Source organism: Diospyros lotus, chromosome 13, assembly GCF_014633365.1.
Source record: "Diospyros lotus cultivar Yz01 chromosome 13, ASM1463336v1, whole genome shotgun sequence".
NCBI lineage: Eukaryota > Viridiplantae > Streptophyta > Magnoliopsida > Ericales > Ebenaceae > Diospyros > Diospyros lotus.
The window spans coordinates 10,837,708-10,981,886 of NC_068350.1; the positions used below are offsets into that span (position 1 = coordinate 10,837,708).

Here is a 144,179-nt window from a genome sequence, read left to right on the forward strand (position 1 = left end):
ACTTGATTTCCTTCTCTTCTTCTTCTTCCTTTCCTCTCATCTTTTCTTTCTTTCATTCTCTCTACAAATGGCCAAAAAGGAAACAAGTCTTTCACACTTGCCATTTTATACTACCCTTTCCCATTTTCAAGAATGGATCTCCACCATTCATTAAAAGCACAATCCATGTGCTTAAGGAGAATTAAATCTCCACCATTCATTTTAAATAAACTAGCCTTCTCTCTTGAAGAAAACACAAGAAAGCACAATCCATGTGCTTCTTTCTTGATTAATCTCATCCATTGGATCATTTGGCTTTTTCAAGACTTAATCTCCACCATTTAAAGAAAGCACACTTTTAAGGAGTTGGCAATCCATGCCAACCACAAGCTTTCATCCAACACCATTGGATCACAATCCCATTAAAAGATTAATCCCAACCATTGGATTTATTAATTTCTCAACATTTACTAAATGGAGACAATTTTCACACATCAAGAATGAATGACATAAATCATTTATTTCTCCTTTAAATAAATCTCATATTTTTCAAAGCATTAATGGGAGACCATTTTCCCATTTTCCTTTAGATTTATTTAATTCACCATAATTTCAAGTATTAATGGTGACTAATTTCACATTTTCTTTTTGGATTTTCCTTAATCCATATAATCATGCATCTCTTTAAATGCTTGAAAGACTAAACTAATTTCCTTTTGCATTTAATTTAATCTCTCCATTTATACTTGAACAAGACTTTGCCAAGTGTCACACTAAGACACAAACTTGGCTTCCAAGCTTCCATCTCCACCATCCATGTGACATCACCACAATTATCCACCAATTTAGGGAAAAATATAATTATTTTCATAAATAATAGAATATCCACATTTTTCCCAATATTTCATAATTAAATTCCTCTATGGAATTTATTCCAAAATTACCAAAATATCTTTTGTGAATTATTAATCCCATATATTTCCACATAAATACAAAATTGGGATTTAATTCACTTACACACCTAATTCCATATAGGAATTATTTTCAATTTATCAAAATACCCTTTATTGGACTTCTCTATCCAAATTACCAAAATACCCTTCTCATGGGCATTCTCAATCTTAAGGATCCATCACCTTCTTAAGGGCATTTTTGAAAGTTTTCTTACTTCCTTTGTTATTCTCTTAACATCGATTACATCGGGTGTTACATTACCCCAAATTTGGGGTCAAGGAATAATGTAACCCCAAATTTGGGATAATACTATTCATAACCCCAAATTTGGGGTAGGATTTGGGGGTGGGTTGGAGAGGGTTTTACCCCAAAGTTGGGGTTGGGTTGGAGATGGTCTAATAGATCGAAATAAGATGAGGAGATTTATGTATTCTGACCTAGGTTACACGGAAACGGAAACGAGAGACGTTTCCAATAGGAAATAGAAATGCAGAAATGACATTTTTCTAAAAAGATAGGAAACGAAAATGTAGAGTAAACTATAAATTTAAAAAATATAGAATTTTTTTATAAATATAATTAAATATATAGAACAGGATTGTCCCAAGTCAACACTGTAATTCTATAAATTGTATATTTGATTCATCCAATATATAGAAGCACAAAAATCACAACAACCACACAGAAGCACATACAAGCCAACAATGTAATTGTACATACAACTATACAAGCCAACATTGTAATTGCACATACAAGCCACAAAGAGTGAAGCAGCCAGGGAGATTACTTACAAGAGGGAAGCAACCAGGGAATGCCAAGTAGATGGCGGCGAGGGCGACGACGATGGTGACAAAGCGAGGCGTTGGAAGCTGACGAAAAGGAGCACCGAAACGAACCAGACGACGAGTGCAATGAAGCTGACGACGAGTGCGACGAACCAGATGGCGGCGAGAGTGACGAAGCAACCAAACCGAAAGCAAATGGGGGTGAGGGTGATTGAACTCGAAATGGAAGAAGAAGAAGAAGAAGAAGAGAGGAAAAAATTAGGGGTTTAGGACTTTTCAAGCGGCTGAAACGTGTTTCAATCTGGAAACGCATTTCCAACAAAACTTGTTAATTGCTGAGATGGCCCATAAGTTTCTAAAAATTACACAAACGACTCAAAAACATTTCAGGCCATTTTTTCTCGTTTCCGAAATGGGAAACGGTTCTGAAATGCCGAAACAGCGCCTTCGAGCCGTTTTTGTGCTTCATAGATTCAGACTAGGTATTCTCTCTTTTTCTTCAATAACTTTATGGTAGTTTATTAATAGGACAAATTACCATATGTTTTTATTTATATAAAAAATTATATTTTAGATGGGAAAGGGAGACATAGTCTTAAGATTTCTTTAATGCATTTTCCTATTATGTTGCCTAATAACTTGTAAACTCTCTACATCTTTTCATTATTTGGCATAAATAGATGTTGACATTGATTTAGGTAAAAAAAAAACTTATTAGATTATATTATGGGTATTTCCCACACCACTTCTTATGGGCTGAACTTGACCTAGCAGACTGGTCCAATCTCTTGAAGTCCAATAAACCCAAGGCCGAGCTCGTTAGAATAAGGTCACACGTCGCTGAGACCTAAGCTCAAGTCGCGAAACCAAACAAGCTCTCAGCAATGCTTCCAGCTCGTTGGCCTAATCGTTCAGCTCGCATAACAACAAGACTGCAGAACAACCGGAGGTAAGGACCTACCTACTTTATCTAAGGCAAATCAGATCCCTAGTAATGCGGAATCTATTCTCGATTTTATGGAATTGATAATGACATCTTATCTTCATAATATTATTCTATTATTTTGGATTTTTTGTAAATTATAGACACCCCACTCTATAAATAGGGGTCAAAAAATACCATTAAAGAGAGGACGAGAAGAATGATATACTGTTATTCTGCCAGAATAACTAGAGAACAATCGTGGAGTAGGTATCATTCTGACTGAACTACGTAAAAATTTTCTTGTGTACTGATTGTCATTCGTTCCATTTGTTTATCCTCTTTGGTATTGTGCTCATTTTTCTCATTGCGGACCTATGAATCACAGTCGACCAACTCTAAAGGTCGGCATATTACTTTAAGTGAGTTTTACTGTCTAATAAACTCATTTTTCATAAATTTCACTTAGTGATAATCCATTTACAAAAGAAATTCTAACACTATTTTGGTGGCGAATGTACATCAAGGAGAAATGATAGATAGGAATGAATTTTCAAGAAAGTTTTGCAGGAAATTAAAGAAAGGACCATGCAATTGGTACATCAAAGACTACATCTTAAACTATACATATGCACGTAAATGATAAAAATACCTTTCGCGTCTCACTACCTTTAATGAGGGGTATTTTTATCGTTTTATATACATTATGTAGTTTAAAATATAGCCTAAGAGATATTAATATCATTTTCCTAAAAAAACGTGACCATTGAAGATTTTATGAGACTATCTTACTTAGTTTTGGGAAATTAAATTTCAACTGTAATTAAAAAAAAATTGACTTTGTCAAAGCGGGGGCGGAACCACATGGGCTAGAGATTTTTTTTTATAAATTTTATATTATTAAAAAAATTTAATATTAAACCCCCAAAAAAAAAATTATGAGCCTGACTTTTAGGCCTCATTTTTCAGAAAGGCCCGGCCCAAGGGAAGCCAAGCCCATTGCCCATCCCATTAGGGCTCCCACTCCCAGCTTCCTCTTCCTTCTTTTTCGCCTCCGCTGACTGTAAATCTTGGCTCTGTCTCAAAGCACGAGCGCATATATATATATATATATATATTTAATAATATATGCTTGGCTCCCAGTTGCAAAAGAATATTGGTTCACGCGACTCACAAGAGACAATCATGCATGCATATGAAGAACAATTCAAAGTCATATCAACGTAGACTACTTTTATCTTAATAACATTATAAGAGGAAAAAGAAATTAACTATCTCTGACACATCGGTGATGGAGCAACTAAATATCTTTCGAGTGACAAATATGAGCTACCCAACATGGAATCATGAGTTACATTCCTGATCAGATGGGGCCGCATATAAGCATAACATAATCGTGAACGTACAACAGACATAAAACAAAGAAGAGGTTCAAAGAAAGAGGTAAAATTTAAAAAGTGAATCATATTCACTCAACAATAATATTAATTAGAGACAGGATAATACCAAGAAAGGCAACACATAGCCATTCCAAATTGCAAATTAAGCACTGATTTTTGGGGACAACCATTTTATTTCAGTCAAGAAAAGCACTAAACAAACCAATTCAATTCAATTCAGGGCATTTATGCACACAATATGGCCATGGGGGAAGGAAAAAAGACTAGAGACCTTGAAGACACTTTGATAATAAATACCAGTACCTAACCCCCAAAAACAGATCAACAGCCAACAACCTTCAAGACACCAACCCAGCAACCAAGAAATTTATGCTCATAAAACCCAGATCAATGGCTGAATTGTCCAAGTCCCATGTTCGAACAAGAGCTTGAACAAAGGGGGGAGGGGTCGTGATAATGGTCCAAATCGGTGTCTGAATTCATGCCCAGTGGGCACGAAAACAAGACAAAATAAATGAGCAAATCAAAAGAGAATTTCTTGTCTCCGCCGTGTGGGTCGTGTCATAAAATAGGCCTAAACACACGTGGGTCGGGTCCACATGCAGTGTTAAGTCGAAGCCACGTGTGGACCCGACTTTCCTAAACTGTGGATGCACGACATCAACTTGGTCAATAGAGTAATGCAAATTGCTATTAAATAGATTGCTATTTAATGTTCGTTATGGAAATTTAATTAATCACTTTAATTTAATTGTTAATTTAATACGGCGTCAAAATTTCGCCCCCAATTTCAAATAAGATAATATCCATATTCGAAAGGTTAAAATCTATTAAATATTTCTAAAATTTAAAATTTAGGACACTTAATTTTTTTTTTTGTGATTTTGTTTTAATTAAGAACTCGTTTGATATCATTTTTAATATAAAAATAAAGTTACATGTTAAAAAAATAAACAATGCTTCTATTAATCTTAAATAATTACATATAATTCTATTATTAATTAAAAATAAAAATACCAAACTTGTTCTTATGTACAAAACTTTTTTTATTAATTTTTAGGATAAATTTTATGGACAATCTCTAAGATTTGGCTAAATTACATTGACCACTCTTGAAATGTCTTTTGACTTTATGTGCCCCGTGATACTAAAGTTCTTGTTGTTAAGTAATGATTATTTAACTTTTTAAAATGCCCTTTATATCATCATACACTGTAATTATAAAAATGTATATATATTAAGGATTACTAACAGCCCATCATGAACTGACCACCACTATGTCAGAAGAATGGTGATGTGTTTTTCCACGCATAGATAGAGATAGAGAAGGAGAGAAATTAGAGGAGATAAGGTTTCTTCCCATTTGCATTTAGGGTTTGATAGTTTGAAAGAGGCGAATCATCGATTATTTGTCTTTGAACCTAAATCTTTAGGTTTGACTTTTGACCCCTAATCTAGTTTTTGATTGGGATCAAAACCTAGATCCAAGTTAATCAAGATGACCTCACAAAATCCAAAAATAACGAGACCCAAGATCAAAGATATTCAATTGAAAACCCAAGTGGCTAAGTTTGAAGGTTTGAATATGGAAAGAAAAAGAATTAAAAAAAAAGGACAAAGACAAAGAGGAGAAAAGATAGAAATATGATAAAAGAGAAAATGAGAGAAAGAGACAATGGATATTTTAGTCAAAACATACGATTAAATAAGGATTTGGCTGTTGTGTAGACCACTTGCAATGCATGTTGGCTATTAAAGAAAAAAGAGAGAAGAGTAGAGATAAAAAATAATTTAAAAATAAGGGCATATTGGTCAATTTTTGGGTTTATACTCCATTGCGGGTATCCCACGGAGCATAGCGGAGGAGGTTATATAGGACCCTAGGGGTTATCTTGAGTGGCAACTTGGCGACTCCTATGTGATGTTCTACCCTTGTGCTTAGTTTTGATGATGAAAAACATATGTTATTAAATCCCTAAGTCATGAATCAAGGTGGTGGTTTTTAACAAAATCAATTTCAAGTGCATTGTTAAAATGAAAACCAAAAAGATTTATGATTTTCTATTTTAGTTAGAGATTTGCAAAGTCAAGTTTTTAGTCTTAAAAGAATCTCCTAAAATGATTTTCAAATTAGCTTTGAAGTCGTTGGTCAACATAGAGCTAAAATTGTTCTAAGGCAAAAGACCAACTAGAACATGTTTTTGAAAGTGTGTTCATTTTAGAAAACTATCTCTTAGTATTTTGATATCTAATATCTCTTAATAATGAAATGGTTTTGATGAATGTCTATATAAAAATCAATTTCTATCATGTGGATTATATGATTGAGAAAATGAATTTTTAGTATATAAGTTTTGAAGTAAGATATGAAAACTTATAGAAGAAATATTGAGTATGGTTGAAAGTGTTTTGAAAAACTTGCTTGTTGAGTGTGATTTGTTTCAAATATATACTTTTGATAATCTCAACTTGTTTTAAAGATAATCAAAATGAGTTTTTAAAGAATCGAATAAGGTTGTTTTGAAAATTCAAGTTTTTCTAAAGAATAGTCGACTATGAGGATCATTCTGTCGACTATGCTTCAAAATAGTCGACTATTTTTTATGTTCTGTCAACTATTTTAGCATCTGTCGACTATCGAGTAAAAATAGTCGACTATGCCTTCTGATCTGTCGACTATTTTTTTTCATAAGTTTCAAAAATTTCTTCATATCTCAGCATCTGTCGACTATTAGAATGTGTCTGTCGACTATTGAAATTTTGTGTTATAAAATAGTCGACTATTCGTTTTCTCTGTCGACTATTTCTTGCTTTAGTTGTAAAAATAGTCAACTATATATTTCTTCTGTCGACTATTTCTTTTTGCAGAAAGTTCCAACGACTATTTTTTCAAATCCCAACGGCTCCAAACGGCTATATTTCTCTTCAACTTCGTGGGACACTTATATATACATGTCATAGATGATCAAGAGAAGGCTAATGGATGGGAATGAATTGAATTGAGCTTACATTTTACACTCGTTTCTATTTACATTCACTGTGCTTCAATTTTCTCTCTTTAAGGCTGTGATCTTAATTTGTTTACATTCATTTAAGCCTTGTATCATTTTTGAGAGACATTGTAACTAAGAGATTCATCTCTTAGATTCTCTCCAACTATATATTTCTTGTTTTCCTAGCTTGTATAGCTAGAGGGCCCATTTGAGTGGGAGGTTTTGTAATTCCTAGTCTCGGACTAGAGGACCTACTTGGTTTAAGTAGGGGGTTTTAGTGGATGGTTTGAAAAATCTTTAGTGAGGAGCTAAGGTAGTGGATTAGGCTTGGGTTAAGCCGAACCACTATAAATCTTGGTGTTCTTGTGTGCTTGTGTTCTTTAAATCATCTTTATCTTTCCAAGCATTCCTTAATTCCTCACTTGATTCACATTTGTCATTTTATATGTTTCACGTTTTTTAATCATTAAAACTTCAACCTGTATCAAAAAGTTTTCAAATTTCTATCAAGTTTTTAATTATACCAATTCACCCCCCCTCTTGGTGTGTGCCATAGCATCTCCCGTTCTAACACTATGGACGCCTCCATCATGTTATCCCGAGTCACCAGGTCAATTCTTGTAATATACTGAGAAAGTCTTGCGTCATTTTTAAAATATAATTATCGTTGGTGCACTTCATTCTTTCATTAAATCTTAAAAATAATGATGATAGTATTTGGGATCAATCACCCTACTCTACTCCGATATAAACACTTGTGAGAATAAATTAGATTTGTTCTCTTGATATAATTTTCAACGCTTAAATTATTAATGACACTTAAAAAATATAATAATAAACTTGTAATGAAATAATACATGTAGGAATCTTTGTTACATAGATTGAAAAAGGCAAAAAATTTGGAATTATTCTCAATATTTGTTAGCATTCTCAAGATTTTCTCTAATATTCCCAAAATTGAATGTTATTAGATATTTAGAATTATTTCTAAAATTTGTTGGGATTTCCAATTTTGATTGTTAACAAATAACGGGATCTTTAGTTTAAATTCAAACAATGTATCAGATCTAACTTGACCCCTCTTAGATTACAACTAAGGAACTAGATTTGAGTTAATCTCTTAAACTTAGATCTATGCTAAATAAGAACCGCTTGTTCAGTCATACCCTATGTGCGACACAGTTGAAGAGTCTTTGAGACATCTTTTCTTTCAATGCCATGTTAGTTCAAACATTTGGAGCTCGATCAGGGCTTGGCTAGGCCTTTCTCGCACAATGTCAATATTGTTAAGGGCGTTAAAAGGATGTTTTTGGCAGCCACGGTCTACCACATTTGGGTTGCTAGAAATCGAAGCGTTTTTGATAATCTAAAGCCTTATAATGAGAGTATTTCATATAGGATTAAAATATTTGTATACAAAGCTATATTTTCTTTGTATTTTCATGTTTAGATTCAATATAAGACTCTTCTTCAGAGGCTTTAGTTTTGTTGTCTCTGTTATCTCGAATATGCCCGATGTATACTATACATTTTGATCTTTATATATATTTTTACATTTGATAAAAAAAAAAAAAACAAGGCTCGCATGTCACTTTCTTATTATTTGATAATAGAAACCCTTCTACATCTTACTTAATAAGGTCATTCTACATTATAAAAACGTGCGCATCTTCTTCGGTGAGCTTGAAATCATTTTGTGCTTGAAGGTAACTATATACACTAGGAAGGTGCCAAACCAATTATATATTGATATGCATTCGTATTAAAAGTGAACTTATAAATATATATTTAATAAAATTTCTATTGCGAGCTTATCAACCTGAGATTAAATTAGAATATAATGATTTGATTCTTGAAAGCCGGCTTGGTCAAATGGAGAAATTCACTTGTGTTGAAGCAAGCTACTAGTGTTGAGCTGAGTTTAATTAGGGTCAAACGCAATGCACCATGCATTCGGCAGATTTTAAACCACAAAATCACAGCTCAGCCTGGGGGCGTTTTTAACCTCATATTATCATATATTATCATAAACTCACCGCAAGTCTCTTTCACGAAAGAGGTAAACTCAACCACCTTTTTAAATGTGTCACCCAATTTTAGGTAGAAAGATAGAAAATGATAACGATGACATGGATGTGTTTAATGTTAGTCAAACCCAGTGTCAGTTGCAGGGGATCATTCGCGCCTGTTGGGGGGGCGGCGTTAATTTCTTCTTCAAGATAAGGACTCCGGAATATTATAAGTGTCCGGTTGAATTTGCGCACCAATAGAGTCTATAATAAGATGTTCATACGGGATATTTTTGTTTCAAAACTAACAGAAAGAGATATCATTCCATGATGATCTTGTAGAAATTCGAAGGCGTGTATGAGTAATCTTTGTTTGAGCGTAGATGGTTCTGATATGAGGAATACTGTAGATAGTGGAGATCTGGTGGAAATTCAGGGATATTGTGTCCTTTGATACTGCTTTTCTTTGTTCTTCGTACAACCAAAGCCAATCGATTCAACTTCAACGATGAGAAACCCATTTCGCCTTCCATCTTCGTGTTCTCCTTCCACTGCTTTCTTCTTTCTATTTGCTTCCTTGTTTACATTACGAACATCTTCAAAGACCCAGCATTATTTGGAAAGAGGATCTTCTCTGTTTGTCGAGGATGCTTCAACTGTTATCTCTTCAGCGGACAATTCGTTCGCATGTGGCTTCCATGAAGTGGGGAGAAACGCTTACGCTTTCGGAATTTGGTTCGCAAATTCCAGAACCAGAACCATTGTTTGGATGGCTAATCGGGACAAGCCCGTCAACGGCCATGGATCTAGGGCTTCTTTGCGGGGAGATGGAGCCATGGTATTAACCGATATCGATGGCTCGATAGTTTGGGAGACCAACACTAGTTCTACTAATGTTCAGAGAGCTGTGCTTCTCAACTCGGGGAATCTTGTTCTCATGGACTCGAATGGTAAAATTCTCTGGCAAAGCTTTGATTTTCCCACTGATACCCTTCTGCCTTCGCAGAGATTTACTAAGAGCAAGAAGTTGATATCTTCATCACAGAGAGGAGATTATGCTTCTGGGTACTTTAGTTTTTATTTTGATAATGATAATGTGTTGAGGTTGATCTATGATGGGCCTGAAATATCAAGCTTGTATTGGCCTAATCCTGATTGGACTGTCTTCCAAAATGGAAGAACAAACTATAACAGTAGCAGAATTGCTGTTCTAGATGATACGGGTAGGTTCTTATCGAGTGACCAGTTGCAATTCAGTGCTTCTGATATGGGTTTTGGGATCAAAAGGAGGCTGACAATGGATTATGATGGGAATTTGAGGCTCTATAGCTTGAATAACTTGACGGGGCTGTGGGTGGTGACGTGGGAGGCTCTTGCGCAGCCGTGCATCGTTCATGGTTTGTGTGGCAGATATGGTGTTTGTGTTTATGACAAAGTGCCAAAGTGTTCATGCCCTGCTGGTTACGAAAGAACGGATCCAAGGGATTGGAATCAGGGTTGCAAGCCTAGTTTCAAACATTCTTGTTCTAGGGAGGTGAAATTTGTGGAGCTTGTGCATACAGATTTCTACGGGTTTGATCTTAATTATAGCACATCGATTTCATTTGAAGCGTGTAGGGAGCTTTGCTTGGGGGATTGTCGTTGTGAAGCATTTAGCTATAGGCTAACAGGAGCCCGACTGTGTTTCACGAAGAGTGCTCTTTTCAATGGCTATCACTCTCCTGCTTTCCCAGGCAGCATTTACTTAAGGCTGCCTGCAACTGTGGAAAAGACATCAGCGCACACAATTTTCAATGCCACCGATCTCATATGCAATTCCAGGGATGCTGAAATTGTTCAGAATTATACTTCCATGTATCTTTTATCTGGAAAGAGGGTGAAATGGGTTTATTTATACTCATTCGCTGCAGCCATTGGGGCAATTGAAATCTTCATCCTTCTAGTGGGCTGGCTTCTGTTCGGGAGACAAGGTTTGCCTGATACAATTGAAGATGGATATCGAGCGATAATCAGTCAATTCAGAAGATTTAGTTACTCTGAACTCAAGAGTGCTACCGGAAACTTCAGGGAAGAGCTGGGAAAAGGCGGCTCTGGCGCCGTTTATAGGGGTGTTTTGAGCGATGAAAGAGTGGTGGCAGTGAAGAGATTGGGAGATGCATTTCAAGGGGAAGAAGAGTTCTGGGCGGAAGTGAGCATAATAGGGAAAATCAATCATATGAACCTAGTCAGAATGTGGGGATTTTGCTCCCAAGGGAGACACAGACTCCTGGTCTACGAGTACATAGAAAATCGTTCGCTGGATAGGCACTTATTCTCCAAACAATTTCTTGGATGGAAGGAGAGGTTTAAAGTTGCAGTAGGGACTGCCAAGGCCTTGGCCTACCTTCACCATGAATGCCTAGAATGGGTTATCCACTGTGATGTGAAGCCAGAAAATATACTTCTGGACGGGGACTATGAACCAAAGGTTGCAGATTTCGGGCTTGCAAAGCTGGCTCAGAGAGGTGGCGCTGGTTCTGAGTTTACTCGAATTAGAGGAACAAAAGGGTATATGGCTCCGGAGTGGGCTCTGAACCTGCCCATCACTGCAAAAGTCGACGTCTACAGCTATGGAGTTGTGATCCTGGAGATGGTAAGGGGAATTCGGCTTTCCAATTGGGTGTGGGACAATGCCGAGGAACAGGAAGCAGAGCTTACAAGGTTTGTGAGGATGGTGAAGAGAAAAATTCAAAGTGGAGAGGAATGGCTGGAGGATGCGGTGGATCCCAGATTGGAAGGGCAGTTCAACAAGAAGCAGGCAGCAATGGTGGTTTCGACTGGTCTTTTGTGCATCGAGGAAGACAGAAACAAGCGACCAGCAATGGCTTCAGTCGTTCAACTTCTAATGGAGTCTGAAAACGAACAATAATTTGTACACTAAACCTGTAATTTCCACAGCAAATTTTGTTAAGAATCCATGTCATCTACTACAATTGCTTGGAAATTCTATCTTTTCGAAAGTGTATGGGTTTGATCAGAGAATGGTTTTACCTTGAGATTCCTTTGGTGCATTTGTGTTATGCAAAGCAGTGTATAGTTATGAATTTGCGATGGAGCAGGCACTCTCAGTTAAAAGGCCCGGTTGTTGATCTTTTCTTTTTGTCTTTGCTTCACTTTTCTCCTCTGGGCTTCAGGTTTTTGGAAGAATTTTTATCCTTATAGACCTTTGGCGATGTTTCTTGACTTTCCTTGAAAAGTGCTCTTCTAAGGATGGATGGGGGCAGGGGATGTGTTCTGGCTTGCTAATGATCTGTTCCTAAGTTCAGTGATTTGAACTTGGGGTGCTGCGCTCTGTGGTTTCCTTGGATACGGGGTTGGGCTCGATCTGATGGGCGTGTTTGTTTGGTCTTTGGGGGTGGTTTCGATGATGTTGGGGACATATTGAATCTTGAGTTGGGTGCATGAGTGGCAGTGGCTGTGTTGGTAAGAGGTCTGGGCACTCCCTTCTTTTGAACTGAAGATTTGTTAGGAGTTACTGATATGGAATTCTGGATCTAGTTTTTTGGCAAGACGTATGTTGGACCGAGCAGAAGACTCAACACACAAACTTTACAGAATCCGAAAGGGCTTCAATAGATCAAAACCATTCAATCACTTACGAGACAAAATGAACCGCAAGCAAACCAGATAAGAAAAGATACAGAAATTAAAAGAGGGACGTAACGAATTTACTGTGGTTCATTCAAATGGGTTATGTCCACATTGAGTTCAAGAAAAAAGAGCTCATTGCACTAAATCGAGTAGGGTTACAAAATTCAATCATACAAACTGTACATCATTGGTTTGTTTAAACAAAATAGCCTCACAATCATCAAATATTGATTAGAAGCAAACCTAGAATCAACAATTACAACACAAACAGAGATACAAGAACAAAGACGAAGCTCACCCAAGATGAGAAACTTTCCCAATTGATCTCCCTCCTTTCTCCTTTTCTTTTTTGCAACTTTTCCCGTCTAATTTATCATCCCAAGACACTGTTACATTTATACGAGAGTTGACGGCTGAGATGGGATTTGATAAAGGCAGCATCAATGGCCATCAATTAATCTTAGAGCACGATTAACAGAAAGGCAATAAGGACAAGCAAAGAGGCATTGGGTAGAGCAAGGACAATCAAGAGGCGTCAGACAGCAGAGAAGAGGCCCTTGATGGTTGCAATGTGGCCCTCCATCAGCCGTTCGTGTGGACTGTTGCGGTTGCCGACATTGCCCTCCAATCAAGATGGCAGCGTTTTGATGCTTCACCCACAACAATCTCCACCTTGAAGGATCAAGAGGAGAATGAACCCAATACTCATAAGATAGTGCAGCACGCTTCAATTTCTTACCATCATCGCTCTTGTCAGTTGAAGGATCAACTGACTTCAATGTGCAGCAAACTCAAGCAATGCTTGAACTTGACTGCAGTCAAAGTCTTGGTTCCCATATCAGCTGGATTATTCTCGGTAGAAACCCTTTTAATCATCACAGTTCCATTTGTTACCAGTTCTCGGACAAAGTGATATTTTACTTCAATGTGCCTACTCCTCTCATGATATACCGGATTTTTACAGAGGTGGATAGCACTTTGACTATTCGACAACACCACCACTTTGATTTGAAGCAAATTGATTTCCCTCAGGAGGCCTTGAAGCCAAATGGCTTCTTTAAAGGCATCAGTGATTGCCACGTATTATGCCTCAGTGGAAGACAATGCAATTAGGGGCTGTAATTGTGACTTCCAACTGATGCAGTTACCTCCCAATGTAAAGAAGTAAGCGGTAGTGGATTTCCTAGAGTCTTTATCACCTGCAAAATCTGAATCTACATATCCCACAAGATCAAGATTATCATATCTTCTTTTATAACACAAGCCACAGTTAACTGAACCATTAATATATCTAAACAAGTATTTCAAGGCATCCCAATGAGATTTTTCAGGGTTTGACATGTATCTGCTTAGTAAGGAAATTGAGTGAGCAATGTTAGGCCTGGTACTTATCATAGGATACATAATAGTTCCTATGGCATTTGCATAAGGAACATTTTCTATCTTAAAAATTTTAGAGTTTGAGGTGGGACATTGGGCTTTAGATAGCAAGAAATGACTAGCTAAAGGGACCGATACAGATTTACTATTACTCATACCAAAGTTTTTCATAGCCTTTAACAAGTAATCACGTTGCTGTATTTTTAAACTGAAATTGCTTCTATTTCTTTTTATTTTCATTCCTAGGATTTTCTTAGGATGCCCTAAGTCCTTCATGTCAAATTTCATATTTAACATAGATTTTAATTCACTGATTTTGGACTTGGATTTGCTAATTAACATAATATCATCTACATACAACAGCAAATAAATAGGAATATCAGAAAGGGTAAAATAGAAGCAATTATCATACTGACTCCTAACAAAGCCAATTTAAAAAACAAAATGGTCAAATTTCTTATACCATTGTCTAAGTGACTGTTTTAGGCCATACAATGATTTCTTTAATAAACCAACATGCTGAGGTTTAATTGAGTCAGTATACCCAACTGATTGTACCATATATATTTGTTCTTCCAAGTCACCATGTAGAAAAGCAGTCTTAACATCTAATTATTCAAGTTCTAAATCAAAATGAATAGTAACAGCTAGCATTAAACGGATAGTTTTAAACTTGACAACTGGAGAAAATATTTCATTATAATCTATTCCCTTTCTTTGTGTAAAACCCTTTGCAACTAACCTTGCCTTGTATTTAATTGGTTTAGAGGGTGACATACCCTCTTTTAATTTGTACAACCACTTACATTGGATTAATTTTTTATCCTTTGGTTTGGGAATAACTTCCCAAGTTCTATTTGCAGCAAGAGATGCCATTTCTTCATTCATGGCTTGCTGCCATTTAACACTGTCTTGGGAGTTGACAGCCTCCTCAAAAGTAAAAGGCTCACTATCCCTCAATTCATACCCAGCAACAAAGGCACAGTAAACTAAATCTAAATATGCATATCTAGAGGGTGGTCTTACTGCCCTTCTGCTTCTATCCCTGGCTAATTGATAGTCACTAAGGTCCTATTGGGGAACACTGGTTTGTTCCTCTTTAATCTTAGGGTTTCTGTTTGTTCCTCTTGATCAGAATTTTGATCAGAGGTATGGTCAGTGGAGGAAGAAACATTTCCTAAATCTGGTTCAACTGAGGCTGGAGCACCAGATATGTTATTTCCCACAACTGGTTGCTCCACCTGAATTTAAGTATCCTCTAGAATAGTATGATCATCTAGTTTTCTCTTGTCATTAGATTCTTCTGTGTTAGTTATTTTACAAGGGAATTTAGATTCATTGAATATGACATCTCTACTAATGATTATCCTAACGCCACCTGAATGCCTATCCCACAGTCTATAGCCCTTAGTACCTTCTTGGTAGCCTACAAACACATATTTTTTGGATCTAAGTTTTAACTTTCCTTCAGATTGATGAGCATATGCCTCACAACCAAAAACTCTTAAGTATTCAAAGTTTACTTTCTTACCAGTCCACATTTCTTCAGGACATTTAAAATTTAGGACTGTTGAAGGGTGTTTATTGATTAAATAAGATGCAATTGAAAGAGCCTCACTCCAAAAGGATTTAGGCATACTTGAGGTAAAAAGAAAGCACCTAACATTTTCAAGTAAGGTCCTATTCATTCTTTCAGCCATCCTATTTTGTTGGGGTGTATTTCTAACAGTCTTATGCTTAAGTATGCCTTGTGAATTACAATATGCATCAAATTCTCTATTACAAAATTCCAATCCATTGTCTCTTCTTAACACCTTAATTTTCTTATCATTTTGGTTTTCTACTAAAATCTTTCATGTTTTAAATTTTTCTAATGTCTGATCCTTGGTTTTTAGCAGAAATACCCAAACTTTTCTAGTGTAATCATCTACAATGGAAAGGAAATACTTGTTACCACCATGGGAAGGAACCTGGGAAGGTCCCCACAAATCAGCATGCAAGTATTCTAGGCATACCTTCGCCAGATGAGTCCCTTGATGGAAACTCAACCTGTGTTGCTTGCCCAGAATACATGGCTCACAGAAATCTAAGGATCCGACAGACACTGGTCCAAGGTAGCCTTGGTTTTTTAGTGCTTGCAGACCTTTCAGGCTCATGTGACCAAGTCTCAAGTGCCATATATCTGTCTCATCAGATTTTATAATGCAAGCAGAATGCATATTAACAGAAGGATGATAGCAACCATTTAAAATATACAAACCATGTTTCTTAGTGCCAGACATGATGAGATTATCACTTTTAAGAACCTGCATGTAACGATTCTCTGCTTTATATAAAAAACCTAACTCATCAAGAGTGCCTAGAGATATTAAGTTTCTCTTTAAGCCTGGTACATACCTCAAATCAGTTAGAATTCTCACCTTGTTATCTTGTAGTTTTAAAGATATATCACCAATTCCTTGTACACAACATGATTGATTATTTCCCATATGAACTGTACCAGTTTTCTTTTGATTAAAGTTTTGAAACCATTTTCTATTAGGGCATATATGAAAGGAACAACCGGAATCCATTACCCATTCATTTTCAATAGATGAGCTAGAGACAATAAGAACTTCAACTAGACAGTTTGAACTCCCTACATTTACATTTGTGTTACCCCCCTGTTTCTGTTTCCTAATAAAATCATAACTTTGATGTGTCCCTCTTTTCCACGGTGGTAGCAGTTCCATTTTGTTTGTTTCTATTTTCCCTTCTTATCCTTTTTCTTTTCTTTAAACCCTGTTCCACTAGATTGATCACTATTTCCTATGTGATTCTTTTTATCACTTTTAGCTTTCACAAACATATTAATTGTTACCAGATTTCTTTGTTGTATTTAGTTCAAGTTCTCTTGCTTTAATACCCGAGATTATAAGATCTAAGCTAGGAACTATACCTGTATAACGTAATGCATGTTTAACAACATCATATTCATCAGATAGAGAATTCAATAAAATCATTACCTCACTGGTGTCTCTCAGTGCTTGGTCAGTACTTCTTAACAATAGAGCTAATCTAGTAAATTCATCTACATTTTCATCCATTGATTTAGAGGTATCCATTTTGAAGTTAAACAACATGCCTTTTAAATATACAAAATTAGGAGCAGTCATAACAGAAAATAAATAATCAAGTTTGTTCCACAGATCAATAGGGTTAGACATACCATCTACCTTTCTTATAAAGCTGTCACCGAGATGAAGAAATATGAGGTTGTAAGCCTCCTCTCTGATTTCCTCAGTTCGAGCAATCTGGTCTGCAGAGCATTTTCGATCATTTGGTTCCAGTGCTATTAGCACTTTGTGATGAGAGAGAAGGACTCTCATCTTCTTTTTCCAACTACCGAAGTCTCCTTTTCCGTCAAATATTCTGATTTTGAATCGGGTGGACGACATCTTCGCTTTGCACGAAGGTAACCTAGACCTCTAGATTAAGACTCTCTTAGCACATACCCACTGAACGAGAATCGAAGAAATCCTAGAGCCTCGGTTTGCTTTATAAAGCAAATAACAAAGAACACCCTAAACGCAGAAATCAAATGACCCGGATTCTGACTCAAACCCTAGAGCACGATTTATGAAACCGAGCTCTGATACCACTGTTGGACCGAGTGGAAGACTCAACACACAAACTTTATAGAATCCGAAAGGGCTTCAATAGATCAAAACCATTCAATCACTTACAATATAAAATGAACCGCAAGCAAACTAGATAAGAAAAGATACAGAAATTAAAAGAGGGACACAACGGATTTACCATGGTTCACCCAAATAGACTACCTCCACGTTGAGCTCAAGAAGAAAGAGCTCACTGCTCTAAATCGAGTAGGGTTACAAAATTCAACCATACAAATTGTACATCACTGGTTCGTCTAAACAAAATAGCCTCACAATCATCAAATATTGATTAGAAGCAAACCTAGAACCAACGATTACAACACAAACAAAGATACAAGAACAAAGATAAAGCTCACCCAAGATTAGAAACTTTCCCAATTGATGTCCCTCATTTCCCTTTTTCTTTTCTGCAATTTTTTTCGTTTAATTTACCATTTCGAGGCACTGTTACATTTATACGAGAGTTGAACGGCTGAGATGGGATCTGATAAAGGCAGCATCGATGGCCATCAATTAATCGTAGAGCATGATTAACAGAAAGGCAATAAGGACAAGCAAAGGGGCGTCAGATAGAGCAAGGACAATCAAGAGGCACAGGATAGCATAGAATAAGCCTTTGATGGTTGCAATGTGGCACTCCATCAACCGTCGACGTGGACTATTGAGGTTGCCAACATTGCCCTCCAATCAAGACGACATCGTTTTGATGCTTCACCCACAACAAGGTAATTGGAAAGCTCCTTGTAGCCATTCTTCGTTGGTGTGGAGGGGGTTTGTTGAAGAATATTGAAGGAGCTGCTCTTCTGTTCTTGGGATTTTGGATATAGTTTGAAGCCTGCGTTCAAGGTTAAAGCCCTCTGATTTTGCCTCTGTAGGTGTGGGGTTGTGTTTCACAATTCACATGCATTGCTGATCCAAGATTTGGATGATTTGGTCCCATTATGGTGCTGTACGAGCTGTTGCTTCGGGGGCATAACTTTTCATGAAAGTCATGCTAATCTTAACCGCAAAAACGAATTCTCTTGTAGAGGTTTGATTAATTGGGATTCTTATTTTCCCATTTTTGAAATAGGCGATGGTGGTATCTACATCTAAATGGCAGTGTGGGTGCGGCTTTCCTCGCCCAAACTAGGCGACATTATCATTCATTGAGGATCCTGTGAGTGAAGATGCAGCAGAGTTGGATTTTCCACTGCTGCTGATTGGTTGATCATATATTTGTTTTCTTTTCATTGTGCCATGGTGGAGTGCTGTCTTTAGGTACTTTTTTGGTTTTATTTCACAGTATAGGGATTTTGGGGAGCTGGGTTGAATAATTGGATCCATGGCCATTTTGCAAAGCCCCAAAAGCAGAAGAAGCTTTCACATTTTTTAGGAGAAAAAGGTAAAATTTCTTATCTCAAGAGCTTCTGCAATTCAGCTCTAAAATTTTTGCAGGGGATTAAATTATAGAATCCAAAATCGAGATTCGAATACGAAAACTACAACTCACTATAGCAGTCTACAATCCAAGTTCTATTTAAGAGCAACCCATGCTCGCCCTCAACTGCAGCTATGGCCTGGGGGCAGCTTTCACATCCTTCTTCTTTCTGGAGACCTAACACCCTCGTTTCCATGCCTAAGAATATATTTTTATAATAGTAGATGCAATGCCATGAGAAATGAAGATGCTTGCATTAGACAATCCCATTGAAACTGTCAAATCTTTTTAACATAGATGGTAAATATAAGTGGATTCTTATACGTCGTGAGGATATGGTTGATATTGATTTTCACTTTTCGATCAAGTTCAAGTTTTGATAATAATTTATGAAAGTTGGGAGTTCAAGGATGAGAATGATACTTCCTAACCCTTTGCCATTCCTAAGAATCTAAATTTAATATAAATCCAATTATATGTGTATGATCTTGTGACAAAATTAAAATATCAAGTTATTTTAATAAAAGATTAATTTAGATATTTTGAATTAATTATTTAAAATACAAAAAATTGGAAACAAAATATTGAGAATGCTATGCACAAAATCAAGATATGATGATTAAAATAAAAAAAGTAATTTAAGCATTTTATATAGGATTGACAAAATAATTCGAGCTCAAAGACACTCGCCTTGATTGGTGCAAGGTCAAAGATTATTTGACTAGGGTTAGATTGAATTTAATAAATTTTTAATTATTTTTCAATTGAGATTAATGTGTAAATAGTATTTATCATCCAAATACTATCCTCCCTCTGCCCAAACACTCTTTTCATATATTATTTATTTTATTAAATATAAAAAAATATTATCTATTTTATATATTTTTCTATATACATAAATATGTAAATGGATGGGCTTGCCCCGCCCTATTGCCAATACTAATGTTATAAGACTATTATAAAATCTCAACAAAGCTAAAAGGGTAAATTTTATGGGATATTTTAACTATAATAAATAAAAAATAGGTTTGTTATAGGAAAAAAAAAATGTGGTAACTAAAATCAACGTAGAAACTAAAAAAAAAAAAAAAGTCTTGTTGACTTCAACTAGGCTAGTTTGACTGGTTCATCCATCCAAACATGATTTTTTTTGAAAGTTTGGATAGTTTTTTGTCAAACGATTTTTTTTTTCTATAAACCAAAAGAATTTTCTTGGTGGTTTTTGATTCAACCGATTGGTTCCAATTTTCAAAACATTGATTTTGATTCAATTGACCTACTTTGAAGGATTTTTGACTTAGGATTTTTGACCTATCAATTCTCTATGAATAGTCTTTCATCTTATTTTTTAAAATATGCACTTTAGAGAGTGCCGAAAGCAATATTTGAAGTTTTTAGAAAAAATTATTGGATATTAAATATAAATTTTAAATTAATTTAAACATGAGAGGGGACCTATCTATAATTGGACAAATTATCGAATCTCCAGAATAATTTTTGAGAACCAAAAGTAATTTTATAAAGATGTAGAATTTAAGAGTAATTTTTTCAAATTGTTAAATGGGTCATTTTTCACCAAGTCAAGGAACCACTTTGTATTCAAAAAAATTTGAGAAAACCAAATCAAATTGACCCAAGACCATCGTTGGGTCTCATAGATGAAATTGAGGCAAATTTGCATGATTTGGTGTCATTGAAAAATGTTAAACAGATCGAGAGATATTTACATTCAAAGTTGGAACCAACTCAAGACAACCAAATCGCCAACCCAACTTTTGAACTTGAATAAAATACAAATGGAGTTAAAATGAGTTCAACAAGGCTTTCGACTTCCAAATTCAATTAGTTAAATCTAAGATATCAACCACTAAACTTAGCAAAAAACATGATTTTTAAATTATTGTTTGTTAATTAGGAAAAACCGATGAATGGGTTTCAAAGTCAACATCAAAGAGAATGACTCAATTATTTCAGTACGAATTTCAATCACAAACAAATGAGAAATTGAAGGCTAAAGATTGAAGAAACAATGTGGTAACAAGCAACCATCGGTTAAAGCCATGGAACTATCAAATCTTGTTGAGATTTGATCCAAATTCAATCTAGTTTATCTTAAAAATAAAAAATAAGAAAAACATTGAGAGAAAACCAGCCAAATTAAATCAAAATTAGCAAGAATTGGTGAATGATATGCATCCCAGATTTACTACAAAAATCAATCCAAAATTGCTACAAATCAAGTTATCAAATGACGAGGATGATTAGCAAAGTTGGCAGCACGACATTGGTGTTGACAATGGCCGAATTAGCAAAGATTTTATAGGTAAAAGAAAATAGAACAAGGAAAGAGCTTCATCTATAAATAACAAGTTTATTCTTAGGTTTTAAGGCACCAAATAATGAGAAAGTGATAGAGAGGGTTGAGGGTGTTCAAAAAGAGCGAAAGAAAACAAGAAGAAAGGAAGAAATTTAAGTTCATTAAAAAAACTAGTCCAACAAATTATGCCATCAAAAAATTACTTAAATAAGTAGGTCTAACGATTTTTTAGTAAGAAAATAGAAATAGAGAGCTCAACAGATAGTGAAAAGTCAATTTTGTTGGTCGACAATAGTTAAAAACTCAATTATGGTCGGAGCACCCCCTATGGTGAAAGGAGTTGTTGAAAAAGAAGGGAGGTGTCGTGCAAATTTAAAAAACTAGGGAAGAGGTTGATGCAATTATGGGAAATCCCCAAAACTTATGTTTTATTATAGTTTTACTCTGATAGATTTGAAAATTCACTTATGCTCTCAGATTTTGTTCAAATTTAATTGGGACCATGCAAGTTATTATTCATTGCATATGTTACCACTTATTCGACATTTTATGCATTTTGACTTTATGAAATTACACATTAGCCTCAAATTATTAGAATATTACAGCATGTGCCTTAAGTTTAATATTAATTGTATTAAATTCCAATTTAATATCATTGAATATATATACATACATAGCCTTCTCAAAGTCACATGTGCGAGTTGAGTTGCAGAAACTATTAATCTCTTAGGGTCCCCCCCCCCCCCCCCCCCCCCCCCAACTTGGGCAATAGGATAATTTAAAATTGTTCATTTTCATGACGCTCAGAGGAGTTCGTTCAATCCTGGAGGCTGGACGCCTTGCCATTTGTCCACGTACCATTAAAATCTAGAACAAGATATATTCCATACGGGATTAACATATTTTGTTCTAAAACGAACAAGAAAGAAATACGCGTTGTGGAAGAGACTCGTCAACTTAGTCGACGATCTGGCTGCTAATTCTTTCTATTAATACGTACTGGTAACAACTGTTTCAGTTCAACCAAAGATGGAAAATCCATTTCCTCTTCTTTCTTCATCGTTCCCGTCCGCTGTTTTCTTCTTTCTAATCGCTTCCTTGTTCACTCCCACAGCTTCCAAGATTCACAATTATTTCGAAAGGCCGTCTTCTCTGTCTGTTGAGGATGCTTCTTCGGCTGCCATCTCTTCCCCGGACAATTCCTTCACCTGCGGCTTCCATGAGGTTGGAAGCAACGCTTATGTTTTTGGCATTTGGTTCACGCATTCCATTAATAAAACCATTGTTTGGACGGCCAATCGGGACAAGCCGGTCAATGGCACTGGTTCCAGGATTTCTCTGCGGGGTGATGGAGCCATGGTCTTAACCGATGTCGATGGCACTATTGTCTGGGAGACCAATACCAGCTCTACTGATGCTCGGAGAGCTGAGCTTCTCAACTCCGGCAACCTTGTTCTCAAGGACCCACAGGGTAAAATTCTCTGGCAAAGCTTTGATTTTCCCACTGATACACTGTTACCTTCGCAGAGATTTACCAAGGGCAAGAAGTTGACATCTTCATTAAGGAAAGGTGGTTATGCTTCTGGGTACTTTAGCTTTTATTTTGATAATGATAATATGTTAAAGTTGATCTATGATGGACCTGAAATATCAAGCTTGTATTGGCCTAATCCTGATTGGACTGTCTTCCAAAATGGAAGAACAAACTACAATAGTAGCAGGATTGCTGTTTTGGATGAAATGGGTGGGTTCTTATCAAGTGACCAGTTCAACTTTCGTGCATCTGATATGGGTCTTGTAATCAAAAGGAGACTCACAATGGATTATGATGGCAATCTGAGGCTTTATAGCTTGAATAACAAGACTAGGCAGTGGATGGTGACATGGGAAGCTCTTTCACAGCCGTGCGACATTCATGGTGTGTGTGGCAAATACGGCGTTTGTGTTTATGTCCCAGAGCCAAGGTGTTCATGCCCCCCTGGTTACGAGGTAAGTGATCCGAGTGATTGGAAACAGGGTTGCAAGCCTAGGTTCAACAAAACTTGTTCAAATTTTAAGGATGTGAAATTTGTGGAGCTCGTGCATACAGATTTCTACGGGTTTGATCTTAATTATGGCATATGGATTTCATTTGAAGCGTGTAGGGAGCTTTGCTTGGGGGATTGTCGTTGTGAAGCATTTAGCTATAGGCTAACAGGAGCCGGACAGTGTTTGACGAAGAGTGCTCTTTTCAATGGGTATCAGTCTCCTGCTTTCCAAGGCAGCATTTACTTAAGGCTGCCTGCAACTGTGGAGGAGACATCAGCGCACACAATTTTCAACGCCACCGATCTCATATGCAATTCCAGGGATGCTGAAATTGTTCAGAATTATACTTCCATGTATCTTTTATCTGGAAAGAGGGTGAAATGGGTTTATTTATACTCATTCGCTGCAGCCATTGGGGCAATTGAAATCTTCATCCTTTTAGGGGGCTGGCTTCTGTTCGGGAGACAAGGTTTGCCTGATACAATTGAAGATGGATATCGAGCGACAATCAGTCAATTCAGAAGATTTAGTTACTCTGAACTCAAGAGTGCTACCGGAAACTTTAGGGAAGAGCTGGGAAAAGGTGGCTCTGGCGCCGTTTATAGGGGTTTTTTGAGCGATGAAAGAGTGGTGGCAGTGAAGAGATTGGGAGACGCATTTCAAGGGGAAGAAGAGTTCTGGGCGGAAGTGAGCATAATAGGGAAAATCAATCATATGAACCTAGTCAGAATGTGGGGATTTTGCTCCCAAGGGAGCCACAGACTCTTGGTCTACGAGTACATAGAAAATCGTTCGCTGGATGGGCACTTATTCTCCAAAAAAGTTATTGGATGGAAGGAGAGGTTTAAAGTTGCAGTAGGGACTGCCAAGGCCTTGGCCTACCTTCACCATGAATGCCTAGAATGGGTTATCCACTGTGATGTGAAGCCGGGAAATATACTTCTGGACAAGGACTATGAACCAAAGGTTGCAGATTTCGGGCTTGCAAAGCTGGCTCAGAGAGGTGGCGCTGGTTCTGAGTTTACTCGAATTAGAGGAACAAAAGGGTATATGGCTCCGGAGTGGGCTCTGAACCTGCCCATCACTGCAAAAGTCGACGTCTACAGCTATGGAGTTGTGATCCTGGAGATGGTAAGGGGAATTCGGCTTTCCAATTGGGTGTGGGACAATGCCGAGGAACAGGAAGCAGAGCTTACAAGGTTTGTGAGGACGGTGAAGAGAAAAATTCAAAGTGGAGAAGATTGGGTGGAGGATGTGGTGGATCCCAGATTAGAAGGGCAGTTCGACAAGAGCCAGGCAGCAACACTGGTTGCGACTGGTCTTTCTTGTATCGAGGAAGACAGAAACAAGCGACCGGCAATGGCTTCAGTTGTTCAAGTTCTAGTGGAATCCGAAAACGAAAATTAGTTTAAGCTGCCGTAAACCTTGTCACCTATTCCACAGCAAATTTTATGTAACAATAAGCTTGAAATTTGATAATGAAGATGGGAAAACTAATTAAGGGAAGCTTTTTACATTCTCAGAGGTGTGTCCTGGGAAAACTGTTACATCAATTTATGCATGAAATCCACGTATCGTGTAGAACACAAAGAGATGTAAAAAAAAAACAAATTATTTTTCAAATCCATATTAATGATAAAAAACTAATTGAAGGGCAAGCACAATTGCATAAATCATAGGCCAAATCTTCTTCTCCTTCTCTTCTATTGTGCCAAAACAGTTTCTTAATGGGTAAAAAAGGATGTGATAGATTGTAAAGAGAAGAGGGGTCATAGCATTCAATTTATAACTTCAATAAAATTCAACCCATCATAGAATGATTTACACTTATTTCACAAATTAAGACAAATAGGTCTAAACCTAAAAATGTGCACGAAGGGTAAATTACCAATTATGATCACATGTAACCTATTGGGCCTCCAAACAATGTTAAGCTAAATTCCAACTAGTTTTCTCAAAACAAGTCCTAATTAATATTACACATTATAAAAATTATAACATTCTCCCATTTATGCAATATTGGTTGGTGTCTTAATTTTTTTTTTCTTGTGAAATTCACTCTCCAGTTGGACAACAAAAAATTTAAAAAAAAATTTGAGTGGCCACATTTAAAAATACATATCTATAGTTTAACAAATGATCACTTTTAAATATATTTCGTTCAACCTAATTATCAAAATCAAATCATAGCCACCAAAATGTATTTATTTAAATAAATTGGCACCATAGTCATAATTTTGACAATTAAATCAACATGAATACGATATGATTTGAAAGTGTAAGGCGAATTCGGCTTTCCAATTGGGTGTGGGACAATGCCGAGGAACAGGAAGCAGAACTTACAAGGTTTGTGAGGATGGTGAAGAGAAAAATTCAAAGTGGAGAGGAATGGCTGGAGGATGCGGTGGATCCCAGATTGGAAGGGCAGTTCAACAAGAAGCAGGCAGCAATGGTGGTTTCGACTGGTCTTTTGTGCATCGAGGAAGACAGAAACAAGCGACCAGCAATGGCTTCAGTCGTTCAACTTCTAATGGAGTCTGAAAACGAACAATAATTTGTACACTAAACCTGTAATTTCCACAGCAAATTTTGTTAAGAATGCATGTCATCTACTACAATTGCTTGGAAATTCTATCTTTTCGAAAGTGTATGGGTTTGATCAGAGAATGGTTTTACCTTGAGATTCCTTTGGTGCATTTGTGTTATGCAAAGCAGTGTATAGTTATGAATTTGCGATGGAGCAGGCACTCTCAGTTAAAAGGCCCGGTTGTTGATCTTTTCTTTTTGTCTTTGCTTCACTTTTCTCCTCTGGGCTTCAGGTTTTTGGAAGAATTTTTATCCTTATAGACCTTTGGCGATGTTTCTTGACTTTCCTTGAAAAGTGCTCTTCTAAGGATGGATGGGGGCAGGGGATGTGTTCTGGCTTGCTAATGATCTGTTCCTAAGTTCAGTGATTTGAACTTGGTGTGCTGCGCTCTGTGGTTTCCTTGGATATGGCGTTGGGCTCGATCTGATAGGCGTGTTTGTTTGGTCTTTGGGGGTGGTTTCGATGATGTTGGGGACATATTGAATCTTGAGTTGGGTGCATGAGTGGCAGTGGCTGTGTTGGTGAGAGGTCTGGGCACTCACTTCTTTTGAACTGAAGATTTGTTAGGAGTTACTGATATGGAATTCTGGATCTAGTTGTTTGGCAAGACGTATGTTGGACCGAGCGAAAGACTCAACACACAAACTTTACAAAATCCGAAAGGGCTTCAATAGATCAAAACCATTCAATCACTTACGAGATAAAATGAACCGCAAGCAAACTAGATAAGAAAAGATACAGAAATTAAAAGAGGGACACAACGAATTTACTATGGTTCTCCCAAATGGGCTATGTCCACGTTAAGCTCAAGAAAAAAGAGCTCACTGCACTAAATCGAGTAGGGTTACAAAATTCAACCATACAAATTGTACATCACTGGTTCGTTTAAACAAAATAGCCTCATAATCATCAAATATTGATTAGAAGCAAACCTAGAACCAACAATTACAACACAAATAGAGATACAAGAACAAATACGAAGCTCACCCAAGATGACTTTCCCAATTGATCTCCCTCCTTTCCCCTTTTCTTTTCTATAATTTTTCCCGTCTAATTTACCATCCCGAGGCATTGTTACATTGATATGAGAGTTGAACGGCTGAGATGGGATCTGATAAAGGCAGCATCGATGGCCATCATTTAATCGTAGAGCACGATTAACAGAAAGGCAATAAGGACAAGCAAATGGGCATTGGGCAGAGTAAGGACAATCAAGAGGCGTCAAACAACAGAGAAGAGGCCTGTGATGGTTGCAATGTGGCCCTCCATCAACCGTTCATGTGGACTGCTGAGGTTCCCGATATTGCCCTCCAATCAAGATGGCAGCGTTTTGATGGTTCACCCACAACAATCTCCACCTTGAAGGATTAAGAGGAGAATGAACCCAATACTTATAAGATAATGCAGCACGTTTCAATTTCTTACCATCATCGCTCTTGTCAGTTGAAGGAACAACTGACTTCAATGTGCAGCAAACTCAAGCAATGCTTGAACTTGACTGCAGTCAAAGTCTTGGTTCCCATATCAGCTGGATTATCCTCGATAGAAACCCTTTTAATCATCACAGTTCCATTTGTTACCAGTTCTTGGACAAAGTGATACTTTACTTCAATGTGCCTACTCCTCTCATGATATACCAGATTTTTACAGAGGTGGATAGCACTTTGACTATCCGACAACACCACCACTTTGATTTGAAGCAAATTGATTTCCCTCAGGAGGCCTTGAAGCCAAATGGCTTCTTTAAAGGCATCAATGATTGCCACGTATTTTGTCTCAGTGGAAGACAATGCAATTAGGGGCTGCAATTGTGACTTCCAACTGATGCAGTTACCTCCCAATGTAAAGAAGTAAGCGGTATTGGATTTCCTAGAGTCTTTATCACCTACAAAATCTGAATCTACATATCTCACAAGATCAAGATTATCATATCTTCTTTTATAACACAAGCCACAGTTAACTGAACCATTAATATATCTAAGCAAGTATTTCAAGGCATCCCAATAAGATTTTTTAGGGTTTGACATGTATCTGCTTAGTAAGGAAATTGAGTGAGCAATGTTAGGCCTGGTACTTATCATAGGATACACAATAGTTCCTATGGCATTTGCATAAGGAACATTTTCCATCTTAACAATTTTAGAGTTTGAGGTGGGACAGTGGGCTTTAGATAGCACGAAATGACTAGCTAAAGGGACCGATATAGATTTACTATTATTCATACCAAATTTTTTCACAGCCTTTAACAAGTAATCATGTTGTTGTATTTTTAAACTAAAATTGCTTCTATTTCTTTCTATTTTCATTCCTAGGATTTTCTTAGGATGCCCTAATTCCTTCATGTCAAATTCCATATTTAACATAGATTTTAATTCACTGATTTTGGACTTAGATTTGCTAATTAACAGAATATCATCTACATATAGCAGCAAATAAATAGGAATATTAGAAAGGGTAAAATAGAAGCAATTATCATACTGACTCCTAACAAAGCCAATTTCAAAAATAAAATGGTCAAATTTCTTATACCATTGTCTAAGTGACTGCTTTAGGCCATACAATGATTTCTTTAATAAACAAACATGCCGAGGTTTAATTGAGTCAGTATACCCAATTGATTGTACCATATATATTTGTTCTTCCAAGTCACCATGTAGAAAAGCAGTCTTAACATCTAGTTGTTCAAGTTCTAAATCAAAATGAATAGTAACAGGTAGCATTAAACGGATAGTTTTAAACTTGACAACTGGGGAAAATATTTCATTATAATCTATTCCATTTCTTTGTGTAAAACCCTTTGCAACTAACCTTGCATTGTATTTAATTGGTTCAGAGGGTGACATACCCTCTTTTAATTTGTACAACCACTTACAATGGATTAATTTTTTATCCTTTGGTTTGGGAACAACTTCCCAAGTTCTATTTGCAGCAAGAGATGCCATTTCTTCATCCATGGCTTGCTGCCATTTAATACTGTCTTGAGAGTTGACAGCCTCCTCAAAAGTAAAAGGCCCACTATCCCTCAATTCATACCCAGCAACAAATCTAAGGATTTGGCAGACATTGGTCCAAGGTAGCCTTGATTTTTTAGTGCCTGCAGACCTTTCAGGCTCATGTGACCAATCTCAAGTGCCATATATCTATCTCATCAGATTTTATAATGCAAGCAGAATGCATATTAATAGAAGGATGATAGCAACCATTTAAAATATACAAACCATGTTTCTTAGTGCCAGACATGATGAGATTATCACTTTTAAGAACCTACATGTAACGATTCTCTGCTTTATATAAAAAACCTAACTCATCAAGAGTGCCTGGAGATATTAAGTTTCTCTTTAAGCTTGGTACATACCTCAAATCAGTTTGAAACCAATTCCTTGTACACAACATGATTGATTATTTCCCATATGAACTGTACTAGTTTTCTTTTGATTAAAGTTTTGAAACCATTTTCTATTAGAGCATATATGAAAGGAACAACCGGAATCCATTACCCATTCATTTTCAATAGATGAGCTAGAGACAGTAAGAACTTCAACTAGACAGTTTGAACTCCCTACATTTACATTTGTGTTACCCCCCTATTTCTGTTTCCTAATAAAATCATAATTTTGATGTGTCCATCTTTTCCACGGTGGTAGCAGTTCCATTTTGTTTGTTTCTGTTTTCCCTTCTTATCCTTTTTCTTCCCTTTAAACCCTGTTCCACTAGATTGATCACTATTTCCTATGTGATTCTTTTTATCACTTTTAGCTTTCACAAACATATTAATTGTTACCAGATTTCTTTGTTGTATTTAGTTCAAGTTCTCTTGCTTTAATACTCGAGATTACAAGATCTAAGGTAGGAACTATACCAGTATAATGTAATGCATGTTTAATAACATCATATTCGTCAGACAGAGAATTCAATAAAATCATTGCCTCACTGGTGTCTCCCAGTGCTTGGTCAATACCTCTTAACAATAGAGCTAATCTAGTAAATTCATCTACATTTTCATCCATTGATTTAGAGGTATCCATTTTGAAGTTAAACAACATGCCTTTTAAATATACAAGATTAAGAGCAGTCATAACAGAAAATAAAGAATCAAGTTTGTTCCACAGATCAATAGGGTTAGACATACCATTTACCTTTCTTATAACGTTGTCACCGAGATGAAGAAATATGAGGTTGTAAGCCTCCTCTCTGATTTTCTCAGTTCGAGCAATCTGGTTTGTAGATCATTTCCGATCATTTGGTTCCAGTGCTATCAGCACTTTGTGATGAGAGAGAATGACTCTCATCTTCTTTTTCCAACTACTGAAGTCTCATTTTCCGTCAAATATTCTGATTTTGAATCGGGTGGACGACATCTTCGCTTTGCACGAAGGTAACCTAGACCTCTAGATTAAGACTCTCTTAGCACACACCCACTGACTGAGAATCGAAGAAACCCTAGAGCCTCGGTTTGCTTTACAAAGCAAATAACAAAGAACACCCTAAAAGCAGAAATCAAATGACCTGGATTCTGACTCAAACCCTAGAGCACGATTTATGAAACCGAGCTTTGATACCACTGTTGGACTGAGTGGAAGACTCAACACATAAACTTTATAGAATCCGAAAGGGCTTCAATAGATCAAAACCATTCAATCACTTACAATATAAAATGAACCGCAAGCAAACCAAATAAGAAAAGATATAGAAATTAAAAGAAGGACACAACGGATTTACCATGGTTCACCCAAATAGACTACATCCACGTTGAGCTCAAGAAGAAAGAGCTCACTGCACTAAATCGAGTAGAGTTACAAAATTCAACCATACAAACTGTACATCACTGGTTTATCTAAACAAAATAGCCTCACAATCATCAAATATTGATTAGAAGCAAACCTAGAACCAACGATTACAACACAAACAGAGATACAAGAACAAAGATAAAGCTCACCCAAGATGAGAAACTTTCCCAATTGATGTCCCTCCTTTCCCCTTTTCTTTTCTGCAATTTTTTTCGTTTAATTTACCATTCCGAGGCACTGTTACATTTATACGAGAGTTGAACAGTTGAGATGGGATCTGATAAAGGCAGCATCGATGGCCATCAATTAATCGTAGAGCATGATTAACAGAAAGGCAATAAGGACAAGCAAAGGGGTGTCGGATAGAGCAAGGACAATCAAGAGGCATCGGATAGCATAGAATAAGCCTTTGATGGTTGCAATGTGGCACTCCATCAACCGTCGACGTGGACTATTGAGGTTGCCAACATTGCCCTCCAATCAAGACGACATCGTTTTGATGCTTCACCCACAACAAGGTAATTGGAAAGCTCCTTGTAGCCATTCTTCGTTGGTGTGGAGGGGGTTTGTTGAAGAATATTGAAGGAGCTGCTCTTCTGTTCTTGGGATTTTGGATATAGTTTGAAGCCTGCGTTCAAGGTTAAAGCCCTCTGATTTTGCCTCTGTAGGTGTGGGGTTGTGTTTCACAATTCACATGCATTGCTGATCCAAGATTTGGATTATTTGGTCCCGTTATGGTGCTGTACGAGCTGTTGCTTCGGGGGCATAACTTTTCATGAAAGTCATGCTAATCTTAACCGCAAAAACGAATTCTCTTGTAGAGGTTCGATTAATTGGGATTCTTGTTTTCCCATTTTTGAAATAGGCGATGGTGGTATCTACATCTAAATGGCAGTGTGGGTGCGGCTTTCCTCGCCCAAACTAGGCGACATTATCATTCATTGAGGATCCTGTGAGTGAAGATGCAGCAGAGTTGGATTTTCCACTGCTGCTGATTGGTTGATCATATATTTGTTTTCTGTTCATTGTGCCATGGTGGAGTGCTGTCTTTAGGTACTTTTTTGGTTTTATTTCACAGTATAGGGATTTTGGGGAGCTGGGTTGAATAATTGGATCCATGGCCATTTTGCAAAGCCCCAAAAGCAGAAGAAGCTTTCACATTTTTTAGGAGAAAAAGGTAAAATTTCTTATCTCAAGAGCTTCTGCAATTCAGCTCTAAAATTTTTGCAGGGGATTAAATTATAGAATCCAAAATCGAGATTCGAATACGAAAACTACAACTCACTATAGCAGTCTACAATCCAAGTTCTATTTAAGAGCAACCCATGCTCGCCCTCAACTGCAGCTATGGCCTGGGGGCAGCTTTCACATCCTTCTTGTTTCTGGAGACCTAACACCCTCGTTTCCATGCCTAAGAATATATTTTTATAATAGTAGATGCAATGCCATGAGAAATGAAGATGCTTGCATTAGACAATCATATTGAAACTGTCAAATCTTTTTAACATAGATGGTAAATATAAGTGGATTCTTATACATCGTGAGGATATGGTTAATATTCATTTTCACTTTTCGATCAAGTTCAAGTTTTGATAATAATTTATGAAAGTTGGGAGTTCAAGGATGAGAATGATACTTCCTAACCCTTTGCCATTCCTAAGAATCTAAATTTAATATAAATCCAATTATATGTGTATGATCTTGTGACAAAATTAAAATATCAAGTTATTTTAATAAAAGATTAATTTAGATATTTTGAATTAATTATTTAAAATACAAAAAATTGGAAACAAAATATTGAGAATGCTATGCACAAAATCAAGATATGATGATTAAAATAAAAAAAGTAATTTAAGCATTTTATATAGGATTGACAAAATAATTCGAGCTCAAAGACACTCGCCTTGATTGGTGCAAGGTCAAAGATTATTTGACTAGGGTTAGATTGAATTTAATAAATTTTTAATTATTTTTCAATTGAGATTAATGTGTAAATAGTATTTATCATCCAAATACTATCCTCCCTCTGCCCAAACACTCTTTTCATATATTATTTATTTTATTAAATATAAAAAAATATTATCTATTTTATATATTTTTCTATATACATAAATATGTAAATGGATGGGGCAAGCACAGCCTGCCCCGCCCTATTGCCAATACTAATTTTATAAGATTATTATAAAATCCCAACAAAGCTAAAAGGGTAAATTTTATGGGATATTCTAATTATAATAAATAAAAAATAGGTTTGTTATAGGACAAAAAAATGTGGTAACTAAAAATCAACATAGAAACTAAAAAAAAAAAAAGTCTTGTTGACTTCAACTAGGCTAGTTTGACTGGTTCATCCATCCAAACATGATTTTTTTTTTTGAAAGTTTGGATAGTTTTTTGTCAAACGATTTTTTTTTTTTTCTATAAACCAAACGAATTTTCTTGGTGGTTTTTGATTCAACCGATTGGGTCCAATTTTCAAAACATTGATTTTGATTCAATTGACCTAATTTGAAGTTTGATAGGTATAAAATTTTTGGAACAAAAACTTAGGATTTTTGACCTATCAATTCTCTATGAATAGTCCTTCATCTTATTTTTTAAAATATGCACTTTAGAGAGTGCCGAATGCCATATTTGAAATTTTTAGAAAAAATTATTGAATATTAAATATAAATTTTAAATTAATTTAAACATGAGAAGGGACCTATCTATAATTGGACAAATTATCGAATCTCCAGAATAATTTTTGAGAACCAAAAGTAATTTTATAAAGATATAGAATCTAAGAGTAATTGTTTCAAATTGCTAAATGGGTACTTTTTCACCAAGTCATGAAGCCCATTTGGATTCAAAAAAATTTGAGCAAACCAAAGCAAATTGACCCAAGACCATCGTTGGGTCTCATAGATGAAATTGAGGCAAATTTGCATGATTTGGTGTCATTGAAAAATGTTAAACAGATCGAGAGATATTTACATTCAAAGTTGGAACCAACTCAAGACAACCAAATCACCAACCCAACTTTTGAACTTGAATAAAATACAAATGGAGTTAAGATGAGTTCAACAAGGCTTTCGACTTCCAAATTCAATTAGTTAAATCTAAGATATCAACCACTAAACTTAGCAAAAAACATGATTTTTAAATTATTGTTTGTTAATTAGAAAAAATCGATGAATGGGTTTCGAAGTCAACATCAAAGAGAATGACTCAATTATTTCAGTACGAATTTCAATCACAAACAAATGAGAAATTGAAGGCTAAAGATTGAAGAAACAATGTGGTAACAAGCAACCATCGGTTAAAGCCATGGAACTATCAAATCTTGTTGAGATTTGATCCAAATTCAATCTAGTTTATCTTAAAAATAAAAAATAGGAAGAACATTGAGAGAAAACCAGCCAAATTAAACCAAAATTAGCAAGAATTGGTGAATGATATGCATCCCAGATTTACTACAAAAATCAATCCAAAATTGCTACAAATCAAGTTATCAAATGACGAGGATGATTAGCAAAGTTGGCAGCAAGCATGACATTGGTGTTGACAATGGCCGAATTAGCAAAGATTTTATAGGTAAAAGAAAATAGAACAAGGAAAGAGCTTTATCTATAAATAACAAGTTTATTCTTAGGTTTTAAGGCACCAAATAATGAGAAAGTGATAGAGAGGGTTGAGGGTGTTCAAAAAGAGCGAAAGAAAACAAGAAGAAATGAAGAAATTTAAGTTCATTAAAAAAACTAGTCCAACAAATTATGCCATCAAAAAATTACTTAAATAAGTAGGTCTAACGGTTTTTTAGTAAGAAAATAGAAATAGAGAGCTCAACAGATAGTGAAATGTCAATTTTGTTGGTCGACAATAGTTAAAAACTCAGTTATGGTCGGAGCACCCCCTATGGTGAAAGGAGTTGTTGAAAAAGAAGGGAGGTGTCCTGCAAATTTAAAAAACTAGGGAAGAGGTTGATGCAATTATGGGAAATCCCCAAAACTTATGTTTTATTATAGTTTTACTCTGATAGATTTGAAAATTTTCACTTATGCTCTCAGATTTTGTTCAAATTTAATTGGGACCATGCAAGTTATTATTCATTGCATATGTTACCACTTATTCGACATTTTATGCATTTTGACTTTATGAAATTACACATTAGCCTCAAATTATTAGAATATTACAGCATGTGCCTTAAGTTTAATATTAAATGTATTAAATTCCAATTTAATATCATTGAATATATATACATACATAGCCTTCTCAAAGTCACATGTGCGAGTTGAGTTGCAGAAACTATTAATCTCTTAGGGTCCCCCCCCCCCCCCAACTTGGGCAATAGGATAATTTAAAATTGTTCATTTTCATGACGCTCAGAGAAGTTCGTTCAATCCTGGAGGCTGGACGCCTTGCCATTTGTCCACGTACCATTAAAATCTAGAACAAGATATATTCCATACGGGATTAACATATTTTGTTCTAAAACGAACAAGAAAGAAATACGCGTTGTGGAAGAGACTCGTCAACTTAGTCGACGATCTGGCTGCTAATTCTTTCTATTAATACGTACTGGTAACAACTGTTTCAGTTCAACCAAAGATGGAAAATCCATTTCCTCTTCTTTCTTCATCGTTCCCGTCCGCTGTTTTCTTCTTTCTAATCGCTTCCTTGTTCACTCCCACAGCTTCCAAGATTCACAATTATTTCGAAAGGCCGTCTTCTCTGTCTGTTGAGGATGCTTCTTCGGCTGCCATCTCTTCCCCGGACAATTCCTTCACCTGCGGCTTCCATGAGGTTGGAAGCAACGCTTATGTTTTTGGCATTTGGTTCACGCATTCCATTAATAAAACCATTGTTTGGACGGCCAATCGGGACAAGCCGGTCAATGGCACTGGTTCCAGGATTTCTCTGCGGGGTGATGGAGCCATGGTCTTAACCGATGTCGATGGCACTATTGTCTGGGAGACCAATACCAGCTCTACTGATGCTCGGAGAGCTGAGCTTCTCAACTCCGGCAACCTTGTTCTCAAGGACCCACAGGGTAAAATTCTCTGGCAAAGCTTTGATTTTCCCACTGATACACTGTTACCTTCGCAGAGATTTACCAAGGGCAAGAAGTTGACATCTTCATTAAGGAAAGGTGGTTATGCTTCTGGGTACTTTAGCTTTTATTTTGATAATGATAATATGTTAAAGTTGATCTATGATGGACCTGAAATATCAAGCTTGTATTGGCCTAATCCTGATTGGACTGTCTTCCAAAATGGAAGAACAAACTACAATAGTAGCAGGATTGCTGTTTTGGATGAAATGGGTGGGTTCTTATCAAGTGACCAGTTCAACTTTCGTGCATCTGATATGGGTCTTGTAATCAAAAGGAGACTCACAATGGATTATGATGGCAATCTGAGGCTTTATAGCTTGAATAACAAGACTAGGCAGTGGATGGTGACATGGGAAGCTCTTTCACAGCCGTGCGACATTCATGGTGTGTGTGGCAAATACGGCGTTTGTGTTTATGTCCCAGAGCCAAGGTGTTCATGCCCCCCTGGTTACGAGGTAAGTGATCCGAGTGATTGGAAACAGGGTTGCAAGCCTAGGTTCAACAAAACTTGTTCAAATTTTAAGGATGTGAAATTTGTGGAGCTCGTGCATACAGATTTCTACGGGTTTGATCTTAATTATGGCATATTGATTTCATTTGAAGCGTGTAGGGAGCTTTGCTTGGGGGATTGTCGTTGTGAAGCATTTAGCTATAGGTTAACAGGAGCCGGACAGTGTTTGACGAAGAGTGCTCTTTTCAATGGTTATCAGTCTCCTGCTTTCCAAGGCAGCATTTACTTAAGGCTGCCTGCAACTGTGGAGGAGACATCAGCGCACACAATTTTCAACGCCACCGATCTCATATGCAATTCCAGGGATGCTGAAATTGTTCAGAATTATACTTCCATGTATCTTTTATCTGGAAAGAGGGTGAAATGGGTTTATTTATACTCATTCGCTGCAGCCATTGGGGCAATTGAAATCTTCATCCTTTTAGGGGGCTGGCTTCTGTTCGGGAGACAAGGTTTGCCTGATACAATTGAAGATGGATATCGAGCGACAATCAGTCAATTCAGAAGATTTAGTTACTCTGAACTCAAGAGTGCTACCGGAAACTTTAGGGAAGAGCTGGGAAAAGGTGGCTCTGGCGCCGTTTATAGGGGTTTTTTGAGCGATGAAAGAGTGGTGGCAGTGAAGAGATTGGGAGACGCATTTCAAGGGGAAGAAGAGTTCTGGGCGGAAGTGAGCATAATAGGGAAAATCAATCATATGAACCTAGTCAGAATGTGGGGATTTTGCTCCCAAGGGAGCCACAGACTCTTGGTCTACGAGTACATAGAAAATCGTTCGCTGGATGGGCACTTATTCTCCAAAAAAGTTATTGGATGGAAGGAGAGGTTTAAAGTTGCAGTAGGGACTGCCAAGGCCTTGGCCTACCTTCACCATGAATGCCTAGAATGGGTTATCCACTGTGATGTGAAGCCGGGAAATATACTTCTGGACAAGGACTATGAACCAAAGGTTGCAGATTTCGGGCTTGCAAAGCTGGCTCAGAGAGGTGGCGCTGGTTCTGAGTTTACTCGAATTAGAGGAACAAAAGGGTATATGGCTCCGGAGTGGGCTCTGAACCTGCCCATCACTGCAAAAGTCGACGTCTACAGCTATGGAGTTGTGATCCTGGAGATGGTAAGGGGAATTCGGCTTTCCAATTGGGTGGGGGACAATGCCGAGGAACAGGAAGCAGAGCTTACAAGGTTTGTGAGGACGGTGAAGAGAAAAATTCAAAGTGGAGAAGATTGGGTGGAGGATGTGGTGGATCCCAGATTAGAAGGGCAGTTCGACAAGAGCCAGGCAGCAACACTGGTTGCGACTGGTCTTTCTTGTATCGAGGAAGACAGAAACAAGCGACCGGCAATGGCTTCAGTTGTTCAAGTTCTAGTGGAATCCGAAAACGAAAATTAGTTTAAGCTGCCGTAAACCTTGTCACCTATTCCACAGCAAATTTTATGTAACAATAAGCTTGAAATTTGATAATGAAGATGGGAAAACTAATTAAGGGAAGCTTTTTACATTCTCAGAGGTGTGTCCTGGGAAAACTGTTACATCAATTTATGCATGAAATCCACGTATCGTGTAGAACACAAAGAGATGTAAAAAAAAAAACAAATTATTTTTCAAATCCATATTAATGATAAAAAACTAATTGAAGGGCAAGCACAATTGCATAAATCATAGGCCAAATCTTCTTCTCCTTCTCTTCTATTGTGCCAAAACAGTTTCTTAATGGGTAAAAAAGGATGTGATAGATTGTAAAGAGAAGAGGGGTCATAGCATTCAATTTATAACTTCAATAAAATTCAACCCATCATAGAATGATTTACACTTATTTCACAAATTAAGACAAATAGGTCTAAACCTAAAAATGTGCACGAAGGGTAAATTACCAATTATGATCACATGTAACCTATTGGGCCTCCAAACAATGTTAAGCTAAATTCCAACTAGTTTTCTCAAAACAAGTCCTAATTAATATTACACATTATAAAAATTATAACATTCTCCCATTTATGCAATATTGGTTGGTGTCTTAATTTTTTTTTTCTTGTGAAATTCACTCTCCAGTTGGACAACAAAAAATTTAAAAAAAAATTTGAGTGGCCACATTTAAAAATACATATCTATAGTTTAACAAATGATCACTTTTAAATATATTTCGTTCAACCTAATTATCAAAATCAAATCATAGCCACCAAAATGTATTTATTTAAATAAATTGGCACCATAGTCATAATTTTGACAATTAAATCAACATGAATACGATATGATTTGAAAGTGTAAGGCGAATTCGGCTTTCCAATTGGGTGTGGGACAATGCCGAGGAACAGGAAGCAGAACTTACAAGGTTTGTGAGGATGGTGAAGAGAAAAATTCAAAGTGGAGAGGAATGGCTGGAGGATGCGGTGGATCCCAGATTGGAAGGGCAGTTCAACAAGAAGCAGGCAGCAATGGTGGTTTCGACTGGTCTTTTGTGCATCGAGGAAGACAGAAACAAGCGACCAGCAATGGCTTCAGTCGTTCAACTTCTAATGGAGTCTGAAAACGAACAATAATTTGTACACTAAACCTGTAATTTCCACAGCAAATTTTGTTAAGAATGCATGTCATCTACTACAATTGCTTGGAAATTCTATCTTTTCGAAAGTGTATGGGTTTGATCAGAGAATGGTTTTACCTTGAGATTCCTTTGGTGCATTTGTGTTATGCAAAGCAGTGTATAGTTATGAATTTGCGATGGAGCAGGCACTCTCAGTTAAAAGGCCCGGTTGTTGATCTTTTCTTTTTGTCTTTGCTTCACTTTTCTCCTCTGGGCTTCAGGTTTTTGGAAGAATTTTTATCCTTATAGACCTTTGGCGATGTTTCTTGACTTTCCTTGAAAAGTGCTCTTCTAAGGATGGATGGGGGCAGGGGATGTGTTCTGGCTTGCTAATGATCTGTTCCTAAGTTCAGTGATTTGAACTTGGTGTGCTGCGCTCTGTGGTTTCCTTGGATATGGCGTTGGGCTCGATCTGATAGGCGTGTTTGTTTGGTCTTTGGGGGTGGTTTCGATGATGTTGGGGACATATTGAATCTTGAGTTGGGTGCATGAGTGGCAGTGGCTGTGTTGGTGAGAGGTCTGGGCACTCACTTCTTTTGAACTGAAGATTTGTTAGGAGTTACTGATATGGAATTCTGGATCTAGTTGTTTGGCAAGACGTATGTTGGACCGAGCGAAAGACTCAACACACAAACTTTACAAAATCCGAAAGGGCTTCAATAGATCAAAACCATTCAATCACTTACGAGATAAAATGAACCGCAAGCAAACTAGATAAGAAAAGATACAGAAATTAAAAGAGGGACACAACGAATTTACTATGGTTCTCCCAAATGGGCTATGTCCACGTTAAGCTCAAGAAAAAAGAGCTCACTGCACTAAATCGAGTAGGGTTACAAAATTCAACCATACAAATTGTACATCACTGGTTCGTTTAAACAAAATAGCCTCATAATCATCAAATATTGATTAGAAGCAAACCTAGAACCAACAATTACAACACAAATAGAGATACAAGAACAAATACGAAGCTCACCCAAGATGACTTTCCCAATTGATCTCCCTCCTTTCCCCTTTTCTTTTCTATAATTTTTCCCGTCTAATTTACCATCCCGAGGCATTGTTACATTGATATGAGAGTTGAACGGCTGAGATGGGATCTGATAAAGGCAGCATCGATGGCCATCATTTAATCGTAGAGCACGATTAACAGAAAGGCAATAAGGACAAGCAAATGGGCATTGGGCAGAGTAAGGACAATCAAGAGGCGTCAAACAACAGAGAAGAGGCCTGTGATGGTTGCAATGTGGCCCTCCATCAACCGTTCATGTGGACTGCTGAGGTTCCCGATATTGCCCTCCAATCAAGATGGCAGCGTTTTGATGGTTCACCCACAACAATCTCCACCTTGAAGGATTAAGAGGAGAATGAACCCAATACTTATAAGATAATGCAGCACGTTTCAATTTCTTACCATCATCGCTCTTGTCAGTTGAAGGAACAACTGACTTCAATGTGCAGCAAACTCAAGCAATGCTTGAACTTGACTGCAGTCAAAGTCTTGGTTCCCATATCAGCTGGATTATCCTCGATAGAAACCCTTTTAATCATCACAGTTCCATTTGTTACCAGTTCTTGGACAAAGTGATACTTTACTTCAATGTGCCTACTCCTCTCATGATATACCGGATTTTTACAGAGGTGGATAGCACTTTGACTATCCGACAACACCACCACTTTGATTTGAAGCAAATTGATTTCCCTCAGGAGGCCTTGAAGCCAAATGGCTTCTTTAAAGGCATCAATGATTGCCACGTATTTTGTCTCAGTGGAAGACAATGCAATTAGGGGCTGCAATTGTGACTTCCAACTGATGCAGTTACCTCCCAATGTAAAGAAGTAAGCGGTATTGGATTTCCTAGAGTCTTTATCACCTACAAAATCTGAATCTACATATCTCACAAGATCAAGATTATCATATCTTCTTTTATAACACAAGCCACAGTTAACTGAACCATTAATATATCTAAGCAAGTATTTCAAGGCATCCCAATAAGATTTTTTAGGGTTTGACATGTATCTGCTTAGTAAGGAAATTGAGTGAGTAATGTTAGGCCTGGTACTTATCATAGGATACACAATAGTTCCTATGGCATTTGCATAAGGAACATTTTCCATCTTAACAATTTTAGAGTTTGAGGTGGGACAGTGGGCTTTAGATAGCACGAAATGACTAGCTAAAGGGACCGATATAGATTTACTATTATTCATACCAAATTTTTTCACAGCCTTTAACAAGTAATCATGTTGTTGTATTTTTAAACTAAAATTGCTTCTATTTCTTTCTATTTTCATTCCTAGGATTTTCTTAGGATGCCCTAATTCCTTCATGTCAAATTCCATATTTAACATAGATTTTAATTCACTGATTTTGGACTTAGATTTGCTAATTAACAGAATATCATCTACATATAGCAGCAAATAAATAGGAATATTAGAAAGGGTAAAATAGAAGCAATTATCATACTGACTTCTAACAAAGCCAATTTCAAAAATAAAATGGTCAAATTTCTTATACCATTGTCTAAGTGACTGCTTTAGGCCATACAATGATTTCTTTAATAAACAAACATGCCGAGGTTTAATTGAGTCAGTATACCCAATTGATTGTACCATATATATTTGTTCTTCCAAGTCACCATGTAGAAAAGCAGTCTTAACATCTAGTTGTTCAAGTTCTAAATCAAAATGAATAGTAACAGGTAGCATTAAACGGATAGTTTTAAACTTGACAACTGGGGAAAATATTTCATTATAATCTATTCCATTTCTTTGTGTAAAACCCTTTGCAACTAACCTTGCATTGTATTTAATTGGTTCAGAGGGTGACATACCCTCTTTTAATTTGTACAACCACTTACAATGGATTAATTTTTTATCCTTTCGTTTGGGAACAACTTCCCAAGTTCTATTTGCAGCAAGAGATGCCATTTCTTCATCCATGGCTTGCTGCCATTTAATACTGTCTTGAGAGTTGACAACCTCCTCAAAAGTAAAAGGCCCACTATCCCTCAATTCATACCCAGCAACAAATCTAAGGATTTGGCAGACATTGGTCCAAGGTAGCCTTGATTTTTTAGTGCCTGCAGACCTTTCAGGCTCATGTGACCAATCTCAAGTGCCATATATCTATCTCATCAGATTTTATAATGCAAGCAGAATGCATATTAATAGAAGGATGATAGCAACCATTTAAAATATACAAACCATGTTTCTTAGTGCCAGACATGATGAGATTATCACTTTTAAGAACCTACATGTAACGATTCTCTGCTTTATATAAAAAACCTAACTCATCAAGAGTGCCTGGAGATATTAAGTTTCTCTTTAAGCTTGGTACATACCTCAAATCAGTTTGAAACCAATTCCTTGTACACAACATGATTGATTATTTCCCATATGAACTGTACTAGTTTTCTTTTGATTAAAGTTTTGAAACCATTTTCTATTAGAGCATATATGAAAGGAACAACCGGAATCCATTACCCATTCATTTTCAATAGATGAGCTAGAGACAGTAAGAACTTCAACTAGACAGTTTGAACTCCCTACATTTACATTTGTGTTACCCCCCTATTTCTGTTTCCTAATAAAATCATAATTTTGATGTGTCCATCTTTTCCACGGTGGTAGCAGTTCCATTTTGTTTGTTTCTGTTTTCCCTTCTTATCCTTTTTCTTCCCTTTAAACCCTGTTCCACTAGATTGATCACTATTTCCTATGTGATTCTTTTTTATCACTTTTAGCTTTCACAAACATATTAATTGTTACCAGATTTCTTTGTTGTATTTAGTTCAAGTTCTCTTGCTTTAATACTCGAGATTACAAGATCTAAGGTAGGAACTATACCAGTATAATGTAATGCATGTTTAATAACATCATATTCGTCAGACAGAGAATTCAATAAAATCATTGCCTCACTGGTGTCTCCCAGTGCTTGGTCAATACCTCTTAACAATAGAGCTAATCTAGTAAATTCATCTACATTTTCATCCATTGATTTAGAGGTATCCATTTTGAAGTTAAACAACATGCCTTTTAAATATACAAGATTAAGAGCAGTCATAACAGAAAATAAAGAATCAAGTTTGTTCCACAGATCAATAGGGTTAGACATACCATTTACCTTTCTTATAACGTTGTCACCGAGATGAAGAAATATGAGGTTGTAAGCCTCCTCTCTGATTTTCTCAGTTCGAGCAATCTGGTTTGTAGATCATTTCCGATCATTTGGTTCCAGTGCTATCAGCACTTTGTGATGAGAGAGAATGACTCTCATCTTTTTTTTCCAACTACTGAAGTCTCATTTTCCGTCAAATATTCTGATTTTGAATCGGGTGGACGACATCTTCGCTTTGCACGAAGGTAACCTAGACCTCTAGATTAAGACTCTCTTAGCACACACCCACTGACTGAGAATCGAAGAAACCCTAGAGCCTCGGTTTGCTTTACAAAGCAAATAACAAAGAACACCCTAAAAGCAGAAATCAAATGACCTGGATTCTGACTCAAACCCTAGAGCACGATTTATGAAACCGAGCTTTGATACCACTGTTGGACTGAGTGGAAGACTCAACACATAAACTTTACAGAATCCGAAAGGGCTTCAATAGATCAAAACCATTCAATCACTTACAATATAAAATGAACCGCAAGCAAACCAAATAAGAAAAGATATAGAAATTAAAAGAAGGACACAACGGATTTACCATGGTTCACCCAAATAGACTACATCCACGTTGAGCTCAAGAAGAAAGAGCTCACTGCACTAAATCGAGTAGAGTTACAAAATTCAACCATACAAACTGTACATCACTGGTTTATCTAAACAAAATAGCCTCACAATCATCAAATATTGATTAGAAGCAAACCTAGAACCAACGATTACAACACAAACAGAGATACAAGAACAAAGATAAAGCTCACCCAAGATGAGAAACTTTCCCAATTGATGTCCCTCCTTTCCCCTTTTCTTTTCTGCAATTTTTTTCGTTTAATTTACCATTCCGAGGCACTGTTACATTTATATGAGAGTTGAACAGTTGAGATGGGATCTGATAAAGGCAGCATCGATGGCCATCAATTAATCGTAGAGCATGATTAACAGAAAGGCAATAAGGACAACCAAAGGGGTGTCGGATAGAGCAAGGACAATCAAGAGGCACCGGATAGCATAGAATAAGCCCTTGATGGTTGCAATGTGGCCCTCTATCAACCGTCGACGTGGACTATTGAGGTTGCCGACATTGTCCTCCAATTAAGACGGCAGCGTTTTGATGCTTCACCCACAACAAGGTAATTGGAAAGCTCCTTGTAGTCATTCTTCGTTGGTGTGGAGGGGGTTTGTTGAAGAATATTGAAGGAGCTGCTCTTCTGTTCTTGGGATTTTGGATATAGTTTGAAGGCTGTGTTCAAGGTTAAAGCCCTCTGATTTTGCCTCTGTAGGTGTGGGGTTGTGTTTCACAATTCACATGCATTGCTGATCCAAGATTTGGATGATTTGGTCCCATTATGGTGCTGTACGAGCTGTTGCTTCGGGGGCATAACTTTTCATGAAAGTCATGCTAATCTTAACCGCAAAAACGAATTCTCTTGTAGAGGTTCGATTAATTGGGATTCTTGTTTTCCCATTTTTGAAATAGGCGATGGTGGTATCTACATCTAAATGGCAGTGTGGGTGCGGCTTTCCTCGCCCAAACTAGGCGACATTATCATTCATTGAGGATCCTGTGAGTGAAGATGCAGCAGAGTTGGATTTTCCACTGCTGCTGATTGGTTGATCATATATTTGTTTTCTGTTCATTGTGCCATGGTGGAGTGCTGTCTTTAGGTACTTTTTTGGTTTTATTTCACAGTATAGGGATTTTGGGGAGCTGGGTTGAATAATTGGATCCATGGCCATTTTGCAAAGCCCCAAAAGCAGAAGAAGCTTTCACATTTTTTAGGAGAAAAAGGTAAAATTTCTTATCTCAAGAGCTTCTGCAATTTAGCTCCAAAATTTTTGCAGGGGATTAAATTATGAAATCCAAAATCGAGATTCGAATACAAAATCTACAACTCACTATATAGCAGTCTACAATTCAAGTTCTATTTAAGAGCAACCCATGCTCGCCCTCAACTACAGCTATGGCCTGGGGGCAGCTTTCACATCCTTCTTCTTTCTGGAGACCTAACACCCTCGTTTCCATGCCTAAGAATATATTTTTATAATAGTAGATGCAATGCCATGAGAAATGAAGATGCTTGCATTAGACAATCCTATTGAAACTGTCAAATCTTTTTAACATAGATGGTAAATATAAGTGGATTCTTATACATCGTGAGGATATGGTTGATATTGATTTTCACTTTTCGATCAAGTTCAAGTTTTGATAATAATTTATGAAAGTTGGAGTAGGGTTAGGTCAGATTATTATAAAATTAATAATCTGACCCATTGCCATTCCTAAGAATCTAAAATTAATATAAATCCAATTACATGTGTATGATCTTGTGACAAAATTAAAATATCAAGTTATTTTAATAAAAGATTAATTTAGATATTTTGAATTAATTATTTAAAATATAAAAAATGAGAAAGAAAATATTGAGAATGCTATGCACAAAATCAAGATATGATGATTAAATTAAAAAAGTAATTTAAGCATTAACAAAATAAGTCGTGCTCGAAGACACTCGTCTTGATTGGTGCAAGGCCAAAGACTATTTGAGTAGGGTTAGGTCAGATTTAATAAATTTTTAATTATTTTTCAATTGAGGTTAATGTGTAAATAGTATTTATCATCCAAATACTATCCTGGCTCTGCCCAAACACTCTTTTCATATATTATTTATTTTATTAAATATAAAAAAATATTATCTATTTTATATATATATATTTATATACATAAATATGTAAATGGATGGGGCAAGCGCAACCTGCCCCGCCCTATTGCCAATACTAATTTTATAAGATTATTATAAAATCTCAACAAAGCTAAAAGGGTAAATTTTATGGGATATTCTAATTGTAATAAATAAAAAATAGGTTTGTTATAGGACAAAAAAATGTGGTAACTAAAAATCAACATAGAAACTAAAAAAAAAAAGTCTTGTTGACTTCAACTAGGCTAGTTTGAAAGTTTGGATAGTTTTTTTGTCAAACGATTTTTTTTTTTCTATAAACCAAACGAATTTTCTTGGTGGTTTTTGATTCAACCGATTGGTCCAATTTTCAAAACATTGATTTTGATTCAATTGACCTATCAATTCTCTATGAATAGTCCTTCATCTTATTTTTTAAAATATGCACTTTAGAGAGTGCCGAATGCAATATTTGAAATTTTTAGAAAAAATTATTGGATATTAAATATAAATTTTAAATTAATTTAAACATGAGAGGGGACCTATCTATAATTGGACAAATTATCGAATCTCCAGAATAATTTTTGAGAACCAAAAGTAATTTTATAAAGATGTACAATCTAAGAGTAATTATTTCAAATTGTTAAATGGGTCATTTTTCACTAAGTCAAGGAACCCACTTTGGATTCAAAAAAATTTGAGCAAACCAAATCAAATTGACCTAAGACCATCGACGGGTCTCATAGATGAAATTGAGGCAAATTTGCATGACTTGCTGTCATTGAAAAATGTTAAACAGATCGAGAGATATTTACATTCAAAGTTGGAACCAACTCAAGACAACCAAATCGCCAACCTAACTTTTGAACTCGAATAAAATACAAATGGAGTTAAGATAGTTCAACAAGCTTTTGACTTCCAAATTCAATTAGTTAAATCTAAGATATCAACCACTAAACTTAGCAAAAATATGATTTTTAAATTAATGTTTGTTAATTAGAAAAAACCGATGAATGGGTTTCGAAGTCAACATGAAAGAGAACGACTCAATTATTTCAGTACGAATTTCAATCACAAACAAATGAGAAATTGAAGGCTAAAGATTGAAGAAACAATGTGGTAACAAGCAACCATCGGTTAAAGCCATGGAACTATCAAATCTTGTTGAGATTTGATCCAAATTCAATCTAGTTTATCTTAAAAATAAAAAAATAGGAAGAACATTGAGAGAAAACCAGCCAAATTAAACCAAAACTAGCAAGAATTGGTGGATGATAAGCATCCCAGATTTACTACAAAAATCAATCCAAAATTGCTACAAATCAAATTATCAAACGATGAGGATGATTAGCAAAGTTGGCAACACGACATTGGTGTTGACAATGGTCGAATTAGCAAAGATTTTAAAGGTAAAAGAAAATAAGACAAGGAAAGAGCTTCACCTATAAATAACAAGTTTATTCTTAGGTTTTAAGGCACCAAATAATGAGAAAATGATAGAGAGGGTTGAGAGTGTTCAAAAAGAGCGAAAGAAAACAAGAAGAAAGGAAGAAATTTAAGTTCATCAAAAAAACTAGTCCAACGAATTAGGACATCAAAAAATTGCTTAAATAAGTAGGTCTAACGGTTTTTTAGTAAGGAAATGGAAATAGGGAGCTCAATAGATAGTGAAAAGTCAATTTTGTTGGTCGACGATAGCTAAAAACTCAATTATGGTCGGAGCATCCCCTAGGGTGAAAGGAGTTGTTGAAAAAGAAGGAAGGTGTTGTGCAAATTTCATAAACTAGGGAAGAGGTTGATGCAATTATGGGAAATTTCAAGACTTTAAAAGGTGATGCCTCACCCCAAAACTTATGTTTTATTATAGTTTTACTCTGATAGATTTGAAAATTTTCACTTATGCTCTCAGATTTTGTTCAAATTTATTTGGGACCATGCAAGTTATTATTCATTGCATATGTTACCACTTATTCGACATTTTATGCATGTTTGACTTTATGAAATTACACATTAGCCTCAAATTATTAGAATATTACGGCATGTGCCTTAAGTTTAATATTAAATGTATTAAATTCCAATTTAGTATCATTGAATATGCATACATACATTAAGTGTTCCCCCCCCCCCCCCCAAGCCAACTTGGGCAATAGGATAATTTAAAATTGTTCTTTTTCATCACGCTCAGAGAAGTTCGTTCAATCCTGGAAGCTGGACAAGATATATCCCATTCCATACGGGATTAAGATATTTTGTTCCAAAACGAACAAGAAAGAAATACGCGTTGTGGAAGAGACTCGTCAACTTAATTACTTAGTCGACGATCGGGCGGGCTGCTAATTCTTTCTATTAATACGTACTGGTAACAACTATATTTCAGTTCAATCAAAGATGACAAATCCATTTCCTCTTCTTTCTTCATCTTTCCCGTCCGCTGTTTTCTTCTTTCTAATCGCTTCCTTGTTCACTCCCACAGCTTCCAAGATTCACAATTATTTCGAAAGGCCGTCTTCTCTGTCTGTTGAGGACGCTTCTTCGACTGCCATCTCTTCCCCGGACAATTCCTTCACCTGCGGCTTCCATGAGGTTGGAAGCAACGCTTATGTTTTTGGCATTTGGTTCACCCATTCCATTAATAAAACCATTGTTTGGACGGCCAATCGGGACAAGCTGGTCAATGGCCATGGTTCCAGGATTTCTCTGCGGGGTGATGGAGCCATGGTCTTAACCGATGTCGATGGCACTATTGTCTGGGAGACCAATACCAGCTCTACTGATGCTCGGAGAGCTGAGCTTCTCAACTCCGGAAACCTTGTTCTCAAGGACCCACATGGTAAAATTCTCTGGCAAAGCTTTGATTTTCCCACTGATACACTGTTACCTTCGCAGAGATTTACCAAGGGCAAGAAGTTGACATCTTCATTAAGGAAAGGTGGTTATGCTTCTGGGTACTTCAGCTTTTATTTTGATAATGATAATGTGTTAAAGTTGATCTATGATGGACCTGAAATATCAAGCTTGTATTGGCCTGATCCTGGTCTGAGTATCTTCGACAATGGAAGAACAAACTACAATAGTAGCAGGATTGCTGTTTTGGATGAAATGGGTTGGTTCTTATCAAGTGACCAGTTCAACTTTCGTGCATCTGATATGGGTCTTGGGATCAAAAGGAGACTCACAATGGATTATGATGGCAATCTGAGGCTTTATAGCTTGAATAACAAGACTAGGCAGTGGATGGTGACATGGGAAGCTCTTTCACAGCCGTGCGACATTCATGGTGTGTGTGGCAAATACGGCGTTTGTGTTTATGGCCCAGAGCCAAGGTGTTCATGCCCCCCTGGTTACGAGGTAAGTGATCCGAGTGATTGGAATCAGGGTTGCAAGCCTAGGTTCAACAAAACTTGTTCAAATTTTAAGGATGTGAAATTTGTGGAGCTTGTGCATACAGATTTCTACGGGTTTGATCTTAATTATAGCACATCGATTACATTTGAAGCGTGTAGGGAGCTTTGCTTGGGGGATTGTCGTTGTGAAGCATTTAGCTATAGGCTAACAGGAGCCGGACTGTGTTTCACGAAGAGTGCTCTTTTCAATGGCTATCACTCTCCTGCTTTCCCAGGCAGCATTTACTTAACGCTGCCTGCAACTGTGGAGAAGACATCAGCGCACACGATTTTCAATGCCACCGATCTCATATGCAATTCCAGGGATGCTGAAATTGTTCAGAATTATACTTCCATGTATCTTTTATCTGGAAAGAGGGTGAAATGGGTTTATTTATACTCATTCGCTGCAGCCATTGGGGGAATTGAAATCTTCATCCTTCTAGTGGGCTGGCTTCTGTTCGGGAGACAAGGTTTGCCTGATACAATTGAAGATGGATATCGAGCGATAATCAGTCAATTCAGAAGATTTAGTTACTCTGAACTCAAGAGTGCTACCGGAAACTTTAGGGAAGAGCTGGGAAAAGGCGGCTCTGGCGCCGTTTATAGGGGTGTTTTGAGCGATGAAAGAGTGGTGGCAGTGAAGAGATTGGGAGACGCATTTCAAGGGGAAGAAGAGTTCTGGGCGGAAGTGAGCATAATAGGGAAAATCAATCATATGAACCTAGTCAGAATGTGGGGATTTTGCTCCCAAGGGAGACACAGACTCTTGGTCTACGAGTACATAGAAAATCGTTCGCTGGATGGGCACTTATTCTCCAAAAAAGTTATTGGATGGAAGGAGAGGTTTAAAGTTGCAGTAGGGACTGCCAAGGCCTTGGCCTACCTTCACCATGAATGCCTAGAATGGGTTATCCACTGTGATGTGAAGCCCGAAAATATACTTCTGGACGGGGACTATGAACCAAAGGTTGCAGATTTCGGGCTTGCAAAGCTGGCTCAGAGAGGTGGCGCTGGTTCTGAGTTTACTCGAATTAGAGGAACAAAAGGGTATATGGCTCCGGAGTGGGCTCTGAACCTGCCCATCACTGCAAAAGTCGACGTCTACAGCTATGGAGTTGTGATCCTGGAGATGGTAAGGGGAATTCGGCTTTCCAATTGGGTGGGGGACAATGCCGAGGAACAGGAAGCAGAGCTTACAAGGTTTGTGAGGACGGTGAAGAGAAAAATTCAAAGTGGAGAAGATTGGGTGGAGGATGTGGTGGATCCCAGATTAGAAGGGCAGTTCGACAAGAGCCAGGCAGCAACACTGGTTGCGACTGGTCTTTCTTGCATCGAGGAAGACAGACACAAGCGACCGGCAATGGCTTCAGTTGTTCAAGTTCTAGTGGAATCCGAAAACGAAAATTAGTTTAAGCTCCCGTAAACCTTGTCACCTATTCCACAGCAAATTTTATGTAACAATTGTTAAATATAAATGTTTCACAATATATATATATATATATATTTAAATTCACATATTATATAAAAAACTGATATCAATAAAAAAAAAGAATACCTCTATGGTTCATAACAACGATGAAGATCTTGATTGTAATGGCAAGCTCAAATGCATTGTACCAGATCAGATCTTCCTCTTCTTCTCTACTATTATGCCTTAACTTTTTTTTAATGGAAAGAAAATTGTGTAATAGATTGATAAGATAGAAAAGGGGACCTAGCCATATATATATATAGAGTCAATAGGGTTTTACCCATCACAAAACCCTATTGGTCCTACACTTATTCCACAAATTATATATATACAAATAGGCTTAAAAGCCCATTAAGGTGCACCAAACCCAATATCCAACTATGTTCACATATAATTCATTTGGGCATCTGGCATTGTTAAGCTATGGCCCAACTGACTTTTTCTTAAAAACAAGATCCAATTAATATTGCACACATAATGAAAAAATTCTAACATTCTCTCACTTGTGCAATATTAGTTGGTGTTAATATATATTTTTTTTAAATTGACTTCCAGTTGGACAACAAGAATTTGAAAACTTGAGTGGCCACTATTTTGAAAGTATAGCTTAACAAATAATCATCTTTAAACATGTTCCGTTCGACCTAATTACCAAAATTAGATCATAGCCGTCAAAATGTATTTATTTCCATAAATTCGCACTATGGTCATAACTTTGGCAATTAAATTAACATGAACACAATATGATTTGAAAGTGTAATATAGACAATAGCATATACCTTATATGATCTTTATGCCAAGTCTATATCAGTCCTTTAACTATCACTATCCATGAAAGCTGAATCTAAATGCTTTCAATAGTGATAAAAGAAACAAGCATAACAGCTCCAAAATATATAGTGATATCATCAATCTAATATCATGAAAAGATACATTAGCATGCATATGATTTTAAAATTTAACATGGATTCATGAAATAAAATAGTCGAGCTCATTACATAACAGTGATTGGGAGTAACAATTCAATAAAATAACAACTCTCACTAATCAAGCACATCAAAAGACTCTAAAATCCCCATATTAACAACGTGCCTTTTAAAATCAATAGGTTGAAGTTCTTTAGTTAATGGATCAGCAACCATAACCTGAGTATTTATGTGCTCCACAATAATATCACCTTTCTTGACCATGTCTCTGACTGAAAGATACTTGATCTCTATGTGTTTGGAACCACTCGAACTTTTATTGTTTTTAGTGAAGAAAACTGTAGCATTATTCTCACAATAAATTTTGATTGGCCTTAAGATGGAATCAACAAGCAAAAGCCCAGAAATGAAGTTCTTCAACCACATAGCTTGTGATGCCCCTCCATAACATGCTACAAACTCTGCTTGCATAGTAGATGAAGCTACAAGTGTTTGTTTTGCATTTTTCCATGAAATTGCCCTACCGGCTAACATAAAAACATATCCAGAAGTGGATTTTCTTTCATCAGGACACCCTGCAAAATCTGCATCTATATACCCAACCACCTCAAGGTGATCAACTTTTCTATACACTAGCATAAAATCCTTTGTTCTTTGCAGGTATCTCATAACTTTCTTTACCAACACCCAATGCTCAGGCCCAGGATTAGAAGAAAATCTCCCCAACACACTAACTGCAAAAGCAATATCGGGCCTAGTACAAACTTGAGCATACATCAAACTCCCAAAAGCACTAACATAAGGCACATTTTCTATCTGTTGTTGCTCTATTACATTTTTGGGACAATTTTTCTTACTAGGCAATTCTCCCTTAGCTATAGGCACTTCCCCAGCTTTACAGTTTTGCATATTAAAGCGATTGAGAACACGATCTATATATGATCTCTGAGAGAGTCCCAACAAGCCACGAGTCCTGTCCCTGTTAATTTCAATACCAAGAACAAATGATACTTTACCAAGATCTTTCATGTCAAAAGTGTTGGAAAGCATTTGTTTAGTATCATGAAGCAGGTTCAAATCATTACTCGCAAGGAGAATATCATCAACATATAGTACAAGAAGAACAAATCTGCTCCCACTGATCTTGAGATATATACATTGGTCTATCTTATTTTCAGTAAACCCAAAGGAAGTAATTACCTCATCAAACTTCAAATACCATTATCGAGAGGCTTGTTTTAAACCATAAATAGATTTCTTTAACCTGCATACCAAATGTTTTTTGCCACTTTCTTTGAAGCCTTCGGGTTGTTGCATATATACTTCTTCATGCAAGTGTCCATTTAAAAATGCTATTTTAACATCCATCTGATGAAGTTCAAGATCAAAGTGTGCCACTAGTGCCATAATAATTCTGAAGGAATCCTTTGAGGAAACAGGGGAAAATGTTTCATTGTAATCAACTCCTTCTTTCTAATTAAGTAAAACCCTTAGCCACTAATCTCGCCTTGTACCTTTCAATATTACCTTTTGAATCTTTCTTAGTTTTGAATACCCATTTGCAACTTATTGGCTTAACTCATTTAGGTTGTTCAACTAGTTCCCACACATCGTTGTGTGTCGTAGATTTCATTTGATCCTCCATGGCTTCCAACCATTTATCAAAACAAGTACTTGAAACCGCCTGGCTATATGAGATCGGATCTATAACATGACCAACATCGTAGTCATTTTCACCAAGGTATACCACATAATCATTTAATATAGTAGATCTTCTTTCTCTCTAAGGGTGCCTTTCATGAATTTCAGGATGTGAAATGTGTACTGAAACATCTTCCTATTGGGATACTTCTTCTGTTTGATCTAGTTGAAACACCATCTTTTCATGTACAACTAGTACTGGCATTATCATAATTTCCTCTTCCACATTAACATCCCTCACACGAGAACAAGAGCATTCATTTGTATCATTTTCCAAAAATTTTGCAATGATAGAATCTACAATCTTTGTGTCTCGACTAGGGCAATAAAATCTGTATCCCTTAGAATGGTCAGGATAACCAACAAAGAAACAACGTGTAGTCTTAGGATCCAATTTACTCTCAGAAGGATTGTAGATTTTTACCTCAGCAGGACAACCCCAAACTCGGAAATGATTTAGGCTCGGCTTATGACTAACCTAAAGTTCAAAAGGAGTCAGAGGCACAGATTTATTGGGAACTCTATTCAAGATATACATTGCAGTCTTTATGGCTTCACCCCAAAGAGACATGGGTAGATTACATCTACTCATCATCGTCCTCATCATATCTTTTAGTGTGCGATTTCTCCTTTTAGCTACTCCATTTTGATCTAGTGTGCCAGGCATGATATATTGAGCAACTATCCCACATTCTTATAGATATATGGCAAACGGACCCATACATTGTTCGCTAGGTCCATGCCTACAATAGTATTCTCCACCTCTGTCAGATCTCACAACCTTTATACTTTTCTCTTGCTGCTTCTCAACCTCCGTTTTGAAAATCTTAAATTTTTCAAGTGTTTGAGATTTATCCGCAATAAGATATACATATCCATAGCGAGAAAAGTCATCAATAAAGATGAGAAAATATTTGTTCCTACATAATGTAGAGACATAAGGTCCACTTATATCAGTGTGGATAATTTCCATAAGCTCATTACTACGAGTTGCACCTCTTCTTTGGGTTTTAGTGAGCTTTCCTTTTATGCAATCAACACAAGTCCCAAAATCATTGAAGTCAACAGTACGCAAAATACCACTTTTAACAAGTCTTTTCATCATTTCTTTGGAAATATGACCCAATTGTTTATGCCATAAGGTTGAAGAGTTTTCTTTAATCAAGGTTCTTTTAACACCAACATTCTCAACGTAGGAAGTAGCCATAGAAGAAAATTTTAACTTATATAACCCATCACATAAGAGTGCAGTGCCAACAATAATTGAATTAAAAATCAAATTTAAACTTCCATTACCAATACCAAAATGATATCCCGCACAATCCATCTTAGAAATGGAGATCAAATTCCACCTAAAGGATGGTACAAAAGCGACATCATTCAAAACAAGGGTATATCCAATTTCTAATCTAAACTCTACTGCTCCTATATCTTCAACTTGTACTTGAATGCCATTTCCAACCACCAGCGTTCTCTCATGATCATTTGGCTTTCGCTTGCTCTTGAACCCCTGGAAGGTATTGGCCACATGAATGGTTTCCCCAGAATCAAACCACCAAGTATTCAATGGAACATCTATTAAATTGGATTCAAAACAAACAAAAGCAAGTGGTTTACCTCCACTTTTGTTCTTTGCCAACCAGTTCTTATACTTGTGACAGTCAAATTTCTTGTGACCTTTTTTCTTATAGAACCAGCAACTGATCTCTTTCTTGATAGTAGGTTTAGGGCCTTTGCTCTTTTGATTTTTGATCTTGTTGCCTCCTTTGTTATTTCTGCGGTAATTATGGCTCGAGGAATGCCCTTTCATGTTTAGCTAACTCACAAAATTCACACTACCACCAGAACCCCTAAGGATCTTCTTTTCTTCTTGGTCATATATAGAGATTAGTTCATTAGTATTCCACTTATCCTTCTGAGTATTATAAGAAGTCTTCAATTGGTCAAACTGTAAAGGCAAGGAATTAAGAGCATGATGAACAAGGAATGACTCAGTAATGGGGATCTCAAGCTCGGTCAATCTAGTAGTTATATCAACCATCTTCATAATATATTCTCTAACACCACCCATGCCATCATACTTCATTCATGTCAACCTATCCATAAGTTCTCCAGCATCTACTTTTTAGATGATATGTATTTTTCAGCTATATCATCAAAGAATTTCTTAGCATTTTCTGTCTTAGATATGGCACAAATGAGAGTATGGGAAATAGACCTTTTCATTATCATCAAACTTAAATGATTCGCCCTTCCCCATTTTTCATACCTAGCTTTCTCTTCAATAGAACTCCTAGCTGTTGGCTTAGGAGGCTCATTCTTATGTAAGGCTATGTCAAGATCCATAAACCCAGTTGAATTTCAATATCTTCTTTCCATCTCTTAAAATTGGTTCCAGTCAGAGTCTCAATAGTCGAAGTCTGATTACCAACATTGAAAGTGCAAGGGGCTGTATATAAAAATATCACAATTAAATATAGACAAAAGATAAACAAGAATAAGACCAAACACCTTTATGACATTATTCTTACAAAAACTTAAGATGCACATTATAAAATCACCTTTGGGCAGAAAATATAATATACAACTTAAATTTTCAAGTAAGTAAATCAAGGACAAAGGATAAACAAGAATAAGCCTTAAACCTTTATGGCATTATTCTCACAAGAATTTAAAATGCACATTATAAAATCACCTTTGGACAGAAAATATAATATACAAGTTAAATTCCCAAATATGAAAAAAAAAAAGTAACTCAGAAACAATCTCCTTTGGGATAAAAGTTTCAAGTCACAATGTATTTTCACATTTACATCATATCATCTAAATTAAAATACACAATTAACACCTTTGGGCAGAAAATTATGCACCTCATTCAAACAACAAATATCCCAAAATAATTAAGTGAAATCAATCAACTTAAATTTCCCTTTTTTTTTTTTGAGTAATGGATTTATCATTTAATTATTAATTTTTTAGGCTCAAAATAAAATTTTAATTTAAGACCCAAAAATATAATTTAAATAATTAAATGAATAAAGCCCATAACAAAAATATATATATCCCAATAAACATATGGGCTAAGTTAATAAAACTGGCCCAAGTAATAAAATTAAAACGCGTAACAAATTAGGCCCAAGAATTAAAATTAGCCCACTTGATAAAGCATTGCACAAGCCCAGGCCTAGGCCCAATAAAAAAAAACTTTGGATCTACTGCAACAGATCCACTTATGGATCTCAACGGATCAGATCAAATGACCCAGATCCGACCCAAAAATTAGCCCAGCTCCTTATAAACCCCATCTTCTTCCTTTTAGGGTTTCTTCTCAAACCCACTGCCGCCTTCATATCCTCTCTATGCGCTGCCGCTGCAGCCATCCTTATCTTCAATCGGCCCACTGCGAACCAACACCATGGCCGAGCAAAAAACAACTCATTCGGTCGACCATGGCATTAATCGACGGACGGCGAGAGGGAGAAAGCTTGAATCAATCGTTCATGGCGAACCCAGCGAACACGGCGAAACCAGCGACCTGCAGCGCTCACCATCAGCGATGACGTACGACGCCACGGCAGTCGCTGCCACCGTCTTCTCCCTTTTTCATTCATCGCCATCGACCCAGTGGTATAATCTCTCTCCCTCTCTCTTAAATCCGTAACAGTGAACAAATTGTAGAATAAATATGTATATATATATATATACTTTGTTTAGTTGCAGAGAGATTGGAGAAGACATAGAGATTGCACAGAAAAGATTTACAATATATTGTATTGAAACTCAACAGTACGTGTAATTTGGTCCTATATGAATATGTGTTAGCTCTGATACCAAATGTTAAATATAAATGTTTCACAATATATATATATTTAAATTCACATATCATATAAAACACTACTATCAATAAAGAAAAAGAATACCTCTATGGTCCATAACAGATGAAGATCTTGATTGCAATGGCAAGCTCAAATGCAATGTACTAGACCAGATCTTCCTCTTCTTCTTTGCTATTATGCCTTAACCTTTTCTTAATGGGAAGAAAATTGTGTAATAGATTGATCAGATAAAAGAGGGGACCTAGCCATATATATAGAGAGTGCTAATAGGGTTTTACCCATCACAAAACCCTATTGGGCCTACACTTATTCCACAAATCATATATATACAAATAAGCTTAAGCATGTTAAGTTCACCAAGCCCAATATCCAACTATGATCACATATAATTCACTTGGACCTCCAGGCATTGTTAAGCTATGGCCCAACTAGCTTTTTCTTAAAAACAAGATCCAATTAATATTGCACACATAATGGAAAAATTCTAACAACTTGAAATTTGATAATGAAGATGGGAAAACTAATTAAATGAAGCTTTTTACATTCTCAGAAGTGTGTCCATGGGAAAACTGTTGCGTCAATTTATGTATGAAATCCACGTATCATGTAGAACACAAAGAGATGTAAAAAAAAAAAATATATCATTCAGATCCATATTAATGATAGAAATCTAATTGAATAGCAAGGACAATTGCATAAATCAGAGGCCAAATCTTCTTTTCCTTCTTCTTTATTGTGCCAAAACAGTTTCTTAATGGGTAAAAAAGGATGAGATAGATTGGAAAGAGAAGAGGAGACATAGCATTCAATTTATAACGTCAATAAAATTCAACTCATCATAGAATAGCCTACACTTATTTCACAAATTAAGACAAATAGGCCTAAACCTAAAAAGGTGCACCAAGCATAAACTACCAATTATGATCACATGTAACCTATTGGGCCTTCAGACAATGTTAAGCTAAATTCCAACTAGTTTTCTCAAAACAAGTCCCAATTAATATTACACATTATAAAAATTCTAACATTATCCCATTTATGCAATATTGGTTGGTGTCTTAATTTTTTTTTTCTTGTGAAATTCACTCTCCAGTTGGACAACAAAAAATTAAAAAAAAATTAAGTGGCCATATTTAAAAATATATATAGTTTAACAAATAATCACTTTTAAACATATTCTGTTCAACTTAATTACCAAAATCAAATCATAACCACCAAAATGTAGTTATTTAAATAAATTCACACCATGGTCATAATTTTGGCAATTAAATCAACATGAATACAATATGATTTGAAAGTGTAATGTAGACAATGGCATGTATCTTGTGATCTTTATGTCAAGTCTATATCATTTTTTTAACTATCATTGTCATGAAAGCTAAATTTGGATGCCTTCAATAGTGATAAAAATAAAAAGTATACAGCTCCAAAGTATATAGTGATATCACCAATATCATATCATGAAAAGATACATCAACATGCATATACATTTAAAATTTAACATGAATTCATGAAGGAAAATAATCGAGTTCATTACATAATAGTAACTGAAAGTAATAAATCAATAAAACAATAACTCACTAATCAAGCACATCAAAAGACTCTAAAATCCCCATATTAACGTATCTTTGAAAATCAATAGGTCTAAGTCCTTTGGTTAATGGATTAGTAACCACAACTTGGGTATTTATGTGTTCTACAACAATATCACCTTTCTTGACCATATCTCTAATTGAAAGATACTTGATCTTTATGTGTTAGGAGCCACTAGAACGTTTATTATTTTTAGTGAAGAAAATTATAGCACTATTGTCACAGTAAATTTTAATTGGTCTTGAGATGGAATCAACAACCAAAAGCCTAGAAATAAAGTTCTTTAATCACATAACCTGTGTTGCAGCTCCATAACAAGTTATAAACTCTGTCTACATAGTAGATGAATATATAAGTGTTTGTTTTGCACTTTTTCATGAAACTGCCCCACCGACTAACATGAAAACATATCTAGAAGTGAATTTTTTTTCATCAAGACACCTTGCAAAATATGCATCTGTATACCCAACCACCTCAAGGTGATCAACTTTTCTATACACAAATATAAAATCCTTTGTTCTTTGTAGATATTTCATAACTTTCTTTGCTAGCACCCAATGCTCAAATCCAAGATTAGAAGAAGATCTTCCCAACACACTAACTGCAAAAACAATATCGAGCCTAGTACAAAATTGAGCATACATCAAACTTCCAACAACACTAGCATAAGGCACATCTTTCATCTTCTATTGCTCTATTAATTACAATTTTTTTGACAATTTTTCGTACTAAGCAATCATCCTTTAGTAATAGGCACCTTCCGAGCTCTACAATTTTGCGTATTAAAGCGTTTGAGAGCACGATCTATATATGATCTCTGAAAAAGTCCCAACAAATCTCGAATCATATCCCTGTGAATTTCAATACCAAGAACAAAAGATACTTCATCAAGATATTTCATTGCAAAAGTCTTGGAAAGCATTTGCTTAGTATCATGAAACAAATTCAAATCATTGCTAGCAAGGAGAATATCATCAACATATAGCACAAGAAAAACAAATATGCTCCCATTGATCTTAAGATATTTACACTGGTCTATCTTATTTTCAACAAATTCGAAAGAAGTAATCAACTCATCAAACTTCAAGTACCATTATCAAGAAGCTTGCTTTAAACCATAAAAGTGTTTCTTTAACATGCACACCAAATGTTCTTTGTCACTTTCTTTGAAGCCTTCAAGCTGCTGCATATATACTTTTTCATACAAGTGTATATTTAAAAATATTATTTTTACATTCATCTATTGAAGTTCAAGATCAAAGTGTGCCACTAGTGCCAAAATAATTTTGAATGAATCTTTAGAGGAAATGAGTGAAAAGATTTCATTGTAATCAACTCCTTCTTTCTAACTAAAACCCTTAGCCACTAGTCTTTCCTTGTACCTTTCAACATTGCCTTTTGAATCTTTGTTAGTCTTGAACACCCATTTGCAACCTATAGACTTAACTTCTTTAGGTTGTTCAACTAGTTTCCACACATATCGTTATGTGCCATAGATTTCATTTCATCTTTCATGGCTTCCAACCATTTATCAGAATATGTACTTGAAATAGCTTGGCTATATGAGATTGAATCTACAGCATGATTAACATCATACTCATTTTCACGATGGTACACCACATAATCATCTAATATAGCAAACCTTCTTTCTCTCTAAGAGCACCTAATGGGAACTTCAGGATGTAGAATATGTACTGGAACATTTTCTTATTGTGGTACTTCTTCTATTTGATTTAGTTGGAACACCACCATTTCCTGTACAACTAGAATTGGCATTATAACAATTTCCACTTCCAAGTTAACATCTCTTACACTAGAACATGAGCACTCACTTGCATCATTCTCCAAAAATTTAGTAGTGATAGAATCTACAAGTTTTATGATTTGAATAGGGCAATAAAATCAGTATCCCTTAGAATTGTCAGGATAACCAATAAAGTAACAATGCGTAGTCTTAGGACCTAATTTACTCTTAGAAAGATTCTAGATCCTTACTTTAGTAGGGCAACCCCAAACACGAAAATGATTTAGGCTCGACTTTCGACCAAACCAGAGTTCAAAAGGAGTCATAGGAACAAATTTACTATGAATTCTATTCAAAATGTACATTGCAATGTTTATGGCTTTAGACTCCAAAGAGATATAGGTAAATTACACATACTCATCATCATTCTCATCATGTCTTTTAGTGTGCAGCTTCTTCTTTTAGGTACTCCATTTTAATTTGATGTACCAGGCATGGTATATTAAGCAACTATCCCACATTGTTATAAGTACATGGAAAAAGGCCCCATACATTACCCACTAGGTCCTTGTATGCTGTAGTATTCTTCACCTCTATCAGATCTCACAACATTTATACATTTTTCTCATTGCTTTTCAACCTCAGTTTTGAAAAATCTTAAACTTTTCAAGTGCTTGAGATTTATCTACAATAAGATATACATATCCATAGCAAGAAAAATCATCGATGAAGGAGAGAAAATATTTGTTCACATATATTGTAGAAACATAAAGTCCATTGATATCAATATGAATAACTTCCAGAACCTCATTACTACGAGTTGCACCATTTTTCTTGGCCTTGGTAAGCTTTCTCTTTATACAATCAACACAAGACTCAAAATCATTAAAGTCAACAGTAGACAAAATACAATTTTTAACAAGTCTCTCTATTCTTTCTTTAGAAATATGACCCAACCGCCTGTGCCATAAAGTTGAAGAGTTTTCTTTAATCAAGGTTCTTTTAGCACCAACATTCTCAACATTCAAAGAAATAACCATGGAAGAAAATTTGAATTTATATAACCCATCACATAAAAGTGCAATGCCAATAATAACTGAATTAAAAAACAAATTCAAACTTTCATTACCAATTCCAAACAAAATATCTCGCACGATCCATCCTAGAAATAGAAATCAAATTTCGTCTAAAAGACGATATATAAACAACGTCATTCAAAACAAGAATATAACTAGTCTCTAATTTAAGCTCTACTACTCCTATAACTTTAACTTGACCTCAAATGTCATTTCCAACCACCAACATTCTCTCATCATCATTTGGCTCTTAAACCCTTGCAAGGTATTAATCACATGAACAGTTGCCCCAAAATCAAACCACTAAGTATTCAATGGAACATTTATCAAATTAGATTCAAAACAAACACAAGTAAATGGGTTCCACTTTTGTTCTTTATTAACCAAGCTTTATACTTATGACAATCAATCTTCTTATGAGCACTTTTCTTACAAAACTAACAACTACTCTCTTTCTTGATAGCAGGCTTAGGGCACTTAACCATTTTTTGGTTGTTGTTCTTGTTGCCACTTTTGTTATTTTTGCAGTATTTGAGGTTCAAGGAAGATCCTTTTGGATTTGGCTAACTCACAAGATTCATGCTACCACTAGAACCTCTAAGAATCATCTTTTCTTCTTGATCACAGATGGATATGAGTTCATTAGTATCCCATGTGTCCTTCTAAGCATTATAAGAAGTCTTCAATTGGTTAAACTGTGAAGACAAGGAATTAAAAGTGTAACACCCCGCCTCGCCGGGCGTGTCACTATAAGGGTATTTTCAGGAATTCTTTTTTTTTTTAAAACATCATCACGCGTGGTGCTTCATGAACAACCTTCACATGCACACACAGGATCCAGAAAACCCCAATCTTGCCCGTTTAACTTAACAAGATCAATAATCTTAACAACTAAATGAGACATATCATAACGCAGCGGATACATTAACATCAAACACCGTGATTCTTACATAGTATTTTCGTAACAAAATAAGTAATACAGATAACCCAAATGATAACAACGTTATCGTACAACTATTCATACACAAGCTGAATTACATACTAGAACCCCAAAAGGTTACAACGACTATCAGTTTAAGCACCGTTGACCTTTAACCGGCCATGTCCTTGCCCTCGCAGTAGTCCCTGGCTGGAACATTGAACGTTCAAGGGGCATAACCCAGGTTAGATGACAAAACATCTAAGTGACGGCATGAAACAGTTTACAAAATGCATGAAAGACATATGAGCATGGCATACACAGACAAAACGACACATGCAAACACGTCTATCTTGAGAAATCTCCCTGACATACTCAACCTCCCATGGAAAACACATTCCACACACCGTTGGGGTTGACCTTGCCGCAACATACTTAATCTCTCGAGTGCCCTACTGTGTCACTTGTTCACCAGGATTAACCTTATCCCATTCTTAAGAAGATCCCATCCCATCCCATACAGACCCAATAACGACACGAAAATCAATACCCCGATGATATGAAAATCACACGCCACGCACCGACTCTTTTGCAAATAAAAACAGTTAATGCAATATACCATATGATCAATATGCTAATGATGCCATATATACACAAATAAAACGCATAAGCATAGCATCCCGAGTTCTAGTCTCGAGTGCCCTACCGTGTCACTCGTTTACCTGAACTCACTACACTTACACCAAGACATATCCAAAACAAAGATAAAACTAGAGTCAAACTACTCACCTCGAACATATTCGGATTGCCTCGATCCTTGTGCACAGCCTCGATTTGCTTGCCAAATCACAAACCTTTGAATTTATACTCAACCTCGAGCCATAATATTCCCTAAACACCTTATTCAATTAAGGAAACATTAGAATCCATTTTTCCCAATTTTTCCATAATTTTCTCTATTTTCTCCCAATTTTTCCCTCTATAATTCCAAAATAATTATCTCTTCAAACATTTTTCCAAATATTCCAACACAATAAATCCTAAAATAATTAAATAAAAATACTGAAAGAAAAATACTGAAATTGCCCCTACCCACGCGCCCTGCGCGTGAAGGCTGGCACGTGCAGCCATGCGCCACCATCTTCTTCGTTTCTCCGATCACCGGCGGTTGCTCCGATGGCCACAAAAAGGATACCGCCTTGAAGCCCACTTGAAGTCAATCCTAACCGTACCACTTTCTGGCCGAAATGCCATTGGAAAACACCCGAAAAAGGTAGTTGCAGGTCCGGCGTCACGGCCAACCTCGATTTTTCTGGCCATCTTCGATCTAGCTTAAAACAAACATGAAACCACACCAAATTATCCAGAAATGTTCTCCTTAATGCGATGATCAATAGCCCCTTATCCATTCTCATCGATTCATCCTCAATTGTGAGCAATTTGAGTGACAAGTTTTGGCCAAAACCTAGGTATTTATAGACGATTTTTCAGCCTTTTTCATCCAATCAGAGGCCAAGGCTTGGCCCCCAAGCATCCCTCGGCCGTATGCGACCTTCCCTAGGTCCTCCCTGGTCGTCCCATTGCGGGAAACGGCCTCCACGTGCGGTGGCAGTGCGGCGGCTATTTTCTTCTTTGCATTCACACTGCCAGATTTCCATTTTTTACACTTTGACCCCCTATTTTCTTCAATTGACAAATCTGCCATTTCCCAAGCACCCCTAAACAATCCAACTATACCACTAAGGCCCACAAGTTTAGTACTTTTCATTTTATCCTTGAAATTCCCAAAAATCCATCGTTTTGACCTCCATCGGGTAAATTTAGAAAATTACACTTTGGTCTGATTGCTCATTTTGACCCCTAATTCCTTTCGATTCAACCCGAAATCACTTAAGGGTTGTTCTACATATAAAATATTAGTCCTTGACACGCTCTGTTGACTTTTCGGACGTCCCTTACGTCTATTCGACTTTCTCAGCCCGGTTAACAATTGTACCGAAAATTGTTCCCGATCCAATTTCTTTTATCTCTAAAAATCATAATTTAAATCACTCATCGATACTCTATCATTTACCTTGGCTATCTAGGGTCTGGGGTACTCCCTTGGGCCGTTTCAGTCACTTAAGACTGCGACAGTGTATCCTATAGCCTTATTCTTTCGATAATTGCACTTATACCCTTTATTAAATATTATTTATAGTCTTGAATCATTCCTGAGTATTACAAAAAGTATGATAAACAAGGAATGACTCAGCAATAGGGATCTTAAGATCAGTCAGCTTGGTAGTTATGTCAACAATTTTCCTAATGTATTCTCTGACACCACCTACGCTATCATATTTCATCTCTGTCAACATGTCCATAAGCTTTCCAGCATCTACCTTTTTTTACTTCTCATCCATGTCATCAAAAAATTTCTTAGTTAGGTATAACACCAATGAGATTGCAAGAAATAAACATTTTCATTATCATCAAACACAATCGAATTGCCCTTCCCTATTTCTCATACTTACTCAATTGTCTTAGGAGGCTCATCCTCACTTAAAACTATGTCAAGATCCATCAAATCTAGTTGAATTTCAATATCTTTTTTCCATCTTTTAAAGTTAGTCCCAGTCAAAATCTTAATGGTTGAAATCTAATTATTGATACCAGAGGTACAAGGAACTGTATAATTAAATATTCACAATTAAATATGAACAGAAGATAAACAAAAATAAGTCTTAAATCTTTATGGCATTATTCTAACAAAAACTCAAGATGCACATTATAAAATCACATTTGGATAAAAAATATAATATACAACTTAAATTCTCAAATAAGTAAACTAATGAAAAACATGTCACAATGTATTTTCACATTTATATCATGTTCTCTATTAAAATACACAATTAACATTTTTGGGTAGAAAATTATTTATCTCAATTTAAACAATGCATATCCCAAAATACACTGTGGGAAACTACAGATTTCAATTTATGGGCCACTTTGACGACTATCACTAACTTTAATCTATAATTCAATAACTAGGATATCAAAATCCCTGCCCATAAGAGAATCATATGTGCCAAACAATTAAATGAAACTACAAATATTAATCATCTCAAATTCTGATTTTTTTTTTTTCTCACTAGCAGTCGCATTAAAAATAAAAAGCATATGACTCCTACCCATGGTGTGATTATAAGATCACGCCAATGAATCAAACAATTTATCATGAATTATTTGTATAGAATCTTCTGACTAATAATCAAAAGAAATCAGATCACCCCAAGTCTCTTAAAAAAATTAAAATTCACAATATATGTAAACACATATCAAGTTAGGGTTCTATATAAATATGTGTTGGCTCTAATATCAATTGTTAGATCAATTTATCCATGAAATCCACATATCATGTAGAACACAAAGAGATGTAAAAAATATATATATATTTCTCAAATCCATGATTAGTGATGAAAATCTATTTGAATGACAAACACAATTGCACAAGTGATAGGCCAAATCTTCATTTCCTTCTCTTCTATTGTGCCAAAATCATTTCTCAATTAATAGAAAACGATGCCATAGATTATAGAGAGAAAAAGGGACCTAATTTTCAATTTATAACGTCAATAAAATTCAACTTATAAAAGTGCGTTAAGTTCATATAACCTGTTAGGTTTCCAAACAATGTTAAGGTAAATTTTAACTAATTTTTTAAAAATAAGTCACAATTAATATTATAAAAATTATAAAAATTCTAGCAAAAACCTCATCTTCTTCTTCATCTGGGAGAGAGATCCCTTTATGGGGATCTAACAACCTCGTTTCCATGACAATGGAGGTACGTAATGCTTATCTGGATCCTCTGTTTCCCAAGTAATTTTTAATTATATATAGTAGAGCGTGTTATCTTATCTGCCTCCTCTGGTTTCGACTTTCAAGTATCCATTGGACCAATACAACTGTGACTGATCATACCATCTAATTTATACGAGTACCTCAAAGGCTATATTTAATTCTTTATAATTAGAAAGTCACTAATTTAAGTTTTGAAATTAAAAGTTTACATACAAAATTATCACTTTTATCTTCATAAAGTCATTAATTTTGCTCACAGTGACAGATACTGCGTGCCAAATGACAATCGCTTGTTCTCTATTTGATAATCAAATAATTAAATTTATTATTATTATTACTCTTACAATGTGTGTGAAATGATTGTTATTAGAGTTTAACAATTTCTCTTTTTATTTTTCATGGGAGATTTAAGTCAATCAAGTTCATGGCATACAAATTTATTTTTATTCAATTTTAATCTGAAAATGAGTTTTAATTTAAATTTTTTTATTCTTCTTTATTTACATATACATATATATATATATCACGGATCAATTACTTAATATAACGTGAAAGACCAATTATAATTGACACAAATATATAAATTATTATAAAAAAAATAATTAGGATATTAAGTGACAAAAATAAAATTACATTGACACACATATATAAATTTATTAAAATTTTAATAAATTTTAAACACAATAATTTATTAAAATTTTAATTTCAGCGCTTTTAAGATTTTCAATCCGAAACAAACAAAGAGGGATGAAAAAGAATTCCTGCTCACAATCAACATAACGGCTAGATCTGTTCCCGCCCTATTATATACAATATATGTGTATATATATAATGTAATCCATAGACGCAGAAAGCAAGGCGAAGCGGATCCAAATCCACCTTTCCAACTCACAGCAGACCCGCCCAACAATCATTCCTCTCTCTCCCTCTCCCTCTCTCTGGTCCATCTCCATTGAAGCCCACATCAAGAAGCCATGACCAAGATCGATGCCCTTCGTCGATTCCTCCTCCCTTGCCTAAGCCCCGCCTCCGCCACCACTTCCGCCACTATCTCCGCCACCCCCAAGAAACGCCTGAGCACCTCGCTTCGTAACGACGCACAAGAACCAGCCCTGGAACCACAGGACTCCACTGCCGCCGACGACTTCACCCCCACCATTGCCGCAGCCGCCCCACCAAGACCCTCCAAGACGATGGTAATCTGCACCATCTTCGGCCGCCGCCGTGGCCACGTCTGGTTCTGCGTCCAACACGACCGCCTCGCGACCCGACCCGCCCTCCTCCTCGAGCTTCCCATCCCCACCCACCTCCTCGTCCAAGAAATGCGCTGCGGGCTCGTCCGGATCACGCTCGAATGCGATGCCCGACCAGAATCCGATATCACTTCCTGCCCGCTCCGCTCAGTCCCCGTATGGACCATGTTCTGCAACGGCCGGCGACTCGGGTTTGCCGTCCGGAGAAAGGCCACGGAGACAAACCGGCTCATGCTGAAGACCATGCAGTCCATCACCGTCGGAGCTGGCGTTATTCCGGGCGGGTCCGGATCGGGTGAAAGCAAAGAAGAACTCATGTACATGCGTGCAAACTACGAATGCGTGGTAGGGGGTCCGGATTCCGAGTCATTCCACCTGATCAACCTGGACGAGTGCCCGGGTCAAGAACTCAGCATCTTCCTGCTGAGGTCCAGGTGATTGAATTTTGGGTTACAGAGACTGATTCTGCACCAGTAATGGGAAGGCTGAAAAGTGAAAACTCATCAGTTTTCTTTGCCTTAGAGCTGCAAATCTTTGATTCTCTTCCAAGATCTATCATGGAAAACTTCACCATTAATTTATATATATGGAGTCTGTTTCCGTTGGTTCTTTGAAATTGAGATTGTACAGAGAGAGATGAGGTTTGTGAGTCTTACTTTCGCAGTCAAATTTAATTCTTGCACTTTCATTCCTGTTTTTTCTTGTTCCATGATCGTGGAAAATTATGTAAAAATGTTAATTTTTGAGAAAATAAAGGCAGATATGCTTCTTTCTCTTCTTCTTCATTGAAAAGTACCAATATTCTTGCCTAGCCTAGGACCTAGGTCTAGGTGTTACTGTTGAGTTTTCCTTGGAAATGGTGAGTTAAAAAGTGATTCTGTCGATCTAAGCAGCATTTAATTCTTTTTTTTATGGGAAAGTCTGACCTTGGAAAGGGTGACTGTATTTAGTTATTGGCAGCCCAGCTGTTTGTGACTTTAAATGCTGGTTTATTTTTTGTTTACTGTCATCAGCAAGGTGATAATTGTTGTTGCTGGGGGGGTGAATTCTATTTGGATTCTGTTCAACTTAAATTAGGGTTTTTTATTTAGTGTTTTTAGGTACATAATAATTATTTTTTTTATATTGAGGTACATAATAATTATTATTAGAATAAAATGGTTGTTATTGTCTTAATTATTTTTTATTCTTTTTACAAAAATAGTCTTTTTATGAATATAATTCTTTCAGTATTTTTAGTGGTAAGAGCACATGTAGAAATGTTATTCTAGTCCAGGAACAAAAATAATTAATATCTTTTTAAATGTTAATTACTAAGTATTCCTATTATGTTAATAATTAATTACACTTATCATGTGCTCAAGGGTACAAGATAGAAGAACCCTTTTGATTTATTTGTATGAAGATATGCCTTTTTTGTTACCCTCAAACACTTTTTCCGTTAATTTAAAAATATTTTTAAATGAGTTATTCGAGCGAAAAAAAGTAACAACAACATCCAAACACGTCTTTGATACATGTTCATTGTTCAAACAAAAAACTAAATCATAAAAAATCTCTAGAAATTTTCTTACAAATGATCCAAATCACATAAGATGTAATTGTAATTTTTCTTTGTTATGAGATATGAAGAAAACTAAAATATTTTTAATTTACATCACATAAGATGTACTTTCCAAATTTTATGTAATTTGTCGTCATGTTTAGTCAAATTTAAAAGGAGAAAGAACTTATTAATAATGTTTTTATATAAATTTAGAAAATATTAAATTATCAACCTTCCCATATCTAATCTGGTGAGTAAAGATAGATTAAGTAATATAGGTAGTATTAGGTGTGTTCATGATGTGGTTTAGGCTATTTTCAACATGTCAAACCGCACATGCAGTTTGGCATTAAACCAAACCGCACGGTTTGGTTTGATCTGCGAAAAACGCACTAGACAGTACCATAATTTGTGATGCAAGCTGTTGTGATTTCCACGATCTGATATAACATTGATCAAAAGCAGAGCAACAAGCACATATTTAAACCAAGATATACCAGTTGCTCTACAAACAGGTGTTCACAGTTCGGTTTAACCGATATTTGGCCAAAAAAATGTACCAAACCGCACATGCGATTTGCACCTCTTAACAGATTGAGCGATCTGTGTAACGCCCCGTCTTCCCAGAACGCGCATTACCTCGAAATTTCGAGAATATATATATATATTTTTCAACATCGTACACACAACATAAGTCTCTCAAAATACATACCCTAATCTTAATCATTTCCTCACAATCCCAATTATACCTTTTCAGCATATCAAAATTTAAAAATTAATAGACTAAGACAGGTATTATCAATCACATCGGCGGAAGCAAAATCGAAACCTCAATGATATATAATCAACAAGTTTCATTTACAGTTAAATAACAAAATCGATGTTTCATATCAAAATATTACATAACCTTTGAACATCGTAATCATAAACAAAGACTTATGAAAACTAAACAAAACAGCTATATCTCGACGACATCCTTTCTCTTGGCGCCACTGCTTTCACCTAGAACATTTGAATATTCCAGAGACGTAGTCCAAATTAGATGCTGAATCATCTAAGTGAGAGTTCAAAAATATTTTCATGAAGATATGCAAAATCATATATATTACCGACAAATCCTGACATGCCCCAGCCTAAGAGAATTCCACATAGCACTTAGTCCTAACCAGGGAAAATGCAATCTCTCTAAATGCGACACGACCACATCAACCCATTGGTAAACACAATCCTGCTTAAGAGGGACAACCTTGCCATATGAACCCGGGAATCACCCCATTGTCATTGTTAGGCATTACGCTCCTACTCAAAAGTATTCCAAAACCCAACGTAACCCTAGCCCTAAGAGCATCACATCAGCATTATCCCCGGAATCAACTCGGTATTAATGCTATTGCTCAATGGAACATGGGGTGGTGTCCACTCTCAGCCCCGCCACTTGAGTACCATAGGGTGAAGTCCGTCTCAGCCCTGTCCCAAGTGGGCCACATAGCATTAATCCTCGGCACGCATCCCGAGTGTTGTTACTCAAGGGCCACGTCACAAGTTAACAACCCACGTCCCACATGGACAACACATAACATGCTAATGCCGAAAATCATAACATGCATAACATAAAATCAACATTTCAATGTATGCAATTTATCGTACGAAATTCAATGCATGTGTAAATAATCGTTTGGACGAACCATCACACGAAACCACCCGCTCACGATAAATCAAAAGTGATTAAAAGTAACAAGAATATGCACAAGAATTGGATTGAACAACTCACAGTAAACCATTCATATGCCACAAACAAATTTTTTCGGTGGAACCACTTACCTTTAGTCGCAACTCAAATTTTCTCGAAAAGCACGATACGTCTCGATTTGCGTGCCCACCTCAAACTTTGCACGAGTTACTTCATCTTAAGCCGCAAGGCACCCTAATCACCATATTTATCCAACAACCATCAAAATATAATTTTTTCCTTAATTTTCTCGCATCTTCTTTTTTTTTTTTCTCGCATTTTCTATCACTAATAATCCAAAATAAATACCTACACAATTATTTTCTCAAATATTTTTACACAATCATACTTAAAATAATTTTCTAAAAATAATAAAAAAAATCCAAAATAAATGGACCTGGCACGCGCCTCCATGCGTGAGCGCATGGTCTGAAGGATTTGGCTGGCGCGTGACAGTCACGCGTCGGTCGTCTTCTTCGATTTTCCAATCGCTAGTGATACTCCGATGCCCGATTTTCTTACACCGTTCGAAAGCCCTCTTCCATTCGATCAAGATGGCACCAACCTCCGGCCGAAAGAACACCGAAAAAACCCTCAATCGGGTAGTTATAGGTGCGGCGTGGTGGACCGCCTCTCTTTTTCGACCAGCCTTCGAAACACCCTTGAACCAGCTCGAAAACTCACGAAAATCTCCAAAAACTCTCCCTTGCCTCAAGGATCAAAAGCCCCTTATTGGCTTCCCTCGATTCGCCCTCAAACTCGAGCAATTTGATGCTTTAAAATCGACCAAAACCCATTGTTATTTATAGGCCAAAACTGACCCTCACGTGGCCAATCTCCGGCTATAGCTTCTCCCACACTTCTCCTGGACCATCCTTGGCCATGCCTTGACGAGATTGGGCTGCCATTTCTCTGGATTTTCTGGCCAAATTTGCGAACAGATCTGCCATGCTTGTGCAGATTTTCAGAAATTGCAATTTAGCCCCCCTTAAACTTTTTTTTTACATTTTGGCCCTTATCCTCAAGCCCCTGACTTATCCAACTATCCCACTAAGCCCTATAAGATCTAAACTCTTTATTCCATCCCCCAAAAACAAAGAAAAACCATCGTTTAGACCTCTCGTGACCAAAATTAATAAATTATACTTAGGCCCGATAATACGTAAAATCGTATGCTGACCAAAAATCTTTATGTTTCTTCTCAAAACCTTTTAAGGGTTGTTTCTTATATTTAATATAGGCCTATTCGGGGTCCCGTTGACTTCCCGGGAATCCCTTACCATCATTCAGTTTTTCAGCTTGAATCCTAGCTGTACCGAAAATCGTTTCAAATCCGATTTCTTTCTATGCTATAAATCTTATCTCGGAATACTCAATACTGTTATACTCTTTTCTTTAGGCATCTAAGTCTCGGGGTACTCCCTCCAGTCGATTCAGCGATTTATTTTTACTATCAAGTCATTTTTCGATATTTTAAACTCATCTAAATTACATGGCAACTTCATGAAGATATGGGGTATTACAGTCTGTTTCTGCGATTTGAGAAACAAGAAACCCTAATATGCCAACAACCAAACCCATAGAATAGTCCTATAAGCTTGAAATTCAGAACCCAATAGAGTAGTAAATGAGAGAACTTACAATAGTAGTGAGCGAGAGTGAGAGAGAGGCAGGCGCATTGGGCAGCCCGCACAATAGCGATTGCCGGCCATTGAGCTGTCCGAAGTCAACTGTAATACCCCATATTTTCGTAATATTGCCACATATTTTAAGTGAGTTTAAAATATCGAAAAATATGTTTGAAATGGCAACAAATGAACGAATCGGTTGCAGGGAGTGCCCTGGAGCTTAGATACCTAAGGACAAAGGTATATTTTTTACGAGGGTCTCGATGCGAGATTTATGGCATTGAAAGAAATAAAATAAGAGATGGTTTTCGGTTAAGCTAAGTTGTAGCCTAAAAAGACCGAATAATGGTAAGGGCTTCCCGGAAATCGTACGTATCAAGTAATTTTGAGTTATTAATTTTGATATCTTAAGTATCTTGATAAATTTTATGTTTGAGGGTGTAAATATAATTAGAGAATTATCCAAATAAAATAATGATGAAATTATAAGCTCATGTGGTAAAATATCAAAGTTGAAGACTTGAAATAAGAGCCAAAATGTCATTTGGAAGAAGATGTGGAATTAGCTTGGATTTCAAAATTTAAATCCATTATACTTTTGGATTTGAAAATCTATTCAAATATATCTTTGAGTTTTTGGAGTTCATGGCTTTGATTGTGACAAGTGGAATAATGTGATTGGTTGAAGAAATCTATAAATAGGCACCATGGGTTGTTCTCAAATCATTCCAAGCAAGTTTGAGAGTTGAGGCACTCTAAGAGGAGGATATTACTCTAGAGAGAGAGGAGGAAGTTTGGCAAAAAGGCAGGAAGAAATCGAAGAAGAAGTTGGGAAAGAACGAGCCTCGTCGGAGTTCTCCAAAATTAATCAGAAAAAAAATGAGGTAAGTCCTTTTTTTTGATAATCCTATAGAGAGGGAAGAGAGGGTCGTATAGGTTCAAACAATGGTCGAATCGGAGTTAAAACGAGGGAGATATGAGCGAAATACGTAAACGACGCAAGGTTATCTGAATTCTACTGTGCAACGCGTGAGATACACACGTCGGAAGTGGCTGTGTGTGAAGGCGCGTGAGCCACCTTCCCAGGGCACGTGAGACCTCATTTTTCCATTAAATTTTTCAGTTTTGACCCTAATTTAATGTCCCTCAACCCTATGTAAAAATATTTGAGGTTAGATTTATCAAAACGTGTGTTTTCTGCAGAAACCTAGGCTGTTTGTTGTGAAATTATACCGTCGAAGAGATAAACCAACAAGGTGAGACTCTTATACTCCAAATCCTATTTTTTATTCTCTTATGAGAGACTTCTATTGCATTAGATGTGTTTTGTGAAGTTCTTGTACGTAAACTCTTATTGTTTTTTTACGTAAAATCATGTTGCATATATGAAATGTATTTTTCTGAAAAATATATGCTATTGGCTTTTTAATTGTTGCATTTATAAAATTCGTGTGTCCATACTGTTGTACCTATTTGTTGTTGGCCGAGGGCAAAAGTCGGATATCCCCCGAGAAGCGCTATGCGTGCGCCATCAAGAAAGCTCTCGTGGGGAAGACCGTGAGTCTAAGGAACAACGGATGTGGTGCTTGCATGAGTTCTATGAGGTCGGGCCGAAGTGACATGGTTAGGGACCTCCCGAGAGGCGCTATGCGTGCGCTATTGAGAAAGCTCTCGTTGGAGGAGGCTGACATGTTTACGAGGCACTTCGGAGTAGTTCTCGTTGTCTTCTCATACATTTTATACCTGATCATGCATCGATATAAACTGTTTTTGGAGTTTCTCACTAGAAAATTCATTTTCTAATTGGAGTATGTCCTTGAAATATTCAAACGTTACAGGTTCGTCAAGCGGCTATAAGGAAAATGAGGTAGCTGAAGAATAAGGTTAATTTACTACCTGTAGCATGTTTAGCATATTTTTGTTTATGTGCGAACCTATGTAATTTTGGATATGTTTAAGATGTTCAGTTATCACTTGCTAGAGATGATGTCCATGTAATACATTTTTGTAGACATCTTGAACAATTTCATGATAAATAAAGCATTATGGTTGTGAACCATATCAGGTTCGATTTAGCTTCCGCAATTGAAATTTTAACACCTGACTTAACTATTCGATTATTGGGTTTGTTAAACTGAGAATGTGAAAATTAGGGTTTTTGAAATATTGTGCGATGTATGATAGCGATTGTGATATGAAAAATTTTTATATTCCCAAAATCCTAAGTTATAACACGCTCAAGAAATTTGGGGTGTTGCCATAGAACTAATCAAGAGTGGAGGATTCGAGAGAGAGCAAGAGAGAGGTCGACATGCAATGAACCAAAGCTGAGAGCTAGAAAGAGGCAGAGGGAGCGCCACAGTGACCGAACCGCTAGTAGAGAGCAAGATGCAACGAGTCAATGACCATCGGCTACAGCGTTGTGGATGGCGATGGTGGGGATGGTGGAGCTTGTAGCGATAAGAGGCAGTGGCAGCGATCAAAGAGAGGTTGTGGGAGCACAGAGCAAGAGAGAGAGAAATGAGAAATGGGGTTGGCGTCGATTGGTGATCATCCAAGGGAAAGGGGAGAGAAAGAGGGTGCGGGGGGCGTGGGTGAGTGCAAATGGCTTAGGGTTAGGGTTTGGTTGGGGGGGGGGGAACGAGAGAGAAAGAAGAGAGGAATAGTCGAAGAGATCGCCTGCCCCTTTTTATATTTATAATATATAAATTATATTTTTTTTAAATTATATATTATATATGCGGGCATTTCGGTTTTGAATAGAACCATCGATCTGCCAAATTGCAAACTACTCGATTTGACAGTTTTCCAAACCAAACTGAACTGCCACTTCAAAAAAATCGGCCAATCTAGTTTGGTTCGCCCGGAAACCATGATCTAGCAGCTTTTTTGAATAGCCTTAGGTAGTATCCTTGCTAATGTGGTTTTTTTTTTTAAATAAAAAGATAGAGAATATATTTGATATATATATATATATATTTAAATTTGGCTTTCTCTTCATTTATAACCAATGAAACTTCTAAGAATCACATCTTTTCCACTATTGTTCATATGAAAAAGTGAACAAAAGTTACTCTCCTGAAAGGGAAATTCTATGATATAGAATGGTATCAACAGCTAGCTGAGATTATTTTACATAACAAAAGAGATATTTTGTACAATTTTTTTGTAGCTTTTATATTATACAAAACGTACTCTAAATACTCATATAGAATTTCTCCCTTTAATATGGTGTACAGTATTACACTTATTCACATGCCAGATAAGAATGTAAAAGTGGAATCTATTCAATTAAGCACAATGAACTAACTAAAACATTTAATTTCCTTTCTTGGGTTTTAACTTTATACAATAATTTTTTCAATCGGAAAATCATCTATATTTTTGTTGATAGATTTTATGATTTGTATATGCTACGAAATTGGATTGAATATAAACTACAATCAAACTATCAATTACACACACGAATACATAATTTTATGGGAAAACTCAAATTGAAAAAAATTATGGACAGAAAAAATAAAATATAACTAAGAAAATAATTGTTATAACAAAAGTGATATTATCACACTAATTCCATGTGACCTAGAGGGTGCGTTTGATTGCAAGTATAGAATTTGCATAGAAAGAAAATATTTTTTAGGTAATTGAATTGTCAAGAATTAAATTTTAAGAAAAATGTCAATTGAATGTGTTTGATTGATTTAATTTTCTATCTAAAAATTATTATATTTTTTTAAATAGACATCACAAATATACATACACACCCAGTAAGAGAATGAAGGAGCAGTCATCACTGGCCGCCGCTGCCATCGTCGCTATCACTAGCCGCTACTGTTGCTACCGTCATCGCTCTCACTCGCTACCATCATCATTCACCCCTCAGTTGCTCACTGTCGCTCTTGCTTACTCACCCTCTCTCTCACTTACTCTATCGTTGCCTCTCGTTTGCTCGCCCTTTTTCTCACTCAGTCCGTCGCTACCTCTCGTTTGATTGTTAGTTGCTGTCTTACTGCAAATCTGCATCCAAATCTTGGGGGAAGTTAGACATCAAAATAAGAGGATGAAGGAGGGTTGAGAGTAAGAGTGCAATTACCTGGAAAATAATTTCTCTCCCCCTCTCCCATAGGAATTTCTTTTCTAGCAAAAGTGCATCACGTGACCACAACTTGGAAAATATTTTCCATGGAAAATTTGGTTAATCAAACACCTCAAAAGCTAGAAATTAGGTGGAAAATGACCATTTTTCATGGAAAATATGGCCAATTAAATAGGCCCTTATTTATAGACCTAAAATTATTTACGGATATATATAAAAAATTATATTTCAATCAAAACATAATTCATAAAAATATTCCTTCAGATGAAATAAATCCCAACCAAAATAGAATTTGATAACATTTTAATCATAGTTAAATTCGAAATCATAATCATAGTTTAATTAAGAAAGCCAATCACTAATGAATTAGGATTTTGAGTCATAATTATCACAAATCTCCACATTGACTCTAAATTCACATATGGAATTATTTAGAATTCTTTCTTTCAACAAAATTACGAAGAATTAATCCCATTGACAAATACCAACCAAATTCGCACGATGCTCGAACTTTTCAATAAGTAGGGACTTGGTCAACATATATGTAGGATTATCATGATTATTGATTTTTCTCACAATAACTTTACCACAAGCAATAATATCTCAAATAAAATGATATCACACATCAATATGTTTCATTCTCTTCTGAAACATCTAATTTTTAGTGAGAAAAATAGTACTTTGACTATCATAATATACTATATTGTCTCATGGAGATTTCCACTGATTTCACCAATCAATCATTTTACAAAATAACTTATTTAACAGCCTTAGTAATTGCCATATATTATGCTTCTATAGTAGAAAAGGCAATGGTGGAATGTAAGGTAACCTTCCAACTGATAGCACCTACCATTGGTGAACACATACCTAGTAAGCGATTTTCTCTTGTCAAGATCTCATGCAAAATCAGAATCAACAAAACCAATAACTCCATCTTTAGAATTTTTGAACTATAAACATGCATCAGCGGTATCACACAAATATTGGAGAATCCATTAGACTGTCTTCCAATGTTCTTTACCAAGGTTAGTCATGTATCTACTAACCACGTTCACTGCATGAGTCAAATTAAGGCGTGTACAAACCATAGCATACATAAGACAACCCATTGCACTGGAGTATGAAATTTTTTACATCTTGTCAATTTCCGCATTTGACTGAGGAGATAAGCTCGATGAAAGCTTAAAATATGCAGCAAACAGAGTACTTACAAGTTTAGCCTTCTGCATATTGAATTTTGCCAGAACTTTCTCAATATATCCCTGTTGACTTAGATACAATTTACCTGCCTCCTTGTCTATTGAAATTTGCATTCCAAGTATCTTCTTTTGAGCTCCCAAATCTTTCATCTCAAATTCTTTGTTGAACTAAGCTTTCAATCTCCTTATCTCGTCTTTATCTTTCGATGCTACTAACATATCATCAACATATAGAAGCAGATATATAAAGGACCCATTCTTGTTCATTTTAAAATAAACACAACTATCATAACTGCATCTATTAAAACTGTCCTTAATCATAAAGGAATCAAACCTTTTATAATACTGCCGAGGAGACTATTTCAGGTCGCATAGAAACTTCTTCAATAAGCACATAAAGTCTTCTTTGCTTGGAACTTCAAAACCCTCTAGTTGTTACATATAGATATCCTTATCAAGTTCCCCATGTAAGAACAATGTCTTAACATCCAACTGTTTCAGTTCAAGATCTTGAATAACCACAATACCAAGGAGTGCCCAGATGGAATTGTGTTTTACGACTGGGGAAAATATATCTGTGAAGTCCACACCTGAAACCTGATTGTACCCTATCACCACAAGCCTAGCTTTGTACCTTGCCTTTTTCAACTCCTAGTGTATCTTATTTCCTCTTAAATATCCATTTGCATTTAAATGCTTTCTTATCCTCGAGTATTTTCGTCAATTTCCAAGTACTATATTTATGTAAGGATTTCATTTCTTCTTGCACTATTGTGATCTATCTCCTAGATTCAACACAAATAACTACTTTAGAATAAGTGGAAGGCTCTTCACTACAATCAATATCTTCAGTCACACTAAAGGCATATGCGACAAGATCAACTTCAACAAACCATTAAGGAGGTCTAATATTTCTTCTGGGTTTATCCTTAACAATACAATAATCTAATGAACTGCCACTTTCTTTCGAGCTTGACTTAATATGAGATAACGACAACTCAAATATTTGACTCTTATTGATTACAAGCTCCACTTGAATGTCAGAACTCTAATGACTTATAGGTTAGATTCTTTTGCAGAATAATCATAAACCGCAATTTCATCAAAAATAATATCTCTATTAATTACAACTTTAGACGCTTTTGGATCCCATAACTTATAACCCTTAACACCAGATTCATAACCAAGGAAGAGACATTGTTTAGACTTTAGTTCTAATTTTCCATTATTAACATGAATAAATGCAGGATATCCAAAAATTTTAAAATCAAAATAATTCGCAAGAGTAACTGACCATAACTCTTCTAGAGTTTTCTTGTCAATAACAAACGAAAGAGACTGATTAACCAAAAAACACGCCATATAAGTAGCCTCGGTCAAAAAAGACTTAGATAAATCAGAATTAGACAACATACATTGTATCTTTTCCATCAAGATTATATTCGTCTACTTGGCTACACCATTTTTGCTGCGGTGTACCTAGAATTATTAAATGTCTTAGAATTCCTTCTTTCTTGGAAAAATCATTACATTCGTATAAACAAAATTCTAAACCATTATTAGTGCGAATACGCTTAATCTGCTTGTTGATTTGTTTCTTAATCATAGTCTTCTACTGCTTGAAAGTAGCAAAAACATCATTTTTCTATTTAAAAAAGAATACCCAGACTTTCCTAGAAAAATCATCGATTAAAGTTAACTTGTATTTGGTACAACCTTTATAGGGTATTGTGGCTAGACCCCAGGGATCAAAATGGGCATAATCTAGTATACCTTTTGTATTGTGAATACCTTTATTAAACTTAATCCGTTTTTGCTTACCGAAGACACAGTACTCACAGGACTCTAGTATTTCAGTACTCTGCTCTTTAAGAAGTCCTCTTTTACTCAATTCAGTCATAACAATTTCAATCATATGTCCAAGATGCATATATGCCATAAATAAGTGATATCGATATCAAATAAAGAAGAAGTTGAAACAGAAACATCACCTATAACAATAGAACATACTATTTTGTATCTTTCATCATAACAAAAGCACATTTACTGTTCTTAATAACTCTACCTTCATTAATGAACTTGTACCAATTCAAATCAAGAGTACTCAATGAAATAAGATTTATTTTGAAATCAGGAACATGTCTAACATCAATTAAAATTCGAAAGACACCATTAAACATCTTAATTTTAACTATTCCAATGCTAACAATTTTACAAGAAAAATTATTATCCATCAAGACATCATCAGAAATCAAAGTTTTATATGTCAAAAACCAATCTGTATTAAGAGACATATGAAACATGCATACTGTGTCTAGAATCCAATCTTTACTAGATTTAGTAACCTCATCACTATTATTATCTTTAATAGCATTGGTTTCATTGGAAGTTTCTACTTGTTTTCCTTTCTAGTCAGGTTCCTATCTCTAAAGTTTGTTTTATAGCTTATAACACTCATTCTTTATGTGTCATTTTTTATAGTAATTATAAGTTTTTTCTTTGTTTCTGGACTTGAATCTACTTTTGTCTCAACCACCATAATTTATATCATATGTTTTCTCTCTAATCAACAAACAATCTCCCTGATTTTTAGAATTTTCGAATAATTGCTTATTAATTTTCTCTTTCGAGAACAAAGTATCATAAACTTTATTTAGGGTGAGAGTATCACGACTATAGAGTATGATGTTTCTAAATATTGAATGCGAGACTGGTAAAGAACATAACAAAATTAGACCCAAATCCTCCTCATCATACTTAACCTTCATACTTTTCAAATCAGAAACAATTTCTTTAAAAGCGGTTAAATGGATTTTAATAGACATGTCTTCATCCATTCGATGAGAATACAATCTTTGGTTTAGATGCAACTTACCGGTTAAGTTCTTCGTTATACATAGTTGTTCCAGTTTTAACCATAGAGCGACAATGATTTTTTCTTTTAAAACATCCTGCAAAATTTGATTCAATAAATGCAGATGTATTTAAGACGAGATCTTACAATGCTTACGTTGTTTTTCTTCAATACTCTATGATTGTGACATTTTTTCAAAGCCCAAAAGTGCATCATCTAAATTATGTGCTAAAATCGCACGCATCTTAACCTGTTATAATGAAAATTTGATATTTCGGTTCAACAAAGGAATATCATATTTCAACGTAGCCATCAAATAACCTTGAATAATATCAAATAATTGATAAATAAGAAACCCAATTAAAAATGAATCAAAAATACCAAATCTGAGCCAAATCAGGACAAAAAGGCAAATTGGATCTATTTGGCAGGTCGAATCTAGCTCAGGGATCAACCCTGAGCTAACCAAATCTGAAAGGGGTCTAGATAGGTCAATTGGCTAAGACCAAATCTAGATTGAGATCTGGGTGAGATAGGCTGAAAACTTGAAACTTTCTACAATGGGGGAAACCCAATCAACGATGGTAGGGCTTGAGGCGACTAACGAAGAAAAGCAAACGGTCAAAAGCAACAAATGAAGGAAGCAACCGAGAGGGAGTCTAACAATCGTTGATCAGCAATGGAAGTTGCGATGGCGCGCTGGCGAACGAACGTAGTGGCAGAGGCAATGTGATCAACAATGACTGAACGATAGCAATGGAGGCTAAAGGTCGTGCGATAACGATGACGGCTATCGATCGTTAGCGATGGAAGCAAGAGGTGGTTGGCGAACTAAACAGGGGTCTCGATGGTGGTTAACAACAAAGAAATTGGAGCCAACAACACCAAAGGCACAAGTGGTTGTTAACTGTAGCGGCGATGTGTGGCAGGGTGGTCGACGACAGCGATAAATGGCAACGTTCGTTGACGACTTAAACGACAACAGTGAATGTAATGGAAGCAGTGGCTATAATTGTACTAGGCAACCTGAAAACCATCTAATCAATAAAAAGATTATGATGATGCTGAAAATTTCAGATCCAACAGTTGAGATCTACAAACGGTTGATGGTTTGATCTAACGACTTTGATACTAGTTTGTTACAAAATTGGATCGAATACAAACCACGATCAAATCATCAATCACACACATGAACACAAAATTTTACGTAGAAAATCTAAATTGGGAAAAATCACGGGTAAAGAGAATAAAATATCACTAAGCAAATAATTGTTATAATAAAAGTGATATTGACGCATCAATTTCATATAACCTAAACACATATTTATAAATTTAAAATCATCTACGAATGTACAAAAGAAATTATATTCTGATCAAAAAATGATTTATGAGAATATTTTTTTAGATGAGGTAACTCTTAGTCAAAATTAAATTTGATAATATTCTATTGAGAGTCAAATTCAAAATTATAATGACAATCAAATTAGAAAATTAAATCATAAATGAATTAAATTAAGAAACTCAATCACATGAATTAAAATTTTAAGTGACATTTATCACACTATACTTTCTCCTTTGTTTTATAAAATTCTGAATGTTGGCAACGCATTTGGAATGACAGATCAATGGCGGCGCTTTTAAGGAATCAAAAAGTCGATGTGACCAACAACAGGGAAAGAGTTGTTTGTCTTTGTCGATGCCCTCTCTCTCTCTTTTGGGGAAAAGCAGCCCTAAAAAGCGTGAAGCTTTCCCTAATTAATGGATTTAAGATTGATTTGGTTCGCAAAATGGGAGGGCCCAAACCATTTTCATTTACTATGAATTATCTTTCACTGATTCGACGTATCATTAATCAGCATAAATCCGTATTTAACAAATAGGAATGTGCATAGTGGAGTGAGTCATTTTGAAAACAGCTTCTTAAACGCACTACGCATCCTTTGCCAAATTCATGAAATTGTACGGATGAAGCGACAACAAAATTCCCATCCAATTTAATCCAACTGTCTCACACGATGTCTTTATTGGGATTATTACCTTGCACGGGCCTGGTGTCCTTAATTTCAATAAAAAAAATAAATTATAATGAAAATTTTTATTTTAGTACACATGATAAAGAATTAAATTTACGATTTATTGGTATAAATTCTAACTTATCGTGACCCAACCAACCTTGAAGTCACACGTTGTCTTTCTTGATCTCGCCCACTTGATCGGTTGGTCATAGAGTATTCAGCCAATCAGGTATATTAACCACTGTTGATTATAAAATTATTTAATATACCTGAAAACTTTTCTAATGAGCTAACCATGTGAAATACTTAATTCTAGAGACTTCAATTTTGTTTGACAACCAAGAGCTCGTATTAGGAAATTGAGTTGTTCAAATGTTAAAAGTTTAACCTCTCAACCAGTGGCGAATTTACGTATGAGCTGTCTTGAGCACCCACAATTTAAATTATTTTTTAATGTAAAAAAATAATTTTTAATAATAAATTAGTTCAAAAAAAAAATTTCAACGTACTCTAAAATCTGTGATGTACAATTTTACATCTCAAAATAAAAATTTCAACCTCCCCTACATAAATTTTTGGATCGGTCTTGCTCTCAACATTTTAACAAGCATACATGCACGGGTCTAAACTTGGAAAACAGAGCAATTTAAGCAGTTTTAGGTTGCTGAGTCTTCATCTGATCTTATATTGCCATGGGAATCCACCTTCTGATATTTGTGCAGCTTTGGAAATAAGTCACCTTGCAGCAGCTTTCCTGGAAAATGGGTTTTGGAGTATAATTGTAGGGTAGTGGAAAGGACTTCTCCACTCTCATATTGGTCTGTTCTAACTTCGGCTAGTCTATTGGAAAACAAAGGGGGAAAAAAAGTACATTTTTGACGAGTGTCCGCATAGCTGAGTGTAGCAAAATTAATTCTCAGATCATAGAATAAGACAATAAAACTAAATCCTTGGACGAGTAGTTAACCATCTTCAAGGCATATTTATAGAGACTGTATCTATATATAGGATGTTCATGCAGTAAGAAGAATAGCTCCAAGGTTTCTCTTTTATCCTATCGATGAAAACAGAAATTTTTCTCCAAACAAACTAGTGCCTTGTTTTTGGATTAACAGAAGCTTTATGCATGTGCTTGGCAAAGAAGAGAAGGCTACATACCATGTGCAAGGCAAGGAAATTTTAAGATAATTTAGGCATGACAAGATGATTAATACACATAGATGAAGAGAGAGTGTAGAATGGAAGAAATATGTAGCAAAACAAGTAGAGAACAACCAAAGAAAACTTAGTAAATGACAGTGCATAGAGATGATTGAATAGAAAGTCAAGAATAAGATAAAAATGATTGACAACTTCACCTAATGGGGTTTAAGATTGTTCTTGCTGTTTTTTTTATATGGCAAAGAGTTCAATTCTTGTTATCATCGTTCCATGTAGTATTTCATGTTCTTCCATGTTTAGATGGGGTGGAGTTCCTTGTTTCTAAAGGTGTGAAAGAGTTGAATAGATGCTCATAAGATTTGACAGATTTTGTTTTATTTGATGTTTCCCAAGAGCTCAAACTATAATTGCCTTTTGTTCGTCTTGTTGATTTACCAGAGTCGTGCTAAATTTTGAGAACATAATTTAAGTAGTAAATGAGAAGTAACCAAGTTATGGCAATACTCTTGCTGCCAACCTAATCTACCCTTTGTCCAGGTAATGCACCACAAAAACTGTCGGATGAAGGAGGCGACAACGGATGGCCTGACCTGCTATAGTGAGCCGGTGTAGAAAACTGGCATCGATCAAACCTCCCATGCCTTTGGCTGATCTACATATCTTTCTCTCTTTGGACCGGTTGATTTAAATCAGATGTTCACAGAATTAAAGGAATATATAACCTGCAAAATACAAGAGATCATGTGTAATCTAGTGGACTGCATAATTAATATTCAGCTGCCAGTGAGGAAGACGTAATCTGCATCCCAAGATCTAGATTCAAAATAGAACTAATGCTGATCTAAACCTCAGGATGCAGATTACGTGATCCTCACTCAGTATCGTCTCTGCACCAAGACAAGGAAGAACACAAAGGACTTGACTTGAACAGGTTGATGATCATTATGCATAGGATTGAGGGAAATTTATAGTGCTCCGAAAGCGCAATAGTATAAGGCCATACAGATCTCACAGGGAAATGGAATCGTAGTTGTTTCTTGGGTTCTTTCCCAGCCAATGGGAAGACGAGAACCTTTCAATCATTTTTGTGCCTTGACTGCTTTCTGGTTCGACAGGACCAGAGACCAAGGCCCAAGGGTTAGCTGGCAATTCATGTCATCCGACCAAAATGTTAGGGAAAATTAATATCACAAACTCAATCATCGATCTCTGGGAGTGGGAGGTAATGGGAATGATTAGTAGTGTGCTTGAAGCTTACCACTCAGATTCATGATTCTGAGCTAACTCTGCTCTACTTGCGGATTCTCTTTTCTCTAGCTAGATCTTGCTCCTCAATATGATAAATTAAAAGAAAGGGTATTCTGAAGTATCTAGATTTCCATCAGGTTTGATGGTGTCTGTCGACTCTTTTCACAGTAACATATATTCTATTCCCTTTCTGATCACTGGAAAGGCACATCTTGTTTTCCCACCGCACCCCATAAAAGAAACTTTGTTTGGTGGAGGGAAGGAGGAAGAAAACCGCGTTTTCCCTTGATCATTTTGGGTTCTAATAAATTGGAAGAGTGTTGTCATGTCATATGTTCATTCACATTAGAACAATCAACTCACTGACATTATCGAACAGCATGGTGCACGCTATATCAGCAAAATTTGCCCTCGGCTAGCTGGCATGTGCCAAATATTGCGTCATTAATAGAACAAATCATAATTTAGACAGAGTGCTGGGAGTAAAATTCTACATTGGTGTAGCATGACTAGTGCCATTTAAATTTATGATCAAAATCCATATGTTTTTGGGCTCAAGAATGAAAATTGTTACGAATTTGGACCACAATTAAACTATTAATCACACACATAAACATAGAATTTTACATGAAAAGTCCAAATCAAAAAAAAAAAAACACTGACAGAAAAAATAAAATATCACTAAGTAAATATTGCTACAATAAAAATGATATTGTTACACCAAAATATCACTAAGATGATATTGTTGCAACTAATTCAAGGTGATTGAAAACTTTTTTATAGACCTAAATCATCTATAAATGTACGTAAAAAAATCTATCTTAATCAGAAAATGATTCATGAGAATATTTCTCTAGATAAAATAAATCTTAAAATCAAATTTGACAGCATGTTAATCATAGTCAAATTTAAAGTCATAATCACGGTCAAATTATAAGTTACAATCTCAGTCGAATTTAAATTCTAAATCACAATTATAACAAACTCCACTTGATACGAAATTCAAATATGAAATTATTCATAATTATTTTTTCTAACAAAATCATGAAAAATTAATCTCCTTGACGAATACCAACCCAATCTACACCATGAGGAATACCAACCAAATCCATACAAAGTTTATTGTAGTGGATATCTTTAGTCGCACTTACAGCATAGACAATTTAATGACTCCACATTTACTAATGTAAGTCCCCATTGATGACTCTACTTTCATCTAAATTCATTTGTGTCAAAATTGCACATCTTAACCTATCATAATGAAAATCAAATATTCCGATTCAACAAAAGAATATCATACTTCAAAGTAGCTATCACGAAGATCAAATAACTCCAAATAATGCCAAACGATCAATAAATAAAATTCCAAAAAAAAACACACTAGAATACCAAATTTGGGCAGTAAATTTGGGCAAAACATATATGGATCTGGGCTATCGAATCTGGCATAATGGATTAACTCTAGGTTGACCAAATTAAACCATCAATTACACACATTAACATAGAATTTTATGTGTAAAACCCAAATTAGAAAAAAATTATAGGTAGAAAGAATAAAATATTACTAAGCAAATATTGCTACAACAAAAGTGATATTGTCACACCAAAATATCACTAAAATGATATTGGTGCAACTAATTCTAGGGCATATGACACCTATTTATAAACCTAAATCATCTTGAATATGCACAGAAAATTCTATCCTGATCAGAAGATAATTTATGAGGATATTTCTCTAGAAAAGATAAATCACACTCAAAATGTAATTTAACAATATTCTAATCACAAACAAATTTAGAGTCATAATCACAATCAAATCAAGACTTCTAATCTAAGTGGAATTTAAATTTTTGGTCATAATTCTAACAAAAATGTAGTGTTCGTTGCAGAGTACTAGAGTCTAGTAAAGCTGTGGGTCTTCACTCCGGAAACCACGAGGATTCACATCTTTTCCCAGTGCGCGTGTGTTCTCTAATTCTAGTTTCTTAAGCAGGCAATGAATCAAGAGAAGAAACCTTCTTTTCTTTGATAGGTATGTATTGATAATCTGAGGTGTTCTGGCTCTTGCTTTGACCAGCATTTGAAATGGCATCTTTGGCAAGTTGCACTAGAAAAAGCATCTAAATCAAATCAATGGACAAAATAAAGGGAAAACAATAGAGTCAATGTTCCTGGTATTATATGAATATTTATTCCATGGATCGGGTGGCCCCTAAGTTACCCATATATTTATTGAACACAAAAGATGGGGAAGAAAAAGAAATACTATTGTTTGAACGAACCACCCTTGAGCACCTAATCTCTCCTGTTTCCTAAATACCTGTTCTATAGATACGGGCTGGACCAGCAGCCCCTTCCAACTGCATTCTTTGCCTGATATGGTCTATTGCGATTGTTGCTGAAAGAATCAACAGAAAATTAAGTAGGGCGGTAAGGGCCCCCCACACAGAATACCAAATAAAGCATTGGTTTAATTTCAACTAGGAATCATCAGTCACTCGTTTGGTTATATTTACAATACAGTCAGATCAGGCACATGATACTTTCCCCAAGAATGTAGCCACCTTAGGCATCCAATGCAATAGTCACAAGTTCATACCTGTTGATGATGTAATGCCAGAGACACTGCCACAAGCAAGGCTAACCACGACAGTGGTTTCACTGGGCCTAGTGGCAACATGCTACAACAACACAGCGAACTTTAATCCCACTATTATGGGATCGACTACATGAATTTTAGCTCGCCCATCACATTTGCATAAAATTCATATTATTTGATCTGATGAGTTTTACGTTAATTGTCGGATACTTAATGCAAGCTTGTGACTAGCTGTAACAGTAATTCAGAGGCAGGGTTTAATGTCAACATGCTACAATTTGTCGAAAAATTCTAAACCATAGCACGTACAAGGAGCCAAAAAAAATATAGTTTAGCAAGTGACATTAATTTTAAAATGAACTTGAGAGTTTCATCTCTGCAAGTGCCAATAAGATCTCAATGTCTCAGTGGTGATAAGAGTCAAGGAAATGATGAAATAAAGGATGGAGAAAAGCAGGGTCAAGATCTAAGACAAAATCAAATAGAAACACCATCGTGAATGAAACAAGTACAGGAACATATCAATTAGGATACCACCAAATCATGAAAATGAAAATGATTATTCTTACCAAAAACCTTGGTTCTTATTCTACCTGTGCTGCAAGGTGTGTCCTGACAAGATCCGATATTGCATAAGCAGAGGAGGTAGCAGGCATTCCAGCTAACCCACTCCAAATAAAGTGACGAAAATATCCTCACTTGGACTTGCCCTGTGATTTTCCAGGCTAGCAATTGATTTCGGCAATGGCTAAAGGAAGATATTTACAGAAAAAAAAAGGCAAATAGGAAGAGATCATTGGTAATCAGTCTTCTGGCATGAATAATACTGAAACTAGAGAAAAAATTACACCCAGAATATTCACACCGACACTTCTGTATTGTTCATAAGCATAGAAATCGACTGAATGTAAGGAAAACAGCAAGCAATTTGTGAATATCCCTTTCCAAAATGCTCTTAAAGCCTTCTTCATTAATGATCGACAAAGCCTCATGCCATAGCTAGGCTTCCTCATTGCAACAGCATCAGAATGCATGCCTTGCACGTAAACAAAGTAGGGGTTGGGGTGGGGGGGACAGCAAACCAGAAATAAATATAACTAATCCAAGAAAAGTTGGAAAATCTAAGGATATAAATATATATATATGTATGTATATGTAAGGTATTATAAATATGAACATTTCAGGGTTAAAGTAATTGTTTCAGATATTTCAATGGAACAAAGAAAAAAATTACCAAAAAAAATGAAAAGATTACGGAACAAGTAGATGGGTTAAAATCCCAATAATAGACAAGAATGGGCGATGTATATTTTCTGTATTACAAATGAAAAGATTAAGGACATGTGGCCCGGGTCAACACAAAGCTCAGTCTATGATACTGGAAGTGGGTTGTGGATAAGGAGAAGGGGATGAAAGAATAGTAGGGAATGTATATTTTCTGTATAATCATAATACATGGATAGTGTCACGCCCCAATTTTGGAGTTGTTGATAGGCACTATTCCTAAGAAACCGTAAACTCCAATAGAGATTAGTAAATCTTAAACTATACTGTTTACCTTCTATTATTTAAAATATCCCAAATTAACTATGAAAATTACCATAACCTTTATTTCGGAATTTAAGTGTCCACTAGCTCGAAGTTCATCATTTGGTTATATTATCCAAAATTAATTAAAACCCAAAAGAAGAAACAACAATTTTTCCTATGCACAAGTCCAATGAAGTGTGGTGAATGTGTTGTAGCTCAGAACGTGTCTATGGTCTATGTAGTTAGACTCGCCTACTATAATCCTTAGCATCTGGGTCGTTATCAACCTACAAATTTAAAAATGTTAAGGGTTAAGTCTATAACTAATTTAGTGAAAAGTAAAAAACATTATAATGGGAGATATAGAATCAATGCATCAAAAATAAATCATCAAGCCATGTCATACCAAGTAGGAATTAAGACAATAGAAAATGACGAATATACACAAATTTAGGAGTAAACAAGTTAGAATCAGAATTCCTATATTTAATTAACTTGAACGACTCTCACCCACAAAATATTATTCGACAGAACCACTCTCGCCTGATTTGATCATGATGGCCGAACCACCCATGCTAACAAGAGTGGACCAACTCTCATCCTAATGTATACGCGGTGTACCAATGACTAACTTTTACTGTAATTAGCATTACATGGTTCTAACCAATTACTCCCTTTATGACACATTTTATACTATCATTTAGTATTAGTAGTGTCGCATGCAATGTATCAAATATAAGTCTCAACACACACAGATCAAGGCAACATAGATTATATTTTCTCCAAATGCAAATTAAAGGAAATGAAATTAGATATGGTATCAATATGCACGGATCAAGCATCATGGATTCTATTTTTCTCAAATGCAATTTAAAAAAATGTCATCACGATAGCATATCAATGATACAAGTGATAAAATAGGAAATAATGACAGCAAGACAATCACACCAAATTCTCAGGATCACACATAATTATAGGCTAACTAACTATAATTGTATATATATATTACTTTCATAGAATTATGGGTTGATTTATTGTAATTAGATGATTCTAGTTTCCTTGTAAATCATAGCACCTTTGTATTTATAGGCTTGTACAATCCATCTATAATATAAGAATTGCATTCCTCTTGAATCATTAATGCAGTTCATATTCTCCTAAGTTTTCTTTTCCTGTAGTCGATAATCTTGAGTCTATTATGGTATCAGAGCTTCTATCAAAAAGATAGAATCGATCCATCCCTCATATCTCCAATCGTCTTCCCTGCTTTCCCATCTTAAAATCAATCTCTCTCCCACAACTTCTATCCCTCAACCATGAGCAACTCGTCTGATTCTGCTACATCTAATATCGGTTATGGACTTGGAAAGGAACCTATGATTTCAACTCTAGGCAAAAACAACACTATTGCAGAGACTCTTCTCCCAATTACCAATAATCTCATATCCCTCAATGCTTCATCTCAAATCCCGTTCAAATTAGCTAAGGATGGAACCAACTTTGCTTCTTAGAAGTCTCAAATGATTAATCTATTGTTCGACTATGGACACTACAAAAAATCAACGTTTTAACGACGAAAAATTCCGTCCCTAAAACATAAAAATCCGTCGCTAATTTTTTAGTGACGGATTTAGTGACGGGCACCTTTCCGTCTCTAAAATTTAGCGACGACAGTATTTTAGCGACAGAATCAGCGACGGGGGTTGTACCCGTTGCTAATCAGCGACGGAATTAGTGACGAGGTGTTGACTCCGTTGCTAAATTTTAATTTTTTTTATTTTTTAGCAATGGGGCCCGTCGCTAAATTCAAAATTCAACCGCGCCAGGCCCCAGCCACCCCTATGTGCGCCACGTGGCCGCTCCTTTACTCACCACGTGGCAGCGCTGAGATAATATTCCAAGCAATTATCCAATGCTCTCATCAACAAGATTCGAACCCCCAACCTCTTATGACCAAGTTTCGCGCACGAGCCAGCCGATCTGGAAGCCTTCTTATTCGTTGATGTATATAAAATATATTTATACTATTCTCTTTTAAATATTTCAGAATTATATTTATATACCAAAATTTCTCAAACTTATTTAATGATATTAATTTTAATATTTAATGTTAGTAAAGGGAAATGAATATTAATTTTATTTTATTTCGTTATTAATATAAATAAAACTTTATTAATTATTATATTAGCAGTGAAAAATTATGTTTTGATTTTGATTTTAATTTTAATATATTTAAAAAATAATTAGTTTAATTTTTACTAATATTAATGTTAGTAAAAATTATTGTGATATGTTTAAATATAAAATTTTTTATTTTTTATTTGATTTTTTAAATAATTAAAAATTATTATTTAATTAGTTTAATTTTTTAAATGTAAAAAATTATTAGTTTAATTTTTTATTTAATTTTTAATAATTATAATTTTTTATTTAATTTTTAGCGACAGTGAATTAATAAAAAAAATTAAATAAAAAATTAAAATTTAGCGATGGTCAATCTCGTCGCTAAAAATTAAAAATAAAATAAAATAAAATAAAAATTTAACTACAGGATCAATCCTGTCACTAAAAAATAAAAATAAAAAAGTTAAATTTAGCGACAGGGTCAACCCTGTCGCTAAAAAATAAAAAAAATTAAATAAAAAAATTCAAATTAACTAAAAAATAAAAAAATTAAATAAAAAAATTTAAATTTAGAGACGGGTCAACCCCGTTGCTAAAAAATAAAAAAATTAAATTTAGCGACGAGGTCGCTAAAATATACCCCCAAAAAATTGAATTTATCGCTAAAAAATAAAAAAAATTAAATAAAAAAATTCAAATTCATTAAAAAATAAAAATAATAAATAAAAAAAATTTAAATTTAGCGACGGGTCAACCCGCCGCTAAAAATTAAAAAAAATTAAATAAAAAAATTCAAATTCGTTAAAAAATAAAAAATTTAAATTTAGCGACGGGTTATCCCCATCGCTAAAAAATAAAAAAAATTAAATAAATAATTAAAATTTAGCTACGGGCTTACTCTTGTCGCGAAAAAATAAAAAAAAATTAAATAAAAAAATTGAAAATTTAGTGACGGGTCATCCCGTCGCTAAAAAATAAAAAATAAATAAATAAATAAATTAAAATTTAACAACGTGGTTACTTCCGTCGCTAAAAAATAAAACAAATTAAAATTTAGCAACGGGATTTCTATCGCAAATTCCGTTGCTAAATGTAATGACCGGTATTCCGTCGCTAATTCCGTCGCTAAATTAAAGAAATATTAAAAAAAATTAGTGTCGGAATAATTTCGTCTCTAAATTTTATCGCTAAATACGATTTTTCGTGTAGTGGGATTGTTGGGCTACATTAATGGGTCGCACCCCTATCCAGCAAAAGACGACCTTGGGTACACACTTTGGACCCGTCAAGACAGACTCGTGCTTCTAGGAATTCAAGCAACAGTCACGAGTTATGTTAGCCCAATTATAAATAATTGTTCCACCTCTGCAGATGCGTGGAACAAACTTGAGACAAGCTTTGCCAATCGCTCAACCATAAGGATGCTCTCCTTACTGAATTCTCTCACGACTATCAAAAAGGAAGGAAAGTCTGTAACTGCTTACATGAACCGCATTCGATGATTTAGGAATTGGTAACGGCTATTAGGATGCATGACTCCCATATTTCCTTTGAAGATCTGTTTGACAAACTCATTGATGAAGAGTTGATTCAAAACCATGGAGAAACGAAAGAACAAGAACTACAAATATCGACCCAATTTAGTCGGAGAAGGAACAATACCAGAGGCCATGGTAGTGGGCATGAAGCATTGCGTGGAGGATACAACAATTGGTTAAACTAATGCTACAATTATCAGATGAATACAAATCAGAATCTCTTCAATCGAAGCCAACAACATGCCAACTGTAACACTAATCCCTATCATAGTGGTAATAATCTTAACTTTGGTTGTCAAAATCAATCTATAATTGTTTGTTAACTATGTGATCAACCTAGACATAGTGCAAAGTTCTGCTAATCACGCCCACAACCATCATCTTATTCGTTAATACCCAACATCAATCTAGCCGAGATAACAACAAATCAGTCAGGCAACAAAAATTGGATCTTGGATTCAGGAGCAACCTATTATATCTACAAAATCTCTCAGCACACTCTTACTATGTTGGCAACAAGGATATTGTCGTAGCTAATGGTAATGAAATTCCTATTACTCATACTAGATCTACCATGGTTGAATCTCTTGTTATCACTTTTACACTCGATAATGTTTTGTGTGCACCACTTATAAAAAAAATCTTATATCAGTGTCTCAATTTTTTAAAAATAATAACACCTCTATTGAATTTTTTCCTAACCATTTTGTTGTGAAGGATCTGAATACTGGGGCATCCTTGGTGCAAGGCCAGAATAGACGCAACCTGTATGAATGGCCAACACCAACACTAAACTCATCATCCACTTCTCAACCGTTCACGTCGCTTGCATCTTCCTCTCAGTTATGGCACCAACAACTTAGACATCCATTCTTTGAAATTTAGAAAAAGATTCTTTCAAATAATAACATTTCTATTTCCAATTATGTCTCTCATTGTGACTCTTGCTTGTGCAACAAAAGTCACAAATTATCTTTTGGTATTTCATCTTTAAACTATACTAGACCTCTTCAAGTTCTCTATTCTGATGTTTAGGGACCATCCCCAATGACCTTTTTTGGATAGTTTCGATTTTACATTCTATTTCCACTTAAATTTAAATCTGATGCAACCACCATCTTTGAAAATTTTCAAGCACTCATTGAAAATTTCTTTAACACCAAGATACAAATAGTTTACACTAGTGGAGGAGGAGAATACAAATCCATGTCTCACATTCTAGCAAAACATGGCATTCAACACTTGATTAACCTCACCACCATATACTCCAAAACACGTTGGCTTGACAGAACGCAAGCATTGTCACGTTATAGAAACAAGTCTTACTCTACTCTACACTACGACTATGCCTTTGCATCACTGGAGCTATGCCTTTCAATATGCCTCCTACCTGATTAACTGTATGCCAACCCCAATTCTAAACCATGACAATACTTATCACAAGCTATTTGGTGATCAACCCAAATACACCTCTCTTCGAGTATTTTGTTGTATATGCTATCCTTGGATTAAACCGTACAACAAACATAAGCTCGAACCCTGGTCTCAACCATATGTATATCTAGGATTCTCACCGTCCCATCACTCGTATCTTTGCATTGATCCTAAATCCAATCGCATCTTCATCTCAAGGCATGTCATTTTTCTAGAACACATCTTTCCTTACAAAGTTCAGAACTCAAATGATCTCTCCTTAACATCTCAAAATCTTTCCCACTATCAACTCAAATTTTTCAAAACAACTCCCGGACACTACATCTACCTCCGCTACCTCTTCTTCCCCAATTTTTGTGCCCTCCTAGTTCCCAGAGATAATTCCAACCATCCAATCCTGTTTTCCTATAGTTGTGTCAGCCGAGTCTCCAACTGAGGGTGCCCCCCATTTAGGTATCTCCTTCAACTTCTCCCCACTCATCTCCCCTACCCTCGATCTCTTTTTCACCAGATCCGAAACTACCTTCACCTGCCTCACTCACCCCCATACCATCCCCACTTCGTTGCATCCAAACTCAGTCATAAAACAACATATTCAAACCAAAAAAAAATCCTCTATCTACATGCCACAGCCACTCCAGCCACCTTCAACCAAGTTGTCCACCATTCCCAATGGTGTGAAGCCATGGAAGTAGAAATTCTAGCCCTAAAAAATAATGATACTTGGACTCTAGTACCTCTCTCCCCCATACAAAATGTTATCAGGTGTAAATGGGTCTTCCGGGTTAAACAAAATCTAGATGGCTCTATAACTCGTTATAAGGCGCGCCTTGTAGCCAAGGGCTTTCACCAGCGCCTCGGTATTAACTTCACAGAAACCTTTAGCCTTGTTGTGAAATCAGCTTCTATCCGCCTAATCATTACACTTGCAGTCACTCGTGGTTGGAACTTGAATCAGTTGGATGTTAATAATGCATTTTTGTAGGGCACTCTATCAGATTGTGTCTATATGCAGCAACCTCAAGGATTTGTGGACTCAAAACATCATTCCTATGTTTGCAAATTAAATAAAGCAATTTATGGTCTCTAGCAAGCTCCTCAGGCATGGTATAATGAGCTTCGCTCATTTCTTCTTCATTATGGGTTTAAAAACTCCCATAGTGATACTTCTCTATTCATTTATTCATCTGGATCACATATACTCTATCTGTTAGTCTATGTGGATGATATTATTATCACAGGAAATTCTCCGCCCATTCTTCACCAGTTCACTCGTCAACTATCCAACCGGATCTCCCTAAAAGACCTCGGTACTCTCAGCTACTTTTTGGGTGTGGAAGCTATTCGTTCCTCTCATGGTCTCTTTCTCTCTTAACAAAAATATATCTCTAATCTTCTTCAAAAGGCAGGGATGCATGATGCAAAGGAAGTAAGCACGCCCATCTCTCCATCCACTACCTTGGTTCTTAAAGATGGCACTCATAGTCATGATCCTACAGAGTTTCATCAAGTGCTTGGGTCTCTTCAATATCTTTCTCTCACCCAACCAGATATTAGTTATATAGTCAACAAGCTCTTTCAGTTTATGCATCGGTCGACGACAAATCATTGGCTAGCAGTCAAGCAAGTTCTTTGCTATCTTAAAGGCATCTCCCATCTTGGTATTTTCATCCCTTCCAAGTCTTTCTTAACTCCTCATTCCTTTACCGATGCAGATTGGGTCGGTGATGCATACACTCGGCACTCCACTTCTGCTTATGTTGTGTTTCTAGGATCCAATCCTATTAGCTGGAGCTCTAAGAAATAGTCGATTATTGTCTGCTCTTCTACTGAGGCTGAGTATAGGGCCATTGCAGCTGCCATGGCCGAAGTAAATTGGGTATCCAACATTCTCACCGAACTTGGAGTCTCTATTCCAAATACTCCCACCATCTACTGTGATAATGTTGGTGCCACCTACGTGTGCTCAAATCCTGTCTTCCATTCCCGCATGAAGCATATTGCACTTGACTTCCATTTTGTACGAGATCAAGTTTCATACAATATTCTTCGGATCTCTCACGTTCTCTCCATTGACCAACTGGTTGATTCCCTCACCAAGCCGTTTGCTCGATAGTCTTTTCTCCTCCATCAATCCAAGTTGAGTGTCCTATCAGGACCCTTGAGCTTGTGGGGGCATGATAAAATAGGAAATAATGACAACAAGACAATCTATTGGATAGGCATGCTATTAGGTGTGCTAATGTGCTAATATTGCATTCATACATCCATGTGTGTCTATTTTAGGAAGTTCTTTGATGATATTGTGTTCTTTGTTGTAAATATTGTATTTTAGGAAGGTGGGACTATTCATGATATGTAATCTAGGTATATTAGGAAGATTATGAGATTTGAGATCTTCTGGTAACTGTGTATATAATGTGTATGGCAGTGCAATGAGAAGATCAGAAAACGGATTCCTACATAACAATGTCTTCACAATCACACCAAATTCTCAGGATCACATGTAATTATAGGCTGACTAACTGTAATTGTATATATATTACTTTCATAGAATTATGGGTTGATTTATTGTAATTAGATGATTCCAGTTTCCTCGTAAATCACAGCACCTTTGTATTTATAGGCTTGTACAATTCATCTATAACATAAGAATTACATTCCTCTTGAATCATTAATACAGTTCATATTCTCCTCAGTTCTTTTCTTTTCCTATACTCTATAATCTGAAGTCTATTAACAAGGATAATTAGCAAAATGAATGCAGCAAATGCCACTATAATACAAATTACCCATTCATAGTGTTGTATTAGATTCAAAATTTTCTCAGTTGCCTCTTGGATGGGTCGTGTCAAAATCACCTAACAAAATTATCAAAATAACATGAGAGTTGACTAAAAAAGAGGTGCAATAACTAAAATATTCCTAACGATCTAAAACGTCTATCCTAACTATCTAACAAACCATGGATGGAACGAACGTGAAGAGAAATTGGGCAAGGTGAATATAATTCTAACCCTAAGCTTTTTAAGAAAACAGGTTGGGTTTTAATGAAACATGAGGATTAAGCTTTACCAATTAAGTTTGGGTCTTTTAAAAATAAATTTGGGTCCAATTTGAAATAGGATTGGGCTTGACCCAAGTTGGGTTTGTTTTAGCTACCAAATTAAAATAGGAATTGTGTAACCATTGGATTTGGCTAACCAAGGGTAATATACATCTATTTAGGAAGTAAATATACCACGGATATCATAAGCAGATCCAAATAAATCGAGGATTGGACAAACAGAAATATCATAAGCTAATCCAAATAAATCAAGGATTATACAAACAAGAATATCATAAACTAATCTAAATATAAATTAGGAATAAGAAAAATAAGGATATCATAAGCTAATTTAAATAAATCTGGAATTAGACAAATAGGAATATCATAAGCTAATCGTAATAATATGTATTAAATTAGGAATTGGATAGCAATTGGAATTAGCTATCTCAATTTTCCTTTATTACTTTGGGCATTAAATAAATTTGAAATAACTTTGAGCAAATTAGATGCAGCCTATCCATGGATTGGATTAGGCTTGCACTAACTAACCAAAAGAGAGAAAGTGAAAGAAAGAGAGAGTGAGAAGAAGGAGTAGGCTACTGAAGATGGTATAAATCTGCATGGGGAGGTGTCGTTACTACCATTGATGGAAATGGTACGTGACTGAGGCAAATCATGCCATGGTGACCGTGAATGGAGGATGAGAATGAGGAAATCTTGATCCACGCCTCTAAGGAAAGAATCGGCGGTTGTTGCAAAGAGGAGAGAGGGAGCTTGGAGCCCTAGAGCTTGACTCTTCTTGGGCCTCTAGAGAGTAAGGCCTAGAAGTCAGGCCTTACAGACATAGTAGAATATATATTGAAAAAAATATATATCAATTCCTAAATCATGCTTTTTAAATCTGCAATCAAAGTAACTAAGAGAACTGATAGAATGTGAGTTGTGCCTCAATTAATGTGCTGGCGAATGAAGTGATAATCATTTTCGAGATGAAATAGAGGTAATATCCTTGTGTTTTAGAAATGATATAGATCTCCCTGCCATTAAAAAAAAGGTAAAATTTCCATTTTACTCATGTTATTTTAAACACACACACACACACTCTTTGCGACGACCCAGAATTTTTCCTAGATCTTTATTTACAACTGGCTAATAAGTTAAACGCATGGGCTAAAAATTTACCCCATTATTATACAACAACGGAAGCAAATTAAATATAAATATACATCTCAGGGGAATTTCCTTATTCAATAAAGAATCAATCAATCAAATACCACATATACATAATCAGAGCCCCTAATCACAACTCACACCCCAAAGATCGTTTCGGATGGGATTGCCTTGTACACACGAAATCCAAAGAAAAGAATAACAATCGCCATAGCAACCATCCCCGAACACCATTCTTCTCAACTTGGAATGATGGTAAAACAAAGTGAGCCACAAGGCTCAGCATACACAATAGAAGAAATATGGTACGATTGGGACTAAATCTCTCACACTGAGTACCACCCATCAAACACCATGATGGAAATCAAAGTGCCATGACATGCCATGTATTACAACATGTAGCCATCAACATAAATAAATAAACCAATGCACACAGTGGCAGTCCTTGGGGCCCACATAAAAAATGCACAACCTGGCACCCAAGTCCGCATACAAACATGTCGTCGCCATGGACTGGCTAGCATCCACCATATGGGCTTGAAGCCTTAGTATAAATCATATGAGCCCGAGGCCCTGGCTAGCAGAAATATGTGAGCCCGAGGCCCTGACTAGCAAAGATATATGAGCCCGCAACCCTAGCTAGAAAAGATATATGAGCCTGCGGCCCTGGCTAGCAAAGATATATGAGCCCGAGGCCCTGACTAACAGAAATATATGAGCCCGCGGCCTTGGCCAGCAAAGATATATAAGCCCGAGGCCCTGGCTAGCATAAATAAAGAGTATCATAACTATGAAATGCAACAAGTAATAAATGCAATGGCTTCTGTAGCATTAACATGATGACAAGGCCCCCATAAGCCAAGCATCAGGCCATGCTACACCCACGTAGGAATTCACACAAGCGAATGCTCTAAATGCATATGCTCGCCTAACATACACAAGTCAGCACTTAGCAGGCCAACCGTGTCATGCCAATGCTCACAACCCCAACACATACAAACATGATCCCCAATGAATGAAAGCCCAGTCTCATGCACTGCAATGCCATGCAATATATCACATAATGGCAGAGTCGGTTGACAGTGACCAGGCACTGGTCGACAATCTGTGACTAGGGATCAACTAGTAAACAGTCGTCCATGGCTTAGTCGGCAGTTCTCTCTCGTATCACCAAATAGTCAACATGTCACCTCACCGGTTGACAGCTCATGCCTCCCGTTATCAAGACTCACACACGCGGGACACCATAACCACAACTCAATCCCGCCAATCCACTAGGTACCTAGCCTCGGTTCAGGTCCGGCATCATTCCCAAAGGTATAGGGGCGACACAATACCTAATAAAATCCCAGCGAGTCTCGTATTTAATTTAAATTAATTCATACTAATAAAATCCTCTATTTGCATAATTAATATGCAATACCGAATCGAATTAAGGAAAGACGTGGAATTTATAAGATGGAAGGAGCTCACAAAGGAAGTAGGGAGCTTGCCTTTATTTAGCAGATTTCTTCATTTTTAAGCCCACACGCCACCAAATTAATACACGCTGCAAAATAATATAACTTCCCAAAATTAACAGAATCGCACCCAAAATTAAATTCTAATCGTATAGAATTATTAATACTTCTTTCTTCACTCACCTGGCTAATTAAACTTAGATTAAACCAAGTTTAATCTTGAATTTCTCCTCAAAATAACCCATGCGCACTGCTTCTTATTCTTCTAATTTCCCTGTTGTTTGCTGCTCAAACTCATTCTCGAAGCTTGCTGAAATCGGCATTTAAAAAGGCAAAAGAGAGAACCACCAGCAACTGCCGCATGGCAGCCCAACAAACCCCACCGCCTTGCCCAAAACGACGTCGTTTTGGGCAAGGAATGGCTGGAAAATTCCAACCAAAATCCTCCCTCACGCATGCACCCGCAAGCTTGATCCCGCGACCTCACCAAGCACACGCGCTCGCGCTAGCCACCATCCTCAACATATTAGCGCACCAAATTAATTTTAAAGTGACCTCACCACAATTTCTAGAAATTACATTAAGACCCCATAACTTCCAGAAATTCTCACATAACACCAACTATTAATAACTCTTAAACCCCAAATTTCCAATAATTACTTACCATTTCTTCAACACACATAATCATTAATATTTCTCTTAACCCACAAATATTTGATAATCACCTTATACGCAATAATTAATAATTATCAATTGTCCACTAAATTAATTAATTCCAATAAATCAAAAATCACTTTAAATGAAGAATTTAATAATTATTAACTACTCCCAAATTATCAGGATGTTACACTCTTTCTCATACATTCATCGGCCACAGTTTGACCTTGGGTTTGGCCATAGTTTTGAAATTCGAAGAGAGAGAGAGAGAGAGTGTGTGTGCACTTTCAAAAATTTAGTTACAATTAACTAATAGCAACAGGAAAAATGTTACAAGTTTTATGAAGTTAAGGAGGTCCCAGTCTTTTACAATAACACAAGAGCACTGCCTATATTTTCATTAAACCTCACGAGTGCAACTTTGATTTACTATTTTCAATGTGTTTAATGCACTCATAAAAGACATCACAATAAGCAATTCGAATAGCTCTACAATTGTTAAAATATGAGAGGTGACAAATGAACTAAAAACATCCATGTCCTAAGAAGCTAACAAAGCCATAAGAGTTTAGAAGTGGTATTAGCAAGAGCACGATATTCATCTTTAGGATGGAGCAAGCACTGGGAAATTGCTTTTTGCTTTGCCAAGAAAGAAATAATAACCCATAGTAGAATGAAAATCAGTAGGATGACTAGCCAAATCAACATCTGAATAGGCATGTAACTCAGGAGATGAAGAGGAAAAGAAGTGAAGACCATGAAATAAAGTTCCTTTGACACACCAAAGAATATTGAGAACAACAAAATAGCAAACAAAGTAAGGCTAGCAAATGTGAACCACATAAGCAATGTCAAGTCAAATAATAATTAGGTACTCCCAACAAGTTGGCATTAGAAAATGAAGTGAGCAAAATGAATGCCATCCATAGGAGTAAGTTTCACTTTGGGTCCCAATGGAGTGGAAGCAATTTGTTGTTAATAAGAATGGAATGAGAAATGAGATCGGAGGTATATTTGGCTTGAGAGAGAAAAGAACCATCAAAGGTGAAAACAACCTCAAGACCCAAAAAAAAGTAGAGATGACCTAGATCTTTCATCTTAAAATGTTTTTTGAGAAAATGTTTGAGACCAGGGATACCTAAAAAGGTCACCACTAGTGATAATCATGTCATCAACATGCAAAATAAGAAGAATACCATATTTGTGAATAAACATGGTAGAATTGTAAGCACTAAAAGAGAATCCAAAATTACCAAGGGTGGAACTAAATTTGACAAACCATGTTTATGAGACCTATTTAAGACTATAGAGAGATCGACGAAGACAACAAACTTTGGCAGGTGTTGAGACAAGTTGCATTAAAAAAGTGATTAAGAGCCCCTAATTTGATATTTTGATTATTAACAAAACTTAGAAATTACATTGTTTAACATACTCCCAAAGTTTTTTTGTATAACATAGAAGCCCATATCTAGAAAGTAAACATGAAGATTCGATGCCATGTTGACAATAGATATTTTGGGTTTCAAGAATTGATAGTTAACCATAAGTTGACTGCTAAAGGCACTACAAATAATCTTTTATCTCTAAAAAAGAAAGTCAATATAAAAGTCTCTATCCTTGCCTAGTAAAGAAAATTTGAAATTTAGCAATGGTAGCCGATATCAAAGTCTGTTCATTCCCATTCAAATATCAATCAATTTTTGGATTCCAAAAATGACAGTTGATCTCAAAGTTGACGAATCTATGCAAATCGATAACCTAGTGACTTTATTTTTGGGAGCCGCTCTTCGAGCTAACCTGGTCTTACTAAGAACTTGCCTATTGTTCAAATTTTGAATTCAATGTTGGAGTCATCCTGAAATGGATTGTCCTTGGTTGCAACCATACCACAGTCAACTGTCAATCATAACAGTTAATTTTCTATGTTCACATTTGTTGCAAAGTCTCTCTCAACCATTAAATGTGGTTAGCTGTTGTGTAAAAAGCTTTGATAACTTGAATAAAAATGGTCGTGAGTTTAATAGCATCTACAACATCATGATAGAAATAACAAAGCCTTAAAAAGAGGAAATTGATTAATAACATTTACAATAAATAAAGCAGTTATCCACAAAGGTGGAAATTCATAACAAACATATTTAGGTAACGTTAGACTCAGGAATTGTTGAGGAAGTTGAGACATTTGTGTTAGTATGCCCCCACAAGATTGGGGTACCGTAGTGAACACCAATCTTGTAGCCCCATCGAAGAAAAAGCTTGCAAGAGAGAGGTTTCATGAGAAAATCAGTAAGTTAATCAGCAACATGAACATGGAACACATGGAGCTTGGTCTTGGCAACCTAATTTTGGACAAAATCGAAGTCAATAGCAATATGATTCATCTAGGAATGAAAAATAGGGTTGGCACACAAGTAAGTGGCCCCTACAATATTGTAATAAATGGTAGGAGTGTTGATAGATACATGAAGTTCTGCTAGTAGATTTTGTATCCAACTCAATTCAGCAATAGAAGAAGCAATAGATCGATACTCTGCTTTAGTAGAGGATCAAGCAACTGACTTTTGTTTCTTAGAGCTCTAACTGATTGGGGTGGCACCTAAGAAGACAAGATAAGAAAAAGTAGAAGTTCTATTATTTATATCACCAGCCTAATCGGCATCAGAGAAGGCATGTAGATGGTAAAAAAATGATCCATGAATGAGAATCCCATGGGTGATGGTGCCTTTAAGGTAGCGAAAAACCTGCTTGATAGTATACCAATGAGCCACAATTGGTTGAGGCATAAATTGAGACAACTTATTTATAGCAAAAGAGATGTTTGGACGTGTTAAGGAAAGATATTGCATGGCTCCAAGTGTTTGATAGTATTTCATGGGATTAGTAGGAGGACTTCCATCTCACAATCTCAATGGTTCAATAGAGAACATAGGTGTGGAGACCTTCTTAGAGTCAATCGTCTTGTTGTAGTGTAGGAGATCCCAAATGTACTTGTGTTGTGAGAGAAAAATTCTATTTGATGTGGGGAATGCTTCAACTCGACAGAAGTAGTGAAGTGAACCAAGATTTTTTAGAGAGAATCGTTGACCAAGTGTTGCAATGAACTGATCAATCAAAGAGTTGAAGTTTCTTGTTATGAGAATATCATCAACATAAACAAGTAGAAATAGTGTAAGGGAACCATGATGATAAATAAATGAAGAGGTGTCCAAATGGGAGTTGTTGAAGCCATGTGAAACAATAAAACCCTTAAACTCAGTAAACCAAGCACACAAAGCTTGTTGAAGGCCATATAGCTCCTTATGAAGTTTGCAAACATGTGTGGGCTAGTGCTTGTCAACATAACCAGTGATTGTTGTATGTAGACGTCATCAATGAGGGAACCTTTAAGAAAAGCATTATTTACATCAAGGTAGCAAATGGACCACTAATGGTGGACAACAATGGTGAGAATGATGTAAATTGTGATTGGTTTCACAACTGGGCTAAATGTATCATGAAAATCAACTCCTAGATGTTAGAATCTTTTAGCAACAAGACAAGATTTATAACGAGCTATAGAACCACCAAGATGCCGCTTAATCTTGTAAATCCACTTGCAACTAAAAGCATTTTGTGATTTGTGAGAGGGGATAAGAGGCCAGGTATTATTTTTTACAAGAGCATCAAATTCCTCATGCATAGCTTGATGCCAATAAAAGGACTTTAGGCTTGGAGAAAATTAGAGGTTGGATCTGTTTAGTCTAGGGGAATTGAGGTTGACAGACAATACTTCTTATTGGGTTTAACAATGTTATTTTTCGATCTATTACACATGAGATGACTAGGGATAACAGGTGGTGGGGGTGTGGGTGAGGGAGGAGGACTGGCCTAATTGGTTGCTAGTGATGACAAAGAGCAAATTATGAAAGTAGCAGGTGCAATAAGAATTGAGAAAGGTGCAGTTGGGGGTGTAGTGCATATAATAGAGACTAAGTAGTGTGTTAGGGAATCAAGAAGTTCCCACTAAGTGATAAAAACATTATTAACGAAGAGAGAGGATTTAAAATGACCCTAAAAATGAAATGATTGCTTAATGAAGACAACATGATGGGAGGCAAAGACGCGATTGGTTTACGATTCGAGATAGCAATATGCATTGTGCTCGATGGAATAGCCTATGAAAAACACATGTACAGGAATGAGGTTGAAGTTTGTTGGTGTTGTAGAGGCATAACCAGGGCTAGCACAAACAACGAAAGACTCGTAGCTTTAGATAATTAGGGGATTTTTGAAAGAGTGTAAATGGGAGATTGGTTATGAAGAACATGAGTTGGAAGGCTATTAATGAGATATGTAGCAATTTGAAATGCAATAGACTAGTGAGTGAGAGGTGAGGAAGCATGATGAAGTAAGGTTAACCCAATTTCAACAATGTGGCGATGCCCTCGTTCAACAATACCGACTAGCTCAAGTGTGTGAGGATGGGACTTTTAAGTGTTGAATGCCATGTTTTGTAAGTGTTGGTGTGAGACCTTGATATTCCCAGCCCCTATCTAAATAAACAATAGTAATTTTGTAATTGAAAAAATTCTCAACTACCGTTTTGAACCTTTCAAATATAGAGGTGACCTCAGATTTATGTTTCATTAGATAAAGCCATGAATATTTGGTGAAATAATCCACAAACACAACATAGTAGCAAAAATGATCGAAAGATTCAGCTAGTGTAAGACCCCAAACATCAGTATATAAAACGTGAAGAGGTTTATCACATGAAATTGATGAAATTCCAAATGGGAGTTTGTGACTCTTACTATATAGACAAGAATTGCAATGACTAAGACTAGACACTGAACAAGGTAAAGATGCATTAGAAATAAAAGTTTTCAAAATTTTAAGAAAGGGATGACTAAGACAAAGATGCCACTGACTCATAGATGACTTTGGCATGGTGTAGAATGCACAAACTCTTTTATTGTTGCTGGAAGAAGATGGCCACTCATAAACATGTGCCTTATTCGGTCCTTGAGAAAATAGTGCCCCCATTCTCAGATCCTTCACAACAAAACGATCAAGAAAGAACTCAATGGAAGTTCTATTTTAATGACAATACTAGGAAACAGATAAAAGGTTTTTGGTAATTTTAAGTGCAAAAAAAAAACATTATTAAGTCAAAAAGTGGATTTAGGGATAACAAGATTAATAGAGCCAATATGAGTTATAGGAACTGGACTACTGTCATTGATGATGATATCATCATTAGGGCTATGCAATGGTTTGGTTAGACCGAACTAAACCGGTCGGTTTGATCCGGTTAATTGTATAGGGGTGATCGGTTCGGTTAGCATAGTGGGAGAATTCGATTATCGATTCGGTTATTAGTTTTTGGAGTCGGAATAACCGACTAAACCGAACCGACCGACATTAAAAATGACGTAGTTTAGTTCTTCATAAAACGACGTCGTTTCATGAATACCCACATATGTATTCTCAAGCGAACAAGGCTTCTTCACAATCACTCACACTTCACACCCTATTCAATGAGCCGAGAGAGAGAGAGAGATCGATAGAAACCCTAATCCTCACCAAGAGCTAGAGAAATCCAATCATTCGTTCGTCACCATTACCCGTCAGTAAGCTCCTTGCCTCCTTAGTCTTTTCATCTTACTTCTAACCGTACTCTAATCCTAAATCCTAATCACTTAGTTTCGATTCTTTCGACGATATCGACCCATACCACATCGATGACCGGACCAATCGACAGACTTCCTTCCCTTGTGTGCTTCGACGATCGACACACACCGACGATCGACAGAGGTTAGTTTTGATTTTTTTTTTTTTTTTTTTTTTAATGTTAGGGTTTAGGGTTTCTCAAATTTGGGGACTTTTTAGTTATGAAAACATTATTGTCTGTAAGGGGTCTCTCGTTCTCTTTATCGTTTCTTGTTGTTGTTCTTCTTCTTCATTGCTACTATTGACTTGTTTGTTTAGGTTTAATTTTTTCGTTCAAATCTATTTCGTGTTGCTGCTGCTATTGTTGTCCAGGTTGGTGCATTTTTTATTTTTTTTTAATCTATATATTTTTAGAGTTGTATGTGGGTTGGCTTGAGTGGCTCAATGCTTTGATTATTCTATCATGTTTTAGGGTTTGTGTCATACTTTATCTTTACTATAGTCTATATATTACCTCTTTTATAACTTTGTCTTCTATTGAATTTTAATTACAACCCTTAATTTTAAAACCCTTTATGACTGGTGGTATTCTTCATGGAAGGAAATGGAGTTTATTTTGTGCCTCCAATTTTGGTTCAATTTATCAATTTAAGACTCTTTATGACTATGACTATGGGGTAGTTTGTTTTTGCTTTCATCTGTTTGACATTGAAGTTATGGATGTGTATATAGAAGTGTAACTTGCATGAGATATTTTTCACTTGAAATGTTGTCTTAGTCTCAGAGGCATGGGACCGATTGACCTGTTATGTGATCATTTGTTATTGATTATGCCTTATGGAATTTGCTATTAATTCCTTTATTATGCATTCATTGTTTTCAGATTTTGGTTTGGTCCTTTTCCTTTCTGTTATCTTGTTATATGGTCATAATATCTTTGGTGTGTGTTTCACTATTTTTTTTGTTCTGGTTCTATAGGAAGTGATTATTTTCTCATATTCTAGTGCTAGTACTAGGAGTCTAAGACAGGGATAGAATTTTGATTATAGCCCCTTAATTTTTCTTTTTAATCAAAAGAGTGTAATTTAATTAGAAAAAAACATTTAAACTCACTATTTAAATGCAATACACATTAGTATTAATTATAATTGTATTAATTTTAGATGACAAAAGAAGAAGACATGAGTCACACCACAAACATCCCTAGTATGGATGATAGTTCAATGCCTACACCAACGCCAATAGCACCAAGCCAAGGTAGCCAATCTCAACATGATAGAGGTGCAACATTACTAGGAAAGACAAAGAGAAAAATAATAAGAGCTAAGTCAGATATGTGGGATCATTTTACCAAGTTTACAAATTCAGAAGGTCAGATTAAAAGGAGATGCAACTATTGTTCTAGGGACTTCCATTGTGATCCCAAAAAAAATGGGACTACGACTTTAAGGAATCATATGGGAACATATAAAAAACACCCTCATGCTTTGGAAACCCATCAAATATAATTAAACTTGCAACAAACTTCAACATGGGGTGAGAAAGAAGGGGAGAGTATAGGATTGGTGAATTATAAATTTGATCAAGTGTTTGTTAGAAAGGCTTTAGCTCGCATGGTGATGGTAGATGAGATGCCTTTCAAATTTGTCGAGTGTGAGGAGTTTAGGCACTTCATTAATGTGATTTGTCCAAAATTTTGAATTCCTTCACATTGGACAATTTCTCAAGATTGTTTTGAATTATTCAATGAAGAGAGGTTGAAATTGATGAATGAGGTAAAAGATTCATGTCAAAGAGTTTGTTTAACCACTGACACATGGACCTCCATTCAAAGGATTAATTATATGTGCTTGACGGAGCACTATATTGACAATAATTGGACATTAAAGAAAAAAAATTAAATTTTTGTCCTATATATAGTCACAAAGGTGATGCCATTGCTATGGCAATTGAGAAGTGTCTAATGGGATGGAAACTTGATAGTGTTTTGACTTTAACAGTAGATATTGCTAGTTCAAATGATGTTGTTGCGGGTAACTTTAGGAAAAAAAAATGGCAAAATGGGATGCTAGCATTATGAGTGGCTATTATTTGCATATCAGGTGTGTGGCTCATATAATAAATCTGGTTGTGCAACATGGGTTGAAAGAGCTAGATGAATCAATAACAAGAGTTAGGGATACAATTAGATATATTAGATAATCTCCAGCAAGATTAAGAAAATTCAAAGAATGTGTGGAAGTGGAAAAAATCGAATCTAAGGACCTACTATAGTTGAATGTTGCAACTAGATGGAACTCCACATACCTGATGTTAGAGACCGCTCAAAATTTTGAGAGGGTTTTTGAGAGATTTGATGAGGAAGAACCATGTTTTATGCTTGATCTTGGTATAAATAGTTGAAATAATGACCTACAACAGCTTATTACTATTGATGGGAGACCCAAGCCAAAGGATTGGACGATGGTCAAAATGTTATTTAGAGTGTTACAACAATTTTATGAGCTTAGTTTGCGGGTTTCGGGTACTTCATACGTCACCTCCAACACTTTTTTCATGAGATTAGTATTGTTCACTGTCTCTTACATGAGTGGCAAGAGAGTAACGATCTTGAGTTGAGTGAGATGGCTGAAAAAATGAAAGAAAAGTTTGATAAATATTGGGGAGATCCAAAAAAAAATAAATCACTTGCTTTACATTGCTGTGGTGCTTGATCCTAGGCACAAGTTAGAGTTTATGGAGTATGCACTTCAGGAGATGTATCTAGGTGAGAAAGGGGTTGTTGTAGTTTTGTCCTTAAAAAATGTCGTATATGCTTTGTATAAAGAATATAAAAAAAAAATGGCACCTCAAGGTGAAATAGGAGAGCGTTCTCAAGTGTTTACTCCACTTGTTGTGGAGAATATCGAGAAGGGAAAATCTGACAGACCAAACTTCCTTAGTTCTCGTTTCAAAAAGTATAAGTATGCCAATGGTAGTGGGTCTACAATTGTGCCTTCAGAATGGGATAAGTATTTAAGTGAAGTGTGTGAGGAGGAAACTAATGACTTTGACATTTTGAATTGGTGGAAAGTTAATTGTCATCGGTTTCCTATTCTATCTTATATGGCTCGGGATGTGTTGGCAATTTCAATTTTTACTGTTACGTCCGAGTCTGCCTTCAACACAGGAGGTTGAGTACTTGATCTAATTTGTACACAAGATTGGCTTCGATCATCTACCCCCCCAATGAGTGTTGAAGAAAATTTGGATTATGTTGAACAACTTGAAGAAGGTAAACTCATTGTTACTCATTTTTTTAAAATTTAGTTCAATACTTAATACTTGTTAGTTGTTTCTTTTGAAATTATTTAATTAATTTTGTGTATTGTTTTTAAAATTGACAAAGGTTACCATTGATAGCCACGCACCTATGAAAATTTAGATTTTGAAGACTCGTGCATTTGTAAATAAGAGTATTTGAGCCTCTCAGTATTTCAATATTTGTTTTAATGTGTTGAATGCATTAGTCAATATGTGTTTATTGCATTATTTTATAGATTTAGAATGAAGCATATATGTCATGCTAACATCTACTCTTACACCTATGATAAACCCATCCAAATCTTCCTCAAGAGTGTCTTACATCATAGAGACTACACCTTAGATCAAGCTTTTTTCTTGTGCTATGCTGGTTTTGAATTGATATGGTGTTGCTTGGATGAAATTTCTCTACAGCAACGAAAAATATTAACTATTAATATGAAGTATGAACCACAGCTTGGAGATAGAAAATAAATGTCTTAACTGTTGAACTGAAACTGAAAATCTTTTTCTTAATTTACCATTCTCACTGTTGTGGTGCATGTAGTTATTTTATAGTGTTTATTCCACATAGCATCATTGTCATATAACATGCCTTTTGTTACCCTACAAGTAACGTCATTATGTTAGAACTATAATCTATGGCCAGAATTTTGATAATTGCTTAAAATGGCAGGTGTATGCCTGTTAAACGCCATTATCATTGGACTATCATAATCTTAAATGTCTTGACTTGATCGACTGGCATTTTATTAATATATGTATTTGCTTAATATTAACAATGCTAGCGGAAACAGATTGTGGTGAAGCCTAATACTTTAAGTCGCATTTTGTCTCATTGAATTATTTGCTTAAATATTTTAGAATTACCTTCTTTCCCTGCTTGTTAGTTTTTGAGTATGTGATGCTTCTCATGTGTTTTTTTTCCTTCTATTTTCGCTGTTAAAATGGTATGAAAGGCTATTGTGTGAAGGCCCAGTTTTCTTGAGTTGTTTTTCATTACATGGAATTATGGAAACTATGTTGCCTTGGAATATGGTTGTCGTAGTGTTTTTACATTGCATGGAAATGTGGTTGTCTTGGTATATATTTGGCGCATGCAAGGTATCTGGCTGCCTGGCCCAAAGCAGGCTCAATTTGGCTATGGTTTTAATGAACAAGGGACTTAAACCTACTGCTCATGTTAATTTTTGGTGACCTTTGTTTTTGCTAGTGATGGAATTCCATTTACCACATACTTCCCCAATTCATTCATGCTTCAACTTGTTAATTGTTTATAGCCTGAATAATATTCTGGTGTTACTCTTCATTGCCATGATACTCACTGTGGTCTCTTGTTTTTCTTTCTTTCTTTCTTTCTTTTTTTATCAACTTGTGATCAAATTTTGGAAGGGACATGTTAAAATGCTTGTAGTTGAGTGTAATTGTTATATAAATGCCCTTAGTTTCCAGCAGATTTATGTTGAACTGCCGTTGCATTTTCTTATGATTATTGTGCAAGCCTCATTGAAGACTGAGAGGGAGAAGAAGATGGAGATGTACTTTCCAATGAGGAAGTATGCTATCATGGTTTAGTATTTAATGTCTGCTAAAAGGAAAGTTTTGTATTACTTACTCTATTATGCTTTGACGTTGAGGAATGAGGATTGTGAAATCTTTTCCTGTTTACTTCTCTTTCCTAGTCGCAGAACTTGTTATCGAGGACAACACAAAAATGAAGATTTTGTTTTATATTTCTTTTATTGTTATATGGTAAAAATTACATAGGATGTTTTATATCATGTTTTATGTTTATATGTTTATGTTCTTTCTTTTTGTTTAGATTTGTTCAGTTTGGTTTGATTTTGCGTGGGTTTTCGATTCGGTTAGCTCAATATCAAACTTGGTTAGTTCAGTTTTTGTTTAAATTTGGTTTGGTTGTTGGGTAGATTTTTCGATTCGGTTAGCTCAAATTTGAAATCGATTAGATCGGTTTCGGTTATTTCGGTTAGTGTATCAGTTCGGTTTGGTTATATGCTTAGAGATGGTTCAGTTCGGTTAGCAAAAATCAGCTGATTCGATTTGGTTATAACCGAATGCAGACTCCTAATCGTCATTACCACCATATTTTGAGTGCATTGACAGATTTTGGGAGTTCAAATGTGATATGGTGAGATGCGCCAGAATCAACTATCCAATTGTTGCTGCTATTACCTCGAGGATTGTTCTACATGAAATTGGATTGTGGTGCTAAGAACGAATGTGGGCGAGGTTTGCATGTTTTAACGCCACAACCAGGTTTGTCACACAATTGACACACAATTCGTGGTTGATTATTGTTGTAGTAGGGATGCCAATATTGATTGCTAGATGATTGAGTGCCCAGGATTGGAAAAATGATCATTGTTGTGATAAGCTCTGTTATTGAAATTCCCTTGATTTGGAGGTCGGTTCCCATACTGAGAATGCACACCTCTATCGTTGTTCCCACAGGAATGCTTGCCTCTATTGTTGTTGCTGCATTGGTTGAACTAAGCAATGATAGGCAACTTTTCTTGTGTGGTGGCACTGCACTTCAATGCTAATTCATGATAAGCCAATTTGTCATGTAGCTCTTCAAAGGAAATGATAAGAGTCACGTGCGTGAAATTGTTGCAGTGATCTCCTTAAATTTAGAACCAAAACCTTTGAGAGTGGCATAAATGAGTTCATCCTCAATTATTGGTGAGCGTGCTAAAGCGAGAGTTTTAGAGATGTTTTTCACAATTTGCATATAATCAACAATACTTCAATCTTCAATCGTTGTGTTGGTAAGGATCTCCCGAACTCCCTTGATTCGAGTGTGAGACTTGCAAACGTAATAAGAGGTGCTATAACGATCAGACACAAATGCCTAAATGGCTTGAAAGAGAAGATTGTCCTGTCATCGCCACAACCAATATGCAAGATTGGTGAAGTTGTACAGTTATCTGGGTTGGCAATAGTAAGAAAAGGACAAGGACATGTGTCATCAATGTAGCCTTCAAGATCGTAGCCAAACAATAGAGATTGAAACTGTACTCTCCTAGAGGGGTAATTAAGTTTGGTGAGTTTAAGAGGAAGCTAAGTAGCTACATTGATTGCAACGATCTGACTTGGTGGGTTTTGAGCGATAACGGCAGTGGCTGCAGTAGAGGTTGAATTGGCAGCAGAGGGTGTGGTTTCAGCCATGGCAGAAAGAAGGTTGTGGTGAAAAAAACACTTGTTTAACACGAGAGGCTCTGATACCATAAAAAAGTTTGATGATAAAAATGACTATAAGTTTATTATTTAAGTTTATATATATATATATATATATATATATACCGTGATAAAAATAACAAAGCCTTAAAAAAAAGAAATTGACTAATAGTATCTACAACAAATATAACAGTTATCTACAAATGTGAAAATTCATAACAAAAATATTTAGATAACATTGGACAAATTCATCCATCTTGTTTGCTTAGACTACAGGAAACTAACCACATGTTTTTCAAAACAGAACAATGGGAAAGTGATTATTTGCTTTTCCTTTCCATGGACAAATTCATTCTCTAAATCTGAACAAAACAAGAAAGGAAACCAGTTATTAGACCTCCAAGTCCCATTTCAATTGTAGGCTTCAAATGGTCTGATTGTAACAATGCATAACTCTCTCTGTACGAGCATAAACAGCCTAGCCATACGTAAAGCTAAAGCACAAAACAAACTTAATCGCAACTCACAGGCGAGTCCGCAACCAGGATCCAAATCTCTTTGGACGAGCCCACCTACAAATTTTCTGTTTAGCTAGTGCGCGTAATTTGTGTGTTATTATGCTGGTAGTTGTAGGCCCCAAGCAGGACAATAGTACAAGATTATGCCACCAAAAACAAAAACAAAAACAAATCAAAAGAAAACCGCACAGGTCTTGCTAGATGCAATGCCGCCGGCGAGGAGTGGTGGTGGTGTCGTGGTTGCAAGTTCTTGGCGCCGCCGTCGGCAGCTGGGTATGGGCAGTCAAGCGTACATGTCTACAGCCACGTCCCTCTCTGTGGCTTCCTATCCGGCCTCCGCAAGTTGAGACTCTGAATGCGCGAGAACAGAGGCATCATCCGGGCTTCACGGGAGAGAACTATTTGGAGACGTGGGAACAGTTTGAGATAAATAGCCCATTTTGTTTGACAACTTCACCTAACATACCTGGAATTATTAATTTTAAAATTGTTGTCATATAAATTAAAAAAGAAAATGCACGCACAAAGAACCATCCCCCTCTTTTTTAACTTTTTGTTAACGCAGAACTTTAATCCAATACAAATTTGTTCCAGAAATCCTCTTCTCCACAACAGAGGGCCCATCTTCAATGGCCGTGACCAACCCAAAATGGACTTGCATTTGGTCACTAAAACAGAACTCTGGGACTAGACTACACACCCTTTCAACGAACTAGAAGCCACCTTAATTTAGTACACCAAACACAGCATGATAATTAATAAATAATGAAAGTCGACAGAATTAGCATGGAAAAGCAAAATTTGGAATAGAACAAAACGCGACCCTTTCTTCCTTCACTGCCACTGCCAACCAGCCAAAGGGGGAAATATAAAAAATAACACAACACAACACAGGATCAGTGTACAGAAGAAGGCATGCTTCAGAATCATTTCTCATTCATAAATAGAATGTTCTAAGCCAAGGTATCATTTACCAAGATCTAAAGCTCACCTGCGTTTTCCTTACAATTTCTTCACTTGTATACACATCTAGAAGGGATGATACTCGCACTCAATTAATCGCATCATCGCCTCGCCTCCTTGCAAATACGACAAATATATAGCACCACCAGAACTCGTCTAAAGCATTTAATCACTACTACTGCTTGGATCCAGGCAGTAGATCGATACAGGCAAATCTAATTGGACCCTCTCTAGGCATATCACTTGAATAGTTAAGGCCAGAACGAAGTATTGTCATCATCCAACAAAATCGTGGAGAAGTTGGCTTCCCATAATGTCTCTTCCAAATTGCCGATTCTGGGCTTCAAAGCTACCCAATACATAACCCTCACTGTTGGAATCAAGACCAAACCGCCGAGCTGCATTAATTGGAAAGGGCTCTGATAAACCGATGCCATTATTCTGATGGAGTCCGAGTGTCAGAGAGACACCTCCACTCCCACCGGCAGTGCTTGCAGCAACACCAACGTGTTGATGGCGTGACAAATTTTCATAAGATAAACTCACTGGATCATCAGTCCCCATTGATATGTCAGCAAATTCATTTCTTGTGCGCTTGGAGGGAAGGTCTTGAGTCCTCTTGGCAGAGGTGGATGGATTTTCCGAAGCAAGAGAGGTTGCAGTAGGTAAATGGTCACTTGGCCGATCAGCATTTTGCTCCTCCCTTTGTGAAGCTTTTTGAGCTTGATGAGTTTCAAGCATGTGCATTTCTTCCACCATCGGCTTCCAAAGTCTAACCCGTGCATTGATGAACCAATTTGAGACCTGATATACATGTCATTGTCAAAATGGATTGCCCCAATTTGATTAATCAAACTCTCAAGACCTGATATATGTGTGTGAGCACTGCTGTGGCAATTGTGGAGATTTTAGGAGAGGTGAGTTTAAGGTGGGGTCGAAAAGGCAAAGTTTACTCAATATAGCTGCAAGACCAAGATAGAATGTAAGAGCTAGCAAGATGTTGCAAACCTGGCTTCGGGACAGTCCAGTCTGTCTGGCCAGCATTAGCTTGTCTGTGTCAGTAGGATAACTGAAAAAATCAAACAGTGAATACAACCAAAGCATATAGATTTTCATTTTTTTCCCATAGAGAAAGTTACATCGACAATCATTATCCTTTTTCTTTTCTTTTTTTTTTTGCTAAATAGAGTTGAATTAAGATTGATAAAAAGGAAAATGGGAGTATTATTCTAAAAAGTTGACTAGTAAACTGTCAGTATTGCTATACAAGCAGAATTTTCAGTGTCCTAGCCTCCTAGCCACATAACTAAATATTAGTCCAAAAAACCTTTAGGGAATGAAACGTTTATCTTTTTCAAAGGAAAAAAATATACTTACGGGTGGAGGAAGTGGTCAAACAACCATGCCCTAAGCACAGTTACGGCACGCTCAGGCAGTCCTCTTTGGGGTCGCCAGACAGGTTGATGTTCAAGAAATTTTGAGTTTTGAGCTGGTCTTTGGCTATAAAGGTTATCAGGGTTTCCAAAACCTGGATTTTCATCCTTCTTGTAGTTTTGAGCTTTGCTTGTGAACTGCAGCTGGTCAGTGATTGCATTTTTCAAGTTTCTGAAGTGCTTAGACATGGCTTTTAAAGCCAAGTTTGCAAATGGCGCTGCATTGCTTAGCCCAGCGACAGATTCAAATGATGCTACAACTGCTTGCATTTGTTGGTAGTAATACTTGTACCTCCTATAGACCTAACAATGATGAAAAGACAATAAAATTTAAAAAAATCCAAAATTTCATATTTCTCCTTTTGGTGTAACACAACAAATTTATCCCAAGAGCATTTCGGTAACATAATATTAGTATCTACCGCACACAAGGTGAAGCACAGTGATTGTTAGTCATTGCCATCAGAGTTCTTGTTCTATGCATGAAACAAGTTAAATGTGGTAAGTGAATTAATCAAGCGCAGAGTTAATTAGCTTAGAGTGAAACTTGAGGGGGATTATTTATACTTGTGGAATAAATTACACACACACATGGCCCAATGCCCAATGCCTCTTTCAATTGTTGAATAAACACAAGCTAGAACTTCTGAACACGCGCGCACAAAAAAAAAAAAAAACAAACACTAAGTGCTTGTGTGAATCAGTAATACTCCGGAAGCAAACACCCATAAATTCAAGCACAATAAACTACTTGTCTCACTGACCATGGGGGTCAAGAACAAGAATAATGTCAGGAGGAATATCATGCAACTATTCAAATGATTTCAAGGCAAGGACAAAAAAAAAAATAAAAAAATAAAAAAAGTTACTTGCATATACATGTATATGTAATATGTATTATGTGTGCCTCTAAATAAATAAATAAATATATATGTATAAAAATACCTATAACATATATGGAACTATTTTATTCATTTCTTACACCAATACACATTTATATTTAACAATTCTTAAAATAATAAGAAATCATTTTCACATAACATATATTGGAAAAGAAATGCAAAATAAATGCCTTAATATCTATTCTAAAAGTTATATTTATAAACAAGTAAGAAAGTTCTCCATTTTCTTCATACATATAATTCGAGGAAATAAATATTACTCATCAAAGAAAAGAACAAAAACACTCTAGAAGTAATAACAGATCCAATTTTCAGTTCAAAACTAATTGTTTCGTTGCATGTTTTGTATATATGGTTGATTGTCGAGCCGCCTAGAGACATTTCTTTGAGCACTTTAGTTGTCCACTACAAATAGAACTTATAGAATGACAACAATAATTTCTTCCAAAATTATGAGTAACATCTCCTGTACATGATAATCTCCAATAATACTTGTCCAAACATGATACTAGAAGCTATTTATCCAACTTAAACAGGCCAAATATATATTTTAGCCCTTATACTTGTATGTTTTTTCATTTAGAAACTCAAAACTTTTTGTTGTTTCAAAAACACCCCTGAAGTATGCAATTTCAAGTCAATTTCACTTTTGACCCTTTTTTTTGCTTCAATTACACCCCTAAACTATGTAATTTCGAGTCAATTACACATTAAATTTAAGAGTGTAATTGAAACAACAAAAAGTTCATGGGTGCAATTGACTCAAAATTGCATAGTTCAGGAATGTCTTTGAAACAACAAAAAGTTCGAGTGCATAAATGAAAAAAATGTGCAAGTATAGGAATTAAAATATATATTTTACCAACTTAAACACCTTGTTCTAAGAGAAAGGGTCTAATTTAAGGGTTATAACAATCAATTTATCAAAAAGATACATGGTCTTCTAAAATTTGAAAAGGACAAAACAAAAAAGTTTTGGCCAACCTTAAGATCATATATGAGTAGAATAATAGCGTCTGCTATATGTTAGGATTGGATTGCACATACATGGTCCGACCTCAATGCCTACGTCCATGATCCACTTAACAATGGGAACATTCATGAAATGAATTTTTTGCACGAAAAAAACTACAAATCCTCACATGACATAGTTTTTATATAGACAAAACTGAGAACCATCCCGATCATCACAACCCTAGATAACTGGTCCACTCACACTCTTGAGAACTTTGGTTATCAATTTGTTGTAACATCTAACAAATTACTGTGTCATGACCTAATCAACAACCATGCCAAGGGGCTATTTGTAGGCAATAACTCTAATGGAATTGCTCTCCTGTACCTATCCATTATTCACAATTTTATTGGGTTTTATCTAAGAGATTCAATTTCAATCATACCTCATTTTGAAGAGTTATCTAATAGTAAAGAAACACTACAGAATATTATACTCTCAAAAATTATTGTTATATACATGTGGACAAATTATAGGGGAATGCCCAAATAGGCTTGTCAATTTAACATGTCTCTGGTATGGGAAGTACATGAATTCAACTTCTATTTTTTATAACAAAAAAAAAAAAATTATAACAAAAACAATGGATAAAAGTACATCCTATTAAAATGTGAGCAACAAAACTCTTAAGCAAAACTATTAACTCTAGGGCATTGGAATTCTCAAAATTCTCACTATAAAATAGGGAAAATTGCACTTGGCACCCCAGAGGTTTGCTGTAAAAGCAGGCAGTACCCCTGAGCTTCTATAAATAGCAATGACCTCCTTAGCCTTACAAACCTTGTTGCACTAAACCCCCTGGCTTTAGCTAGCCGCAGTTAAATTTTTTTAAATGACCAAAATGCTTGTGTTCGGGCAACCAATGCCTACCACTGCCAGCTCGACCTAAGTGAAGCTCCGCCCTCATCTTTGATTTCTCTCTTACTCTATTTTTCATTCTCTGCCACTGTTTGCCAGCAACCCACAACCTCCCATCTTCTCCAGTGGCACATAATCAACTCCAATTCGTCTGTCTCCCTTCCTCTTTTTCCTTCTCAGGTCCAACCCCAATGACCTGGACGAATTGCTGGGGGCCAGAGGGAAAACAGTGACACTGGGGATTAACTACTGACCAGGAATTTGCTGAGAATCCCTAGCAATCTGCAGATCTTTGCAGATTTACCCCCAGTGGTCCACAACTTAACAAATCACTATGGGTGCACACTTGGGTACAGCTCCAGCAAAGGCAAAAAAGATTTTTTTTTATTTTCAAGTATATAATATTTATATATAATATTTATATATACAATATTACCATAAAAAATATATTTAGATATACATATACATATTAGTCTATATGTAAAAGTTTGAACGTAAAATGATTAGAAAATGGTTCTGTATTTAAAAAAATTGTTTTCTCTAATTGTATTTTTTTTTTAGTTAGAACATTTTTCATAGTTAAATATATTTATATAATTAAAAATATATTCTTAGTTTAGAACTATATTTTCTAAAATAAGATTTATATATATAGTTAAAGAAAATATATTTCTATAATTAAAATATAACTTTTGTAATTAAAATAAGAGATAGGACAGAGAAAGTGAAAGAGAAAGGAGAGGGAAAGCAGGGGTAAAATGGCCATTTCATGTCATTTTTAACATCAGGGCAGCAGGGCAGGTTATTGCCATTTTGAAAAACGTGGGGTAATTTTTGCCAATAAGGCAAACCACAGTGGTGGTGGTTGCAATTTACTCTATTAAATATGCCAATCAACCCAATAATGGTGGTAGCCCTTCCAACTGCATTGCAGATAAGATGTGAAATATGCTTACAAGAAAATGATTAATTGCTCCTTCAAATTAACTATCTATATCATCTCAAAGTACAAAAACAAATCCACCATTTGATAAACAAAGATTTGGAAGGAAGAAAAAGAGACACAATAACTACAACAAGAATTTGCAATGTGTAGATTTGAACTTAATGAATCTCATCTAGTTTCTACAATGACATAAAAATTGAAACATGAACCTCTTGACTTTGCAGCCACAAAGGGTCAATGAAGAACTTACGAAGTGAATCAGAATCCTAAAAGATCATGAATGAAACCCCAACATCAAATGTAGATTCAAACGTTAAAATACAAGAAATTGTTCTCGTTTTTTTGGCTATTGAGAAGAACACACAATCACTACCCTTTGAGCATGCACTATGTAAACTCACAAGGACATGAAATAGTCCACAAACCATACACACGAGGGAAGCACACAGAAATCTGTGTGCGGGTTTGCCACAAAAAAAAATTTAACCTTGGAGGCATAGGAGACCACTATGACATCTTACCACCAAGCCAACTAGGAGATGAAGAAATGGGTCTTCTAAAACACGATTTGTGTAAATCTGGCTAGACAAAATAAATTGCGTACTCAATTTCAAGCAAATTATAAAATTTCAACCCTAAAAATAGAATCTAACAAGCTACTCATTAAACAAGCCACACACATTGCCTGAGTCCACAAGGGGAGAAAATTAGTATCCTCCAGTCAGTTAGAAGACATGCCCACACATATATTGGCTATAATCTCTTTAGTAAAAGCAAGTTGAATACTCATCCAAAAAAAAAAAGTTGAATAAGAGATTAAAATGTTGGAAGTATGATAGGCTTGGATACCACTTTGAGGGAGGAATACAATAAACATAACTTCATTTAAGACAGTGACAATCTGCTCAACAATAAAGACCTCAAATCTTGAAATTTATAGACTCCTCCACAAATTAAATCAGACGCATATATCAAAGAACCCTACTACACATTCTTAGACAACTCTTCACTAACTATTTTGTGTATCTAGACTCATGTTTCTGGAAAGAAAGAAAAAAAGTCATCATAATTAGTTATTATATGTATCTACACAAACCATACTCACGTTCTGGAAACTTCATTAGTTATAGACTCAATATTATGTGTATCTTCATTATGTATATCTAGACTCAATATTTAAGTTCACTTTCCAACATAAAGGTCACTTATCAAACAGAGAGGGAGGGTTTAAACTTAAAAGTCATCATAATTCGCTCAGACAATTATGAGTATGATGGATTTAGCAAAAACCAAAAAAGTTAAATGAAGCCTCTAAAGTTAAGGCACTTTCTTGACCAGGTCTTTCACACAAGTTTTCCAAGGGGCATTTTTATTGCTATTGACATCAATGGTTAACACTCACAAAATAAATTGAAAAAGTAGTTAAAAATCATTATATTGTGCTACCACATTGAGCAAAAAAGTCATACTTCAATTATAGGAATAACCTATCAAACATTTGAGTTAATAATCTAGAATTCATCTTTTTTCCCTAGCGAATACTGGAAATAATTAATTTAGTTGTTTTGACTCAACACAAGCTATCAATACATGTATATATGGTGAGAGATTAAATGGCTGCAGCACCTTAGTAGTAATGAACCAAATTTCTATTGATCCTCTCTAGCTGCAATCCTCTAATAACAGATTACACAGATGCTTCCAATTAAGTTGAGTTAAAATTTTACACATAGCACTATGCCTTGTTTTTCCCCCAATTTTCATTTACTTGAAGAAGAGATGTACTGGAAAGAAATAAAAAGTAAAAGCATGCACCAGTATCTGTCCAGTATACATGTAAATTTTATAGATTTGCACCAATAAATGCCACAAAAGCAACAAGTCCATGCTTTGTTTGCATTTATTGGGGACAAGTACCAAAGGACAATTATGACCTCAACAGATATCAAATATTAGAACTTGTTTGAAGTCTTTATTTCCCTTCTTTTCCTTCATCAGTAAGTCTTCTCCTTTCCATCACTTCCAGTATATAAATTGCAAGAAGACCAAAATGCCAGCAGAATTTAGAAAAGCACCCCTCCCTCATTGAATACATTTTGAAGCAAGTCTAATGCTGCTATTTCCACAATTGTTTAGGCATACAGCTGGGTCCATAAGCTCACACTCACATAGGGGTCCACATACAGAAGTGTGGAGCTGTCAATAAAGTAATTTATGTCCCAAAAAATTGGCTTTCCCTTTACATGCAAAGTTTCACATAAAGCCAGCTGAAACCAGCGTCTAACAAGACTTTGTGACATTTTTCCCCTTCTTTTGACCACTGAGACCTTGTGACTACTTCAAATATAAACCACTCACAACTATTGGTACTAGGACAGAATGAAAGGCTTCCTTCTCTATTGTCAGACTCAACCTTATCATTGAAACCAGTCACACATCTGTTGCAAATAAGTTACACTAGACAATGCAGATCATCAAGTCATAGCTACAGTTAAAAGTAAGCTTCTTATGGATGGTCCTACTGATTTGTTTGTGAAGAAGAATAACAACCACACATTTGTAATCATAGAAACCTAGATAAACTAAATATCCAAAGTAGATACGACATCCATACTGTCCAAGCTGATTCCTTGGTACACATGAATTATGTCTATATAGCATTACATAATGAGGAAAACAAGAAAACTGATAGCCAGTAGAATGTAAAGTGCTTCAGTGAGATTACAAGTAGACAACAAATATCCCGTCATCTCTACTGTTCAAGCATAAATTCATGACTCCCAATTTTTAATATTTTCTAAAAGAGTGGATCAGCTATATTCTTCTTGCAATTTTTTAGTATATCAACCAATGTTTTAGAACTCACAATATGGTGAGAAGAAAACAAGATACAAAAAAAAAAAATAAATGGGGTATTCATACGAGAACCGATTTAGGAAACTTCATAAACATTCCTTAGAGTGAGCTTTACATTTTCAAACAGTTTCTAATGATGCTCAAAAACCAGAATTGTGAAGCTATAACCAAATTAACCCAACCCTATACTCTATCCTAAGATTTCCCAAGTTTGTAGATCTCATTTCATTAACAGGTCCCAAATAAAAGGAGTCTTGGAATATCATTATGCCTTTTGAGCACACTTTTTATTCAGTATAAATCTTTTCAAATGGATTCCTTCAATCACTTTATGCCATTAAACCCCAGCTAAGTGACATTGTCACCCATTAAAACTTCCTAATGCTGTCAAACACTTTTATAGCACAAACCTTTGGGCATATATTCCCTCCTATCAACTTTATGGAAAAAAAGGATAATTTTTGTGATCTCTAACCCCATCTATCCCTTAAAATGCAAGCATCTAGTTCATGTAGAATACAGCATATAGCTGGAAAGGTATAAATTACAAAGAAACTATCACACAGCTCATCCAAATTTAAATGCTTTTTAAGAACTTACACATGCAACACCACATAGGCATTCCGGTACTGAGAAAGCGGAAATGCCTAACCTAGCTAACATTTCAAAAGAATCATTCATTTGTTTGATTGGGTCTAAAAAGAGCTAGCTCGAAGGTGCAAACTTATATCTCTTCCGAAGAATAAGAACAAACGCATGGTACAATATGGGATAAGATCCACGTGAAGTAACTTAAAAACTGAGCGAATTAAGGCTAAATTGTTGAATATAACTTTAAGGGCTGCTGTAAATAAGAAAATTATGATGACTATATTAATTTAAAGAATAATTAATACCTCATCAAGCATCGAAATCAGCCTCGACTTTTTTCTCCGATGCTCGCCGCTGTCTCCACCGCCGAGCGAGTCATCCACAATTCCACTCCCGCCCAGATTTTCCATGGGAGGATCCATCGAACTTGAATCCGCCGAGATCTTTTCCGCATAAAATCCCCGACCAACATCACAAAGCTCTTCCAACAATTGCTGCGCCGGCTTCAAGAACCTCGACCCCTTCAAAATCGAAGCGTAGCCCGTAAACGGCCCGAGCGGGACCGAGCTCCTCGACAAATCGTTGGAAGTTGAGCCACCAACAATGCCCGGCGCGACATAGCCGCCGCCAGCGACCTTGTCGTTAAACATCGAGGACTCATACCGTTGCAGATTCAGCTCCAGAGGGAGACTGGATTGGTGGCTGTTATGCGAAGAAAGCGACAACGACAACCCTTGGGGCAGTGCTTCCGGCTTATACACCACGATGTCACCACCGCCATTAAAGGCCTGATCGAAGCCCCTAATATTCTGAGGGGAGAAGAGAAACGCGTTGCCGTTCATATCCTGAATCGAGCTAGGGTTTACGTGCATAGACGACTGCGGATCCATGTACAGCTGCTGCGAAGTGGAAGACGAAGACGAAGCATTCACGATCCCTCCAAAGTAGCCCATTAAATTCACGCCTTCCGCCTTGCAAGGAGAGGCCCGGCCTTGGTCGTTAGGGCTCGGCTTGGCGCACGTTAGCAGGTCGGAGGGAAGGAGCGAGGGATCGTAAAGCGGGAGCAAACCGGCGCACCTTTGGAGGTTATCCACGCACCCAGCGCCAGCGGGATCGCCCTGCACGACCTCTCTGAGCTTATCTCTTCTGCTTTGCTGTGGGACATGGTAGGGCTCAAAACCCTCCGCCATGACTAAGACTAGACTGTAGTACTCCTACTTCTAGAGAGAGAGAGCCGCAACAGTAGTTGTTGTTGGAGTCCAATAAAGAGAGAGAGAGAGAGAGAAACAGTGAAAGAGACGATGAAGTGAAAGGCTATGATGATCTTCTTCTGAGCTGCATATACATGGCAGAGCTGCGCAGGTTAGCAGACTAACGTGAATCCAGAGAGAGAGAGAGAGAGAGAGAGAGATTAGAGAGAACTCTCCCTTTCTCTCTCACTCACTCACGCACTCGCACACAAATACACATACTTTCAGACAAAATCTTTCTTAGTCACTTTCTCGCCCTCTCCAATGGGGGGCTTCCGCGCATAGGGCTGCGAGCAACCGGACGGCCACCGGCTATATCCGGTCATAATTCAACCCACTGTAGCCACCTCGGATTTTTCTTCCGGTGTTTTTTTTTAGTTTGTTCATTTATTCATTTCCCTTCTTGTCGTGTTTCTACCTTCAGTCACCACCTCTGTATTATTATTATTATTATTATTATTATTATTATTATTATTATTATATATTCCGTCATTCAATCGTAGGGCGTAGCTCCCATTAATTATTAGATTTCGTTGGGATTATTAATTATATGTTGTGATGACGCACGTGAGAACGCGGGAACAGCGATTGGCTCTCCCTTCACTCCATCCGCCAAAAGCTTCTCTTCTTACGAGGTTTATAGTTAATCTCAATTACGGTATTGCCCCTTCTTTTATCTTATCTTATTTTATCTTTTCTTTTTTACAATTATATTTTTTTAATTAATAAAATCTCCACAATTTAAATGATATGATCGGGCAGTAGTAAAATCTCCATAATTTAACTGTTAAAAGCTACTTTCATCCATCCGATCACCAAATTATTGTTATGTAAACATTTAATTGTAAAAATTAAGGCAGCAAATGGTAATTTAAAACTAAAATTAACAAAAAAAAATACAATAAAAGTTAAAAGTGCTTTTTAATAAATATATCAGTACTTGGTTGGGAAACTACTTTTTAAAAAAATGGTTTTTTTTTTTTTTTTAATCTTCCTGGGTTTATGGTTTTTATTTGAAAGTAAACTAATATTATTATTAAATTTAAAATCATGGTATATTTAATTTTATTAGCTTTTTGGTCAGGGTCAGGGTCAGCGTCAGAGTCAGGGTCAGTCTAAATCAAGGTAGATCAATCAGTCACAGAGCGGTTCCTGCTTCCTAGTTACAACTGGGTCTGGTCACTAACAACTGTCACGTTGGAACCCCATGGGCCAGCCAGTACAGTTGGACTTGGACCCTGTAGTACTCTGCACTAGCCGCTATCAATTAATATGATCGTGGTGGGTGGGTTTGGTTTGTACTGTATATGGGGTAGGGGTACTAAAATTTCAAAAGTAATTTTAACATACTAAAATTATAAAAAATATAAAATTATTGTTTTTTTTTTCTCTCTTCCTTCCTGCCATAATATTTTTTATTTTTAATATTTTAGTGTGTTAGTATTATTTTTACTGTTAATATCATCATCTTTTTGTATTTGAGAGTGATTTATTTTGCATGTATATATGTACATGTAGAAAATTTAAAATTTGTTTGTTTATAAGCTTATATATATTATAAGGAAAATTTTCACATCTCTCTTTTGAATTACTTTTACTTTCTTTCTCTCTTATCCTCTTTTCCTAGTCTCTCTCATATCTCATACGCTATCAGTTAGGCGATGATCGTTAGCAACCAGACTGATCAATAGTGTCTATTTGTTCTCCTTTCCCATTTTTCTTCTCTCTCATCTATTTTTCTCTTTTTTTTTATCACATTAAAAATTAGGTTTCAATCAAAACCTAAATTATTTTATTGGAAACCCACAACCATTCGTGTTTCAGGTTCTTCAATGGAGATGAACCTATCAAAAATAAATCTAGATTTGAAGTTCATCTTTGTCAGAACCAAATAATAAATTGTTTATCTAATTTTTATCTTTGAAAAATGAACGGTCCATCTTTAAAGATTGAGCAAAAGACAAAAGGGAGGATAAAAATAAAAAATGAAAATAAATCAAATTAAGAGAGTGAGAGATATCATGGACAAAAACTACATTCCATTTTAAAAGTGGTCATCTTCGTTATTTTCTTCACTCCGTGAATATCTTCAAAAATCTTGTCGACATTTAAAATTAGTTGATCGTGATTCTTAGGTCTGTAATAAAGTATTGAATGCAAATGCATATAGAAGGAAACGAAATAGAATGAACATAGGAAGTTTTTACGTGATTCAGCTAAAACGATGCATATTTCATGATTGTTCTTTAGTTATTTTGGCAGAGTAATAGTATGTCATTCTTGTTGTCCTCTTTATAATGGTATTTTTGACTCCTATTTATAGTAAAAAGTGTTTACAATTGCATAAAATACAAAAGTATAAAGATGATATTATGGAGGATAATGTGTCCTTATCATCTCCATAAAATCGAGAGTAGGCTCTGCATTATCAGGGATTTGCAGTGCCTCAGATAAAATAAGTGGGTTCTTGCCTCTAGTTGTTTTGCAATCTTGTTGTTATGCGAGCTGAATAGTTTGACTGGCGAGTTGAACAATTAGGCCAGCGAGCTAGAAGCATCGCTGGAAACTCGTTGAGTGTATCATTGAAAGCTCGCTGAAAGCATTGCTAGGAATTCGTTGGGAGTTCGTTTGATTATGCGATCTAAGCTCGGGTTTCAGTGATGTGTGAGCTTACCTTGACGAGTTCAACTTGGGCCTACTGGGCTTAAAATAATTAGAGCGGCCTACTGGGTCGAGTCCAGCTCATAAGGAGTAGTCCGAAAAATATCCATAACAAATCTTTACTATGGGCATGAAGCATATTCATCGATTCATCTTTTACTTCCCATCAGCAAATTAGTTTCATGGTGGACAAACCCATTTGTGTTTGAAAATGAGTATGTACGCGCGTGCACGTATTCATGCTCATGAGAAAAAGAGAGAAACCTATTTAGGTTTTGTTTAGCATCTACACCAATGGTTTTGGGCAACCTAAATCATTTGCTAGGTTGGGAAAGAAAGAGTGAGAATAGAGCAAAGTGGAGATGATAAAGAAAAAAACAAGAGAAAATAAAAATATACAAATATTTTGGTCATTTATAAAATATTAATGACAACTTTCAATTGGCAAGAGAGAATTGATACGAAATTATAAAAGTCAAGTGTAATACCTTAAGAACCCAGATAATGGTAGCATATATCGAGAAAAAGTAAAGAAAGAAACAACACTAGCTGAATATCTTTTGAGTTGAATGTAGACAAAGAACTCTCAGACATGCTTAGGCTAGAAAACCTTAAGGATTGATGATTCTTAAAAAATTCACGTAAAGTCATCAGGATAAATTATTTTGATCTTTCCTATCGCTCAATATGGGATATTACATCATGAATGTTGTTGGTGTTTCTAAAAACACGAAGTTAGTGTAACATATGAGTACTCAGTGTAACACAGGGCTGGTAAATGTAATTTCAGCAAAATTCAGGGGTGGTCCATGAAATTTCTCTATTATAAATAAAGATGAGTTTTAGTACAATACTAAAATTATTCATACTGATGTTTGTTTTATTTTTTATTTTTAGGTTTTTTAAGAAAAAATATTTAAATGGCATTTTGAGAAATTAATTTTTTTTTATTGTTATAATTTTTAAGCAAAATATTTAGAAAAATTAAAAACCTAAAAAGATTTCAAAAACCTACTTATATAATAGAGTCGATAAATTGGAATTCAATTGGTATTTCATATAAATTTAAGACTGAATTCAATTATAATCTATTCTATAATTTTAGACTTACAATTGATTCAATTAGGAGGTAGAATCAAATCAATTCACTTCAATCAAAATTAAATATGATCCAATTGGGCCTCAATCCCAAAACTTGAATATTCAAGTTAAAAATTATTTGCCAAGTAATTTTATATATATAAAAAAATTAAGAAAAAATTTATATCCAGATTTGGATCGGATCCACAATTCATTTCAAGAGTATGCACTCAAACTCATGCCAATTCCGTCTATAATCAAATCAAACCGATCTTCTTGCTTTAATTGAGTCAATTTTTTAAATTTATTTAAACTCACGAGTGCTCTCGTGGTAAGGTCAAGGGATATTAATGATATAAAGAGATTTTTTATTTTTTTTTTGTAAATGATGATTGAAAGATGGCCATATTTATATGTAATTTTATACAATGTAAACTCATGGATATTACCAAAGTGGGCAACACTACACTGACACTGGGGGCAGCACCATTTTGGACTAGATGTTTGGCTTCCACAGCAATATACGAGCGCAAAGGTGAAATTGGCTGGCGGGCAGCGTATGCGTAGCCATCCAATCCGAATCCATGTTGTGGGGGTGGGGAGGTGCGCGCTATTGTGCGCGTGTCTTGATGCGCTTCTGCCTGAAAAAGATAAGAGAAAGATGAAAACAAAAGTAAGTAATTTTTCCAGCAAGCCTACAAAAAAACATGTACCTTACGTTTGGTGGTGGCATGGAAAAAGGCAAGGCTCACTGCCAATGCCAAATGACACTCTTCTCCCTTTTTGTTTGTTTCTCTGCTAACCAATTTATCATCAATCATCATCACATTTCACATTTTAAGCTTTTTATCTTATTTCTCAATTATTTTTTTATTTATCACAATCCTTCTTTCTTTCTTTCTTTCTCCTCTCACATTTACTCTCGCCCAAAATTATCAATTGCTGGAAGTGGGACGAACGTAATTATCTTTCACCAACTGGTGAGGACGAGAGACTTTCCATAAAGTGGCGAGCGCGGCTACTTTTGCTCTTTGGTCCTCCGTTCCGCACCGCACAGGAGAGGAGAGGAGAAGCCGAGGACCGAGGCCAACTGCATCTGCATGCTAGCTACCTACATATTCCTGGCATAATTGAGGATATTTTACTTTCCCTAAAGTGAAAAGACTATTTATGTGTGTATATATATATATATATCTGCATTTTCTTTCCTTCTTTTGGCCTTTTCTTTCCCACCTTTCTTCTCCTTCTTTTGTTCCTATAAGAATATAATTAAAACATCACAATAATAACATCCAAAACTAGACTGTTTCCCGTACAAAACATTTCACCCTACCCTAATTCTTTCTTTAAGGATTTTTCTTTTTCGTTTTTTATTTCCAAGTTAGTTCCAAACTTCCAGTCCAAACCTAACTTTTTCTAACCCAATTGTCACCAATTCAAGTCTGGCACCGGACCCTTGAGTCAATGGACCTAATTCAAATCGATTAGCCAATATAAAAATCTCCTTATTTTTTATCCTATACCTTCACTAACCCAAAAGAAAAAGAAAATTCTATACACATTTAATTGTTTAGAAATAGATTGTTTGAATGAGAAATTGCTAAACACTTTTTGTCAATCTCATTGCATGACATTTAGCGTGATTACAGGTCCTAATTTCATTTGAATTGAATTAGTTGAATTTTACTTTAAATCAAATCAATTTTAAATTCAACATTATAGACCCAACAACAATTAAGTGAAATTTGAGTCGATATAAGACCCCGGTAGTCCAACGATTGGGATAATTTCCTTTGCAGTCAAACGGCGGGCACTGCACAGCGAAGAGCATGATTTACAGCTGGGGCGGGAGGGAGAGGCGGAGAGCGTCCACCGCCACTTACCCGGCGGGTAAAAGCGACTCGACTGTGAACTGTTCCATTTTCCAAACAAACAGCGAACAGCAGCAGCAGCAGTAACACAGCCACCGCCACGCCCCGCCCCGCCCCCACAAGCAAACAAACAAAATTATTTTTTCAAAAGAAAGGCGCAAATTAGCACTAGTACTAAAGATGATGTAATGATGATCAGAAAGGAGTTAATTCAGATATTCTTCTGTCAACAACAACAAACAAAGCCCTTTTCTTGGTTTCTTTCTCATTTTCACCTGACAACTGAATCATTCATTCATATTTCACTCTCCAATCTTTTGCTTCTGAATTGGGTTGCTGCAGTAACCTGCCAGGCCGATGCCGAGTCGGAGCCTCCTCCGTTCCTTCCGCTTCTGTAAGCCCACGAAATGGCATCGGGATGGGATGATGAGCATGTAACTCGCTTACTTAAAACTCACCACCACTACATAAAACACCAAAGATTATAACACCAAATTAAGGAAAAGTGTATTCTATGGTTATTATGTATAATATATTATTTAATATTATATAATATAACTTTTATATTATATATCACATCCTTACGTTGTAAAAGACACCGGCCGGTGTGCTCGAGGGCTATAGAATTTCCTTTTAACTTGTTTCTTCAATGTTCCTCAACATGCTTGTACAGTGAAAGGATTTGTCGTCAACCGTGTTAGAGGAGAACTTTATGAATTTCTTGCGAGTTTGCAGTGTGGTTCAGTGTCAAGGTCTGAGCACTATTTATGTGAATGCGTACTTTTGAATATGCATTCAATAATAATAGTTCAAATTTTTGCATTAAAAGTTTGTTCACTACAGATGGTTTATATTTAAAAACGATTTACTGTGTGTTCAATCGGGACCGACGCAGGGTTGGTTGAGAGGGGTTGGCTGTCCACAATGAATTTCCCTTTTTATGCAGCAAGCTTGTCATCCTTGAGACTTTAGTTTTTACACATCAAATCTCGCTCACTTTAATTTTTATAATTAAGCCCATTAATAACATCTAGAGTGTTGATAATGAAATTGATATAGGGTTATTTTTGTATGAAATTGATGTGTTTTGCAGACTTCTATACTTCGACACACTTGATACTCAACTTGAAACTCCACTGTTCACGTTTACTTAAATTTTGATTTTTTTGTTAGAGAATTGATGATTATAGTTAAGGATGATCGCACTAAAATCTATCAGTTGCCTTATTTTAAAAAAGTGAAAGGCATTTGATATGGGTGGATCCCTACCACTTAACACATGGCATCACTAGAAAAATGTTTATTTAAAAGGATAAGTTAGACAAGTGGCGCCATCGGATAAAGCCTAAGCAAGCAAAGGCATATGAGCCAAAGGATATTGGTGAGGGGATATTTTACTAAGCTAAATTTACTATATTACTATCGGAGATTACTAGCTTGGTGTCGTTACGTGCCTGTCTTAGGAAGTGCCACGTGTCCTCCAGATCTTTATCTTATAATTGATTTCGAACGAGATTGACTCAGTCAACCGAAATTCTCTCCAACGACTTTTTCAAAGATTATCCTATATCTTCAGAGTAAGCTTTATGCCATCTTTAAATAGAGGTTAACTTTTACAGGTATGGGTATCTGACTACTGTGTGACTTTCCATTTCGGGTATTTTCTTCTACTAACTTGAGCATCGGAGTTCTCCCGGGGGATTAAAGGCCCCGCCCTTGCAGGTACTTGCTTCGAGACAGACCTCGGTGATCAGTCTAGTATCATCATTTGGGGCCCACTGTGGGGCCGGTTGCTATATCTGCTCTTGTTTGTCGAGTACCTTAGACGAGCTCAAGTTCCCCCTCGTTATGGCGACAAGAAGAAATCCACTGCGAGCTGCTAATACCCAACCTGTCACAGATCAGAGTCAACACCAACCACCGAAGAGTGGACCCGTAGAGAGTCATCCCCTAGATCCCTCGCCATCACAAGATCGTGTCGCCCAGTTAAAGGGACAGGTCCAACGCTCGACGGAGTTACTCAACACCTTTTTGGCCCAACAACAGCCTCCAGGTGGGAGATAAGAGGAGCACTCCAACCACGATAGTCGGCACTAGGGAGACCGCCACTCTAGTCATAGAGAATTCCAAGGTGGCGGATCCCCCCGTGTTGGGAAAGAGTCTTACTGGGACGAGAGAAGGAGCGGACCCTCCAGGCGTAGTGAGTATGGGAGGCCGAGCTCAGAGGAGGAGGAGTCCTCTGGTCCCGATTATGCCCGAGCCGAAAGGGCTCAGCGATAAAGGCGTTTGCGACATTTGGAGATGGAGGTTACAAAGTTGAGACGGAGGGAAGAAGAGCCACATGACATTGTTTCCAACCAGCCATTAAGTCGGGAGATCATAGCGATTATTCCATCCGAGCACCTCCGAATCCCAGCCATCAAGCCATATGGAGGCACAACCGACCCTGCTGACCACTTGAGTCTCTTCGCCTCTCACATGATGGTCCAGGCAGCACCTGATGCTATGTGGTATAGAGTCTTCCCGGCCACTTTGGAAGGACATGCACGGGCCTGGTATTCAAGCCTGACACACCGGTCGATTGCTAACTTCGGACAGCTTCGGAATAAGTTCTTGGCGCATTTCGCTCCCCTCCGAAGGCACCAAAGGTCAACTATGACCCTTGTGAATCTCAAGCAGAACCAATGGGAGTCATTAACAGATTTTGTGGCTAGGTTTAATATGGAGGCACTGAGCATTGAGAATCTAAATCAGAGTATTGCCATGGTGGCCTTTCAAAATGCCCTGAGGGTTGGTCTTTTTACCCAGTCACTGGCTAAGAGGCCTCCCCAGACGTTCACGGAGATCCTGAGCCGAGCCACCAAGTACATGAATTTCGAGGAGGTAATGCGGGCCAAGAGAATTGAATACTCAGAAAAGAAAGAGAAGAAAAGTCAGAATAGGGAGCGGAAGCCAGAAGATAAACCAGGCTGACGGGGGGAAAGGTCAAGCCCCCGATGGAGTCCGATTAGGTTCACCCTACTTAATACCCCTCGGGTAGAGATCCTGGCTACAACTGAGAATAAGGATTACTTGAAAAAATTGAGACCTATGAAGGCCCCGGCTAACAAAAGGAGTAAGGACAAGTATTGCCGATTTCATCGAGATCATGGACATGACATGGAGGAGTGCCATCAGCTGAAAGAGGAGATTTAGGAGCTCATCAATCGGGGTTTCCTAAGGAGGTTCGTAGCTAAGGATACTGAGCCATAAAGGGGCGAACGTCGGAGATCAAGGAGCCTTTCCCATAGACGTGGTAGATCCCAAGAAAGGCGTAGGACCATAACTCCGCCCAAGAGAGAGAGTCGCCAGAGAGAGGGAAGTCATCCATAACATTTAATTTTTCACACTTTAGCGGCTGAGATGGTGCCAGGCAAGGAGTCAGGAGAAAGCTCTGATCTGCATCGAAACGGTGGAGTCAAGAGGGCTCAACCAGGGGACGTTATCTCCTTTACGGACAACGACTTGCCCGGGTATCCGGTTTCTAATGATCCGCCAGTCATCACAGCAAAGTTGGGAAAATGGGAGCTTCGATGGATCCTCGTGGACCCAGGGAGCTCATATGAGGTTTTATATCGACAGACCTTCTTAGGCATGGGATACAAGATGGAACAGTTGAAGCCAGCTCGTGTCCCTTTGATTGGATTCGATGGGGAAGTGGTGTAGTGGATAGTATGTTTCAGCTCTCATTAACTCTTGGAAAGGGTTCTCGATATGCCCAGGTCATGTTAGACATTTTGGTAGCAGAGGTCCCCTCAGCCTACAATATGATCTTGGGGAGATCGGGGTTAAATGCTCTACGGGCCGTGCCGAGCACTTACCACATGGTGCTTAAATTCCCTACTGCTGCGGGGGTTGGCGAAGTCAGAGGAGACCTAAGGTCCACCCGGGAGTGCTACATGGCATCCATCAACACATTTAGGGGTATCGTGCAAGAGCATTCAGAACCCCAAGAAAATTCAGGACGAGGATAGGGCCCTAGGGTGAGGGAGGTCGGAATCTCCCCTTCCGCTACAGTCAGTTTTTTGCTGGAGGGTCCAGAGGACCCGAAAACTGTTGAGCCGATGGATGAGCTCGTGGAGGTACCATTGGACCCGGACCGACTCAATAGATGCGTGAGGGTGAGCGCCCAATTGAAAGACCCTCTTCGGGCCCAGATTGTATCCTTTCTTCGCCAATATACAGATATTTTCGCATGGTCGGTCCACGACATTCCTGGCATAGACCCGGAAGTAATGACGCATCGTTTGGGAGTGAAGCGGGGGTACCGACCTTTCATACAGAAGAAGAGGAATTTTTCCCCAGATAGGGTAAGGGTTATAGAGGTCGAGGTGGAAAAACTGATGGCAGCACGATATATTCGGGAGGTAGATTATCCAGAGTGGCTCGCCAATGTGGTTCTGGTCCCCAAGGGAGAAGGTAAGTGGAGGTTATGTATTGATTTCACTGATCTTAACAAGGCCTGTCCAAAAGATAGTTACCCACTTCCCCGGATCGATGCCCTAATTGATGGCACGGCCGGATGCCACCTTATGAGTTTTTTAGATGCTTTTCAGGGATATCATAAGATCCCGTTGCATAAAGAGGATCAAGAGAAGACGACATTTGTTACGAATCGGGGCACCTATTGTTATATTGTTATGCCTTTCGGTTTGAAGAATGCAGAAGCTACATACCAATGGCTTGTAAATAGGCTCTTTCAGGACCATTTAGGACGCAACATGGAGGCCTACATGGATGACATACTAGTAAAAAGCCTACTGGCAGAGGAGCATCCGGCAGACCTAGAAGAGTGTTTCAAAACCTTATGCAGGTTCCAATTGAAGCTTAATCCCTCTAAGTGTGCTTTTGGTGTCTCTGCAGGGAAGTTCCTCGGGTACATCGTGCATCATTGTGGGATTGAGGTGAATCCTGAGAAGATTAAAGCGATACCAGAAATGTCGACTCCAAGAAGCATTAAGGAGGTCCAGCAGCTCATGGGAAGGATAGCGGCTCTAGGGAGATTCCTCTCCCGGTCGGCAGAAAAAGGGCCTCTATTTCTTCAAAGCCCTATCCAGGACCAAGGAATTTATCTAGGATGACAAGTACCAGAAGGCCTTCAACGAGCTCAAGGCATGTCTGGCCTCACCACCAGTCCTCACCAAGCCACGGATGGGCGAGCCGCTATACCTCTACTTGGTCATAGCAGAAAAGACAGTTAGCTTAATACTGGTGCGTGAAGAGAATAAGAGGCAGAGGCTAGTATACTACTCGAGAAAATGATTGTATGTGGCAGAGGCTCGGTATTCCCCCATGGAAAAATTAGCGTTTTTCCTGGTCGTCTCAGCGAGGAAGTTGTGACCCTACTTTCGGACGCACTCTATCATCATGCTTACTGACCAGCCTCTAAGGTAGGTTCTGGGGAAGCCAAAGCTCTCAGGGAGAATGCTTAAGTGGTCGATGGAGTTAACAACATTCGACATAGAGTACAAACCCTGTTCAGCTATTAGGGCCTAGGACTTAGCAGACTTCATCGCCAAAGGATTTGGGCTTGGCGGATCTCCAAATGACAGCCTAGGACCATGGATGTTGGCAGTGGTTGGCAGCTCAAACCCTGGGGGTGGAGGAGCTGGGCTGATGATTAAAAGCCCTGAGGGCTAGTCCTGGTTATACGCTCTACATTTTGAGTTCCGAGTGTCTAACAATGAGACAGAGTATGAGGCCCTCATAGCGGGGTTGAGGCTCACCGCACAGCTTGGGGCAAGGCATCTCAACATACAGTCTGATTCTAACCTTGTTGTTCAGCAGGTGAGGGGAGAATACGAGGCCAGGAAGGACCACATGTCCAAATATTTGGTTTTCATTCAGGAATTGATGAGTCATTTTCGATATGTGAAAATTGAGCATGTGCCTCGATCCCAAAATGTGGAAGCAGACACCTTGTCCCGGATCGCGTCGGCTTCTTTCCCAACCAATTCCAGACAGATTTTTATCAAGATACTACCGTAGAGAAGCATTGACGAGATTGTGGAGCAGCTATGTCTCGACCTAGAACCAAGTTGGTTGGACCCTTTTGTCTGTTATTTGAAAGACGGCAAGCTACCAGAAAGTGACTTAGAGGTCCATGAGCAAAAAAGGAGGGCCCAGAAGTTTATACTAATCAACGAGGAGTTGTATAAGAGATCCTTCACTCAACCATTCTTGAAGTGCGTAAGGCCACTTGAAGCTGACTATGTTTTAAGAGAAATCCATGAGGGAATATGTGGGAGTCACATAAGAGCCCAGACTCTTTATCAGAAAGCCCTTCGACAAGGGTACTATTAGCTAACCATGGTGTCTGATGCGGAGCAGCTGGTTAAGAAATGTGAAAGATGTCAAAGGGTCTCCAACCTAATTCATGTTCCTAGTGCCATGCTCACCCACCTGGTTCAATCGTGCCCCTTCGCCCAATGGGGGATTGATATTCTAGGTCCGTTCCTGCCTGTTGCGGGTCAAGTAAATTTCTTGATCGCAACTATAGATTACTTCTCCAAATGGATAGAGGTCGAGCCCCTGGCCTCCATCACTGCACGAAAAGTGAAGCAATTTTTATGGAAGAACGTGCTTTGTCAATTTGGGATCCCACGGGTGATTGTTTCAGATAATGGGACCTAGTTTACAGATCGGACGGTCTAGGAATGGTGTCAGGAGTTGGGGATCAAGCAACACTTCACCTCTGTAGCTCATCCACAGGCTAACGGACAGATTGAGCTTACCGATAGGACTATGCTCCATGGATTAAAAGCTCGGGTGGACAAGGCAGACGGAAGTTGGGTGGATGAGTTACCGAGCATCCTTTGGTCTTATCGGACCACGAGGAGGTGGTCAACTGGGGAGACCCCATTCAGCTTATGTTACGGCTCAGAGACCCTTATTCTGGTAGAGATCGGGATCCCAACTTTTAGGGTGGAGCGTTTTGACCCAGAGTCCAATGAGCAAGGCTTGAGGAATAACTTAGAAATAGTGGAGGAGCTTCGGGATGAAGCAAGGGTTTGCCAGGTGGTTTATAATCAGCGGATTGAGAGGTATTACAACCGAATGGTGAAAGCTCGAAGTTTTCTACCTAGCGATCTGGTCCTTCGACGAGCAAGTGTTAGCAACCCCCGAGACTCCAGCAAATTGTCGCCAACATGGGAAGGCCTCTACCGGGTTACCGAGACCCTCAGCCCTGGGACATATTGGCTCGAGACCATGGATGGCACTCCCATAAAGAATACTTAGAATATTCAGAATTTGAGGAAATTTTATCAATAATGGGTTTACCCCAAGGAATTTGGAGTTACTTATTTTCCCAATAAAATCTCAGTATGTTCTTTTTACATGTGCATATTTTTATCTTACAGAATATGAAAAGCAACGGGCCAGATATGGTCCTAGGGGACCACCCCTAAGATAAAAAAAGGAAGAGCAAGGGACCAGATATGGCCCCAGGGGACCACCCCTAAAATAAAAAGGAAAGAAAGGCTAAGGGGGTGGAAACGACCCCCAAAGAAGCCAGCCTAAGGGGTCCTAGAGGAGACTCCTAAGTCCTCACCTCCATACCAGAGTTAAAGATGACTAAAAAATAATAGGGGCAGATATGATCCAGGGGACCACCCCTAATAAAAAAGAACCAACTAGAACGGCATCTACCACCACGTCAACATGAGAGTTACGGTAGAGGTGCAAGAAATCAGATAACAGAGACCACTCAACTCGGACTATTGCAAAAAAGCATAACTTTGAGGCATTTTATTTAACAAAAGATCAAAGGTCTAGTACAACTCATGCTCACGGCAAGAAGCTACATATGAACCTAGAACTAACAACTAGGCTTCTTCTTCTTCGGACTCCTTAGATTCAATGGTGGAGGCTTGGGAGGATGATGCCCAACTGAGCTTTGCGATCACGTTCTCCATAGGTCTGATGGGGGAGAAATCGAAGTTGGGGCAGGCTTTTTGCACTTCCCCCTTGCTCCGAATAAAGCCTTTCTTCCAAACACCCTGCAACTCTCGTCTGATAAACCCTTTCATCTCGAGGAGCTGGGTGGGGTCTGCATATCTCTCCTCTAGCTCCCGAACGCGCTGTTTAAACCACCCTAACTCTCCCTCCGTTGCATGGCGGCTAATCTCAAGATTTTGGAGGCGCTGCTCCAGGTCCGCGGCTCGTTGATGTTGAGCCCTCAGATCCTCTTCCTGCTACTCGATGGTCATATGGTACTCAGTAAGGGCATTATCCAACTCAAGCATTTTTCATGAGTTCCCCGCCATTCGCCTCTGGAGCTTGTTCTGAGCCACAATACTTTGTATGCCAATAGCAAAAATTAGAATATGGGGGGGGGGGGGAAAGTTCTCCATGATAAAGGACCAAGAGACTAACCTGAACCAAGCCCTAGCAGTAGCACGACTTTAAGGTCTCTGAAGTCAGATCCGCAGCCCTCTCCAGGTCCACCTGAGTTGGTAGGCCCTGAATAAACTGAGTCGCCACCTAAGCCTCACTGCTGTGGTCTGACTCATGGACATTCCAGTTCGGTCAATGAAGAGCCCAGGTGGGAATGGACGTCTCCTCCTGGATCATGTCAGAAAGGGGCTCGGTACCTTGGGAGCCCCCTACCTCTGGTTGGGGCAAAGAAGAGCGAGACCTAGAGGCCTTTGATTTTTTGTGCCGAGGTGGGAGCTGAGAGTCCTTGGTATGTCGCTTGGCATTCTTTCGGGCCCGTTTGGCCTCTTCAGCAACTTGCTTATCGGTCCCCCACAACTCTGCGTCGTCAATTATCTTGGCTACAAAGTATGACAAAATAAGATCAAGTGTTAGGATAAAGAAGCACACATAAATTGGAGACAAGAAGCAGAATGAGAGGGTTGGAAAAATCTGTTGAGTTCTAACCTAGTCAAGAGGGAGGGTGAATTAACACCTTTTAAAAACTTTAATGCAAAACTTATGCACGTATATATATATATATATGAGAAAACAAATTTAATACAAACCAAAATTGTAGTTGAGAGTACGGGAGCACTTAAATACTAAATGGATAATATGATATCCGCCGGCTGTGTTAGTATGTGCTTAGATCCAATATACTCTTCAAATTACAACTTGGTGAAAACATGTGATTTGAATGCACACAATAACAAGACTTTAAATAAACCAAATGGAATATTGAATGAGTACAAAGAATGATCAATTAAAGCAAATCAGAATATAATAACCAACAAGAATGTAGGCCTTAGGATTTGGTCACTTTAGATAGCACAAGACCAAAAACAAACAAGTATAATCAAACAAGAATAAGTAAGACTGAAAAGAAGAAGAACACAGTGATGTATAGTGGTTCGGCCCTTATGGCTTACATCCACTACCTAAGGATTTCCTTCCTTAGGATTTTCAACCAAATCCACTATATGAAACTTTTGTTACAACCACCAAAGCCTTCACTTGGCTTTACCACCACCAAACTACTTCTGGAGTCTCACATTCACTAGTTTGAATTTTGTACGCTCTTTACAAGATACAAGAATAGTAGAGATTGAGAAATATGGTTCTCTAAAAAATAATACAATGAAGTGTAGAGAACTCTCTTAGTTTTCTCTCAAGAAGACAGAGGAAAAGAAAGACTTAGAGAGAATGAAAATCTTGGCCAATGATGTAGAAAATAATAGGGCTTCCAAAAGTTGTTCCAAAGCCTTCAAGAGATCCTTTTATATAGTGTTAGAGTAGGCTTTCCTTGATCTATCTCACCCCTCCATGTGGCAAGTCTTCAAGCCAATCTCATCCCTTCATTTTGAATTCTTGATTTACCTTCCATAATCAGCTAACTTGATTGATCTTCAAGACCTTTGACTTTTGTTGATCTCCAATCAGCCTTGAATGAGCAAATCAATTCCAATAATGCATAGCTGATTTTAAGGATTAAAATATCATCAAAACCTTTCATAATTCTTGCAAAATCGATAATAAATAAGAAATGATCAATTCCGACTTCTAGTTGATCTTCAAACTCCTTTGATTGTGTAATTGGCTCCTTAGCTTCCATAACAAGCATAGCTAATTTGAAATTTGAATTTAAACCTCCAAATGGTGTAAAATCCAACCAAATATTCTCAAATAATGAAGCAAATTTGTCCAACAATGAAGATATCAATTATAACTTCAAAAGCTCATAATTGATTAAGTTTCCATACTAAAAAATGTTGACAAGTAGAGAATCAATTTGTGTAGCTGAATATATGCAAGATATCATTTGAATATTCTCCCATAATGAAGATATCAATTAGCCATAATGAGTAGGATACTTGATTCCATGATTTGAGTCTCCATATCCTTTTAATGAGAGAGAATCAGCAATAAAGAAAAGTAATATCAATCAAGGTTTAATTTTCAAACCTTAATTTCCTCCATTAATGTTGAACAATAATGTTGAATCTTTAATTTCTCCATTTGAATGCAATTCAAAAAATTCTTCCATATTTAACTGAGTAGAGAAGTTTTTAGGAACCTTTAAATTTACTCCTTGATTCTCTTACCATATCTAGACCAACGAGATGATGTATCCTTGATGAGTGTGCTCCACGTGACTGCCATGTCATCAAAGTGCCACATTAACAATGCCATGTCGCCAAGTTACATATATGCCAATCTCCTCAAAAACTTTCATATAGATCTTTTGAACTTCCCATATATGAACAATGATTCCATATATATATCTTCTAGACTTTCCATTTCAAGAAGAACTTTCCATACATAGCTCAAATACTCAAATTTCTTGAAAGCTCTCTAAAATCTTGGTTCCATATATAATGAAATCTCTATATCAATATAAGAAGTTTCCATATATAACCCGTGTCATGAAATCACTAGAGAATAGCTTTGTAAGCCTTATGAAGGCTTCATGCTTTGTTAGTACATAAAATATAAATGAACATTCACATTCACACATGCCAATCATCAATCATCAAAATCTACACTCAACAAAATCAACCTAAGGGAATGTCGGCTACTGGGAAAGGGTATCGACACACACCCCCGAGAAACAGAGTTTGCTCGTTAATCAATCTAGCAGTACTAACATGCTCTAAACCCATCAAAAGCTTGTCATGCTTCATCTCTAAAGGGGACATTTCACGTGGGAAATTTGTATAGGGAGGCCGACGCCAGGCGGAGGGCACACCCATAGTAACAGAGGAGGATCCCATGAAAAAATACCAATTTTTCCAACCTTTCAAAGAGGACGGGGTGTCTACGAGGAACTTATAGCCAGGGTATGCCATGAAAGAGTAGCGAAATTTGAACTTATCAATGCATACAAGGCGAAATAATTTTAAGAAGAGCTCAACTTTAGGGATGATACCTCTCCCTTGATAACATATAACGAAAGAGACTAAGTTCCTCCACCCGTTGGGTACTAGCTGAGAAGGAGATAACCTTACGAGACGAAAGATCTCAGCTAGAGTGCCTTCGAAAGGGAACTGACACCCGGCTTCAAGAGAGGCTTCATAGATGGTTAAACCCCCAGGAGGGGATTGATGGGCTCTAAGGTTGGAGGGTGCAGAGTACCAGTAGCCCTTGATGGGGAGATGATATTTTCGGGCGAGTCCAGAGATCTCATCCTCGGACAAGGAAGAATAAGCAGGGGTTAGGTCATCAGGGAGACCACTATGATGGAGCTCCAACTCTAGGACAATATCGTTATCAAAAGAGGAGGCATCAAGATAGGGCCGAGAGGTCCCAGCGTCTCCTATTTGCATACCAAAATGGGAAGAAGAGCTAGAGGAATCTGAGTTGTTCCCATCTGAGTTACTAAAGGAGGTCATGGGGATCGACTTACTAAAACAATGTGACATGGGGAAGAGTGACAACGAAAAACCACAAAAAATAAGAGAAAGGAGGTAGAGGAATACCGGCTGATGAGAAGAATTCCGGAGATGGAAGGGAAATGCACCGGAGAACCCTTAAGAGGGGGCCGGTCCATCCCCTGTTGAACTTGAAGGCGCTGCTTAGAGTCTCACGTACCCTGTGGGAAGCCTGCATAAAAAAAAAAAAAAAAAATTAGAGGCAAGGGCCAAGTGATAAAAAAAAGGGGGGGGGGGGGAATAGTTGGACCCCCTCGACCAAAGCTGGGGGCACGTGAGGCCAAGCTGTGTGACCTCGGCCAGCGCGACCGAGGCCCTCAGCCTGCGGCCTCCACCAGCGAGGCCGAGACCACTGGTCTCGGCCAAGCAAAAACTAATAAAAAATAATAAAAAAAGAAAATAAAAAGGAAGAAGCGAGGGGAGACCTCTTACGTTTTTACTCCACTCTAAGAAAGCTTTCACTCCAATAATGCTTAGGATGAGGGAACCATGTCCACATCCCTTTTTATAGAGTTTTTTGAAAGCCATGAGAAGGGTGAGGGGACTTTGAGTTGGGAAACGAGCCGATAATTGAGATCATTAATCCTATTTTTTGCAAAACTCTTTTTTTATAGGAAAGCAGAAAAACTTAGAGGACTACTCCTTCATCTACCCAAGCTCCTCACCCTCACAACTCAAGGAGTTGGGGGGGGGCAAGTGGTGAGGGGATATTTTACTAAAGGAAAATTTACTATACTACCCTCGGAGATTACTAGCCTGGTGCCGCCACGTGCCTGTCTCAGGAAGCGCCATGTGTCCTCCAAATCTTCATCTCATATTTGATTTCGAACGAGATTGACTCGATCAACCAAGATTCTCTCCAACGACTTTTTCAAAGGTTATCCTATCTCTTCAGAGTAAGCTCTATGCCATCTTTAAATAGAGATCAACTTTTACAGGTATGGGTATCTGACTACTGTGTGACTTTCCATTTCGGGTATTTTCTTCTACTGACTTGAGCGTTGGAGTTCTCCTGGGGGATTAAAGGTCCCGCCCTTGCAGGTACTTGCTTCGAGACAGACCTCGGTGATCGGTCTAGTATCATCAGATATATAACTAACTCTAGACTGCCATTGATAGAGAGAGAATCATATGGGTTCATGCTTCTTAATATTGGTAGTTGCTCTCATTGTTGGTTTGCTCGATTAGTCCTCGACTATCGCCAATTTGAATGAAATCTTCTTTTGTTAATGGATTACTCAAAGTCCCTCAACTACAAGAACTCAACTTGATAATAGTTGATAAATTTATTAAACCTAATCACGTAACCTGGACTCATATTTGTAACTTAATCCCAAATAATGTCAAAACTGATTAGTGATCTTGTGGTGACCAAGTAGAATTGAGCTGACAAATCATATATTCATTTGCAATTAATTTTATTTTACTAATTGGTAAACTTGAAAACCAACTTGAACTAAGGTAATTGAATTAACTAGTTTAATTTGAGTTTTTTTGTTTTTGGTTTGAATCTAGTTCCAAAATAGTGGACCTAACTAATATTGGCACGGGTGTAGGTTAGACTATCAAGTCAAAAGATTTGAACTAAATTGACAGACACTTGAAATTTTGATTGCTAGATGACTGCACTCCCACCCTGCAATTAAAACACAAAACAAAACACAATAAAAATTTTATATTTTTTTTCTTTGTTTAGGTGAGAGGTTTATACTCGTCAGTGTACGAGTGCAGTTGTAGTCCAAATTTAAATTTATATTTTCTGAATGAGTCCAGGTCGTCCACTAAGAGATTTATTTATGGCAAAATAAAAAGAATGTCACACAAGCACACACGCATTTAGATAAATTGGCAACAAGGTTTTTTATGGTTTTTTAAACAACAGATTCTAGGAAATAAATTAAGGCAGTAATTGAAATAAATACTTTAAGTGAGAATATAAAATTGGATAGTACTTGAGTTAAGACAATTTCAGTGCCAACCCGTTGATTCCCAAATTTTAGCATAAAAGATTAGCAACATTAATTTAATTTCAGATATGAGGGTTTGTTATTAAATGCAATTAGAGATGATGATAGTTCTAGGTTAAGCAATCCCCATACATGATATGCGAGATTCTAATTTAAGCAACCACCATAAATTCAATTGCAATTAATACACAAAACAACTAAATTAATCATCCGGGTTTGGGTATGATAGCGTTTCCAGTTCTAGTGACTCTCATACATGGCATGAAAACTCTAAGTTAGGCTTACGCTCCAATCCAAACCTAGTGATTTCTCAATAATTAAGATACACTCATACTGAAATTTAAATTAATGTTACTTATTTAAAACGCAGCTTTCTTTCGGAATCATTGGCGTTGGACACTGTCCTTGCCTTAACCCAAGATTAGATTTAGCTACTCATTTCCATTTAAAAGTTAATTGACATGAATTTAAACGACGTAATTTAAATAACAGAATTTAAATGACAAGAAATTCTAAAGGCATAAACTAACCGGCCATTTAGGCGGTGGATAATTA

At 36.7% G+C, this 144,179-nt stretch overlaps 8 protein-coding genes and 1 long non-coding RNA gene across 14 annotated transcripts in view; 6 read left to right on the forward strand and 3 right to left on the reverse strand.

Moving 5' to 3' along the window:
* The window catches only part of LOC127788332 (uncharacterized), a 654-nt gene extending 605 nt beyond the window's left edge, over positions 1-49 (reverse strand). Inside the window, exon 1 of the long non-coding RNA XR_008020319.1 lies at positions 3-49. This is a non-coding gene — a long non-coding RNA (uncharacterized LOC127788332). The remainder of the gene's footprint in view (positions 1-2) is intronic.
* Positions 50-9,282: 9,233 nt separating this feature from the next.
* Positions 9,283-12,175, forward strand: LOC127789222 (putative receptor protein kinase ZmPK1). Its single transcript, XM_052318047.1, has one exon. It carries the CDS (start codon positions 9,551-9,553, stop codon positions 11,948-11,950), a length of 2,400 nt encoding a protein of 799 aa, XP_052174007.1. The 5' UTR covers positions 9,283-9,550; the 3' UTR covers positions 11,951-12,175.
* Positions 12,176-22,391: 10,216 nt separating this feature from the next.
* Positions 22,392-37,961, forward strand: LOC127789283 (putative receptor protein kinase ZmPK1). Of its 3 annotated transcripts, none has more exons than XM_052318152.1 (2): positions 22,392-22,450; positions 35,526-37,961. In XM_052318152.1, the coding sequence occupies exon 2, from the start codon at positions 35,768-35,770 to the stop codon at positions 37,844-37,846; it is 2,079 nt and encodes a 692-aa protein (XP_052174112.1). In that variant the 5' UTR covers positions 22,392-22,450; positions 35,526-35,767; the 3' UTR covers positions 37,847-37,961. The 3 variants fall into 3 exon arrangements, with proteins under 3 accessions (XP_052174112.1, XP_052174113.1, XP_052174111.1); XM_052318153.1 differs by lacking the exon at positions 22,392-22,450 and adding an exon at positions 35,355-35,413; XM_052318151.1 differs by lacking the exon at positions 22,392-22,450 and having other exon boundaries at positions 35,431-37,961.
* Positions 23,214-39,387, forward strand: LOC127789284 (putative receptor protein kinase ZmPK1). Of its 3 annotated transcripts, none has more exons than XM_052318155.1 (3): positions 23,214-23,437; positions 23,593-24,675; positions 38,787-39,387. In XM_052318155.1, the coding sequence occupies exons 1-3, from the start codon at positions 23,364-23,366 to the stop codon at positions 38,992-38,994; spliced, it is 1,365 nt and encodes a 454-aa protein (XP_052174115.1). In that variant the 5' UTR covers positions 23,214-23,363; the 3' UTR covers positions 38,995-39,387. The 3 variants fall into 3 exon arrangements, with proteins under 3 accessions (XP_052174115.1, XP_052174114.1, XP_052174116.1); XM_052318154.1 differs by lacking the exon at positions 38,787-39,387 and adding an exon at positions 25,823-26,531; XM_052318156.1 differs by lacking the exon at positions 38,787-39,387 and having other exon boundaries at positions 23,593-24,998.
* Positions 39,388-40,295: 908 nt separating this feature from the next.
* LOC127788037 (secreted RxLR effector protein 161-like) lies at positions 40,296-41,156 on the reverse strand. The gene is made up of 2 exons (XM_052316159.1): positions 40,488-41,156; positions 40,296-40,385 (listed from the first exon to the last, which is right to left on the reverse strand). Exons 1-2 carry the CDS (start codon positions 41,154-41,156, stop codon positions 40,296-40,298), a joined length of 759 nt encoding a protein of 252 aa, XP_052172119.1.
* A 7,113-nt stretch (positions 41,157-48,269) lies between these two features.
* On the forward strand, positions 48,270-50,837 carry LOC127788038 (putative receptor protein kinase ZmPK1). The gene has a single exon (XM_052316160.1). It carries the CDS (start codon positions 48,270-48,272, stop codon positions 50,673-50,675), a length of 2,406 nt encoding a protein of 801 aa, XP_052172120.1. The 3' UTR covers positions 50,676-50,837.
* A 16,318-nt stretch (positions 50,838-67,155) lies between these two features.
* On the forward strand, positions 67,156-68,379 carry LOC127789127 (protein MIZU-KUSSEI 1). The gene has a single exon (XM_052317915.1). The coding sequence runs from the start codon at positions 67,351-67,353 to the stop codon at positions 68,065-68,067; it is 717 nt and encodes a 238-aa protein (XP_052173875.1). The 5' UTR covers positions 67,156-67,350; the 3' UTR covers positions 68,068-68,379.
* Positions 68,380-113,793: 45,414 nt separating this feature from the next.
* Positions 113,794-124,390, reverse strand: LOC127788814 (BEL1-like homeodomain protein 9). 2 transcript variants are annotated; one of them, XR_008020456.1, is made up of 5 exons: positions 123,216-124,390; positions 115,687-116,045; positions 115,318-115,378; positions 114,338-115,113; positions 113,794-113,812 (listed from the first exon to the last, which is right to left on the reverse strand). XR_008020456.1 is itself a non-coding variant. In XM_052317444.1 (4 exons), the coding sequence occupies exons 1-4, from the start codon at positions 124,098-124,100 to the stop codon at positions 114,586-114,588; spliced, it is 1,833 nt and encodes a 610-aa protein (XP_052173404.1). In that variant the 5' UTR covers positions 124,101-124,390; the 3' UTR covers positions 114,206-114,585. The 2 variants fall into 2 exon arrangements, 1 of the variants encoding a protein (XP_052173404.1); XM_052317444.1 differs by lacking the exon at positions 113,794-113,812 and having other exon boundaries at positions 114,206-115,113.
* A 7,683-nt stretch (positions 124,391-132,073) lies between these two features.
* LOC127788039 (uncharacterized) lies at positions 132,074-132,745 on the forward strand. Its single transcript, XM_052316161.1, has one exon. The coding sequence runs from the start codon at positions 132,074-132,076 to the stop codon at positions 132,743-132,745; it is 672 nt and encodes a 223-aa protein (XP_052172121.1).
* Positions 132,746-144,179: the final 11,434 nt, after the last annotated feature.

What these genes read in the sequence shown, in the direction of transcription:
- LOC127789284 (XM_052318155.1), top strand. Translation starts at nt 23,364, where the DNA reads ATGGTGTGTGTGGCAAATACGGCGTTTGTGTTTATGTCCCAGAGCCAA. An exon ending in CATGCCCCCCTGGTTACGAG is followed by an intron (nt 23,438 to 23,592) that starts GTAAGTGATCCG and finishes TGAAGCGTGTAG; the next exon opens with GGAGCTTTGCTTGGGGGATT. An exon ending in CAGGAAGCAGAGCTTACAAG is followed by an intron (nt 24,676 to 38,786) that starts GTTTGTGAGGAC and finishes AGAACTTACAAG; the next exon opens with GTTTGTGAGGATGGTGAAGA.
- LOC127788039 (XM_052316161.1), top strand. Translation starts at nt 132,074, where the DNA reads ATGGAGGTTACAAAGTTGAGACGGAGGGAAGAAGAGCCACATGACATT.
- LOC127788814 (XM_052317444.1), bottom strand. Translation starts at nt 124,100, where the DNA reads ATGGCGGAGGGTTTTGAGCCCTACCATGTCCCACAGCAAAGCAGAAGA. An exon ending in TTTGACCACTTCCTCCACCC is followed by an intron (nt 115,379 to 115,686) that starts GTAAGTATATTT and finishes TGATTTTTTCAG; the next exon opens with TTATCCTACTGACACAGACA. An exon ending in CTGGACTGTCCCGAAGCCAG is followed by an intron (nt 115,114 to 115,317) that starts GTTTGCAACATC and finishes CATGTATATCAG; the next exon opens with GTCTCAAATTGGTTCATCAA.
- LOC127788038 (XM_052316160.1), top strand. Translation starts at nt 48,270, where the DNA reads ATGACAAATCCATTTCCTCTTCTTTCTTCATCTTTCCCGTCCGCTGTT.
- LOC127789283 (XM_052318151.1), top strand. Translation starts at nt 35,441, where the DNA reads ATGGAAAATCCATTTCCTCTTCTTTCTTCATCGTTCCCGTCCGCTGTT.
- LOC127788037 (XM_052316159.1), bottom strand. Translation starts at nt 41,156, where the DNA reads ATGGAAAATGTTCCTTATGCAAATGCCATAGGAACTATTGTGTATCCT. An exon ending in TGAGTTTGCTGCACATTGAA is followed by an intron (nt 40,386 to 40,487) that starts GTCAGTTGTTCC and finishes TAATCCTTCAAG; the next exon opens with GTGGAGATTGTTGTGGGTGA.
- LOC127789222 (XM_052318047.1), top strand. Translation starts at nt 9,551, where the DNA reads ATGAGAAACCCATTTCGCCTTCCATCTTCGTGTTCTCCTTCCACTGCT.
- LOC127789127 (XM_052317915.1), top strand. Translation starts at nt 67,351, where the DNA reads ATGACCAAGATCGATGCCCTTCGTCGATTCCTCCTCCCTTGCCTAAGC.